Source organism: Lagopus leucura, unplaced genomic scaffold (assembly GCF_019238085.1).
Source record: "Lagopus leucura isolate 7727_CA_CO unplaced genomic scaffold, USGS_WTPT01 Super-Scaffold_100026, whole genome shotgun sequence".
Taxonomy (NCBI): Eukaryota; Metazoa; Chordata; class Aves; order Galliformes; family Phasianidae; genus Lagopus; species Lagopus leucura.
Window position 1 is genome coordinate 1,569,769 of NW_024962277.1, and position 143,127 is coordinate 1,712,895.

The 143,127-nt window shown below is 51.6% G+C and overlaps 2 protein-coding genes across 5 annotated transcripts in view; both read right to left on the minus strand.

The window, feature by feature from the left end:
• Positions 1–18,377: 18,377 nt before the first annotated feature.
• On the minus strand, positions 18,378–113,318 carry PLXNA1 (plexin A1). Of its 4 annotated transcripts, none has more exons than XM_042880523.1 (32): positions 113,234–113,318; positions 102,312–103,660; positions 97,376–97,558; positions 75,415–75,555; positions 73,143–73,243; positions 72,024–72,147; positions 69,877–70,030; positions 69,175–69,274; positions 61,884–61,998; positions 56,123–56,323; positions 49,582–49,678; positions 49,256–49,446; positions 46,660–46,811; positions 46,402–46,522; positions 46,041–46,177; positions 45,405–45,572; positions 44,499–44,592; positions 43,801–44,040; positions 43,540–43,683; positions 42,505–42,739; positions 40,879–41,021; positions 37,383–37,639; positions 34,923–34,989; positions 31,194–31,340; positions 30,462–30,621; positions 29,782–29,885; positions 29,230–29,326; positions 28,600–28,790; positions 27,561–27,730; positions 25,727–25,939; positions 22,601–22,751; positions 18,378–19,082 (listed from the first exon to the last, which is right to left on the minus strand). In XM_042880523.1, the coding sequence occupies exons 2-32, from the start codon at positions 103,512–103,514 to the stop codon at positions 18,987–18,989; spliced, it is 5,697 nt and encodes a 1,898-aa protein (XP_042736457.1). In that variant the 5' UTR covers positions 103,515–103,660; positions 113,234–113,318; the 3' UTR covers positions 18,378–18,986. The 4 variants fall into 4 exon arrangements, 3 of the variants coding, with proteins under 3 accessions (XP_042736457.1, XP_042736455.1, XP_042736456.1); XM_042880521.1 differs by having other exon boundaries at positions 29,782–29,963; XM_042880522.1 differs by lacking the exon at positions 113,234–113,318 and adding an exon at positions 109,925–110,139 and having other exon boundaries at positions 29,782–29,963.
• A 21,036-nt stretch (positions 113,319–134,354) lies between these two features.
• Positions 134,355–143,127, minus strand: part of CHCHD6 (coiled-coil-helix-coiled-coil-helix domain containing 6) — a 101,111-nt gene continuing 92,338 nt past the window's right edge. The window contains exon 9 of the mRNA XM_042880517.1: positions 134,355–134,897. Within this exon, the coding sequence (XP_042736451.1) occupies positions 134,874–134,897 (24 nt within the window). The 3' untranslated portion in view covers positions 134,355–134,873. The remainder of the gene's footprint in view (positions 134,898–143,127) is intronic.

Consider the following 143,127-nt stretch of genomic DNA (forward strand, 5'->3'; position numbering starts at 1 on the left):
TCCTGCCCGTGCTGCACTGCCCACATACAGCTCCAGAGGGTGCTAAGCAAGGAAATGCTCAAATCAAAGAATGGGAAGAATGGGTGGAGAGAGGAAATAAAGTTGCAGTGAATCTGCCAGAATGACATGCTGGGTTCAACCTACCATGGTCACATGCTTTACCCAGGAAATCGTGGGCTAGAGCTGGAGAGGCAGGGTTTTGGGTTGGGTCCTTTTTGTGTGGTTGCATTAAGAGTAAGATACCCATTTTATTTGGATTTAATAAGCTAGTTAATGCATGTTTACAAAATTAAAAGTCTTTATTAAAGGCAGATGTACTGGTGTACGAATAGCTTAGCATCAGCATTGCCTTCGGATCATCCGCAGCTTCAGTGTCTGCTTCTAATAACCAGCTGTCACTTACAGCGATGTGGTAACTCTCTTATTAAATCCTAAATGGGCATATGGAGGTTACATTCAAAGTACTGCTTCCCCCCTGCGTTTCTATCTTTTCCCACACATGACTGAGCCAACTCACGATTCCCTGCAACATTTTTCCCCTTCATTAATGAGATGCACGTTGTGATCAGAGGGGCCAGATGATGACCACTCTTTCTGTTTTTACATCACTTTGGAAAAACTCATCAGACTCCCTGTATGTCAAAGGAGTCCTAACCCATCCCAGATGCCTCAGTGCTAATTGTGCTTTTTCTACTTGAAACCACTAAGCTCTCCCAAGAAGCACTGCAACCACAAGCCTCATTTGTCCGGCACTGCCATGCTCCTGGACTGCTTTGCAGTAATAGCCTGGCAAGTTCAACCCTTAGATGAGCCACCACCAACACCACAGCACAAACACCTCCTTATTTACACACTGCATATTCAGAGGATACTGGAATCCAGGACTTGCAGGAAGCAAAACTCATTTCTCTTATGGGAGATGGGATGGAGGGTTAAACAAGAAAATTGATCTTGTCTGCAAGTTTCCAGGAGAAACACCATCAAAAACAAATGGTACTTACAATCAGGGTAACACTTTCACCTTCTATTGTTTTTCTTATATTTTGTTTTTTACCTCAGGCAGATGCAACCAGCAAGACACAGAGGGACATGTTTTAGTGGGCATGGTGGTGATGGACTGGCAGTTGAATTTGATGATCACAGTGGTCCCCCAATGAGTCCATGAAGGCAGGGAGCAGCATCTGTGCCTTGCAGCACTGTGCCCTCCAGCTGGCAGCAGAGAGGATATGCTTCCCCTGCCTGGTCATGCCAGCAGGCTGAAGCCACATTGGCTGTATAGGAGCAGCAAGAAGGGACAGCTCTGCTCTGTCCTGCACAGGTTCCATCATTAGGACTCGTCTCACGTAAACTGCTTCCTGGTTCCCCATCCTTCCCTGACATGGATCTATATGCTCTTAATAGCATTTGAGTAGTTAGCGCAGTTGGCTGGGGAGAGGAGGAGGCATGCAGGCAACTGAAGAACACTGGTGCTGCAGCATATTAACAGTGTGTCAGCCTTACAGACCTGGGGCAATGATGATCGTGTGTTTAGGAGGGCCTGATCCCGTCTCCCTCAGCTTCCAGCTCCCTGCAGTAGTTTAGATTGGGAATCTGAAAACCAGAAAACAAAGGGAACAGGGCACCATGTTCCAGAACCACGCTCACAGAGCCATGGCCTCATCACCTGCCGCAGCACAGTGGGGTTGCATCCCACTCCTGAGAGCAGCTGTGTGTGTGCGAGGTACCTCAAGTGCCCACAGTGCTCCTCCAACTGCAGGTCCATACTCTTCCTAGGAACACCTTCTCATTTTTTATCATTATCAAGGAGAGATGGGAGTTGTTTCATGCCAGTTAAGTGCACATGCAGATGCGTTGCTGTAAAGTCTGAAAGAAGCAGAAACAGATCCTTCTTTGCACCCCATGGAGCTGAGCAGCCAACTGCCTGCACCAGGCCATGGGCACTGCAGCTCTGGGAAGCAGAGGGAAGCAGCAGGGGATGTGCTCTCCTCCTGTTCCCTCTCTTAGGCACTACTGTCAACTGCAAGCACATGATATTTGTGGTCTGTGCTTGCCCATCTTCATGTCTGAAGGTCCTGTACACAGTGCTATCAATCATCTGCAGAAATATTAAGCTGCTAGAGAGCTGACACTATCATGTGCTGTATTCATTCACTTGAGGATCAAGTGTCCAAATGAAAGTGGTAATGGAGTCCAAACACAGAGCCTTCTCTGTCCCTGATCTCATTATGGCCCTGATGTGTGCCCCAACCCCTTTCCCTCCAGGTCTCCCTTCCCACAGCACTGACCACAGCTCATAAATTAATAAGTGCATGTACTTTTAAAATCAGGTTTGTGGTGAGGGAGAAAGCGGAGATGAAGTGGAAGGGAGGGGAGAGAAAACAGACACAATACATGCAAACCCACACAAACAGCTGAAACATTGCAAAAAGGCTTAACAACAGGTAAGCCCACCAAACCACAAACCCCTTGGTCTCTAGTGGGCACAGTGGGGGTGGGTTGATGGTTGGACAGAGGGATCTGAATGTTCTTTTTCAACCTGAGTGATTCTATGATTCTGACCACCAGCCAGACACCTTAATAGGTTTCCTAACAATGGCAGTGTGGTGCATGAGGACCCAGAATCCTTCGTATCCTTTGTTCTTACTCCAATTACGTGCCAAGTTAAACACAGGGGAAAAAAATACCTAATCCACTGTCACTCTTTAATCTTGTGCAGCTTATTAAAACCAAGAGGACAAAATAACCCACCCAGGATGGCAACTTGGGGTTGCTCATTCCCTCTCCAGAAAAAATCAGTTTGTGTTTCTCCTGAGGGTCCCAGGAGGCTCAGAGACCAGAAGACACTGACAATATGCTACAGGAAAGAAGGAGGGAAAAAAAGGTAATTATGGAAAAGGTTCAGAGGAAAGCTTGTTTCTGCACAGCTGCCGAGGGCAAGTGGGAGCAGAACACGCAGCAGGAGCTGCTGGCTCCAGGCTTGTGGGCAATCAGAGGATCGCACCCAAGAAGCCAAGCCAGCTGAGGCAGGCAAATCCTGGGCCACAAAAAGGCTGGAGAAGGGAGGAGGAGGAGGACTTTGTGCTGCAAGCTACAGAGAGAGGAACTACAAAGGAGAACTTGGGTTGGATATGTTGCATGGGGAAAGACCTGACCTATGCCCTGTGTTGCCCAGTTTGAGATAAGTTTGAATGGACATAGAGAAACTATCAGAAAAAATACTTACATTGGGAGACTAGTTGCAGATGAAGACCAAAAAACCCTGAACTCCTGCAATAGTAAGGTCCAGACATCCTAGCTGCAACTGTCATAAAATGGAGTGGCAGCAGAAGATGCAGCACCAAGAAATGATATTGGTTTAGACTCAACATTGGTAAGTGATAAGAGCACTGTGGGGGAGCTGTAACTGGAAAATAATGTTGGACAGGGTGACTTACTTAAAACTTATGCCATATTTGACTTATTTTAAACAGAACAGACAGATAAACAGTAGTAGAGTGCTGCCTAAAGGTCCCTGGTTTCAAAAGGGCAAACACATGTCTTGGATATAAAATAGAAGTTCAGATGTCTTCAAACCAAATGCAAAACTCCCCAGAGAATGCATGTGAAGTATGGAAAAAAATACTCAAGGAGCAGCTCCTGCCTTGCTGAAATGAATATTGTAATAGGGACAGAAAGAATAAGGAGAGAGAGAGCATAAAAAGGGAAATGATTAAGCAGCAGAGAAAGCAGTTTTTTTAGGGGCTGTGAAGTAGAGAGATGGAGTGAGAAATGCCAGAAGTCAAACTGAATTAGACCTCAGGAAGGATATTAAAACAAATAGTAAAAGGTTCTCCAGCCATACAAACACAAAGATAATAAAGACAGAACAGGCAATGCTGTGAGCAGGACAGGGGAAGAGAGTTCACAAAAATCTAGGTGAGGCCCCATGACTAAATGAATTCTTCTCTGCAGCTCTGAACAGAGACAATAACTGTAAGCATATAAACTAAGCTGAGTAAACAGAAGGGAAAGTCATAAAAGGGCTTTGTTGGATGGGACATTGCAGATCTTCTATAGTTCCAACCCCCGTGCTGTGGGCTGGTTACCACCCCCCAGACCAGGCTGCCCAGGGCCCCATGCAACCCGGCCTTGAACACCTCCAGGAATGGGGCATCCACAGCTTCTCTGGGCAGTTGTGCCTCAGCACCCTCTGAGTAAAGAATTCTTTCCCAATATCTAAAGAAAATGTACTTACCATAGCTGAGAGGGAAGTGAAGATCCAGTATCTTCCTGCTATCAAGCGATTGGCCCCTAAGTAGCCCAAAGTCCTGCAGGAACCAGCCCATGCCATGACAGGACTAGAGTAAGGGCTTTGAGGCTTTGGTAGATTGATCAATGAGGAGATGGAGAACACAGTGTACAGCCTGTAAGTAAGAAGAATGAAAAAGCAATATGAGCATCCAACAACCCAGCACGAAAGGGAAAAAGGGAGGACAAGAGAAGGGCTCTGGAATTCCGGACTGTCCTGTTTGGGGACTTTCCATTTTTGTCTTATTTCTCTATTAATAACCAATTTCATAGATAAAGGAAATAGTGTATTTTAGAGAACCATGTAATGCAGTGGCATGATCACGAAATCACAGAATCATTTGAGTTGGAAGTGACCTTTAAAGACCATCGGGTCCAATTCTCCTGCAGTTTAAAGGGACACTTCCAGCTCCATCAGGTGCTCAGAGCCTGATCCAGCCTGAAAATGGGAATAATGGGAAGTGATTTGTTATGGTAAAGTGAAAGAGGTTTAGCCCAGGCAATGTAGAGCCACAGGATCTGGTGGAGCAGAAGAAGGAGGCCAGGAAGGAAGGGACAGCAGCAACACGTCACCCACTCTAAGGATTGAAGGAGTGAGGACGCAGACTTTTTGTTTACTTGATCAGAGGAGACGCGATTACTCTCTGCATCCTGACTATAAACAAGGGAAAAAGCAATGGAAGTGGAAGAATGACAGTGGTGCTAAAAATATATAGACATATATTGCTAGAAACATGTCTAAGCTCAAAGCAGTGCCTCACTAGAGCAGCGAGGCAGCTGGGCAAATGACAGGGAAAACATAAAGAAATAAATAAAAAAGAGGAGGAAAGATTGTTAAGAGGAAGCCTGCTAGGAGTATGAAAGGGATTTTATGAAGTGGTTCCCAGCTGGGAATTTGGCCATGGTACTGGGGTTAACACACCCACTACTCTGAAAAATACCAAGGGATTTTCAGCAGCCAGGAATTGCCAAGACTTGGGTTTTAAATCTCCACTGCTGAAACGCAACTATTTATTCAGAGCAGTTCCACTTGAGCAGCTATGTGAAATGCTGCTCTGAGACTCTCAAAAGTCTCCCGGGGAGCAGGGAAAAAAATACATATATTCTGTCTGGAGCTGATTCTCTTTCCCCATTTCTCTCCATCTCATCCCTCTTCACCGCTAACAGGATTTGCATCAGAGCAGCCCAGCCCTCAGTGCAGCTCCCAGCCCCTATCCCTCTGCTTGTCAACCCGTAAATATATCACCTCTGGATATGAGGAACAGTGTCCTGGGCAGCTGGGGGAGATACAAACAGCTCAGTGCCCCTCAAGCAGCAAAAGACTTGAGGCATCTCTGCTGTATAGAACAGTTTAACTGTGTCGAAGAAGTACCAGCTAGAAGCAGATGCTGTCAGAGCCTCTCAAGGCTTTCTTAATATCAGCCCACCTTGAATGTAAGAAAACTGAGTCATCTCCATCCTAAGCAAAATGAGAAGATACCAGCATGCTTAAGGGTTCACAGGGAGCAGAAAGCATTGTAGAATCACAGAATAGCTTAGGTTGGAGAAGACCTTAAAGACCATCTAGTTCCAGACCCCTGACACGGGCAGGGCTGCCAACCAGCAGATCAGGCTACTCAGGGCCCTATGCAACCTGGCCTTGAATGCTTCCAGGAGCAGGGCATCCATCTTCCCTCCTGTCGTCTCCTTAAAAACGTGCTATGGGGAAAAGCCACTGCCTGACAAACCCAGGCAACCCAACACCAGGGTGCCTTTTTGTCAAGACTGCTGGGTCCTACTGGGTCCCCATAGGTCCTTCATCTCCCTCTTGCCCACTCCACTCACGCCCCCTCCCCTTCTCCTGCCCTTCTCCGCTCCTTGCACCAAAGGCGCGTTTGACCTCAATCTGTCGGCTTGGATTACAGTCTGGAGCCATTCCCCTCTGCCGAGCACGGAACCCATCAGGGCTGCGAGGCTGTGTCTGCCACGGCGGGTTACAGGAGATGGGGTCAGCAAGGGCTGCAAAGGGACTGGAAACCAACAGAGCTGGGCATACCTGTGGAAGGAGGCTGAGCAGAAAGTGTTAAGGGGTGCAGGAGTATTGGTACTCAGGAGTCATCTACAAACAAAAGTCAATGAAAATCTTTCATGTGTAAACTGCAATAGAGCCCATTCTTTGGCCCAAAGAATCTGGCTAAACATGGATGCACTCTGCTATCCCCAAATTGGTGCATCTTCACTCAAGCTGCCCTTGACCTGCCCCAAGAGTGCCTGAGCAGGAGAAGAATTCCTGCAGAAAGCCTCCTTGACCTTCCCCACACTTCATCCCACTCTATCAACAGCACAGTGTGGACAAAAGCAAGGAAAAATGAGAGGAAAGGGAGAAGGTGCCCTCTGCACCCAGGTGGACAAAGAGGGCAGAAGTACTCACACAATGAGGTAAAGTCTGGGAATAAGCAGGAGTCCCCATGCAGCCCTCACATGCACGCAGTCCAGCAGAGAGGTCAGGAGGGGAAGGCAGCAGCCCCCAAGGCCTCCACTGTGTTGGCTGAGGATGACAGGCTGAGCTTGACAGCTCTGCGTGCTGTCACCTCCTATTGCATTACATTCCCTGAAGGACAGCAGAGTGAGTATGGTACCCAGAGCCCTGACGAGTGGGCTAGAAGGCACACTGGCACTGCCAGGAACCAATCCCAGCCTCTACAATTAAAGCTTCTCCTAGAAACACCAGCAGAGACATTTCCCCTCTGCTCTGCTAAGTCCCAACTGATCTACCCATGCTCAGAGCCTCCAAGATTTTGTTCCATTCCACAACAGGCAAAAAATCCAGCGTAGCCACACATGACCCACTGTCACCCCCAGGCTTGTACAACCCAATGCTGCCCTGTCTGTCTCTGTGATCACCGAAGCTCATCCAGCAGCTGGGGCACACAGTGACACTGCAGCAACGTGACAGAGGCCCAGCTGCAGCTCATGAGCTGGAGAACAGCTTGGCCACAATGTCCTGGGGCATCAGCAGCAACAAGAATGGCATGTCCCTCAAGCTGCCCTGATGGCTGGCACGGCTGTGCTTTCCTTGCTGTGCCCAACCCTTGACCCCACGACCCAAAAGCCTCCTCTTACTCCAGTCCAATGACACAGAAAAACAGCCGTCAGGATGGGGGGGAAGGGGTCAGATGCCAGCGTGGAGAAACCCTCTGAGTCAGACATACAAACAAACCTAAATCACTGCTTCTCGCGGATGTCACAAGAAGTAGCACAAATTGTGGCTGCAGGAAAAAAAATCCAATAGGCACCAATTAAATGCATGACTTGATGCCTCCACCACGGCAGCCAGTGGTGGCTTGCTGGTGGCAGCCGAGTGTCACCGGTCATTGCTGACAGTGCTGAGCCTCTGCCTCTCCTGGGGGATGCTGGGGATGGTCAGAGTGTTGCCAGTGCACCAGAGCTGCATGCACATGCCTGCATTTTAGATAGCTTGATGTGAAGTACACCACGAAATCCCTGATGTGCTGCCTTGAAACTGGGGGACTGCCATTTGGGCATGAGCCCAAATATCACTGGGTGGATCCAATGGAAAAGTCTCATGTAGGCTACCCAAAATCTGAGCTAGCTAAGGCAACAGCATTCCTGCTATCACTGAGCTGGATGCTACCGCTACCATCAGTCCAGGGTCCTTCCCTGTCCCTTTAACAGGACAGAGAAGGGGTCACTGAATGGCAGAGAGACCTGGAGTGTCAATGTGGGAAAACCAAGTGAGGCCAAGAGAAAGACAAGAGCAGCCTGAGCCCCGCATTTCACTCATGGTGAATCAGCCATCTGCATTTGACACCTTAAAAGGTGACTCAGATGTGGTCACAGAAGCATGACCGGCCATCCTGTCCCAGCAGCAAGCGCTCCTGAAAGAGTTCCTCCCAGTGCAGGAATCGTGCACTACAGCTCACCCGGGTGTTTGCATCACTCTGCAGCAACAGCAGTTTCTGGGGGGCAACGAGCCTCATTTATTTCCCACAGCACTGCTGTCTGCTCCCCTGTCTGCTCACCGCAAGCACATCTGCAAGGCAAACGCTTCCCTTCTCTGATGTTAGCTGCAGCCACTAGAGGGTAATCCAGCCCACTGAGTCAGCCCAGAGCCTTGCTTTGATATAGCGGGCAGCAGGTAAGTGCCATTATTCCCAGCTGCTAATTACAGGGTACCCTGCCTAAATCAGCCTCCAGGCCCACCCAGCCAAGCAGAGAGCCCTGCTGGCCGCCCCAGAGCCCAGCAGCCTGGAAAAGGCGATGCCATCACACCGGGATGCTGCTGACTGTTCCTTCCAGTTGGACCAAGCTGCATCTCCAAGCTTGTTAAGAATTGCACAAAACAATAATAATAATGAAATAACAGTTTTAAAACCCACCATAACCCTGAAATCTTCATTAATCATGAATTTTGCATGGCAACTGTTACTAAGAGAGTCTCCTCTGAAACTGACGTTCAAAGAACTTTACATCAAATCTTCAAACAGCTGAGAAGGTTCAAGCTACAAAGTCGAAACATCTGTTGCTTTCCATGCATTTTTCAATGGGGAGATCAGAGAGGAGAAAAAAGTGTACAAAATAATCCTGGTTCTGCTTTATTATTTAAATACAATGACAGCCTATGATACACACTCTGTGCAGAGAGGGAGAGAAAAAGCAAAAATGAGTGCAGAGTGTTATACAGTTCTACCTACTGGAGCCAAAAATATAATATGCTTCCATTTGCTTTAAATTTAGCCCTTCTGGGAAATGCTGTATTAATAGCCCTGGGGGATGATGTCTACAACAGGAAAAGAAGGGCATCTCCTCCAGCAGGAACAATGAGCTGACAGTCTCACCCCTCCTCTAGCTGCTGTGGAACACTATGGTGGGAGCAGCAAAACAATTCCCAACATTCCCAAGGTTTTCCAAGGCTTTGATTTCACATAGGATCAATATCTCTTTCAGTGGAACACTGAATTTTGTTTTTGTCGAGCAGCAAGGGGAAACTTCTAACAGCATTTGGATTAAAGAATCCAATCCAATGTACCTCTAGCCAAGGCGCCCCGAGAGATGAGATCTAGACTGCAAAGTCTCAGCATTTGTGTTTCACCTACTTTCATGGTAGCCCCGAGCATTGCTGTGTTGTAAGGATTGTACCTTACAAGAGGTTTACCAGCAGATGAGCTCTTCTTCAAATAGAGGAGCTGACTTCAGCTTTCACACCATATGCTTCTGGGGAATGCCAGCCCTCTGAGAGCCAGGCTGAAAGACATCTGATCTGCTGAGGTAGATTCATCTAATGCCAGGAATTCGATCAATTAGCAAACTTCAGATGAAGAGCTGGACATCAAGTACACCTGTAACAAGAGTCTGGGAACAGCTTCTTGGGTTCCTGTACCAAGTTCCTGCTGCAACAGGCGCCGTATTATATAACAGAATCACAGAATCATAGGATTGATGGAGTCAGAAGGGACCCTTAAAGGCCATCTGATCCAAACCCCTTTGCAATGAAAAGGGACTCCTACAGCTCCATCAGGTGCTCAGAGCCCATCCAGCCTGACCTTGGCTGTCTCCAGGGATGGAGCACCCAGCACCTCTCTGTGGTTATTATCTCTTAATAAATATAAAGCTCAAACCCCAGCAGGTTTCACTGCCTCCTGCACATCCCACCGGACAGAAGTGGTTGGAAGCAGTGGCTGAAGCTGCTACAGAAATTCCCTCCTCCCCAGGCTGTGCAGTTCAATTACCACATCCAAGTGGATTTATCAAACTATAAAGCAAATTGAATAATCTCGTGCTTCAGGCCTATAAAACATAAGTATTATACCTGGAAGTACTTTGACAAAGTAATAAAGATGGAGAGTAGAGGAGAGGAGAGGGAAGAGCAGCCAGCTCTTTTTTAATGTGGGTCACATTTTAATTTTTAACGTGAAACCAAAGTGAATCAACTCTCAGCTCCAAGTTCCGTCTGCACTGTGGGAGCATCCAGCTGGGGACTGAACAGATCACACTGAGAGCAATTCCTATAGCATAAGGCTGTTTGGTCAGGATCTGTAATGGGATCATAGAATCATTTGAGTTGGAAGTGACTCTTAAATGCCATCTGGGCCAACCCCCCTGCAAAGAATAGGGACATCCATAGCTCCATCAGGTGCTCACAGCCCATCCAGCTTGACCTTGGCTGTCTGCAGGGATGGGGCACCGCCACCTCTCTGGGCAACCAGTGCCTCACTACTCTTATAGTAAAAAACTTCTTTCTTACCTTACGTCCAGTCTAAATCTCCTCTCTTTTAGCTCCCCTTGTTACAACAGACCCTGCTGAAGAGCTTATCCCCTACTTTCTTACAGCCCCCTCTTAGACACTGAAATACTGAAAGGGATCCGTTAACTTGAAGTGAGCAGCAAGCTGCACAAAGGGCTTCATTCTTCGGCCCTGCCTCCATTCCCATCTCTGCAGCCTTCCCGCGACCTAGGGGCATTATTCCACAAAGCCACGAATCCTTCTTCCCAAACACAAGCACGTGGAACCTCCACATCCCAGCACCCCTGGATTCCCCCCCTCACTCAGAGCTGGGAGACGTGACAGAGTTGGGTGCTAAAATCACCCAGCCCCCCAGAAAAGACGAAATGATTTCCCTGTGATTTCCCACCGAAGCAAATACCCCTCTGGCCATATGCTCAAGCTGTGGCAGACGCCGGCCCCACTCCCACGCTCGTTATTTACTTGCCGCTTGCTGCCTTCCTTCTGCCCCACTGACCCCAATGCTCACCCGCCCTCGCTCTGCCGTTAACCCCATTTCAGTTTAGGGAATGATTCACTCTCAGTGTCCAAGGTTTTCACCATCAAAAACCTCTCTTAACCATGGAAATCCCACGGGCAATGGGATGGAGGAGCCCCCCGGGACGACACGATCCCAACTCCCACCACCAGTGGCTGCAGATGAGTGCAGAAATCCTGCTGCTCTCTTTAAGTCCCTGTCTGCATTAGCACCAGCTCTCACACTTTTTGCCTTGTCTTTTCCTTTTTTTTTTTTTTGGCCATGTGTCACTAATTTTACTCATTTTCTGAGTTTGTCTAGAATAGTAAAAGATTTGATTAGCACGTTCCTGGTTTTAATTGTAATTAGGACAGTCATTGTACAAGCTATAAAAGGAAATTGGGCTACTGCTGAGTGGAAGAACCCCTGAGAGAATAGGGGCTGTGAAGGGAGAATTCCGTTCATAAAGAAGGAAGAAAAAAAAAATGGAAAGAAAGAAATAAATAAATCTGGCTGGGAAAGAAGCAAAACTCCAGCTTGGGATGCTGTGAGCCAAAGTGGGCCAGGCACTTGGGGCCATAACAAAAGTCTGGTTCCAAGCAATGTCAGCATGGGTAGTTTCTTCCCTGATGCAACCCTGCTGCACGACCTTGGCCAAAGCAAGGTCTGATCTTTCAGTTTCCCTCACCAGGATGGTTTGGGGGACTGTAAATTAACGGTCCCTTTTGCAATGCATGTTGTGATCCCTGTGATACAGGAGCAGCAAGCAATTACCCCCAGCCTGCATCACATACCAGGAATCATCTTGCTGGTGGACAGCATAGACACCTCCTGTATTCGAGGGACACTGAGATGGGCCAGGTCCCGGGAAAGGACATCGGCCAGTTCTGCTTCTTTCCAGCAGAGGGAGGGGAAGGCCAGTCCAAGCCCATCGCAACAGCGTTAATGCTAGGAAAGACACCTAGAAATCGGATGTGTGAAGTCACGCTGTCACACGGCCATCACCTTTAAAGCCCAGAGGAGTGGGGCTCCCCTGACTCTTTGGGGTGGCCGTGTTGGCAACCCTGCCCCCACTGGGGCCAGAGGAAAAGGGGGATATCAGCAGCCAGGGGGATATCAGCAGCCACATTTCTCATCTGACTTAATCTCATAGATAAATTGCTCTTAACAGTCATGGCCGAGATCTCCGGTCGCATCTCCAGCCCCTCTAAAGGGACAGCCCCCAAACACAGGCAGCCTCCAAAAAGTGGCAACCAACAGCACCCAGGAGCGTGTCACCCTGTTGACCCCCCTGGCTCTCTTGCACCTCTGAAGCTGTCAGTCTGGCACTAGAAAACTCAAGAAAAATCAATTCTCCCCCTCCTTCTGCTCTGTTTCCACCATGGGAGGCAGTCATTTTTCTGAAGCAACAATTTGCCTTAGTTAAACAAACAAATAAATAAATAAAACCAGCAAAGCTCAGGCTGCTCGTGGCACATTAACGTCTATCAGCCATCGCCTGCCACCTGCTAATGATCTCACCTCCAATCTCAGCCCCAGACTGTGGGCTTTTTACCACTACATTTAAAGCAAAGGACAAACATAAACCAATCACTTCCCAGCATGGCTGCGATTTTCATTAGTCCAGGCAGCGACGAGGGGCGTATTGCTCTGCTCGGCCCTTACTGCCTTCAGAATTGATGGATTTTATTCTTTTTCCCCTAGGAGCTCAGAAAAAAAACTTAATCATCACCTCTGAGCGGGAAGAAACTCCCCGTTTGCATCTTTCTCCTTGCAGGGGCACGTGCTGCTGCTCTCATTTTTCCCCTGTAAGGTCTGAGCCCTTCACATGGCCTACCACCCACACCCCATGCTAATGCACTGTATGCATAGTTATAGATTTTATATATATAGTTTGTATGTATATGTATATATCTCTAATGTGCATATATATATGTGAGCACATCAGGGGAAACAACAGAAGCGTTGGGCTTGTGGTAGGTCGTAGGTAAAAGAGGCATTAATCTCCTAGTCAAACCTGCTTGCCTTCCAGGAGCTCACCCAGGGCAGGAGGAGTTCTGTCTGGGGCTGACACTTGCTCCTGCTCGCATGATTACAGAATCAGAGGTCAGTTTGGGTTGGAAGGCACCTTAAAGATCATCTAGCCCCAAACCACCTGCCATGGGCAGGGAACCTTCCACTACACTGGGATGATCAAAGCCTCACCAAATCCCATGATGGCCAAGTCCCCGTGCTGCAGGCTATGGGTCACGTACTCATCCTGTTCCAAAGTGATGCATGCTGCTTTCTGCAGGAGCAGCACTTCCCTTTGCACATCCTGGCATTCACCACCCTTGTTAGATAAATGAGAGAACACACCCAAAGGCAGGAGAGATTCCCCATAGAGACCAAAGAAGTCCAACAGGAAAGTGGCAAGACCATGGCAATGGACTGGTGCAGAAAGTTCCAGCCAAGACCTTCAGATCACATGTGGGGTTTCAAGGTTCCAACCACCAGATGCTGAGGGTGTGCCACTTACCTGGAGCATCAGGTGGCATCATAGGACTCAGGGTCCCCACAGAGGCAGCCACAAATTTGGGGTTCTCAAATGCAGTGGATGAAGGTAGGCGGCCGCCACAGCTTTACAGATTACCGCTGTCTCCAGCGGCAGGGCTGCACGTTACTGCTGGGAGGTTCCCATTTTATCATTTAATCAAATAAAGTGCATTTGTGGATTACACAATCATTTGTAGACCCTGCTGATCTTTTTCTGCTTAGCTCGGCACTGGAACTCGGGCAGCAAACAAAGGCATTCGGAGCTGTCGTCAGACTCGGACACGCTGGCTTCAAGCCAGAAACTCTTGACAAAACGAGGCAATTGGTACTGAAGAACATTCTGGCTATTGTGAAATATTAGATACTCATTTATTTTGCCAACCAATAGTTTTCTTTTTTTTTTTTTTTTTTTTTTTTTTTTTCCCAACTGAAACAATAGAAGAAATATTAAGGAGAAAGAAAAGCATAAAGAAAATCCTGCCTGCAAAAGGATCAGAGCGAAGCACCAAACCCCACAGAAATTGCTCACTGAGCTGCCAAATTTGACCTCAGATTGTTCATGCTCCAAGTTGGAGGGAAAACGTTCAGGAAATGATACTTAAACCTGGTTCCTGTACACAGTGCTGCGTCCAACTGCCCAGTGCTCAGCTTCCATGAGCTCCCAGGGTCCCACCGACTGTGGCACTGACACAAAATCTGGGGAGACAGAGGTTCAGGTTGGATATTAAGAAGAATTTCTTCTCAGAGTGCTCAGGTACTGGCAGCCCAGGGAGGTGGTGGGGTCACTGCTCCCAGAGGTGTTAAAGAAATGGTAGATATTGCAGTGAGGAACATGGTCTAGAGCAGTCACAGGCAGGGCTTGCTGGGTGGACTAGATGATCTTAGTGGTCTTCTCAGCCTTCACAATTCTATGATTTGAAGATGAGGGGATAAAAATCATACCATTGTGGAAGTCCAGCTCTTGCTGCTGATGGTCTCAGTGCTGGAAAGCAGGAAACCCACAAAGAAACATAATTATATATAAACATCCGGTTTGTATACATGGTAAATGCAGACAAAAGATGCATCTGTGATCTGTAACGAACCAAATTAGTCCAGAGGTTGGTCCCAGGAGGGGAAGACACAAAGTCAACAGGAAAAATGCAGTTTCGATTGTGGGATTTTGGTTCTCATGCTGGGCAGAGCCATGGCTTGGACCCCACACACCAACCTGCTCCTGCCTGCCAACATCCCCGTGCCCACCATGGCCACCCAGTGTCACCACACACAATCAGCATGGGGACTTTGCATTAGGATCCTGCCCCAGCCTACACCACCATTTGGAAGTAACCAGGATCTCCAGGTTTGACGAGCAAAACAAAAGGGTTAAAACCAATGAATTCACCACAAGGTGCCCATTCAGCAGAGAAGTCTCCACATCACAGCTCACCAGGCTGCACATCCCAGTGCCATTTTGGGCCGCTTTCCTCCCTCCCAAACTGCCCACAAACACAGACCAGACACCAGCATTAGCAAAAATGTTTAATCTCTCCTTGATGCGTGTGTTTATTTACAAGTACTAAATCTGAAGAACATTAAAATAGGAAATAGCAGGATATTTACACGATCAAAGGGTGTGCGGCCAGCCACGCCAGCCTGTTGCTTCAAGTCTGAAATCATCATCACAGAAAGTTAATCAAGGACTCCGGATTCTCATTTATTTATTTATTTATTTATTTTACTTCCTCCCCATTTAATTTTTTAAAACTATTAAAACCCTCTGCTTTTCACCAGCTTTGCATTAGTCCCCACCCCTGCTTTCTTAAAGGACAGCTCATGGTGCGCTTTGGGGCAGGATGAGCCTGGGGGTCACCCCCTGTTCCCCACCCTGAGGCACAGGATGGGGATAAGGGGCCTGGGGGCACCTCCAGGCCAGGCTGTTTTTGGGAGCCTCCCACTGAAAAGGCAGCAGGGGTAGGCAGGGGCCTGCTGGCAGCTGGTGGAGTTTGGCCTCCTCCATGCTCCATCCCCAAAACGGAAGATGGGGGCACGTGTAGTGTCACTGATATGGGACATCCTGTGATGCCTCCCAGCCTCTCCCCCAGGCAGGGGTAACAGGCTGCCTGCAGGATTAAGGACACTGGGCATCAGGCGAAAGGCAAAGGTAGCACCAAGGAGCAGCAGGGGCTGCAGGCTGCACTGCAACACGTCCCCCATACGCAACCATCTGCCATGGAGGCACTCGGGACCAGCAGCAAGGGGACCCCAGAGGGATCCTTGAGTGGAGCAAAGCCCCAAAGCCCCCTCAGGAGGAAGACATCAGCCCGTCCCCAGGACCGCACTGTGGACTCTCCTCATTGCATGGGATGGGGGTTGAGCCTGGCAGTGGAGGCAGAAGAAGCCAAGAGGAGCCCTGAGAGCCCAGCAACGCTGTGACACTACTACCCTGCCTAGCACAGCCCTCTGGAGACTTCCCTGCTGACCACTCCCCGAGGACCACCAGGGCCATGAGAACCATCCAACACGGCTACCAACATAGCCAAGGATGTGCTGCAGCATTGCAGCAGCCTGGTGAGCCTCTGCTTTCGCCAGCACTTCCTGAAAATTTCAGAAGGCTCAGACAAAAACTTCCATCCTCTCTAACCAGCAACAGCGAGGGTACCACCATCTCCAAGCCACCACCAAAATCCCACGTGCTCAGCTCCACCAAAAGCCACCAAAGATTCCTCAGACGCTCTTACCGCCGCAGTGGGACCACAGGATCGGAGGGGCTGCCGCAGGGATGCCAGAACCTCGGGCCGACCTCACACCACACCTGCACCAAACCCAACTGCTGCACTGCTGCAGCTCCCACCATGCTGGCCCCATCAGCCGTGCCATTTGGGGACCCCACGAGGGCTCTGTCCCACCGAGGCTCCTGGCGCACAGCCGCCCTTTAAGGCTCTCCGAGTATCACAACGTCAATTACTGAAGTCTTTTTTCTTTTTTCTTTTTTTCTTTCTTCTGGACAAGAAAGTGACAAATTAATTTCAAATAAAAATAAAATCAAATAGATAAAAGGCCTAAACAAACCTCTAGGATTCGACACTTGCAGTCTTTTTATGCTTTTTTTTTTCTGTTTCTTAAAAGGATCAACTCAGACTAAAATCTAGCACAGTCATGCAACAGCCCACAGCTCTCAGATACCAGCTTGGGGTTCCCAGGTTTGGGAAACAATTATTACTTCTTTTTAGAACACTTCTGTTGTGGCAGTTGGTTGTTTTTTTTTTTGTTCTCATTTTCTTTTTTTTCAATCAGCATCTTCTCTTTCCCCTCTTTATTAAAACAAAACCAAACCAAACAAAATCACAACATAATGAGAGATGTGCAGGCTTGAAACGATTGTTCTGCATGGTGAGAAATGCTTGGAAATTTCTTCCAGACCATTTGGTATCCTTTTTTTTTTTTTGTTTAAACTGGCTGTGTAAATTTATTTCATATTTATATTGGTTTGATTCTCCTTCAGTTAACTATACAGCACCCCACTGGGGCACGAGAATTAGATTGTAACCACATATATATATATACACACTTTTATTTTTTTTTTTTTTAATTAAAAACTTCATTATTTCTCCCTCTCCCCCCCCCCCCCCCTAACTTGCAGTTTATGGGAATGGGCAGAAACCAGAGGGCTCCTGTCCACTTGGACTTCTGCTGTCACCACTTCTGGCAGAGCACGATCCCCTCTGCTCAGCCCAGGGAGCAGCAGGAGCTCTTGGGACAGAAAAGGAAATGTATTTGCTCAGTTTTTTGAAAGTTTTGGTCACCTGCTGCAACTCCGGGCAGCATTCGGCACCTTTTGTTATTGTTGTTGTTCAGGAAAGTAGAAAACCGTGCAGATCTGACGTTTGGAAGGGGGTCTCCCCGTGAAATGCCAGCAGGCACAACTGTGGGAAGGGCGGATGGAGTGGAGGGGAGATGGGGTGACAGCAAGGAGAGAAAGGGGGAGAAAGAAGGAAAAGAGAAAGAGGAAAGTAGATGTGGAGTGGGAATCCCTGCACAAGCCTGGGCTGCCCGGGGCAGGGGAGCAGAGGACAGGCCCAGTTCGGTCCCTCCGTGGGCTGGTGCCCAGCTCCAGCCACAAGCATAGCACGAAGCAAGGGGGAAAAGGTAACAATCCAACCGTGGGATCCCTACGTCAGCACAATAAGATGGCAGGAATCCTGCCCCTCCCCACCCCCCCGTAAAAAAAATAAAACAGCAAAAAGAAAAGTTTTCAATCATGCAGTCATAATGTCAATCCTGTCCCTGCCTTCTCCCTCCAAGGAGCCGAACCTGAAACCAACTGACTGGTGCTGTGGGTGGCCAGCAAAAGCCAAAGTACCAGGCTGGCTCTCCAGGTCCCCCTGTCATTGCCATCCTCCCCTCTGCAAGGATGAACCCTAAACGCATCCCCCAGCCATCCCCCAGGGAAAGGAATACCGACCCTCCTCTCTGACTTCCCTCAGCCAACTCACAGCCTCCAGAACCACTCAAGCAGCATTTAAATAAGAGCATCTACTCAGCTAACAAAACTCCCATTTTTTTTGTTGTTTTGTTTTTTTTTCTTTTTTTTTTTTTTTCTCATTTTTTTTTTTTTTTTTTTTGCACTAAACAACATTCAAATAAAACATGGCACAGGACGTATGTTCAGAAATACCAAAGCTCAGGGATTTCTCCCTTTCCTGCCCACCCCTGCTGCCCCCACCACCAAATCTCCCCAGCATCAGTCCTTTAGCTTATTTTTTAAAACCGTTTTTCATGAGTTAGTTGCAAAATTTAGAATCCTCTTTTTTTTTTTTTTTCCCCCTCCCATTCTTTGTTATACTTTTTATTATTTTTTTCTTTAAATTAAAAATTTTGTCTCGTGTAAATTGTGCAAATATAGCAGATAACACTAGTGGCAGAAGGCCAGAGAGAGAGAAGGGGGGAAAGAGACAGAAAAAGAAACAGAGGGAGGAGGAGAGGGGCAGACAGCCGGGGGGGCAAGGAGGGGAGAGCAAGTCAAGTACAGTACAAACAGGAGCCCACCCCCCCTCCCCTCCACCAAAGTAACAACATCCAAATGCCGTCCTAAAAAGCCCCACGGTCCCAACCCTCCTTTCCAGTGGGCTCAGGGGCTCTGCCTGGCCCGGGGGGTCCCAGCGGGTCCATGGGGCACACGGCTCTCCCTCCTCCACCGCCCCGCTTGGCCCCTTTGCAAGGTCTCTGCTGTGTCCCGGTTGCATCGGGGTGTGCGTAGAGGGGTTTATCCGTGTTGCTGCTGTCGTCGGGATTTTGTTTTCCGCTCGCACGCGAGGTTTTCCTTGTTCATTTGTGGGAAGTGTGCGGAGGCACCCGTGGGCACGTCCAGCCCCGGCCCCGAAGTGTCCTGCCTGCCTCCTCCCGCCGCGTCGCTGCTTGGGAAGCTGGCACCGTGCCGCCTCTTCAGCTGCTTAAGGCCATTGTGTCAATTGCCTGCTCCAGCTTACTCCTCAGCCGCTGCCTCCTGGCCTGCTCGTCCTTCTCTAACGCGGCTAAAATCTGCGGGAGAGAGGTGAGAAGAGAGGCTGAGAATCGGCCCTTGCAGCACATCCCGACCCCACGCAGCCATGGGGTCCCAGGAGAGGCATCCTGTGTTGGTTCCCTTTGTCTAATGGAGGAGGGGAGAGGTGCAGGACGCTGCCCCCAGCTGTCACCCAGCAGATAGAGCACCCCACAGGCTGCGGTAACAACCAGGGATGCGCAGCTGCAGCTAGCAAGAAGCCAACCCAATGAATAGAATTGAAGAAAATGGACATCTAGCGTCAAATGCAGGGCAAATCCAAAAGGCAGTAACCGCTTCAAACTACATCCATGACCTCAGAGAATCTACCAAGTCCAAGAGAAGCACTGGCTGCTCTTCAGAGACCACAATCAAGCCATGAAGCAAAAAAAATGTGCCAAACCCACAAGGCTGTGGTTGCCACTAGGAACAAAATCCCGCTCAGCTCTCCCTAAGGTTGACAACCACCCTGGGATATTGGGATGGACACTGAGTCCTTAGAATCACAGAATAGAATCATAGAATCGCCAAGGTTGGAAAAGACCCACAGATTCACCCAGTCCACCCAGTCATCCAACAATCACCAACAGCTTGCCCCATGCCTTGCAGGAGCCATGCTTGACGTACCAGGACCACAAGAATCATAGAATCAGTACAGTTGGAAAAGACCACTAAGGTAAGTCCAGCTATCAACCCATCACCAACATTTTAACAGTCCAACGATCAACCTATTGTCATCATTCTAGCCCAGCTGTCAACCCCACACCCACCATGCCCACTGACCACATCCCTCAGTGCCACATCTCCACAGTTCTTGAACACCTCCAGGGATGGTGACTCCACCACTCCCTGTGCAGCCTATGACACTACATCACCACTCTTTCTGAGAAGAAATTTTCCCTAGCATACAACCTGAACCTCCCCTGGGGCAACTTACAGCCATCACTTCTCATCCTATCAAGAAGACAACTTTCCTTCATCAAAACCCCCTTCCTCTAACCAACCTCCTGTGGGAACGAGAGATCACAGGGTGATGTCTGACAGTCCCCTTGTCCCATAAGAACACTTCCATGCCTGCAGGTCTGGGGAGCGCTTGTGGAAAGGGCTCAGAGCAGACAGAAGGGAGTAATGAAGCATAATGCTGAGGGGCACCTGCCCCCTCCACAGGCACAGCTCTCATCTCACTAACACTGTGCCAGTAGAGCAGAAAAGCAGACATTTTTTAAAAAAAAAAAAAACAAACCTGAATAGAAATCTCATCTCCTCGGGTGAGCTAGTTGAGAGAGCAAATTTTTTTGCAATTAAATATCAAGGCATCCGTCAAAGGGGACTTGATTAACCATTTCATTGGCTGCATAATTGGAAACAAACTGTTGTATAATTAATAGACTTACTAGGAGGCAGGCAAAGTCCATCAGGAGCCCTACAGGTAACTTCTTAATAGGGAATCAGCTTCCTTTGATTAAGCACTGCTGCAGTGCCTGCAGGCTGGCAGAGTTGTGAGGAGATGCAGCAGCTCTTGGCATGGGCAGGCTGCGCTCCCTGCGAGGTGTTCTGGGACAGGACTGGGGCTGGAAAGGATGACCAGTGCCTGGGGAAGTAGAGGCACCGCTGCAAGGTGCAGAGCAGCTGGGTGCTGCTAAATGCTGTGGGCAAAACAAAATACCTACAGCCATGCTCCCACTGAACCCAAAGCCCCTTGTGTCTTAGCAGTGGCTGAGCTGGAATAAGGGGAGGTTGGTCTGAGAAGCTGAGTAAGAGTCTATTCCCTCTACTTCTGCCTCTCCCACTGAGCCAGCTGTGTACTGTGCAATGCTGAGGTGTTAGAAAATGCACAACCTGCCCCTGCGCTTACCCAGTCCTCTTTCATCCCACCCTTACATAAACTATTACAATAAAAGAGAGTTGGACTAGATTATCTTTACAGGTAACTTTCAACTCAAATGATTCTATGATTCTATGAAAAGGAAACCAGTGCTGAGTTTATCACCTGCTGTAAGGAGCCAGGACCACTGATTACCAAGATGCAAGTATCCACATGAAAATTAATTATGATCTTCATTCACAGCCAATGACAGCTTATTATTGCACTGAACAACAGGAAAAATTTTTCTCTCCCATTTTGCATCAAAGAGGGTGCAGTCGAGCTGCATATAATTGTGCTTAATGAATGAAAACAAACAAAGGGAACAGCTGCGATTTATTAATTCCATTACAAATAATAAAAGAAGTTCCTGAGAGCTGTGAACACGCTTGCAATGCTTGGAGAGCAAGACACTCAACAGATGTCAGGCTGCAACTATCTGACAACATGAGAACCTGTGCCCACCAAGAGCAGCTCATCAGTGCCACACAGCCCCTTCCTTGCTCTTAGCCAAGTTTTTTTAAGGACTGGGGACTTTTACCCAGTAGGAGGCAAGCACCTGATGGTCACTGAGGGGTGCTGACTGATCTGGATCCTCTGAACTGCTCATCTGCCACCCTCATGGTAACCACAGAGCTGCTGTACCAGCTGCAAAACATCCTAATGGCCAGCCCATCACACAGAAGACCCAGACATGTCATCCCACTGCAGCTGGGGAATGGCACTCGGATCCCACCAGCGCTGTTACACTGACCATCACGTGGCCCCTTCCCAAGCACCAGGGTTTCCTCTGACTCCTGTAGGCAAGAGAGGCAACCAAGGGGAATGGAAACCTTCCTCAGCCTCCTCCTTCTTCCTCCCTGCAAAGCACTCAGCTACTCAAGGGCTTAGGCCACCACGGTCCCATTGCTGTCGTTAGACCCAGAAGGCCAGCCCTGCTACTACAGCGATGGGGCCCAACCTCCCTGTGCAAAAAGTGCCAGTGCTTTGTCATCTAAATAAGCCACTGTTCACACAGTCATCGCTCTGCTTTATTGGGAGAATAAAAGCGATATTATCGTGCCATATGTATAGATCTGTGTTTTACTGTAGTTACATACTTTATTGCTTTAATAAAAAGATGCGGGGTGCGGATTTGAGCAGTGCTTCGTGAAGTTAATTTGTATAAATTACAACAGAGGGGTTTTTGACCATTCTTACTGATACTCCCAAAGAAAGTGCTGAGAAGGCCACCACATCCTCTCATATCCCCATGCAGCAGAGCTGGATGACACCAATGTAAGTGTGGTGCCAGTACCACTGCAGCACTGGGCTGGGCATGGCACACAGATTAGGCACACTGCAACAGTGCTGCCATTTCTAAAGCTCTGCTATGCTCACATGCCAAGTGTACGTACAGTAAGAGAAAAAGAGGTGTTTTCCACATTGTTCCCAGCAGAAAACACAAGAATGAAGCCCTGCTTATCAGCATAGGGAGGGCCACAGAGCAGGGATAGGACTGTCCATCAGCTCCTGGCTCCACATATGGCCTCACCTTTGATCTCGGCTCTGTGCACCACCCACCCCCATCTCATAAAATAGGGATAATGCAAAACCGAGGGCTATGACACACAGCCTGCAGCCCAGGTGTGAGGTCCCATCACTGCATCTTACCTCGTCCTTATACTTGGTGATGTAGGAATAGATCTCGTGCAGCGCACTCATGCTGTTGAACTGGCTGAGGTGTAACCGTGACTGTTCTGCCAGGTAGGCGCTCATGTCCTGGTCACTAATTGCTGGCATTTTAGCAATATCTGCATAATATCTGCAAAGGAGAGGCAGGAGAAATGGAAGAGCCAGTCAGAAATATTGAGGGAGTGAAGGGGATGAGCCCACCCCACGATGCTTACCGAGAACCTCAGGAGAAGCAGTATGAGGAGCATCTTTTCTCAGAGTGGTGATGCACCACCATCACTCACTGTAATGCTGCTGCTCATCCAGAGGTCTCCCAGCACTTTGCAGAAGGTGAGCACCATTAGCAACATGCTGCCAGAGGAGCAGCATCGAGACACAGAGCACTGGCTGAACCCACCCCAGCCCATCATACCAGGGAGCCAGGATCAGGGATTTCCGATCTCATAAATAACACACTCTTTCTCCTTCCTGTCCCATTTTGCACTGAAACCCACCTGGCAGAACCCATGATGCAACACACAAGAGTTTGTTACCATTCTAAGTTCAGAATGTTTCTATAGCCAAAGATGGCACTCAAGGTAACTTCACATCACTGGAACTAGATAAGTCCCTTCCAACCTAAGTCATGCCATGATCAAGCTCTTGCAGTTACACTTCTGCTTTTTTCTGCACAGCTGCATTCTCTTATGGTTGCTACCAGTAAGACACACCTTTCTTCTCCTTGGACACCTTAAATTTCAATGCCCCACCCCACATTTATACCACTGACATGCTCAGGAGATAACAGGAAAGCCAGACACAGCTTGTACCATCCAGAATTGTGGTGCAAAAACAGAATATTTTGCTTCAACAAAACCAGAAGGCATTTTGTGACCCAGACTTAGCTGCACAGGTGCAAATTCAAGCAACAGACTGAGGTCTTTTAGGAAACCACACTGGATAGGTCCATCAGCCTCCATCCAGAAAGAAACCCAATCCACATCAAATGAGCCCTGCCTGCTCCCAGCACTTGGAAACACAGAGCACAAGTCCCTCCCAGGTTTGCTTTACTCCTCATGACTCCTCAAACAGCTCAGTTAAGTTTCTGCTACAGTGATTAGCATCATTAGCATCATCAGCTGAATGCTGAGGTAGGACACAGCTAGAGCATTTGGATAGGAGCAGATGGCAGCAAGACCACTCGAGGAGATGAAGCTGAGGATCCACTCCATCCCACAGCGCTCAGCTCAGCTAGTGATAAAATACTTGGGCAACTCTTACATGTCCAGGTAAAATGAAGCAGTTCTGGGTTTTATCATGACACAAAGGATGGCAGGAAACAGTATTTGTCAGTACAAGCATGCATGGACCAAAACTCTAGCCATGACCCTGGCAGCAGTCTCTTCCCAGAGCTTCCCATCCCCTAAGCCCTTTAACATGCTACTTCTGCCTGAGACTGGCAGGAAACTCTTTGTGTTTTGGTTTTTTTTAGCATGCCTGAACTCAGGTGGCAGACAGAGCTGCTAGGGGGAACGTGTCCCACACAGCCACCCCTGCACTACCTCCAATCCTGCCTCTGCAAAGCTTGACAGTGATAACTGTGCCAAAAGCCAGAAATGCCAGATTTTGCAGCAAAACCCGACAGCAGACACACCCCACTCACTGCCTCTGGGGCTGCACCCCGTGCTCCCAAGCAGCACAGCCCAGCACCCTCCTGCTCTGCAGTAAGCGGTGGTAGGAACATCTGTCATTGGTTACATCTCCCAACTTCTCCCTGGGGATGAAGCACATCTAGACCAATGTTTCTCTCTGGAATGGTTTTATACCTTTCCTCTGCAGGCTGAGTATAATACAATGCCGAGTATTTTTGTCACAGAGATGGCAAGGTCAGAGAAATTCACCTTATGCTTAAAGGCAGCAAAATTTGTGATGTTCCTAAGGGACCCCTCTCCAAAGTCCCCTCTAGCCCTCTGCAAAGAACTCTCTCCTATTACAACACAGCTCATCTCTCATCTTAGCCAGCATATTTCAGGGACATGTTTTCTTCTGATCCAAGCTGTCTCTTCCTCGAGGGAAGAACCATGTCTTTGCACCTGCCTGCAAAGCACCAGGCATGCCAACGGTGTGACATAAATACGTAACTGAGTACTAGCAAACAACCAAGGACAACATAAGCTACAAAGTCTCATGCTTCAAACTAGAAAATACAATGCTTATTATTGCCTGGATGTCTTACGTCTGGCTCATTCAGTACCCAATCCAGACACCAAAAATGGAAAGGGTCCTCAGCAAAGTACAGGGTATGATCTTTAGCACAGCTTATCAGCAGAAGGGGAAGGCTTCTTCAGAAACCTGAAATGTGGTATTTTTTAAGCTTTTTAAAATCCCATTGTGCAACCCGGCAATATTCTAACAGTAACTCTGTTGGGAGGGCTTTGTAGGACATCTCCCAGGTTTCTCTCCCCAGAAGATACAACTAAACAAAGCTTTATGCCCAACAGCATCAATTTGCAATCAGTAACATTCAAACTCCGAATACTTAATACAGCATTATTCAGAGGAACAGAAGGTTAACATCATCAGCTAACATGACAGAAGGGTGTCACAAGGAGCAAGGGACCTGCTCCTTGCCCAAGCACTGCCTTGGAGCGTGAGCTCTCATCACGTTCCTAGGCAAGATGTGCAGAGGGATGAGAGACAGGAAACTGCAATTTTCATCCATTTCAGCAAAACCTGCATGTATTGTCATGTTACAAAAAAGGCACTTCTCTAGTCCATGGCTTACTTCTTACTGCTCTTCAAAAGCAATCAAGGGAGATGTTAGCAATTTCTTAGTACTGACCAAGTTTTTACAACAGAAAACATCAGACAAGCCAAAAGTGGAGGTTGCTTTTAGCATCCTTTAAGCAAGACAAAAACAGCTCTGTCAAACAGTCATTGCAAGCTCACTCTTGGAGATGATCACAAGAAAGCAGTGCCTCCCAGATGAGGATTACCTCCCACCAGCGTTAGCGCAGTGTCTCTTCAGAGTGTCCTCAACAACCAAACCCTCAGTGTGAAACCTCCACGCCTATGTAAGTGTAAGTCCTCCAAGGGAAGCAAGAAGATGCTGCCGAGTCTACTCACCTTTCTACCCAGCTCTTGTAGTTGGGGATGTCCTTGGCATACAGTAGTTTGTTGGAGGGAGAGTCTTTTCCTAATTTGTGCTCAGAAGTTGAGCAGGAGTCCATGAATGTCTGAGCCACCACGGATAGGCAGGCATCAGTAATACTGTTCTTGTGAATGTCGAACACAAACTGGGGGTTCTTAATCACATTCACCCAAAAACGCAGAGGTAGACTGAAGGAAGAAAGAAACAGGAGTCAGCACGTGAAACGAGCCTTGAGCAAACAGCCATTTGCCTTTGCCTCAGTGCAATACCATGTCTTCTGCCCACCCCAGCATGGCCACAGCTGTCCATGGAGAAATGCCTCAGCACTGTCAATGTCTCCAAAGACAAAGCAGGGCAGCAAAGAGCTGCTGTTTCTTCACAGGTCTACTCACACGGAATAGCCCTCGCTGAACCCATGGGTCACCAGGCACGATTCCCTCCTCCCGTATCAATAATCCTAAGACACTTGGTGGCATTTCACACGTCTCTCGTGCTGCAGGAGGGGGATGCTGGATTCCTCCAGAGGCTCATTAGCACAATTAAGATGAGAGAACGATTTAGGCAGTCTCAGATGCCAGAGACGCATTTCTCAGCGGTGGAGGCACTGGGACTGGATGTTTGCTGCATACTTACACACATGCCACTCTCCATCGCTCCATTTCCCACTCTCTTGCCCCTCTCCTCTCCCAGGAGCCTTTCAGGGTCTCCCTCCATTAGAATGCCTCTCCAGTCTGTCACTCCTCAGCACCAACACCCAGTGAATGCTTTTATCTTAGACAAAACACACTTCATTCCCCAGGACTTTCTTAATGAGGGTACCGGGTGCATGTACATATTTCATTTGTGAAGGGAATGGCCTCAAGAAATTAGCTCCACACATTGAATTAGCGCCCAGAGATAAGCACAGACATTAGTATGCAGAAGCCTGCATGCCCAGCCCCTGCAGAGCGGGCCTTTTTTTCCTCCCTTGCATTTCACTCCTTCTTTTAATATAGAAAGCAGAGTTATAAATCAGTTCCAAGCACTTCCGCACTCTCACATCTCCATTTAAAAATGTTTCTTTTCCTGCCCTGCTAATTGCCAACAGTTACTGAACTATACAAAAGCAATTTGGCTGCCATTTAACAAATGCCAGGCACGGGAACGTACGTACCCGTCTCCAGCAACGGCAAGATCAGAGATGAAATCAGTGAGGCAGCAGAAACGCAGAATGTAGAGGGGGAGCTGCAGAAAAGGAGCAGACGTGTGCTGGAGCCCTGGCCTCAGCACAGCGCTCACTGAGGTCTCATAAGCAGCTCCTCCCCACTTTTCAGAGAGCGATTAGCAGAGCTGATGGGTTGGCTCTGCAGGCGAGGTTACGGAGGATGAGGATGCGTACATGGCTTCACACTAACTCTGTTAGGGCACACTCAGCTGAGTGACTGGGGGGAGTGTGGCAAACACCTCCAGGACAGCTAAGATGAGAATGCAGGCTGGCACATCTGGAGGAGCCCAGAGGACAGAGAAGGCCGTGCTGTGCTCACTCAAGGTGAGATGGGAACAGAATCGTGTTTGTCCTCAGCCAGCTCCAGCCATAAGTGGAAACGTGGTACTGTGGCAGCAGTGAGCACTGCATTCCTGGGATTTTTTCTACTGCAGGAAGGCATGTGAAAGATTTACCCACACCCAAAACACAGAGATACGGGCCTCTCTTGTGCTGGAACATTTTCAGGAACAACTTGAGGCATATTTCTGCTCCCTGTGGGAAGGGTAAGAGGTATCATTAGCTGTGACATCGCTAGCCCCTGCTTCACTGCCCCTCTCCATTACCAGTTACTCTTCCAGGTGTGCCTGACATCATAGTCATTGATCTGGTGCTTATCAGCTTGCTCATCCAGGAAATCAAACATGTATTTGATGGCGAGGGGCAGTGCGCTCCCACGATGTGCTGTGCTGAAGATAGTCTCAAACAGATCATCCACAAATTTCTGCAGAGTGCCCTGAGGAGGAAAAGGAGAGAAGAGCCATTCAGCAGCACCCAGCAGCAGCACAAAGATGAGCCTTTAAACTAATTTCACTCCTATTCCTACAACCTGGAATAAAAGCACAGTACCGTCTGTGTAAACATACTGGTTTTTGGTGGTTTAAATCAACATGACAGCAAGCACATTTTTCCTTCACTGCATTGTTTGGCATGTCAAAAGCATAAAAACACCATATAGAGCAAAAACCGGGGGAGGGAATGTATGTTGTATCGTGGTCTTTATTTGGGTTCCATTAAGGTACCCAAGACTTGACCACAAATATCACTGAACAAACCTTAATTACTACATTGCACGGAGCCACATCACAAGAGAGATGGCTGACCCCAATCTCTGCTGTTTTGAGCCATTATCTGCAGTAGAGCCCCTGGCCCTCCCTAGAGAGATCTCAGACAAACAGTACTCACCTTGTATTATGCAGGCTGGGGGAAGGGGATCCCTGCTGTGACGTGTGTGCTGTATGCCACACACCCTAGGTAATTATCCACCCTGATTTTGCAGCTTTACCCCAAAAGCCAAACCAATGGGATGAGGTGCCTCCTCCAGTGCACCTCTGCTTTGCAGCAGTTGCTCAGTGATATGGGGAACAGTAAAAGTGCCAGAGGGTGCAAAAAACAAATAGGAAAGTTCACTCAAGGGACACTCACTGAGGGCTGTGACACTCAAAAGCATCACCTTCAGCTCAGATCCAAAGATCAGGAAAATAGTTCCAGTACTGAAGCAGCAGTCTAATAAAAAACAGTAGCACCTCTGGACAACCCAAATCCTTATCCCTCCCCATCCAGATCACAAAAGCCATGTGGCAGCTGTGTGTCCCTGCGCCATACCTTGGTGGCTAGCAAACGGGTCAGGTAGATCTCAGAGACCATCTTGCTGCCCCGGTCTCCCTCCCGCTGGTCCATGTGGTCGTGGTTTTTTACCAGGTGCCAAAGCTTGGTGCCACTCTCCAGGTCTGGGGTGATCATGGGGGTGCGTGAGCGCAGGCTGTCGGGGCTGCTGGCTGTCCGCAGCATGCTCTCTGCAAGCACCAAACAGAGGGAAACTCATACCTTACTGACCTCCACCTCTCTACAGCTCTCCATCCCCATTCTCTGCATGTGTTACAAAGCACAGTTGCCAGCATGTTTGATGGAGCCCTAAGCTAGGCTTATTTAAGTGCTTAGTGCCTCTGTGACTACCTTAATTAGATTTCAGGGGAATAAAAAAGGGAGGAGACCCTTTAGTTGCAGCCATCTGACTTGTCTTTCTTCCATTCTCTCCTCTCCAATACGTTGCAAAGAAACGGTTCTGCGTGACACCAGTATAGCTCTCTCTCAGACACCAATACAGCACAGTACAGGAGAATCAAGCATTTAGAGGACCTTGATCCAGCAGGCCCTGTGCCTCAGTCTGCAAATCCAGCCGCTTTCCCTGCCAACAAAGCAGAGAGCAAGGTGTGGATCCCCCTGCGCACTCACCATATCTGCTGAGGGACTTGGTGAAGGTTGAGGAGTTGGAGATGTTGTACGCTGAGTTCTGCTTGGGCACCAGGGCTACTGAGGAGCCATCCGTCACCTGCAGGCAGATGGCATACATCAAGCTGTGACATCGGGATATGCAGACAAAGAACAATCCCACAGCGTGAAGAAGCCAGCCCCAGAGGGATGAAGCTACACTGCACCCTGCTCCAGGGACAGGGCACTGCATCTACCTCTACAACAGTTCAGGGCCACAGAGCACAATGGAAATGCTTCAAAAGCTTGGAGCTGAAAACGACAAAGCAGTGTCAGAGCACAGAGTGCTCTCTAAGAGTCCTGAAGATGTTCCATTTAGTTCCCTCCTTGAACAGAAGGATCAACAACACAGAGACTGTAGAGAGGTGACCAAAGACCCCCTGTCACATCCCCACATGAGCAACAAGGTCTGGAGAGCCAAACCCAGGCCCTGACCAAGATGAGGAGGGAGAAGAGATATTCAAGCTCTCAGCAGCTAGTGACTGCTCAGTGCTCTCCACCAATGGACAGCATTACCTGGTAGTGGGCCAGGGTGTTTAGCCTCTTCCAGTCATTGTCAATCTTTGTGGTGACATCTTCATCCTGCAGTATGATCCGGGCCATCCTGCCCTGCCGCCACTCTGTCCCAGTGAGGGAGAAGGGCTCATGGTTAGCAGGCAGCTTGGAGGACAAAGCCAAGCAGAGCAGAGGAGCAAGGTCTGGGATAAACGAAAGAGCCCTGCCATCACCTTCAAACCTACAGACTGATGACTGTCAACATGGTGTTGGGCAAAAGCTGTTTCTAAGTATTCAACAAAAAGCAGCATCAGTTTGGCCCCGGCAACCATTTACTGCACTCCTCTCCTCTCCATTCTCCTGCTCCTCCTCTAACAGTGTCACTATTAACACCGTTCCCAACAATTTCTGTCCTTCTTGTCCCCCAGCCTTGTGTTTGCAACCCGAACCAAACCCAAACCAAACCAGAGCATGAAGAGCTCTCCTCTCCATTGGCATTCACATTCTCACCCCAGAGGCTCCCATGCACAGGCACTGCCACCAGCACAGCAATCTTAGTCAAAGTGGACTGTACAAGCAAAAACACTCCTGTCCTGACAGGTCTTCTGTCCTAATGGAGATTCACATTTGCTTGCCTTGAATGTTTTTTTGGCCTTTCAGCCTTTGGCTGTTTCAAGGGGAGTGCTTGGCCCCTCTCTTACCAAGGTCCATGTCTCCAGCTTTGGGACGCTGGGAATAGGGCACTCCTTTGTAGACAGCATCCAGCAGCTTCTCTTTCACCTGTGTGATGGTGTCACAGTTCAGCACCTTGACAGGAATCTCTGGCGCATTCTCGTTCTCAGGATTCACACAGTTGAGGGTCTGCAGAGGGGGAGAAAGAATTGAGTGCGAGTGGCAGATCCAAAGGCATGGGGCTGCAGCTGTCTACAGTTACACCTGCTCAATCCCAAGCCTGAAGGTACAGTCTCATGGCATATTCCTGCTTCCTTTTTTTTCCCACCTCTCCCCTTCCAATCCAAAACTCCAGCAATTTCCAGATAGGCAATGTAATATCTGTGAAGCAATCCTGGGTCAGCAAACCATGCCCAATTCAAAAATGACTGCAAAGCCTCAGCACTGTCCAAGCACATTTTACTCTCATCTCCACACAGGTGGAGAGAAGGTGGTGAAGAACCAGCTACAGCTTCAGCCAGAGGAAGGACCACTTAACACACAGCTGGACGAAACAGACAGCCCATATGGGAGAAGCAGTACTTCTCCATCTTTCATGGTAATCCCCGGGCTCTAACTTTGATTCCCACAGATACTGGGAAGAGTAGTAAGAGAAAAAACACTCTCTGCAAAGCCTATGGGTGTTTCCAAAACCTGGTTAAATAGCTGGCCTAGAGATCGTGGCAAGAACTAGTACGAGCGAGGCTCCCACTTGCACTAACCAGCATTTTGTAGTCAATCTGCTGCCGGATAAGCTTGTCTTCACTGAGGGAGTAGCGAGCCTCTCCTGTGATGGCATCAATGGGTCCCTTCTCCATCTGCTGCTTGATGGCACAGTACAGCATGAAGAGTGGCTCCCCAGCACATTCCTGTGGAACAGGGGACAGAGGGGAGGAAGAGAGAGGAGAGAGAAGGTGTCAGGCACCAACCTTGCCTTTCAGAACTACAATGACAGAAGCCTATTGTGCCCTTGCAGCATCAAGCCCCACCTGTGACTTTATAAACCACCTCCAACCCTTCCCCAAGGCTGCAAGGAGCACATGGAAGCAATTTGTTCCCCTGCAGCAATTCATTCTCCTTTAAAACTTGCTGGAGGTCTCCAACTTGATGAAATGGACTGGGAGAGCATTTCCTGCAGCTAAGCCATTTGCCACCTGTATGTCCCTACTGTCAAACCCCTACAGTCAGAGCCAGCACTAGCTACTAGCCACATTAGTGTCTATCTGCCAGGTGGGAGGAAGGGAGAGGAACCAGATGCTTCATCCAAAGAAGCTGGATGTTAAAACTGCAGCAATTCAGGACCTATTAAGGCCAGAGCCATGGCACAGCAATGGACCAATCAGCCTAAAGCAATGAGCTGGAGAAGGGCAGCTGAAAGTGGACACCCCTTTACCACACAAGGCTCAAACTGCTTCACTGCACTGCATCCCAGCATATCCTTCCAGATACAGACATTACTCCTGAATGGGAAAATAGGGCAGGATGGCAGCAGGGAAGACTGGGAGAAATCTCAGCAGATTTTACCCCACCAGCCCTCACCCCTCCCTCCCAGCCGCCTCACAAATAAATTGTACTTTGGTGCAAAGTGCGGCTGCTCTCCCTGTCACCATATGCTGTTAGCATCTCGTTAGCATCTGCGGTAATTAAAGAGACAGCTGCTAACGAGCAGGAACAGGCATACATCATCCCCAGACCTTCCGACAACACGCCTGTCTTTGAAATTATGTTTCATTTGCTAACTTGGCTTCATTAAGTCAGCTCGGAGAAGTGAAAGACCCAAGGTGGGTGCTATGCCACATCCTAACAGCCACCTTGCTGGGCTGCCCCAAAGCCATGAGCCCCCAGAACTCACAACAAGCTCACCAGCCAAGGAAGAAAAACAAGAAATTGCTTCTTTTCATTGCTTATAAAAACAACCTGGGAGTCTTCCAGTCTGAGGAATGCAGCGTGGATGGAAAATAAATGGCTGAGTCCAGGGATCACCTCCTCCGCTGCTCACACACCAGCCTGGCTGATGAGGAATAAACCTCTTTGGGGATCCATAGGTTAGATCTTGGTCGTATGGATTCCCCAGAGGGATGGAGGGGATCCTGGTGATGGGCAAGTTACTTCTCCAGCATCATGCAGGCTTTCTGAGCCAGGAGGGGACCCATGGGATGGGGATGTGCCAGCCCACATGATGACGGGCAACCACTACCTCCCAGCTGTGTCTGGAGGATAGAACAAGGAGGAGCTGGGGGATAACCTCTGCAGGCCAAGCAAGCTCCTGTGAATGGTACATCCAGAGTGTTGGGTGCAGGCTGAGGCGAGCCAGCTAACGCTCAAACTACCGTATCAACTAGATGTAGCTCATCAGGCACCTAATATCGAGCATTTTTCACTGTTTGTCTCAAATTATGGCTCTCCGTTTTACTGGGGTGTCTCATTAGGCATCTGATAAATGCTACCCAGCAAGTGTTCCAAACACTGTCTCTACCCTCAGCCCTGGGCAGCAGGAGGCTGTCCTGCTGATCCTACCCGCATCCCCTGTCCCAGCCAGTGCCATGCCAAATGCCCAGCCTGCTCCAGGCAGGTTTGCTGAGCGCAGCTCTGGCAGCTGAGCACACATCCTCCTGCCTCATTTACATGCACAATTACTGCGGTTTGGTGCAAGGCATATGTTTTCCCGCTGGCAAACTGTCTGCTGTGATACCTCTCCATCCACTCCATGGGTTCTCCCTGCTTTTGATGCCACCTGTGATCTTCACTGCCGGAAGACAGGCAGAAAAGGGCCCATGGGTCTCCTTCAGTAGAGGTAGCATAGTAGGGGCACCCTTAAGCCTATTCCAATCCATTCTGACCGACCCAAGCACTGAAAATTCCATCACTTCCCCAAGGAGATGATTTGGGTAAACCAGTGGGTTTATCTGAGCCCTGTGTGCATATTCCTCCTGTAATAGTGCACCTAGAGCAGACTTCTTTCTCCTGCTGCAACCACTAAGAGACCAGAGGTGATTTCTTCTGCCAGTGCAATCGCTTAGCCAAAGCCTTCAGAAAAAGGCACTATCCTGACCCCATCTCCGCATCCAGCGGTGGCAAAAGAACCCATCCAAAGTAGCTTCTGAAGGAGGTGACCACATCCCTGTGACACACCCACAGGGCTCCAGCCAGCCAAGGACAGGACAAGGGCATCAGATCATGCTCGTGAAACCAGCAGCATCCCCAAATCCAACACCTTGGGTGTTGGAAGGATGCATGCTCTGCTTTGGAGTGCAGAATAACCACATTCACTTCAAGCTCATTCATAGCAATCCCCTTTGACCATCAAAAATGGGGGGGATCTGACTCTCTCCTTTGCCTCCCCTCTTTAGGAGGAGGCTGCAAGGTCCTCCTTCCTAACATGCCATTGCAAGAGGCAGGGGAAGCACCACGGAGCAAAGCAGCAGCGTGAGGTTAGGGAAGTCTGCAACATCCCTGTGAATGGCACTGCTTTTCTCCTCTCCCACCCCTGGAAGGCAATCTCTGCCACACGCTACAGCTAGATTTTTATAGATACAGGCTATCCCTCAACAGAGGCAAAAAGCCAAGTGCACGTAAGTGATATTATAAATCACCTCTCGTTGACGATCACTTGAGTTCTGCACAGACTCCTGCTCACTCTCATCTCTTGGCTGGAAATGGTTCAAACTCCCTTTTTCTTAATGAGGGATGAAATCCCACAAAAACGATTGCATGCCACCCAGCCTCACTGAGCCAGGCAGGATCCCAAGAAACAACCTCGGTGATTGACAGACCAACAGCAGGATCACTAGCCTCAGTCCAAAGCACCACCAGGACACAGTACTTGCCAATGTGGGCAAGGTGCTCAGCAGCATCTGTCCCTGTATACACGTGAGATGGCCATGGGGAAGTTGGTGACCTAAGGGCAACTTTTAGAGGGGAAGCAACAGCAGAAGTGCAGATGCCTGGGAGAAACAAGCCCCCCGTGAGAAGCCTCAATTTCAAAAGACAGATGAAGGAAAATGAGAGCAAATTGGCAGAAATATCCTCTGAGCACAAGCGTGTCTAAGTGGGACCAGCTCCTGGGGCTTCATCCTCCTGAGTTGTGACAGGAGGGAGGAGCAGGGATCACTGGGAAGGGATTCAAGACTCATCTGGGCTCCTACAGATTTATCCTTTCTCCGGGGCACTGTTTTTATGAAGATCTCAAAACCAGAATGCATTAAGCAATCTCTGCCTGCATTTCATTTCTCAATCTCAGCTATTTCCCCAAAAGGAAAGCCAGAATCAGTAATCACATCTCAAAAATGTGGGAAGGAAACCAAGGCCTGGGAAGCGATCAGTACTCCAGGAGGGAACTGCAGACTAAAGAAACACATCAGCCCAGGCCCCAGGTGACACACTGCCCAGCCCAGTGAGGTAGGAACCCACCTCTGTCCCGACAGAGGGTCAGCAATCCCTCCCAAACTCACCTTCAGAAACTTGTACAGCAGAAACGTGAACCAATTTGTCAGCATCTTCTCTGCGACTGACTCTGTTCTGTAGGGAAGGCAGAGAGCAAAGCGATCAGGAGAGGACACTGAAAGTCTCTGATCCTACCCACTGCCACCTGGACTGTGGCTATCTTATTTTCGGCTTTAAAAGGTCACATCTGGAAAGGCACAAGACAGCAGGGCAGACAGCAAAAGCTCTAGTGACATGCCTGCCCACCTGCAAGAGGGAGAAGCAAACAGGTCTCCAGCATACTTGGAGAAGTGGAGAGAGATGCAGACGACCTCACCCCGTGAGGAGTCTCACCCAGGGGATGACCAGCATTCTACTTGTCCCTGTTACCTTCTACTTAAATGAAATATGTTTCTTTTGTTATGTCCTATTGGAACCTGGCAGCTCCCTCTGCAGAGAGTCGACTGTATGAGACCCCTAAGCTAGGTCAAGTACCACCAAAACCTCCTTCAAGCTCTCCAGTTAGTGCGTGACCCAAAGGAAAGCACTGAACCAGATGGTCTTTAAGGTCCCTTTCAACCCATCCCTTTGGCCCATCACCACCACACAGCTCACAGTAAACGTGCCTGTCACTGCACCACAGGCTGGTCTAGCTGCCACAAGCTTAAAATTCACATTAACACGTCCATTACTTTTAAAGTCACTTTCACTCCCTTTCGGGTAAAAATGCCAGCCAGACTCCTGAAACCCTTTAGTTATACTTCTCAGCTTATCCACCCATTAATCATCAGATCAGCCACTTGTAAACGCAGATGCTCCCGAAAGCACAAGCAATACTAATAACCTCCCAGACAGATCTGCATTCCTGTTAAACCAAGGAAACGGATACAGGTTGGTTCAGGAAACACAAACCAGAAGGAACCTGAATCTCCAGAGTGCTCAGAAGTGATCCTGCTGCCCAAAGGCAGTGCCACGCAGGGCAGATGGGACAGAAGCCATTCTCCATGGCCAGATGGCTGGGGTAGGAAATCCACTTTCCTGGAGTTTATTCACACTGACTTGGGGTTGTACTGTCCCCTCCAAGCCTTTCTCTGGTGTTAATGGGGTTTATCCCTTTTTGCCCTCAGTGGCACAGAAGAGCCCTCCTTAAGGCATTAGGGGATGGTAATACCTCAGACTGCAGGAGGAAAGCTTTCCTGAGCCCATCAGCAAAGATTAATCCATTAAGAGGAGAAAAAAGAGACAAGTAAAAGGGATGTAGGGAGAAAGCTACGGAAAGGATGGGCTGATGTTACCAGTAGATATCCTCCTCAGCCCCAGCCCAGCTTCTCCACCGACTACCCCGAACATCCATCTCCAGTGCCACAGCCTGAACTCCAAGCAGATGCTTGTCTTTATCTACAACAGGGCCAGATGCCACAGCAATGGGAGATTATCCAATAACAAAATAAATAAATAACAGCTCTCCCCAGTAAGATCAATGGTAATCCAGTTGCTCTGGGCGGTAAGTACATTCTCTCACCCAACAGCACAGCTAATCAAAAGGATGGAGGAAGGAAGCACAGCCTCAAATGCCACGGCTGCAGGAAGAGCAAAGTCTGGTTAAATTTTACCTGGGAACATGCAGGGGACTAATAGGGAACCTCATCCCTGTCCTAAGCCTCCCACAGCTCCAGCTGCCGTGGTGAAGCCTGTTGCTGTGGAGGGACAGCAAGAGGGGAAGAGCATAGGGATGCGCTCAGATCAGAGGCACATGGGTTGCCTCCCCCATGGTCCTATCCTTGCCAGCTGCACATCTGCACTGCACCCTCTGCCACATTATTCCTTTTGAGGTGCTGTGAGAAACCATGGGCTCCTCTGGGATGCAGGTGACAAATGAGGCAGAGACCAGCCAAGGGAACACAGCCAGGGACCAGCTTGCAGCTGTACGTGCTCCAGGCATCTCCCCATGGCCAGGCACACAAAGCCCAGTGCGCTCTGTCCAGTCTGGCCATGCCAAAAACATCAGATGATGTCTGAAAGATGCTCTGGCATCCTCATGCCTTTCTGATGACATGCCAACACTGCAGTCATCCCCACTGGAGGGATGCTGCTTCATCCCTGCTGTGGGCTGGTACAGGCACAGCATGTGAAGGGATGGCATGGAGGGCCTCGGGCTGGGCTGGTGGAGCTTATTAATTGTTTTTGTTCAGCACTTGGTGCATCTTTCAATATTCATCAGCCTGTGATGAAGGAGAGCTCAGAGCTATCATTAAATATTGATGGCCCAGGCAGACTCACGGTGGGGCTTGGCATGCTGCCTTCTGCTCACGCTCTACCCCAGCCCTGGGTGAGACTCCTGGCTTGAAGAGATCTGCTTGGAAAACCCTGCCAAGCCTGGCAAGGTGGACAAAGCCCCTGAAGAGGAGGTGAGGAAAAAAGGGCTCTTGTTGGCTGCTAGCACACTGGGGCACCACCGAACAACTCCAGCCCTTCAAACGGCCACTCACCTCCGCAGGAGCAGCTTGGGATGGTTCTTACTCTCCAGATTCTTCTCGATGAGGTCGGAGAGAAGCTGCTTCAGAACACCCGTGGCATACTCCATCTCACCCTGCAGTGCTGTCATGATGAGTGAGGCCACATTGCCACGGTCTCGCATGGAAAAGCTCCGCTGAGCCTCCAGCGTGCGGATGAAGGTCAGCAGGAAGTGCTTCTTGTTCAGGAGCTGCCCAAAGAGGGTCAGGGACTTCTCCACGTTTGCCTGGACCTGCAGGGATAGAGCAAAGCTGGAAGATGGGAGCAAGAAGGAGGGCAATGAGAAATCAGGGGGGCTGCGCATCAAGTCAGCACAGTCTTGGGGCATCATTGCATACATCATCTTCAAACATGTATGCACAGACATACATGCAGATCCCTCACCTACATTCTCTTTGTTCCCAAGGATCAAGATTTCAATATCAAGAAGCTCAATTCCCACCCAAAGCATGGTGTGAGTATCACACTGAAGGAGTGCCTGCCCCTTTCCAATATCCAGAAAGCAAATAAAGCCTCGATACCAAGCTCTGCAGTCAATAAAGCTGCTAGGTTTTGGAGAATAGATTTTAGACAGGAGTGAATAGTGGAAACCCGGGTCTACCCCTCTCCAGACACAATCTGAAATATTCTCTTTTGCTTTTGAAGCTGTATCTCAGACATGTCCAGCTGGGAGTGCGCTGGGTTCCTTTCATCTCCCCATCGCCTTCGTTAGCACTGCTCTGCTCAGCACTGACCATGTTTCTTACCAGAAATGAGCATTTTTACACACAACATCCTCCTATTATAAAAGATGGTTTCCTCTGAATAAAAGCCTTTCTGTGGTAAAACATCAATTTTAATGATTTTTTTTTTTCCCCTTGTCTTCCTGATTGGGAGAATAAGTGAGGAATTTCATTTTGTGTCGATATTTGGAGACAAAACAAGACTCTTCATTTCGAAACATCAACTCAAAATGAAGGAGAGCGTTTTGACACATCAAATCATTTCACTTCAATCAAAACTTTGGAGCGTCGCTTTTGGGTTCAGTGAAGCTCCTCGTCCTTGTGCCTTCCCCCTCCAAAACTGCTGACACTTCCCACAGGAAAAGAATAATCCCATTTCCTTGTCATGTGTGTCACATGGGCTCTGCGTGTCCCCTCGCCATGCAGGAGAAGAGGGAACACCTGCCCCAGGACATCCCAGCATGGAGTTGGGGAAGCGACAAACCTCTATCCCTGCTCTCAGGAATCATCCCTCATAGAATCATTAAGGTTGGAAAAGACCTTCAAGATCACCTAAGTCCAACCATCAGCCTATCACCATCATGTCAACTTACAGCATCGTTAAGGCAAAAGAAGACCACTAATATCACTGAGTTCAACCATCAATCCAACCCTACCATGCCCACGGACTACATCCCTCAGTGCCACATCTCCATGGCTCTGGAACACCTTCAGGGATGGCATTCAACTGGCATTCAGCCAGCTGGGGGATGGGTCCTGCCCAACAGCACACACCACGTAAGGTTTGGGAAGGGCACCAGAGGATGGCAGTGTCCACTGCGCACAGCCCTACACACACCGCCCTGCTGCCTGCCTGCACCGCTGTGTTTAACTCGCTGATCATTAGCAGAAATAAATGAACAATACCGAATTAAATATTTAATCAGGCTTAAACTCACACAAAGCAACAAACCTCCCTCCAACAAACGTAAAGAGAAAGGGAGCTGGTAATGACAGTGTAATGCTTGGCTGTGGATTAGCGGGTGCGCAAGCGAGCGCCGCTTCCCTCCCATCATCCGCAGTAACTAATGTTACACTCTGAGCAAAGAGACAAATAAAAGCAAACCTGATTCAATTATATGAAGCTTGCACAACTGTAGTTGCTTTATTTAATCTCTTTTGGGTTTTTTTGGTGATTTTTTTTTTTTTTTTTGCTTCCTTGCAATATTAACCCTTTCTGCCCCAGGCGAGGCTGAGTCTGCATGCTTTTTCTGGTGGGATGTTTTCAATTAGGAGCTGGGAGTGGATGAACTCCTGCCCAGTCCCCCTGGATAATTTACAATTACTCCTCTGCAATTTCCTCTCCAGAGCTCCAGTTTGGTATTGTCTCCACCCCTCTCCCCTTTGGAGAGGACTGCAGCATCTGCAGATGCTGCCACTAAAGCTTTCTGCTCTCATCCACTTCAAGGTGCCTCATCCACACACCTGTTCCAGCAGCTATGCATCACTGCCTCCAGGAAAAATCTTAAGGAATACACTTAGGAGCAGGAGCAGAGAAGAGCTGAGCCAGGCTTCTGCAGGGACAGGAAGGGCTGTGCCCAGGGGATGACTGCTCCCCGGCCCCATAGCCAGCAACAGCTCTGAGCATCTGGGAAACCTGAGCTGCATGGGGAAATCCACGGAAACAGGGACCCCCCTGCCTCCGGAGCTGGGATTATGGAGCAGGCACAGGGCCAGCTCCCCCAGCTGAGGCTATGCTGCCTGACAACACCAGCACGTGTGCTTGCAATTGGTAAGGGCTTAGGTTGTAACTAGCAACCATGCATCCTGCACCAGAGCTGAGTGCTTCTCCCATACCAACACTAATTACCACACCAGATCAGAAGCAAGGGGAAGCCGAGGTTCACCCACCTCATTTCTTCAACCAAGAGCAGCCCCAGCAGCCCTGTATTGCATGCCCCAGATGAGGCAGGTGTGGGGAAGCTGAGAAAGAAAAGGGTGCTGTTCTGGGGAGCAGGATGCCCAGGTTGGGCTCTGTACTGGGAAACAGAGCCACAGACACAGGACATGTTAGACAAGTCTGCTAGCAAAGAGCAGCCTTGCAGGCATCAAACAAACCCAAATGAATAAAGCAAGTGCTGTAGAAAATGACAGCAGCAATGATACTAATATAAATATTGATACTAATGTCAGAGAGAGCAGCAACCACTCAGCCCAAGCTCACATCCCTGAAGTTTCCACCATCCCTCCTGTAGTGCAACCACCAACCTTGCAAGCACAGAAGCAGCAGCAATCCTTTATTATTCCTATCCCACACAGCCCCAAAACACTTCACCCTCTCCACTATTTGCTGTTTATCCATTCTATTGCAGAAGGGTTGGAATCACTCCTGACTTCTGGCATAGCCCAGCTATGAAAACAGCATAGTTCTGCCCAGCCTCACCAGCCTGCATCCCTCCCCGTTTGCCTGAGGATCATAGAATGGCCTGGGCTTAAAAGGACCACAATGATCATCTAGTTTCAACCCTGCTAACCACTAGACCAGGCTGCCCAGAGCCACATCCAGACTGGCCTTGAATGCCTCCAGAGTACCTCAGTAGCCCCATGCTCAGGGCAGCCTGTTCTAGAACCGCCAAACTCCCTACTCACAGCTCAGAAGCTGCAAGGAGGCAGATGAGCATGGCCACATCACATTCCTTCCCCTTTCCAGCCCAGAGGTGCATCCCCAGCATAAAACCCTGCAGAGACAGATAGACACCCAGTACCACACCTCCATCTCCTTCAGCACCGGGTGGTCTTCTATCCCGGGGAACAGAACCCGCATGGCGTAAGTGCGGTAATCCAGGAAAGGGATGCCGGCCCCATCCAGGTCGTTAGTCAGTTCGTTAATGTCTGTCTGCAGCTCAGCAAAGGCTGGATGGAAAAAGCAGAATTCAGTAACATGGCCCCCAGCACGCTGCACTGCCACTCAAAACATTCCATGGCATCTGATGGGTGGGTCTCAGGGCAATGCTCAGAGTTGGATCCACATCCTGCACACTGGGTTGCATATTATCGCTGCCCCCATCTTACACATGGAGAAACAGAAACAGAGCTGCAGGCAGAGAGGATGATCCCCTTGGAATAAATCAAGTGGTAGAGCTGGGAACGGGACCAGCGGGTCCCAGAGGCTGCAATTCCCCTCACTCAGCACTCACAGGCTCAATGGGATCCCGGGGGCAGCTGGGAAAGGCAAGGTTTGCACAAAGCCAGAGCTTCTGGGGGAAACGTTAGCAGAAACCACAAGAATGTCCTCATTTTGTTTTGACCTAAATACTACTGAAGAGCTGAACACACCCACCCCAGCACCTCTCGATTCCCAAGGGAAAGCAATGCAGGGAGGTCCTGAACCTTTAATTGCACCTAGAGGGAAAAGCTGACGGGAGAGGAGTCCTAGAGAAGGGAAAGGGGTTGGGGGAGTGAGGGGGAGAAAACCCTCAGAAAAATCAAATTAACGGCACTTTAAAGGGAGCTGAAAGCATAGCAGAGGGCTGCAGGCTCGTCAGCCTGATGAGAAAAAACAAACCGTCAGCTTGAAAGGCGTGCTATCTTATCTGTAACTAGTGGGACTAGAAAAGAGAAAAGGCAGGGAAGAGATTGTGCCTTTTAATTAAAAGCAGATCCTTTTATCTGCCAGCTGTGGAAGACAAGACACCAGCTCCCTCCCCTCTCCCTGTCACCACTGCCATCCACACGCCTGTTTAGGGATGGGGATTTGGGGAAGCAAAGGGTTTTTCTTGTGTTCCCCTTTTTATTATCTCGTTGTAGGTGCCTGCTCCATCCGCAGGTTTGAGGCTGGTTGTGGTGGTGCTTGGCAGGGTCGGGGCCTTGGGAGCCAGCTCAGGGGGATAATGGGCAATTAGGTTTTATCAGCAGGATCATACAAGGAATTCTGTCCAATTTCACAGCATCCGTCTATCACATAATGAGAGACCAATTGCCTGCTCACAGGCAGCCCTCGCTACCCTCTTTGCTCCCTTTGCTCATATTTGGAGAAACAGAAGGGAATTCTTCAACTGGAAAAATCCCCAAATCCCACCCAAAATAGTTTTCCTTTCTCTGACAAAGCAGCTTTGTTCAGTTTTATTCCCTCTCTGATAGGCAATGAGGAAAGGGTGGGAGCACCCAGAGCATGGGGGTGGCACAGAGACATCACTTTCCCACAGGGAAAGCAAGAGTCCAGGTGAGAGTCTATGAGGTACCACAGGGAGAAAGAAGAGGATGGAGGTGGGAGAGGTGAGAGGCAGAGGGCTGAATCCTGACCCCACGCACTGAGATTAGTAAAGGACAGAAGTGTCTCATGGTGCCTGATATGAAACCCATACCCAACACAAAGCTGGGGGCCAGGACTGCTCACCCTCTTTGCACTCCAGGGCCACCCGGGACTCCAGGTTGTCCATCTGCAGCTGGAGGCGTTTCAGGGTGCGGTCAGCATCACGGGACTTGCGCTTGTAGGCGATGAGGACGATGATGATGATGAGCAGCAGCAAGCCGCCGCCGCCGCCAATCCCAATAATGGCAGGCAGGGTGAGCAGGCTGTCCGAGTAAATCTGCAGCGTGCCCGGGGAGAACTCAAACCCTCCAGCCTTAATCTGCATCGCAGGGAAAGAAAAAGCAAAGGGTCAGGACACTAAGGGGGCATCGTGACTTCCCACCACACTGGGAACAAAGGGATGTGGGGAAACGCAGAGCATCCCCCAGTGCCCCAGGAGCTCGTCCGGAGCAGCGCAGCGCATGGTAATGGGATGCAGGACACGCTGCCAACATGCACATGGAACAGGCAGGGAGTTTGATGTCTCATTCAGACAGCATTACAATAACAGATGGGATGTGAAGCGAGCTCCCTGATAGATGGAGAGCCCAGGGGGAGTGTATCAGGTCCCTTTCAAGCAAGCAAGGCCGTGCAGACCAGGAGCATGAGCACTGCTGTGCAACAAGCTGATGCACATGGAGTGTGGCTTACAGTGCGAGTGGGTACCATGGATGAGGTGGAAACCCCCCTGTGCTCGGCTCCAGCCGTGCCCTGGCACCCAGCAACTCTTAGCAGGGTGAAGGAACAGCCGTCTCAATGTGCCAGGAAAAGGACAAAACATTTGGTCCTCCAGCAAGCACACAATTAGGGAGAGCAATGCGTGGGGCAAAGGGAAAAGGCTCCCAAGGACTGTTCCTGCAAGTGTGCTATCCATCCTTGTCTGAGGATGAGCACACGTAGTGGGGTCAGTGCTGGCATGAAGATTATATCTCTGTGACAGCCAGCCAGGGACCATGAGATACAAAGGCTCCAAGTGCCCCTAACACCAGCTACTTTCCTTCCTGCATCTCTGATACGAAGCCCCACGTTAGCCCCATGTTTCCTCCTCCCAACCTCCTGCACAGGGGGCTCGATGCTTACCGTGACTTTGTGCTGGCCAGTGAGGTTAGGAGACTCACAGAGCAGTTGGGTCTCAGACACGGTCAGAGTGCAGGGAGTGTCCCCAATCAGCACTGTGTAGTTCAGGCGGGAGTTCCCTGCAGCTGGAGGGAGCAGGTTCCTGCCCTTTGAGGGATCAAAGAACGAAGCAGTCAGCTCCAGAACAACAGGGAATGCTCCGAAGCCTCATCATGGAGCAAATTTGCTTCAGGAGAACCATGCCCTGGGTGCACACAGCCTTACCTTGAGGATGAGGGGAGAGCTGGGCTTCAACTCCAGCATCCCCGTGGGGCTGAGCGGCTCAAAGACGGGGTCTGGGTAGTATACAAAGTTGGTGGTGTTGATGATCAGCAAGGCCTGGACGTTATCCATGATGAACCCGATCTCGTCTGGCCGGTCACCGACCTCAGGAGGGCTCCGCTCAGGGTTGTCAATGGAGGGTGCATAGCACACCATGGTGGTGTCATTGTACACAGTGCAGTTCTGTGGGGGGCACAGGTTAGGGTCAGACCTGGCTCCCAGCAGTGAGGGCAGAGTCTGACCCTATAGGATCTTCTGCAAGCTCTGGACACAGGACTTAGAGTCTGTGTCATAATATCAATGGATGCTATGTAACACCCTGGTAGCTGCATTTTACAGATGTGTGATGGTGGTAGTTGGGACAGCTTGCTGTGGATGGGGTCTTTCTGCCCTGCAGACATCCGACAGACCTCCCATCATTTTTGCATGCTCGGATCTCACCCTAGCAGTGCTGGGCAGGGATATCACTGCCCCAGCGCCCCTCTTCTGGGTACAGGCCCTGGACACCACCACCCCCATGATATCACATTTGGATCCCAGGGAGGGATGCGCTTTCTGCTCTAAGTTGCAGAGAGATTACATCCCTCTTCCCTGTGCTCTAGCCCTGATCTCAGCCCTCCCCATCAGACAGCATCACTTACATTCTCCCTTTCAGAGCTGCAGTACTTGGCTCGGATCTTGGGCTCTTTGATGGTGGCCAGGTTGGTGCCAGTCACAGTCAACAGTGTCCCACCACTAGAGACAGATAGATGACAGGTAGGGAGAAAAAGCTGTGACCTCAGGTCCCCACTTCTGGGCAAACAGCAGGCCCCATCCTCACCGGACAGAGGCCCACCTGCCCCAGCCAGGGTGCCCCGGGGACCCATTCTCCAGCCACGTCACCATGGGCAGCAGAACCAGCAGCAAATCATCTCAGATGCCTAACAGCCCTAAAATCCCATCCTGTGTATTCATGGAGTGCAGGGCTTGGAGTCTGAATGCAATTCCAAATAAAGGAACAAGTGATGGGAAAGCCAACGGGAGGTCCTCTCTGCCACTCCCTCCCTCCATGGCAGACGGAGGTGACAAGCAGCAGGTGCCAAGCCAGGCTGGTCCCTGTGGGGTTTTCTCTGCCACTTAGTGTTAAAAGCCCCAGAGAGGTCAGCTATGCCCCTGGGGAGCTCACTCCTCATTGGCACCCTGGGGAAGGTTTCCCTTAGCACAAGCACTTAATGGACTCCTTCGCCTCCTCTCCAGCCAATTCAAACCTTTTAGAAAAAATATGCAAACATTTCCAAAATCCCCCAATGGGAAATATTTTAATTTTATTCTCTGCTGCCAAATGTCAAGCTGAAATTAAGCAGATCCAAAGCTCTCTCCGCTCCTGCCCCCTGCCAGGCTGAGCACTGCAGGCCAGGAGTTAGCAGGGACCCAGTGCCAAGCCATTCCTCATGCTCCTCTCTGGAGCATGGCATATAATTGCAGCAGCGCTGAGGAACGCAGATTGGGATGGGGGATCTGTGCCCAGCAGAGCCCTGCTGCATCCCCGTGAGCAGTCCTTCACCTACCTGTTGATGCTCCATTCAGGATCAATCTTTTGGATAGTAGGGTCCTCTGTGTAGTTGTACTTCACCTCCGGGTTGCTCAGCTCTGCCCGGTTGATGTTGATGAGGATGGGGGACCCACCAGGAGCATGGCCAGGGGGGGTCCTGCAGCGGATCTCACGGGCACTTCTCCTGGGGCAGAAACAGGACAGTCAGAGAGGAGGGAGGTAACGGCACCCCTACCCCTTGTGAAACTGCTGAGTGGGAAAGGGAGAGAAAAAGAGACTCAAGAAATGAAACAAAAGGCAGCCAGGAAAGGCTGAGCTGCTCCTGAGCGTTCCCATTGCGTGGCTGCTGCAAACAGCAGCGATTAGAGCTGATAACCAGTAATTACCGCAGGAAAATATTTAAAGAGCCGCTCCATTATCATCCCTAATCTAAAAATTATCCACTTCATGCCTCAGGGCTCTGTGCTTTTAGAGAAAAATCCCCGCGCTTTGGGCTCTTCCCGGAGCCTCTGACACAAGGAGGCTTCGGGGGGACACTCCTCCAGGCGCCTGCAGGATTTGGCTCAATGGGGTCTGCTCTACTTGGGGGTTCCACTGCCTCCAGAGGTGCCCCCACCTCCATTCCCCCACCCACGTGCCCCATGCCCCTCACCCCGAAAAGGCACAGGGCCGTCCCCCGATGGTGACAGTGACGTTGCTACCAGCATTCAGGTGGCTTCCTTCAATGGCAATCCAGGTGCCACCGGAGAGAGGGCCGCGGGCAGGGGTCACTCGGGAGAAAGTGGGCGTCTGCCAAAGGAGAAAAGCCTCAGCATGTGTTAAGTCAGGATGGGACCCGGGTCCCAAGCATCCATGAGTGGATGATGACAGAGGGGAGGGTGGGAGAGACACAGGGTATGGCACAGGGGGCTGCCTATAGCACCAAGACACCCCCAGCCACCTTCCTCCCATGGCCCCCAGCCACATGTGACACCAGCCCTGTTCCCAGTGCATGGGGTGACACCAGGGCTTACCACGAAGGTGAAGCTCTTGGGTGAGGTGGCCCGGTAGTTGGGGGAGCAGTCCCGGATGCACACTTCAACCCGCGCATCGTGGACCTTGCTTGGGCTGGCATCTCCAATTTCACACACGATCCTAAAAGACACAGGGAAGAAGACCATTGCCAGCCTGGGCTTTGCTCCCACACGTCCTTCTGCAGGCAGAGGCAGTGTTTGAGCCCTGACCCCCGTTGCCCCCATGCACCAAGATGATCCTCCCTCTCCCAAACTCACTGCTCAGCGCTGATGTACTCGCTCTCGATGGGGATGCACATCACTTTGCCCACTCGAACACCCCAGCGCACGTCTTCAAACTTGAGGCCCAGGTTCTCCCCCGTGATGGTCAGACGTGTCCCTCCTTGCCTAGGGCCGGTCTCAGGTGACAGCTAAGGAACAGCACAGCACATCAGCCAAGGGACTGGAGCCATCAGGCTGCAGGGGATGCCTCGCTCCACTGGCTGCAGCCTGCATAGCACCAGGATGGGCACTGCTCCCTGCCGAGGAGCAAATCAGCTGTGACAAATGCCAGAGCATGTGCACAAAGCACGAAGCAAGACAGACTTTCCAAACGCCTGCAGTGTCCACATGGCCCCTGAGGAATGAGTCTGGAGGTGCCAGATGTGTGCGAGCAACGGGCTGCTTCATGGACACCCTGCTGCAGATGGAGACGGGTGATACATAGGAGATGGGGACACAGAAAGGAGGGAGACAAGACAGACCACAGAAATACATGAGTTTGCCTTTGGGAAGGTCTCACATACCAAGGGATGAGGTCCCCACACCCAAACTGTTCTCACGTGAGGAACAATTCCCACCAAGTTCTCACCGCCAACACAGCAGGCAAGGGGAACGTGGGGAATATGGGTCCTGCTCATCTTTCTGCCATCCAAACCCTTGCCAAGCTGGCCGGTTGCTGGAGAGCATCCGCCTCGTGCCGTGCCTCATTTACCAGCATGATTCCCAATAAAGCGGACAGGTGTGGCCTGACAGAAGGCGTTGGGATGACAAATGAACAAAGAGGTATGGGCCCACCGCGTGCCTCCAACGAGGCGATTAGGGGCAATCTGACAGCAGTGCACACCTGCAGCACTAAGTAGAACAAATGGCAGGGCTGCATGCCTGCACTGGGACAGGGGATGTGTTCCCAGGGCAGTGGTGGGGCTCCACCAGCACCCCAAAGCTCACAGCAAGCCCAAGGCAGCCACAGCTCCTGCTTTACACAGTGAAAAAAACCCTTCCGGGCTCTGGGCACTGCTATTTGCCTGAAGTCAGCACAATTCCAGGATCAGGGCTCACTACAGAGCTGCAACAAGTGATTGTGACTGCTCTTCTTCATGCATCAAGCTCTGCTGGGGGGCTGGCAATAAGCGTCTGTTTGTTTGGTATTTTCAGATGAGCACTAAAAGCATGTTAGATTCCTCCTCCTCCCTGCAAACCTGACAAGGGCCATGTGCTCAGGGAGAAATGAGCCCAGGAAAGAGGTGACTCCGTTCACGGCGCAGCACAGAAAGGTCACAGCTAAACAAGCCGCATGGGAGCAGGAGCTGGTAAGGAGGGCAGAGCAATGCCCACAACCTCACACCCCAAAGTCCCAGCCCCAGCAAACACTACTCTTCCGCTAATTGGTTTCACAGGGTCCTTTTAACCCAACAGGTAAATGGCTTCAGGGGGCATAAGCAACTGTAGCACGGGGAGGGGACAATCAGGGGAACAGACCCAACTTGAGACTCATGGCCAGCAGCCGGCAGGACCCATGCAAGTTTGCAGAGCTGCCTGTCCCCCACCACTGAGCAATGGTGAAGAATTGGGGTAACCTCCCAGCCCAGCTTCACCACCCACGAATACACCTAATCTCCACCTGCTGGGCTGGGAAAAGGCTCCACATCCTTCTCAAACCTCTGCAAGGGGCTCCTCTTTTCCTCCCAACCCATGTCTTACGCTCACAAGCCTGGATGCAGGAAGGGGGGGCTGTGGAAAGCAGCAGCAGCTGCTGGAGGAGCACCACGTCCACAATCTGCAGCGACCGCCTGCTCATGTTGGCCCCAGGGCACAGAGCAGCACCAAGGTCAAGCCCACCTGCTAACAGATCTGCTTATTCTGCATCTGCAATTACTGCCAAACTGCATAATGATGGAGAGCCTGCTGCGAGCCAGACACCTTGCACTGCAGTGTGCACATGGATGCTAGCGAATCATGGCCCGGTTGCCTTCATGGGTGCTCAGTGCCATCCCGAGGCAGGAGCTGTCACAGGGACCCTACTACCACCTTTGCCATCAGCAGCGGCTCAAACCTGCCCCTGCAGGGAAGGCACGCACACGGGACATGGGCACAGGGGCAGTGGGAAAGGCAGGGCTATGGTTTCCAGCTTTCATCAGATATCACATAGAAACCCAAACAGATCAAATACAACGCTAAGACTCCAGTAATTAACACCAGCAATGCCTGCTTGCCCTGCGAGCCGTGGGTAAACAGAACAGATCGCATGGAATTACGCATCAATCCCTCCTAAAGCACCTCTAGCCCAGCCGACAGACATGTTAACATTAATGTGGGCAATCTTGTGAAAGGAAAGTCATAAAAGCTGCCAGAGATGGGAATGATGAACTACCGGCCCATGCAATCAGGGGAAGAGCAGACCAGATCTGCAGCTTTTCTGGGATGCTCAGATGAACAGCAGGAATCTCAGACATGGGACAGAAAGCCAAAAGCACCAGGGCTGCAGAGGGAAGATTTTAGCCTTGGAGAACAAAACAGCGACAAGAAACGCTCAGCTCAAAGCACGGACTATATTTGGTGCCCCCCTCACATCCCAGACCCGCACACCCCCTACCTTGGTGATCTTGGGGTCGGTGCAGCGGCTGTTACCACTGCTGGCGTGCATCCAGCTGCTCTCGTAGGCCAGGCAGTGCTGCCGCAGAGTGCAGCGCTTCTCCGACACGCACCAGCCACATTCGAAGCGTGGGTCGGCCTTCAGGCACAGCCCACAGCTCTCCCGCAGGGCTGAGCACTTGTACAGGTGGGCTGCAACAGCAAGTAGAGAGCGGGGTCAATGCTACCCACAGCCCTGAGATGTCACTGGGCTCCCTGCTCAGAGGAGATGGGGAGGCTGGGGGTCCACAGGGCTGCTTTCCCACCCCAGCCCATAACCTCACTTACCCTGGATGTTCTGGGGGTTGTCGATGACAAAGTTTCCGTTCCAAACCACAGATAAGTTGACCGGCAGATCGCTGATGTCGTTCCCTTCGTAGAAGTACTGCAGGAGGGGATAGGAGGAGGCCATTAGAGATACACATGGAGAGGTGTAGGGCACTGCTATGGGGCTGCCCCCTATCAGCCAAAAAGAGAGGGACGGAGACTGCAAGAAACTGGTCTGGCCACAAAGGGACAGGTCTGATAGTTTGGGCAAAAAAGCAGACACGGCACAGGCAAACCAGTAGGCAAGACTGGCATAAAAATAAACAGCATAAAGGGTTTCTAAAAAGACCAAAAGCCCATTAACCCAAAGGTCTGAAACTGCTGCTGAAGAGACTGAAATAGATAACATCTGAAACAAACACACCCCTCTCTCCACACCAGGAACAGGGGGGTTGAACCCTTCCCCACCCTTCCCAGCCCTGCCAGCCTAGCAGAGGGATGAAGCTGGATCCCTGCTGCTGCACAGAGCTCAGCTCCCAGCTTGCTGCCTCCTCCCACCCAACCTCGCTCTCCCTTGCTTCGAAACCTGAGTTGCAGCCCCGGCAGCCCCATCAATATTCCCCGCACAGCCCCGGCACGCAGGCAGAGAGCTTTAATCGATACGGAGACAGGAAGGCAGTCGGAACCGTCCCTGACAGCTAATGACCTCCTTCGGCAAGAGATTCCCCGCTCCTCTCCGGAGAAAATGACAGGCGTGTCAGGAGAGATTAAATGAATGATTCATGGCTTGCTGGAGTTTGTTAGGAGCTGTGGATGCTTGGGCAGCAGCTTGCCCAAGCTGCAGGCTGGACACGGCCACACCACCTCCAGCACAGCCTCACCCACCTCCGTTCTCTGTATTTCTGGCTTTCCCCGTGTTGGCAAGCAGCCTCCTAGACCTGAGGAGCATCCCTAGGACTGGAGCCATGACCAGCCATGGGGACACGGTGCCCACGGATGTGGCTACAGTAACACACCCAACCCCTCAGCCCCTCTGACCCCACAAGGTACAACCAAGAAGCCATCTCCTGTTTTAGGTTACACATCCTTGCAGGTGTTCAGGGAACATGGAGATGTGGTACTTAGGGACATAGTTAGTGAGCAATATTGGCAGATGGATGGCTGGACTAGATGATCTTAGAGGTCTTTTCCAAACTTAATAATTTTATGATCCACTGCTTTTGGCTAATGGTCCTTCACACAGGGGCCAGGCTGGAAGAGCCCAAAAATGCACTCCTGCATAGCACAGCTGCCACTGATCAGATGTACACAGTGGTTTTAAGGCATGAAACACCCAACTGCAATCTCATCCCTTTCCTAAGTCCATAACCACCTCTCTGCAAGGCAGCCCCATCAGCTCCCAAATAAGCTACAGAATCACAAATATCTCAGCAACACTCCATCTCCAAGCTTAGGAAAATGGAGCCAGAACAGGGCCGTGAGCCCACATCCCTCCACCTTCCTTCATCCTTCACCTACACTCTCAACCAGCCATTCGTCTCAAGCAGGACTGAGGCCAGGAGCCAGACCCACAGCAGCAACGGGACCATCCCCTGCAGCACGGCACAGCACGTGCCAGGGAGTGCCACAGCAGCACTGGAGCAGAGTTTTGCTGTGACGAGCCACGTGGCAGTGTAAGTGAAATTGGCATTTTCAATTTGTACTCTGACATGTCTCATTTGGGGCCCTGGCATCTCGGGAAGGCATCCAGCCTGCAGCTGTCCAAAACACTTATTTGCATCTCTCTGCCCCGGCTGCTTTTGGAAATTAGTTCTTCTGGGAGGTGGGTAGGAGGGTGGAGGAAGAAGAATAGGAGGAGAGGGAGGGAGAGAGTTAACTCTTTGTGCACCAGCCCTGAGACAGAGACAGGTTTGCAAAGAAGGAACACGCACAAGAGATGCCATCCATCTCAGTAAAGACACCACCATGCTGAGCACGCCGCATTTGGAGCGGCACACCTGGAATCTGCCCCAACTCCCCAGCACTCACTCCCTGCAGACCCACATAGGGGTTATTTCAAAAGGATCCATGAAGCTTGAGAAAGTCACACAGGGCACAAAGCTGCCTCCCTGGATCTGGGCTAGGGAGTAAAAGAGTGGTGAGCAGCCAAGGCTAGGGTCACATGCTGATGGCACAACCAAAACTGCTCTCCTGCTCTCACTCCCCTGTGCCTCTTCACAGCCATAAGCATGTTATCCCTCTTATGCACTGGAATGCTTGCATTCACACTTGGCAAAAGGTCATTCCAGAGCTCCAGCACCCTCCCGGCATTCCGGGTACCCTTTGCTGTACAAAATAAGTTCTGTGCACTGTCCCATTGGCTCTTCCTTGCCTCCAGCTAACACATTTCCAAATATCCATTAAGCACTTAACTGTTATTAACTTCCTGGGTAAGCAATGGCTGCGGCTATCAGCAATCAGCAATGAGCTGCGTGCAGGAGGACAGGGCTGGTGGCACCTGGCAGCCTCACAGCCACACTGTGTTCTGCTCCATAGACATGCTGCCAGCCCCAAGTTGAGTTACTTTGCTTTGCAAGCAATAAACAGGCACTGCCCAGACAGCAAACAGTGGATGTTGAAAGGGAGAAGCATGATCACGTGCTACAGTGCCTGAAGAAGGGACAGGAGAATACATGTCATGGAGTGAGTCAGTGATGGGATAGAGCTCCTTGGCTCCTCAGCTTGCCCAGATCAGTGCTCTGGTGCCTCTCTGCAGGAGCCCAAAAGACGAGCCTGGATGCAGCTCTTCCCAGCAAGGTCTCCTGCTGCAGGGAAGTGACTCAGGCCAGAGGACTCCTCACCAAGCCTTTCTGCGGAGTATCCCAGGCAAACTCCCAAGAAACAGCCAACAACCCTATGCAGCTCTGCCTCCCAGGCCCACTCCAGGCAGGGGCTGCCCACTTCTCTACCCCTGCAGCTCCCACGTTCGCTCCTGGGTAGCCCTCTGCCCACCCCTGAGCCAGCAGGGATCCCCAAGAAAGGCACTGCAGGGGTCACTCCCCTGCCCACCCTGAGCAAACCCACATATCCCAACCTCCCTCTGCCCAACAGGACCCTCCCCTCCCTTTCTCCAGCACCATCCCCCTGGGCTGTGTTTCTGGAGGAGCCGCTCAGCTGCAGCTGTGTCCTATTTTTCTGTAGTTGATGACCTCAACTTCTTCCCCTCACTACGGGGACGGCAGTAATGTACATCGTGTCTCGCCAGGGCTCAACTGCAATTCATCATTATTTTATCTGCTGGAATTTAATTGGATCCTATCAAACTCTCCTGATACTCCCTTTTCACTTTAAACACTGCTGCAGGAAAGATAAATGCAGGCAGCGCTAGGACAGAGCGCACGGCTTTGTTGGCGAACGGTTCTGGGGTTGTGGGCTCTGGTCCCGTTTCCCTCTCCACGGCTGCTTAATTAGAGATACACACACTGGAGGTGCACAGTGCTCGAGCAGAGCATGTGTGCATGATTTATGTTCCTCTATAAATACACCCTAGGCTTGGTAAAACACTGTCAGCCACACAACAGCACAACTTGACGGCAACGCTTGCCCTCTGATTCTCGATCTCCTTTTGTTCCTTTCACATCCATCTTCCGCTTCCCTCCCCCCCCCCCCCACTGCACACCTGGATTCGCCCTGCCTAGAATTCAGCAAGAAGAACCAGAGACGTTGGGAATAAAGCAACATCTAACAACACCTAGAAAGCATCAATCTGCCAGGTCTCGCCTGCCTTGCTCACATCCACCCCATGGCATCCACAGGGCTGTGTAGTGCCGGGTACCATGAACACGTTCCTCCCATTGGTGATGGGGGGCAAGATGCTTCGTAGGGCTATGGCACTTCATCACAGGGACAGGAGAAATCTGTGCAGCCCACGCAGTGCTGAGGCAAAGGTCCCGACCCCCATCTGCACACAGGGGTGACAGCAAGGTGACAGAGGGGGCCGCAGCTGACACGTGGGCAACACATGCTGGGGGGATTGCGAGGAAGGAGCCGAAAGGGAGACCCGGAGTTGACACAGCTGCTCACGGCCACGTGGGGCTTTTGTTAAAGGCTAAGGGAAATAATTGAGGCGTGAGGCTTAATTTAAAGTGCTGAGACAACAAACTCATTTGCTTGTGGAAAGGAGATGAGGGTTCTTCCTATTTTTATATTTAAAGGGAACAAGCAGCTCTTGGGCTATTTTCTCGGGAAAGAATGGGCAGAGGTAGAGGCTGGAATGTGAAATTTAGCAGCACAAAGCGAGGGACACAGATGACCATCTACTCATCCTTCACTGCAAGGAAGTAAACTCAGAGTCTGCCTCCAGAATCATAGAATCATTACAGTTGGAAAAGACCTCTAAGACCATTCAGTCCAACCGTCCACCTACGACATCAGTCGCCCACTAAGCCACGTCCATATACCACCCAATTAACAAAAAACTACTGCACTGGGAAAGAATTTATTGTCTTAAGTCACATTTTTCTTTTTTTCTCTTTACAATGCCTGCAGAAAACCCTCAGGGTTGTCTTCCTTTTGAAGAGGAGAAGGGACTGCAGTGAGGAGGCACTCAAGGGGTTTCTCTGCTCACTTTTTGACCTGGGATGTATGGGGAACACCGAGCCTGCTCTCCCTAGAGCCTGCTGCAGATCTATTGGGTGTCTCCCATGATGTTTATAGTCAGCACTCAAACCTTAATGAATGGGCTGTTGAATATTTAACAAAGATGTCCTTTCTTCCAAGTGCCAAAAAGTCATTGGAGTTTGACAAGCACTAAAACTAAACAAAAGACAAAGACTTTTAAGTGGACTTGACTTATTATCCTTCCCATTCATCTGCAATTCAGGAAAACATCCCTAATTCAGCAAAGTAATTAACCTCTTGTTTAGATCCCATTGAACTCGAGGAAACAAAGTCCTCTGAAAGCCTTCCTGAATGGAGGGCATCAATTCCTCCCCTCCGCGCTGGGAGGATTTTCACACTCCTCCAGTTCTCCAATCCCCAGTGCCCCCTGCACCAGGAAAGACCCAAATCCAACCCAAGGAATGGATCCAAGGGACATGAGCCCGCAGAGCCCCCCAGTCTGGTGGCAACAGAGCCCCGGGTCAGCGCTGGGTGACTGCATGCAAAGTGACGTGCCATCAGCGAGCCAGATGGACTGCAAAAAAGACAGGGAGGAAGACGAGCTTCAGAGAAGTGTGAATTGGAATCACGCACACCATAAAGCAGCCTGGCTAAATGCCCTCACACGTTAAAGCAGGCAAGCAGACCCTGAAAGGAAGAAAGACAGCTTCTTTCAAGCCAGAACTTTTTCCCTCCTTCTGTGAAGCTGCCCTGTGCCTGCAAACAAAGCCTCCTGCCTCACACTCCAGTGCTGCAGAGCCCCATCTCAAGCCCATGCAGCCTGCAATACTGCTGGCTTGTTTTCCAGCCATTTCCTTCTAATTTGGGGCAATTTTGGGTTCAAACATCCAGCCCAGGGAGAAGGCCACCTGAGCCTCGCAGTCACCAGCACTGAGCTGTACCCAGTCTCTGACGACAGCTGAAATGGTGTCTGGGAAAAGCTCTGCGTGGCAAAGGATCATCATCAACCCAGACCCACTAGTATCATTTTCACCTGCAGCTCAGGACAGTGAGCGTTTCTGCTCCTATCAAACTGTGTGAGGCACAACAGGAGCTCCGGTAGCACAGCAGCCCCAGCATTACTGCACAGGGTAAGCAGCAGTGGGCTCAGGATGCTCCTTGTGCCCTAACACTGCATCCCATGGAGGCTCCTCCAACGGCTTCTAAATGTCACTGCGCCACCGAAGGATGAGGGAGCAGGGACTGGTGCTGGTGTTAGGTTGCAAATGAGCTTTCACAGCACGAGCGATGGAAAACAAATTTTGAAAGGATTAAATCAGAGGGATAAGGGAGGGGTTGGCTCCATGCAGATGAAGTAATGTTCGTGCAGAGCCCAGTGGGGCAGTTATGCAGCTGAGCAGTGCCATCTCCCCAAAGGGAACAGCTATTTAATACCCTAGCTCTGTCTGCTCAGGGGCTTGATGCTCCACACGTGGGATGGCCACACAGCAGGGGCATGCTCTCACGGCTGCAAAACCTCATCTCGCTTAGGGACAGAACAAGTGGGAGGAATAAACATAGAGCGGGACATGAAGAAGGTGTTGGCTGGATTCTGAGGTCAGGGAGGCTTAGGGGAGGGGAGCGTGGCTCTGACACAACCAGGCCAGCTGGCCCTGGCCCAGGCAACTTTCCTCAGCTTTCAAAAGTGAGTTTCCTTGGAAGTGCTCTCAAATCCTGGTGAGTCTCCTGGGGCAGCAGAAGTATTGATCCCATCCGGAACAACCCCACACAGCATCCTCCCTTTGCACCTGGATGCAGGGCAGCAGAGAGCACAGGCTGGGAACTCCCCCACATCATAAAGTCTCCATCACCTGCCCCAGGGAAAGCACACCTGGCCATGTAGCAGACAAGAACAAACAGCCTGCAAATGAAGCATGCACTGGGCAGAGAAATGTTGCATGATCTCACACCACGGAGCACTCACCGAGGTGTTCTGACACTGGATGCTGGTGCTGTTGAAGCGCAGAGCTGTGACACGGGTGGTGCTGCCAGGGATGTGAAAGATGCACTCATAGTTGCGCTGGCCTGACTGTGGCTGTGGTAGATTCTTGGCTGTCAGGGTGATGGGCTTCACCACTCCCACTGGGATGTAGATCTGGGTGGAGGGCAGGATCTGTGGGCAGTCCTGCAAGGAGAGCAAGGGCAGCAATGAAGCAGGGCAGAGCACTGCAAGGAAACCAGGCCTGGTCACCCTGAGCACACCACATCATCACCTCATGAATTCAAAGCCCTGAAAACCAGAAGTGAACATTGGGGCAGGGGACACTGGAACAAGCTGCCCAGAGAGGTTGTGGAGTTTCCTTCTTTGGAGATATTCAAGACCCGCCTGGACACCTACTTGTGCAACCTGGTGTAGGGAACCTGCTTTGGCAGAGGGGTTGGACTCATTGATCTCTGGAGGTTCCTTCCAACCTCTGTGATTCTGTCATTCTGTGAACCAAGTGTTTTCCACGTTACAGGTTAATCCTGGCTGTGGGAGGTGAGGAGGGGATCAGCTATAGCACCTGGGACTGAGACAGCAACATATCAGCTTGCTGTTTGGGCACATCAACAAGATGGGCTCTTCTGCCGTCAATGAGGTCAGTAGGCTTCAGAGTTAATGCTCTCTGGGCTGTGCCCTGTCAGGTTGCACTCTCCAGCTTCACATGGCCTCCAATCCCCTTTGTCCATGAACAGACAGAAAAGACTTTTACCCCTTTTGTCCCTCTGCAACATGACTCTGTGGTGCCGTACTGAATTCTGCTATTTCTGTGGCCAACTCAAAGCAGCTTAATCAGGGCAGCCTGATGGCCGGTGCCTAAAACCAGCGGCTCCAGAGGGGCACCAGTGAGTCCAAGCTGTGAGGAAGGCTCTCCCTGACAGCCCCCCACTCCCTGGGGATCTCCATGCAGCTTTTAATAGCTGCTGGCGCCCAGCTGCTCCGGGGGAGCTGTGTGCACAGAGCACAGGGGAGCAGGAGGGAGCAAAAATAAATGAGCTCAGGCATCAAAACAGCTCGGCATCCCCAACGGATGCCACTTGGGCAATAGCAGCCTGATGCAATCCCACGCCGGCTTTGCAGAGCCTGCCGGGGGTCTCGGCTCCTGGAAGCACTGGCCCAAAATAACAGTGAGGGGGAATTCCGTGTGTTGAAAGGACTCATTTAAAACCAGAAACTGCTGCTGCAGGGCAGCTCCAGCCCCAGCCGCTGGCACCGTACTGGGCCAGACCCCATACAGCTCCAGGCTTTATCCCACAGGCTGCGATCAGCCTGACTTCGAAATGCTGTGGAGAGATTTTAAAAATCATTTAATTTAGCAAATATTAACAGAAAACTCCAACTTATCTCGCTTTTCCAATTTCCCACTCTTTTCAAGCCTGTACTCCCCAAAAGCACAGTTTTTAAGGGAAGAACCTATCTGCTCCCAGAACATGCAGAAACAGAGGAAAGCAGGGCCAGGCTGGGGATCCTCAGCACAGTGACGGTTGCTCTCAGTGCTGCCACTTTCTCATTTTACCATTATCACTGATGGCTCTCGGTCCAGCCTGGGCAGCAAACAGTTTATCCACCCAACTGGGCTCACCATGGATGTTTACAAGACCCTAGGCTCCCTGCAAACCCAAGGTAGCAGGCACAGACATCCCTCTCCCCATGTACGCATAAACATGGGGCCGATTTGCTGACTCGTGGTTTGAGTCGGAGCCGAGTCCCCCCGCGACATCACATGCTCTGCATCTGCTGCCAGCACTGTCTCATCCAGCAAAAATTTCAGCTGGCTCCCAAACAGGAAGCACCTGGTGCTGGTGGGTGCTGGGGCAGTGCTGCCTGGCTCCCGGGGTGGCAGGAGGGGTGGGGGCATTTGGACAACTCACTTCCCCTACAAGTCATCCAAACAGCTGACGGAACTCTGCCTATCACTTAAGCCCTTGGAAAAGCTTTGTCCAGTCCCCATGGCTTGCTTTCCTGCAGAAAACAGACTCTCTTCTCAAACGATGTACAAACTTATGGGATGAAGAGCAAAGCAAGATGCCCTCTCCCACCATTCCCAAACACTACACAACTCAGTTTCTCCTATTAAAGCTGTTTTACTAGCAGGATGAGAACATCACAAAGATGCCTACGTTTGCTTAGAGAGCTGAGAGGCAGAGTCATGCTACAAACACTGCAGTTTGGGCTTCTCTGGCAACTCCCAGCTCCAGCTGCACAGCTGTATCACCAGATACAGGGATGAAGGCAGGATGGGGCTGGCTTCAACCTGCCCAAGTCCCTAGTGACAACAGCTGGGGCAGCTATAGGGCAGGACATGCTCTACCTATCTTGGGTGCCACCTTCCTTAGTCACCTAAGGTCTGAATGAGTTATTCACCAACACTGCTTCTGCTCCAGCTGCCACAGTACCCAGAGGGTCAGACTTCTTCCCAACCAAGTCAAAGCATCATTTCCTTGGAGGCTTTCAGGGTCCCTCAAGAAGTCTTCCAGGTCTCAGCCATTTCCACCAGTCAAGGGAATGAGGAACAAGCACAAGTAGGACGTGGTCAGACTCAACAAACACACTTGGTCCCCACATGCTGCAAGGCTTTCACCCTACACGGTAGCTGTGCATTGGAAGACACCAGGGAATGTCTCAGAGAACAGTGTTTTGGGAAGGGAGCATTCCTTTTCCATTTCTGCTCACACCCCCAGCCACCACTGTGCTCTGCAAGTGGGGACAAGTGGAGAGCAGCCAGTGCTGCATTATTCTCCTTCCCTTCCCACTGCTTCACCCCCAGAGAAAGCCACAGAGAATGAGGATCTCCGGGAATGCGAAGTAATCAAAGGCTCCAGAGCTGAGGACTCAAAGCCACAGAAGCCAGGGACATCCCTCCTGCTGCTACCATTTCCAGGCACATGGACATGCAGAGTGGCTCCTACCTGCACCCAGCTCCTCCCTGCCACATCCCACAACAGAGCCCAAGCACCCCACGCTTTCAGTGTAACATCCCAAGGCAATGCACTGGTTTGCCTTTTCCTGCACAACACCCAGAAAGAAATGAATGACACCACTGTAGTACAGGCGCCAGTGGGAAGCAGCAGATGCTCAGTTAAGCCCTGGTGTGGGCAGACTTCTGCGCCTCTTCTGACCAGTACCTACCACACTCCTGCCAAATGAACTGCAGACAGACAAGATCTTACCTAAAATAACCGAGAGTCACACATCCTCCCACAGAGAGCATCGGGCTGAACAGCTGCTCTTAATTTGTCCAGCATTGCCACGGTCTGGCACCAGGTCGCCCCTACCCAAGGAAAAGGGCAGATTTCTGATCCCAGCACCAACACACAGCCCACAGCTGTGGCCAATCTGAGGGTGCTCTGCCAGGAACTGCTGAGGCCACACCAAAGTGCAAACAAGCAGAGCCAGGCTTTCCAAACCTCAAGGCAGGCTCTGCTCCAGAGCCTGGGGTGACCAAGAGGTCTGCGGGGGCACAGCCTGCCTACGTCCGGAAGTGGCACAACTGCTGTCCCCTGGGAAAGGTGCATGCGTCCCAAAGACAACATGAGGGGGATATTACTGGTTTGCCTGGAAGGGGATGGGGGAAGAGTCCCAGAAGCTGCCCACCACCACACACACCAGAGCTGCTGGGAACAGCCAGCGCTGAGCATCCTGTTTGCAGAAGCACAGAGCTGGCTGGGAAGGCGACCTCAAGGACAGGCTGAACCCTCGCCAGATTTCTTCAGGGCACAAGCTGGGAGATAACAGCTTTTTCTAATCTTCTCATATTACATAATTCCCCTTTGTGTGGGTCGCTGAGCTGGGCTGGTTATGGCCTATGCGTGATGCATTTTGTGTGGCACACGCTTGAGCATCAACAAGCAAGATGCAGCCTCCTTGTGCTCGAACCATAGCGGCAGAGAAGGTGCCAAAACGTGGAATTTGGTCATTTGTGATGGAAGGGCCAGCAGAAAGCCATCGCTGTTCTCTCATTTAGGGAATTCCAAGGGGACAAGCATGCAAAGTACTGTTGGTGGGGCCACAGCACATCCCATGCAACGACACCCTGGTTGGGTGATGAGCAGCATCTCATTTCCTGTTGCTGTGCTGAAATAGCAAGTGCCAACCCCACCTACCCACACGCGAGAGCAATGCTTGGGCTTTTCCAGCTCTCCAGATGCACTTGGCTGTGAGCAGGCTTTGCTCAGCTCCATGCTCACAGTAATGATGCCGATGAGATCCAGCACAGCCCCATACAGATGTGCCTCCAAACTCTGGCTGGCCATCCACACCCTTCAGTCCCGAACACCACAGAGGTGCACAACTTGGAGACCCCAAGTAGAGATCCAAGCACATCTGCTTGCAGGCTACAAACCCTAAATGTCCCCTGAAGATCCAGCAGCTCCTCATGGAGAAGCAGTAAAACCAGGAGCCCTGGCTTTCCACAGTGAACAGGGAAGAATCATACTACAAAAGAATGGCTTAGATGGAAGGGAGCTTTAAGATCATCTCATTCCAACCCCTCTGCTGTGAGCTGGCTGCCAGGGGCCCCATCTAACCTGGCCTTGAACATCTTCAGGAGTGGAGCACCCACAACTGTGGGCAGTGCCTCACCTCCCTGAGTACAGAATTTCTTCCTAACCTCTGACGTAAAACTCCTCTCATTTAGTTTATAGCCATTCCTCCTTGTAATATCACTATCAGACTGTGGAACAATTTGGTTCCCCTCCTGCCTATTCCTTCAACTGCTGGAAGGAAGACGTGTAAAGGTGCTGCTTCATCCATCCTGTCCCCAGTACAAGAGCCATCACGCTGCTGGTGGAGCGGCTCTGGCTAAGTAATGGCCCAACCCCCACTGGAAGGCTCGAGCTTCTCAAGTGATGGAAGAGGGAGGCAGGAAGAAGGGAAAAAATTGATTGTTCCCTGCTGGGAGTTTGACCTGCACCAGTGAGGAGCTTGGAGCAGCCAGGAAAGCAGGAGGGAGACAGACAAAGCAAGAGGGAAGTGAGTAATAAGGCTAAGGGCACCACAGCTACAGACAGCTCCATCTAACTCTATGCATGCCCCAAGCCCAGTACTGAGGCACAGGGACAGAGAGAGGATGACAACCTGAACCAAAGGGGACCCAACAGCTTGAGTATGGAGGGAGACCACACAAGGTACAAATTACAAGAGACAGATCACCACAGCTACCTTCCAGGCACAGGATTCTCCCTTCACAACTCAAACTGCGATGTGGGCAGGGTGCAGAAGCACGGCTCTCCTGCAGATGCCCTGTGAGTGATGGATTTCCCTAGCTGGTGGCATGGATCCCACAGGATAAGGCCCCACAAAACATGCTTCTTAGTAAAGTATTACAGATGAAGAACGTGTGAGGTGCAGCGAAATGGTTTGTTTTATGGCTTTAAGCCTTCCTCTCTCTGAAAACAAGTTGTTCTGCAGTGACAGTTCAAGCTTGCTCCCTTCAAAAACATCAAAGGAAATGCTTAAGAGTCTCTGCCTTTGTTTCTGTCTTGGTTCAGCCTACAGTGCTTCCTGACTTAGCCCGGATTCCCAAGCAGCCCCTGCACCGGCACTGCTCAGCTCACACAGCCCTTCCCCCACACTCCCTCCTTGCTTCCCAGACAAGCCCAGCACTCCAGACACAGCTTGCACACGGTTTCAAAGGCTTTTCATCTGGTAAACCCTTCCCTGCAGGCCAGGGAGAGCAGAGCAGAGCTGGCTCACACTGCCTTACCTCAGAGAGCTTGACCCGTCCCTCCAGGAAGGAGCAGTCGGCGGCGTTGTGGGTGCAGATGTGGCGGTACTTGCACCAGTGGCAGGGGAAGGAGCCATTCACACAGGACAGGCAGCTGCAGAGAGAGCAGAGAAAGCAGCATTAGGTAAATACAACAAAGGGCATCTGCATCTGCCTGGGGGCTAAGCAGCAGCAATAAGCTTCTCTCCCCCTCCCCATCTTATAGAATCATAGACCGGCTTTGGTTGGAAGTGACTTCAAAGACCGTGTAGTTCCACCCCCCTGCCATGGGCAGGGCTGCTGACCATTAGATCAGACACCAGCTCAGGTTACCTCCAACCTGGTCTCAAAACATCCCCAGGGATGGGGTACCCACAACCATTCTGGGCAGCGGTGTCAGTGCCTGAATGCACACTTTGCACACCATGTAGGGCCGCGGCTCCTTGCCTGGGGGTTTCACACCCCACTGCATGTACAGCGATACCTTCCTAAATCCACACGCACACACTAAGGAAATATTTAATTAAGCTGCTTGCAAAGGGGGCTGGAAGTCATTTCCATGTTTCGCTCACATTTTCACTTCCAAATGAACAGCCCTTTTAGCTTTACCCACAAATATGCTAATTGAGATGCTCCTTATGCAAATATATGCGATTTTTATTTCAGCTGCAGAGATTCGACTTAAAAGCACAGCCGTGGCCTCCCAGCTCTGGCTGCTTTGATGGATGGGGGTGCACAGGGTGGGAGCACACATAAAGCACAGGGATCGCTCCTGCCCTCACCCCCCATGGCTGGTGGGCAGGGAAATGCAGGAGTGGAGGCAGTGAGGGAGGGAACGCAGGGGTTAACCCTGGTGGAAGCACAGCAGGCACTGAGAGGCTATTCAGAAGAGGAGGAGGTACAGGCAGCAGGGGGGTTTCTAGCCATAGGGTCTGTTCTGTGTGAGGCACCCCACAGATCCTAGGTAAAAAGCCTGGCCCAGCCCTGTTCTGCCAGGGCAAGGGCACATCACGTGCCAGCCAGAGCTCTCCTCTGCCATTTGACCTTAGTGCACACCACCTGCTGCCCTGCCCCCCTCACTTGTTAATGGACATGGATGCTCCTACAGCCATGGCATCCTGTGAAGACATACCACACAGAACCTCCTCTTCCAAGCTCACTCCTGATACCCAGCTCTGCCTTTAAAGCCCACATCCTTGCAGACAATTCTCACACCCTACCTCATCTTTCCATTCACCTAAGGACATCAAGAGCCACTGTCAGCAAGTTCACCTCATACACCTCACCACACAGCATCTTTGCTGTATGTACAGCCTGCACAGAGCACAACCCATCAGCCAAAGCTTCTGCAAAGCACTTGGTACCAGGAGCATGGCTAAACCCCAATTCCAGCCCACCCTGGTCCAGTAGGAGATGTCCATGCCCACTGCTTGGGGCTGGAACTGGATGATGTTCAAGGTCCCTTCCACCCCAAACCATTCATTCTTTGATCCTGTTCTACTCTGTCACCCTGGGCACCTCGCTATGATTCCCAACTCTCTGCTAACCCTAACCCAGCAGTCCTACAAGGAGCTGAGCAGCAACTGAAGCCCAAGACCTCTTCTAAGCAAGGTGAGCAACTTGCTGGTATGAGGCTGGGTGTGCTGCTGTGGGACAGGCACGGCTCCATGCCCATGGCTGCCCAAGGTCGCGCTGCACGGAGGGGCCCGGGTTGCATCCCCAGCACGTCCATTTGTCACTGCTGTCTGTTTCCCACACAGGAGCAGGTTGCTTGGCAGCACGATGCCATCTGTGCTGTCTCTCTCCTTCCCACGGTCAGGCACTTTTCCCTCATCACTTTTTGCCTAAGAGGCTTTCATCACTCCTGATAATTAGAGGGAGTTTCTCCTGCATGCGAAGCCCCCCTTCCTCGAAGCAAGACAGAACGCTGATGCTGAGGATGCAGCACAGACACCGAGCCTCAGCTCACTCCCCAATGCTCCTCTGAGCCCACGCAGGGGCCAGGCAGAACTGAAGGCAGAGAAGAGGGCAGGAAAGCAGGTCATGGCCTCGGCTGTGCTGACGCTCTCGTGCAGCCTCTCCAGGAATTCCAGATCACTCTGCAGATTCCCCATCCCAGGACAAGCCTGGGCTTGCTGCCTGCTTGCAAAAATCCTTCCCCACAAAGAGCAGCAGAGGGACAGCACATCTTTGGACATCACGTTTCTGCCCTTCCCTTTGTGCCAGCCAAAGGACACAGGCGCAAACGTGACCTAACAAATGTGATCCGAAGCAGAGGACAGTGCCATCCTACACCCAGATCAGTGACTGCCTCGCAGTTCATGAGTGGTAAAGCACAAAAATACACTTCCTTAACTGCTCGCAGCCATCTGGCCGTGCCTTTGAGAAGCATCTGTAAGCATCTGGAAATGCAGCTCTGGGTTGCAGAGCAGAAGCTGTGTAGCAGGCAGCTCCCAGCCGGCCCACAGGAGGAGCTGGGGCTGCTCAGCACAATCAGACCATTCCTGGAGCTCTTATGCACCCTCACAATGTTCATCAACACAGGGGTCACAGCTGCAGCAGTGCATAGCCACGAGGTCAGTGCCATCAGCATAAGCACATAGAACGCAAGCACCGCACAGGCACCAGTTCCCAGTCTGCCTGGCTCCCTTCTTGGTATCACAGCCCCTGGTTTCCAGAAAGGAAATCCAGACAGCAAACATGGATGCAGAAGGAACACATACCTGTTGGTTGTCCCTGGAAACAGCTGGTTTCTGCAGGCAGAGGGCTGGGCAAGGAGTGCCCTCTGGCCCCCATTCCACATCCCAAGGAATTCCCCTCTCTGTGAGCATCGCAGAGGGATTTCCCCCTCACCATAGAGCCCGACATCACATCTTTATCTTTAAAGGGAACTCATTTCCCAGGGAATGCTTTGAAGTGGAAGAGTAATGCTTAGAAAGATGACCTCAGCATCTGCACACAGCTCTCTGGACACAGGCAGATTCATCAGACTATCAAAGCACCCAAAGGTCTTCAAACGTGTTTGCCTGATCAGTGCCCCATTGGAGGCTCCCAAGGGAACACACCCATGAGGTGAGTCTATGAGAGCAACGCATGGCATTTGGGCCCAGCTCTGCTTCATGCCCTTAGCAAACAGACCCTTGCTAACAAAGTCAGGAGCTCCCAACCTTGCCCAGCCAATACCCCTGAACCACACATACAGGATCACAAAATCATGAGTTGGAAGGGACCTTTAAAGGTCATACAGTGAAACTCCCTTCCCAGCATCCTTGCCTTTCTACAGGCTGCAGCATGAGCCAGGCACAAGGCTCATCCTCTCCACTCTCACGGGGAAGTGATTTGTTTTCACCACAAACAAACCCTGATCATTTTTCAATCACAGCAAGCTCTGCCTACCTACTCACCCTTCTAATCCTGCAAAGCTGGAAGCAAGGCTCTGCTGCAAGGTGTCTTTGAAAAGTGGTGCGAATTTACTGGAGCAGCTCTGGTGCAGCTGTGCCTTCCAGCCCAGGGCTGCTTCACAGCACATGAATCCCCTACACACCCTTTTCCATGTTCCTACCCTATTTACAGTCACAGCAGACCCTGCTAAAGAGCCTGTCCCCTTCTTTCTTACAGCCCCCATCTAGATACTGAAAGGCCGTCCTCAGGTCTCCCTAGAGCCTTCTCTCTTCCAGGCTGCACAGCCCCAGTTCTCTCAGCCTGTCCTTGTAGGCAGGTGTTCCATCCCATGGAGCATTTTTGTGGCTCTCCCCTGGATGCACACCAGCAGGCCCATGTCTCTCCTGTACTGAGGATTCCACATCTGGATGCAGCACTCCAGTGAGACCTGGATGAGCACACTGTGAGACCTCCAGGTGAGGTCTCACAGCACAGAGCAGAGGAGCAGGATCACTTCCCTGACCTTCCGGCCACCCTGCTTTGGAACGCAGCCCAGAACACAGTTGGCTTTCTGGGCTGTGAGGGCACAGTGCTGGCTCATGACCAGCTGTCACCCACCAGTATCTCTAGGTCCTTTTTGGCAGGGCTGTGTTCCTTCCTTACATCCTGCAGTTTGTTCTGACAGCAGCAGAAGCCACAACCCAGGTGCAACACCTTGCACTTGGTTTTGTTGAACCTCACGAGGTTCCCCTGCTCCTGTTGCTCAGCCTAAGTCTCTCTGAACGGCATCCCACCCCTTGGGCACATCAACCAGACACATAGCAAACTTGCTGAGGGTGCACTCAATCCTTCGGTATCACTGACACTCGTCCCAGTACTGACCCCTGAGGGATACCACTTGTCACAGATCTGCATGCAGTCACTGACCACCACTCTCTGGGTACGAGCATACCACCAGTTCCTCATCCACTGAGCAGTCCACCCATCAAATCCAATTTGGAGAGAAGAATGTTATAGGCGGACCGTGTCACAAAAGCCTTACTGAAGTTTGGATAGATGACATCGACAGCTCTTCCTTTGTCCACTGGTACAGTTACACCATCACAGAAGGCCACCAGATTGGTCAGGCAGGATCTGCCCTTGGAGAAGCCATGCTGGTTTTCCCATAACACCTCCTTCTCTTCCATGTGCCTCAGCATAGCTTCCAGGAGGATCTGCTGTTGGATCTTCCCCAGCACAGAGGTGAGGCTGGCAGGCTGGTAGTTTCCTGGGTTGTTTCTACCCTTCTGACAATGGGTACAACACTGCCTTTTTTCCAGGCACCAGGGGCTTCACCTTACTGCTGTGACTGCCACACTTGATGATATTTGAGAAATCACACCTCCTTGCTAAAGAAGCTGGTGACAAAATTTTCAAGGGATGCCAGCATCCACTTTAAAGCATCCTGTAATCCGGCACAGAACCTGCATGCCCTCTAAAAACCACACATAGAAGTTGAGAATCTTAGTCTGCATCTAGCACTTTAGACAAGGCAAATCAGTGCAAGAAGGGGCAACCAACGAAAGCCTGCAGGACTGAAACATTATGGCAAGGAGCTTGGAACAAACACTCAGGACTTTTCTGCTCGGTTCCTTCTTCCAAAGTGAAACAAAAAGTAAACCAAGCTTGCAAAAGGGCAAGGTGCACTGAGTGCAGCCCATGTCTACTGCTGTCGTTGGCTGGTCTGAGGAATGGGACCGGCGTGGGCGATGCTGCAGGGTGCTGGGGACAGTCCCCTCATAGCAAGTGACACAAAGGGCTGTCCCTGGAAGGCAGCCCAGGGCCTCTACCAGTCCAAACACTTTATCTGTAGCTGAGAAATGATTTAACACTCAGGCCTCTGGCTCCCAACCCAACCAAAGCCGACCAAATAAATAGAAAGAAAAAAAAAAAAAAGGAAAACATAATGTATGGCAATCAGAGAACTCCACAGAAAAAAAAACATTAGCCTCATGGAAAAGCATATTGTTCCCAATGCAGAATATATCAAGCTGACTTATAGATTTTCCTCCACAAAATATGAAACCTGGATCCGAAAGGCTATTAACTCCAGAGAGATCCATTAAAGACGCCTGTCTGCAAATGGTATTTAAAAGTATTGCATCACCCTGGATATTGTCATGTTCTTTGGTTATGATCTGACTGCGGGTCACACAGTTAAAACTGCCTCCAAACCCTAAAATTCTTGATGTAAAGAAAATAATAATAATGTTCACCAGCCTAGAACACGGACTATTCTATCAGCTCCAACCGAAGCCCATAAATATTAATGCATCCATAATTAGCCTTTTTAAATAATGCACCCAAAATTAAACATCAACGCAGTAATAAATCAGTCAGGCCTCTTTGTTGTAGGTTTGTTGGGGAAGGGGGGTTCTTTTGCTGCTATATAAGGCACATAAAAAGAAATGCCAATTCCCTCGCCAGCTTTTCCCACTGGACCAAAATGTTGTGGCCCCAATTGGACCAATCTGATCCTCTTCCTACTGAAAAGTCTTGTTGCTTTCATTTAGAAAAATAAAAGTCACATCTGCTTTTTGATTTGCAAAATAATGACATGCAGCCATCCTGAGCCAAAGCTGAGCTAATGTTATTGAAACCACAAGACGTGAAGGGAGACAAAGCTCATCTCGTGAGTCAAGGTGAGGGAGAAAGTCAAGTCTGCAGGCTGCCCGCTCACTGCTGCAGCACTCCCCAAGCACAGCCCCTCTCCCAGCACCCAGGGCTGTGATGCAGGAGGTTTGAATGGCCGGCTGCTCGTTGGCCCTTTCTGTTTTGCTCTCTGCCTCCACACCCTGAGCTTTTCAGCAGCATGCTGCTCCTCAGCAGGAGCACAAGCAGAGGTCCTCTGACTCATTCCCTTTGGAGCAGCCGGCACAACGGAGTGCCTGCAGCTCACCTGCTTCTCCCTGATCAAAAAGCAAAATGCAGCCTGCTCGCTGAGCATGCTTGGAAAGAGCCATCAGCAGTGGAACCCCCTAAGCCAGACTAGATCTTTCACAAAAAAGGCTGCCCCAAAGAGATCACTCCTCATTTGCTTATCTGTAATTACTGATCAGTCTGAGCACCACCATCCGTGGGAGGCTTCTGGCAGCAGAATGAAATCGCTCGCATTCTCCAGCTCCAAATTCTCTGCCCAAACACACCCCAGCATCTTCCCCGACGCTCTGCCTGCAGTTCGAGCACAGTGTCCTCAGCACCTCATCAGCAGCTGCCTGGTAGACTTGTACACTGTGCTTAGACAGCACATCAATAATCCCCACCTCCTCTATTTTATCACATGCATATCTCAAACTGCCTAAAGACCCACGCTTAGAGTAGATTTCAAGGCAGCCTGACAAGAAAGCAAATTCACAATTACTTCCACTGAGGAAATTCTTGGGTAACTGCCCCACGACATGCAGCATGTTCCATTCAGTGTTGCTGTAACTTTCCAGCCCTCCCTCCAGCAAGCCTGGGAAGCAGGTACTGTCACAGGAAAACACAGGCTCTCCTTTTGCCTAGCCAACTCACTCCTATTAACTGTTTCCAGGAATAACAAGATGCTTGGCATTTTCAGTCACATGGACTGCTCCAGTCTGCAATGCAGTAAATTTGCTTTTTCTTCCAAAGCTTTTTCCAACCGAAAGCCCTGTTCTTAAGTGAGGTTCTGCCCTGGTTCTGCATGTTCCCACACATCCAAACCAACTGTGAGCTCTCTGGTCACTGCCCCGGTTTTCAAAAAGAGGTTTCTCGCTGCCAATACTGCTGTGCTCAACCTTCCTTTCTGCTTGCAACATCAGCACCCACAAATGGATATCTCTCTGATCAAGTCTCACACTGCCCAGCCCATCTGCTCCCAGAGCACACTGACGAAGCCCAGACCACTTACGATTGATGGACGCTGCAGTTATAGAAAACAAAATCCACAGAGGCGAACTTTTTCCCAGTCTCCTTAGATTTCAGGTAGAGTTTCACCACCCGCTTATCTCCTGAGAGAGAACAAGGCAGAAGAAGGCATCAGAAATGACACAGTGAAATGAACACCAGGGCATGTGTTCAGCACACGGCTTGTGATGGATTGGAAGAATCTGGGCAACAATATCCACTCTTGTTAATTAACAAAATCCCAAATCTAGAAATAAAAGGAAAAGTGCCCATCCATATCCGCCCAGCCACTAAGTGGGCCAGCAGGGCCCAGCAGCATCAAGCCCCTTTAGCCAACTACAGCACAGGGACAGATGCCTGCCCTGGGATATGAGAGTGGCACTGAAGGAGAGTTTAACAGTTCCATGGCCAGCAGTGTCCATAGACATCTACAGAAATTGTCCACAGGTTTGGAATGAGGCTGGCATGTACAGGCTTTGCAGGACTGCTGCACTGAACATTACTGTGTCAGCATGTAGCTGCACCCACGGCTTGGAAAAGAGCAAGGACATCAAAGCACCACTCCTGGAGAAGCAGCAATGTCCCTTTACTCCAGCACCCCAAGAACCCATTTCCACCCTGCTTGGGGCTGGGGATCACTGTCACAGGACTGTTCTCCTCAGCGTCTGCCTATGGGGCAAAGCCAAGACAAAGGACACAAGCTCACCACGGCCCCTGGTGATGGGAATGACGTCCCTGGCAGATGGAGAGCTGCAGTAGATCTTCCCATCTTCTATGCGGCTCTCGGACTCAGTGAAGTCTTCAAAGGAGCAGTTGACTCCCGCCGAGAGGTCGGGGACGTTCCAGGCCTGCAGGACCAGCTGGGGGAGAGAACATGGAGCACGGCCTTAGGAAGCTAACAAAATGACTCTTTTGTGTCTGCTGTGTGCAAACAGCCAACAGGAAAACCAGGGGTGCAACACCTCTCCCCGGTCCACACACATGGTCCCCATGCAGGACCCCATGCAGATGCAAATGGCTTAGAATCCTGAATGCATCACATCCTTTGCCCTCTGCTGCACCACAAACCATTATGTCTCACCTCTCTGCAGAGACCAAGCCCAGTGTTTGGCTAAAGAATGCTTTACAGAAAAGCATCTACTTCTGCAGACATCAAGAGGGAAGGAATTCACCCTTTTCTCTGCAAATTCATTGCAGGGGTCAGCAGTTCTCACTTTACAAAACGCTTGCCTTATTTCTAATTTGAATTTTTCTCAGCTTCCAGCCATTAGTTCTTGTTATGCCTTTCCTTGATAGATTAAAAAGCCCTTTAGTCCCTGATATTTGCTCCTCGTAAAGGCACTTATACTCTGTAATCAAGTCACCTCTTAATCTCCTTTTTGATAAGCTAAGCAGATTGAGCTCGGGAAGTCTCTCACTGGAAGGCATTTTCTTCAGCCCCAACTCATTTACATGCTGTTTACTGAAGGTGCTCAGCCTCCTTTAAGCAGCTGTCTCCGGCCGAGTGCTGCATCCCAGCACTAATCACAGCAGACCCCACGGTACAGGCAGCTAGCAGGCACAGAAATAGCCCCAGAGAGAGCAACAAATTCCTCCCAGCAATGCCCAGGGAGCACCAGCAGCCCTTCCTGGCATCAGCGCACTGGGATCTTTTCCAATATCACCACTTCCCAGGACATCTCTCAAAAGCCAGCCTTACTCCTCAAAGTCCAGACCTGGCAGTATCAAATCCACTTTCCCCACTGAGCTAGCACAAACCCCGTGGGGATCTCCCCAGCACCCCATAACACGCCACTCCGTTGGTCTCAGCATCCTCTGCAGATCTCATCAGCTGCAATTCCGCGTTTGTTTCCACATTACCGATGAAAAGCCAAAGCTGCACTCCAATCCCTGCAGAAGCACTTTCAAAATGTTTCCATTCAGTGACAATTCCCCTCTGACAATGACTTTTTGAGATCTGTCACGGAGCCAGCTCTTAATCCACTTAACACATGCTTTATCAATATTGTATAATGCTAATTTTTAATCAGAATGTTGTGTTGTACCGAGTCAAATGCCTTGTAGAAGTCTAGAGACATCACATCCCTGCAGTCCCTCTTCTAATTCAAGTCATAATTTCATCAAAGAACAAAATGTGGTTTGTTTGACACAAAACTACATTGACTAGCATTAATTATATTCCCATCCTTGATTCTCCATCAGTTGTATCCTGCCTCATTTTTTTCCACTAGCTTTTCTCAGCTTGATGTCAAACTAAGCAATCTTGAGCCACTTGGGTCATCCCACGTGCCCTTCCAACAAGAGTCTTTTCTGCTTGCTGGACTTTTCTCAACATCCACTTCTTTATTACAAAGCTCAATCTGCAAGCCAAGGAACTCTTAGGCCAACTCCTTCAGGACTCCTGAGTGCCAGACATCCAGACCTGGCAGCTTGCAAAAGTTTATTGCTAGTATACGCTGTTTTGCATTCTCTTTACAGTGCTAATGGCCTGGAAAATACTTCATGGAAGTACATCATCCTTTCTGTCTGCACAGACAGAGCAGTGAGCTGTGCATCTAAGTCACATCCCAAAATATCTACTACTGGCCGCTGTCAGACAGGATATTGAGCTAGATGGATCTCTGGCCTACAAATGGCAAATCTGATGTTGTTATTTATACTGTGGAGAAACATTTATTGCTTGGTTCCATCTTTTCTGAATAGTAATCAACAGTTTTATTATCTGCATCCAGCAACAGGCCGGCCCTCATCAATCCCCTACATTTTATTTGTATCAGATCTCTCTTCTCGTTTCTCCCTATCAGTCGCTCGTTATTTAACTTAATCGCTGCCTTCCCAGCCCTGAGGACTTACCGGGACCTCCGACATGGTGACTGAGATGTTCCTGGGCTGCACGGTGAGCTGCACGCACTGCCGCAGCTCGGAGGCAAAACGCTGGGGCTCATCTGCGCGTTCGCAGCGGTCCTTGCGTGAGCATCTGGGGGGATGAAATCACCACAGTGAGGAGGAGAAGCTGAGAAATACCCAATGGGGGGATGAGGTGCCCAGCAATGGGCCTCCGGTGCCTGAGGTCAGAACAGAAGCTCCGCTTTCCCTTTGTGCCAGCACCTCTGCTACAGCGCAGCCATGCTCACATCCCTCTCCTCTTCTGTTGCAGCATCCCTGTCAAACACACGCAGCTCCCCAACCCCTACAGAGCAGCCTGCAATGCTCCATCACCTCCTTTACGGAGCAGATGACTCCCTCCCCGCTGCTCTCCACGCTTTCTGCAACAACATTATTTCATTATGGGAAGTGTTTTAATTAAATGCTAGGCAAAATGGAGAGAGAAAGTGAACAACGCACACGTCTTACAGTCCTGTCATAAAATCACAGAAACATTAAGGTTGGAAAAGACCTTTAAGACCATCTAGTACAACTATCAATCCATTCCCACCATTCCCACTGACCATGTTCCTCTAGTGTCACACCTTCACAGTTCTTGAACACCTTCAGATGGTGACCCCACCACCTCCCTGGGCATCCTGTGCCAGTACCTCACCTCTCCTGAGAAGAAATGTTTCCTAATATCCAACCTGAACCTCACTGGGCACAACTTATCCTATCATCTTATTGCTGTTACTTGGGAGAAGAGGCCAACCCTCACCTCACCACAGCCTCCTTTCAGGCACTTGTAGAGAGCAATGAGGTCTCCCCTGAGCCTCCTCTGCTCCAGTCTGAGCAATCCCAGTTCCCTCAGCTGCTCCTCATAAAACCCTTCACAGCTTTGTTGCCCTTCTCTGAACACTCTTCAGCACCTCAATGTCTTGCAGCGAAGGTCCTACAGCTGAACACAGTGTTCAAGGCACAGCCTCGCCAGAACTGAAACAGCAGAGGCTCCATTCCCCATAGCTGGGTATGAGGGGCAGGACAGCAGTGGGAAGGATGCAGTCGGCAAAGCTCCGTGGCCGCAGCGCCAGCCCTGGTACTTACACATTGTGGAGGACACACCAGCCACAGTGGGGGTCCCGGGAGCCCAGGCACAGCTCACAGCTCTCGTATTGCTCACAGCTCTCTACCGGCACCCGCGTCACCTGTGGGAAAAGGCAGTGAAGGGGTGCCCAAGGGAACAGCTAGGAAACCAAGGACTCAAAGGGAATGGATCCACCACCCCATGGCTTCCCATTGGGAAATGCCCTGGACATCACAGTTCTGAGTCTGGGAACTCTACAAGAACAACCACCACCATCTCCTGGCCAGCCCAGCAATGCCAGAATGAGGAAACCTTCATCTTTGCAGAGTTTGGGGAATAGCTCAGCCCTGACACCACAGCTTCCAATGCCTCCCACACACCCCTGCAGCTGGTAGTCCTGCTCCGAAAGGGTTACCACTCCTTTATTAATTGCTCCTCCAGATTTGATTAAAATCCCCTCATTCTCCGAGCCCTTCGAGCTCTGTTACAACTGTTCATTTAATTACTTTCCACCAGCACTCTGATAACACCAAGCTGCAGTAGGGAAGAGAGAAGCTTTTATTAAGGAGTGGGAAGGAGAAGTGGGGGGGACAGGATGGAGGCTTGGGAAGCTCCTCCCCTCCTCTGCTTCCCCAGTCTCCCCTCCTCTCCAGAACCCAGAAACACAGCCTCAATCCCAGGAGCTCCTGTCAAAGGGAGGGAAAGCTGTGATGCTCCACGGTGAGGAAGACAGAGGGTGGAGAGAGCAATGGGCACAGCACTGGGAGACTTCCGCTGCGAGCTGTGGTGTGGCACTGCCCTTGTTTTGAATTTTGCAGCCCACAATTTCTGCCTCACCTGGAAAGCCTCAGGTTTCCTGCAGCAGACCAGAAACCAGAGACAGGAACTGGGAGGAGGGGGGAAAAGGTTCTGCCATCCCCGTGGGGCTGTCTAGACAAATGCAAGGCCCTGCTCCAGCATCCTTTCCCCTTCCAAAGCCCCGGGCCAGTGGCCAGGAGTTCTGCAGCACTCCCACCCATGCGCACCTCTTCCCATCAGGCAGCGCCCAGCACAACTCCAAACTCCTGAGACATTCCTGAGATAACCCTGGCTGAGAACGCTCTGCCCGCAGAAAAGCTTCCCAAAGAGAAGTTGAGGAGGAGCTGGGGCTGAGATACCAGCACAGAATTGGTTTTCAGGGAAAAAAACAGCCCCTTGATCTCCTTCTCATCAGGGAGGAGCACAGAGTTGCCACCCCTGGGCTGGACTCTCTCCTCCTCTGCCACCCAGGCTGGATATGGGGAGGAGACAAGGCCAGGCTACGAGGCTGTGACCACACAGGAGCCCGACAGCTCCAAAAAGTGCCACTGCTGCTCGGCACAAAGCCCTGACGCAGCGGGGACCTCACCCGTGCTGGCAGCCCTTTGATGGATTAACTTGTAGCAGCAGGCTCTCCAGCAAGCCCAGGAGCATGCAAACTCTCTCACAGCCAACTAAAACTTCTTATCGTGAGCACCAACCACGCTTTCAGGATGACAGCTGCATGCCCATGCCCGAGTTAGATTTGTTGCTTTGGATAGCTCTGAACTGGGGATGGCAGCAGTAGGCACAGAGGTGCACACATGGAAGTTTGGGGACATATCAGCTGTACCAGCTCCAGCCAATGGCTCCCCTTGCCCCAGGGTGCAAAAGCAGCTATTCCAGAGAGAACAGGCTGCTCAGAGCAAGGAGCTTCTGCTCACCTGCAGAGCCTGAGGGCAGGGTGGAGGTTCACAGCCCCACAAGCAGGGATGCCAGCTCTCACAGCAGTCCTTGCTCCTTGGGGCACAGGGATTTCGAGCAGCTGCTACTAACAATTAATGCCCGGGGCAGGGACCACAGGGAGGAGAGGAACAGAAGGGCCATGTCTGGGAGATGTGCCCTGAGGTGGTGTTTTTGTACAAGGGGGAGTAGGGAGGAGCTGAGTGTTCCCAGGTGGTATGATTGAGGCAGGACAGAGGTAGCTGGGCAGCTCTGGTGGCAGCTGGGGCCAGAGCCTGGAGAGCATGTCATCTGCCCTTCCCAGCCATTAGGGTGAGTAGGCAAGTGTCTGTCGGGCAGGGGGTTGTCCCCAGTGAGACATCAAAGGATGAAGAAGGAAAGTGCAGATTGGACATCAGGGCAAAAGCAACAAAGACAACAGTGCATCTGAGGGATGCCACCAGCACGGAACAGAGCAGGGATGCCACCAGCAGGGAACAGAGAGGGGGGAAGACAAGTGACACAGCATGTGGCAGCGGCGTGGCTTTGGGGGCTGCAGCCCCCACCTCTTACCTGCTTCTCAGTCATGGCGTAGAGGTGCTGGCGGTCAGGGCTCAGCACCAGGTCCCGCAGGATGGAGCTGCCTTCATGGGCCACCACGTTCTCATACTGCAGCGTTTGGTGCTTCCTGTCAGCCGGCAAGTCCACCAGGATCTGCAGGAGAGAGCAAGGAATAAGCACAGACCCACGCACCCTTCACCTCTGCCTGGGTGGGGAAAGTGCCCCATTATTGGGATGCTGCCCCCCCATCCCTTACTGGAGGCGACAAGCTGTGGCCACTGAGCATGGCAAAGCAGCCCAGACCCTATCATCACCTCAGCACTCCCCCAGCAGCAGCAGGACCACACACAAGCCACAGGTGAGATGTACATATCCGGCTAACACCAACCCAAGCGGATGGGCTGTGGAGAACCCTCTCTCCTCCCATCCCCCCCCAAAAAAACCCACATCTCGTCCCAATCACTGCCTTGTCTTCCCAATCCCCCTCCCCATTTGCAACGTTCCCAATCAGGAGCTGGGAAAGCCAGATCCTGTTGTGCAGCTGATTAGCATGGAAATGTATGCGGCTCACAAACAAACCGGGGCCCGTTTAATTAGAGCGACGCCTTTGATTCACCGCCAGCCTCCTGCATGCACCAGTCCCGGATTATTTTTAGGCCATTTTACAAAACAAATGTATTTAATTAAAAAAAGAGACCCCTGAGCAGCTGGGGAGCAGCAGTGCATGGAGGGACCTCAGGACTGGCCTTACTGAGGCAGATACAGCTTGCTGGAGCCCACGCCACAGCCAAAAACACCCCTTCTCTGCTTCCCTCCCCTGCTGCACACCTCTACGCCCATTTTCCCATTACTGAGGGACACTCCCTCCACGATAACCCAGAACAGGTCATCTGTCCTTCAGCATGGTTTGCCAGACCCACCCACACCACGCTCCCCATCATCACTATGCCACATACCACCACATGCTGAGAACCCAAGAGATGCCCAAAGCCCATCCCAAAGCCTCCACCCGCCCTTCTGGGGGTATCTTCATGCCCACAGCTTCAAGACCACATTCACCTCACTCCAACATCAGAGCTCAAACCCCCAGCACCTGTACAGGGAACATCCCACACAAAGCACCCAGCATCACCCAAGGTCCCCCCAGAGGAGGGTTTTTACTGATCCCAGCAGCAGCATCCATCCCTCGCTATGGCAACGTGACAAATGCACCTTTCCAGCCCTTTTATGGGCCGTAGCTGCGGCGCAGAGGAATCGATACAGTTTTACCCTGGTTCTAAAATAGATCTACGGGTGGATGTCGCACTGGCAGTAATTTTTAACTAGCGGGGTAATTTCCCCATTACATTATTGCACTGCGCAGTGCTGGGAAAGAGAAAGAGATGTATCAAAAAAAAAAAAAAAAAAAAAAAAGCAAAAAAACCAACAGACGTGAAGCACTTCCAGTTAATTTGAGGCTCCAGGAAGGACCTAAAAATAATCGCTGTAAGCAAAGAGGCGATGGCACACGGAGCGCTCCGGTGGGGTCTGCGATGCACACAGCTCCCACTGCTGAGGATGTTCTAATTGCAGGTCTGGGGGACAGCCAAAATGAGGTTTGAAGACCTGGGTGGGCTGCTTGGGCCATAGGACGGCGGTTTCCCAAAGCTAGAGGATGAGATGAGCAGCATCAGTTACTGGCATGGGGCTGCTCCCAGCCTATGCCCACCTGCGGGGCCGGCGGTGGCTGGGGCAGGGGGAGAGGATGTGCTTTAATCAGAGCAGCCCCCTCGGAAGCACGTGCCTTCCTGCCCACCCTGCTTCCCTTCCACCCAGGGGAAAAGACATTTACCAAAAAAAAAAAAAAATCTATTAACCTTTCTCCTCATCCTGACGCTGATATAATTACCCAATACTAATAATTACTTGCACTAATTTCTCGCTCTGGATTCCTGCCCTTGCTCTACCTGTCTCCGCGCAGCAGAGCCGGCTGCTTCAGGCTTGAGCTTTGTTTCCTATGGGGCTGGAAGGAGTCACAGGGCTGCAATGAAATGGAGGATGCTACTGCCTCTCTCCAGCCCCACTGAGGCATTGGGGTGCCTCTACTAGCTGGCACCATCCCAACCACTGTCATACCCCTGAGCTCTGGATGAGTCATGGCCCCCTGGTGTGGGCTTCAGACAGGGAGGCTGACGATGGATGAATGGAGCAAAGCACCCTTGGGTAGAAGACACCACAGAAATTAAGTTGGTGGTTTGTGCACACAGCTGGAAATTCAGTTGTGGATAAAAAAAAACACTCATCAGAGCAAAACTTATTTTGCTTAAATAAACCCTTTGCTTTCTCACCTGCTCCCAGGCACTCTTCTTCACACAATATCCCCAGTTGGAAGGGACCAATAAGGTCAACTCCTGGCTCCACACAGGACCACCCAAAAACTAGACCATCTTCCTCCCAGCCTGTGTATTTCATCCCTTGACCTATACGACTTCAAGGAACCTACAATGGCAACGTGCACAGCTCGGGGTAGAGAAGCTACCCAGCTTGGCAAGGCAGGTGGTGAGACCATAGAATCATTAAGATTGAAAAGACCTCTAAGATCACCAATGCCAACCCCCAGCATGCCCATAACCACATCCCTTAGTGTCACATCTCCAAGGTTCTGGAACACCTCCAGGGACTAATGATTCCACTTCTCCTTGGGCAGCGCCATCACCGCTCTTTCTGAGAAGTATTTTTCCCGATAGACAACCCAAACCTCTCCTGGGTCAACCAGAGGCCATTACCCCTTGCAGGCAGAGATGAGAGGACCCAACAGCAGCCATGGGCAGCCCGGCGCTGTACAGCTCAGCCCCAGCACAGGCACAGCGGGTGGGGAGCGAGCACAGCGGGTGAGGAAAGCGGCTGCCAACATACCAGGGCTGCCTTTGGATTTAACAAGCAGCAGCAGCAGCAGCCAGGGCAGACTGCACGGCACAGCTGCACGGCACCGCGGCACAGACAGTGACCAAGAGAGGAGCTGGAGTCACCCACATCCCTGCAGGGGGACACCTGGCTCTCCCACCCCCTGCCCGCTGCCGGCAGCCCCCTCCTCTTGGCACGAGAAGTGCTCGGCGACGCTTTGTGCTCTGCTCTTATCTGCGCGCGCTGTGATTAATGCTCAGCGGCTGGCAGGAGAGACAAGAGGAGGGCGCTTTCGCCCGCCTGCCACACTTCAAAGGCAGGGACTTATCTGCCTCAAACACACTCCGTAGCCTTTTCACGGGGACCCTTTCCAGTTCCACGGGGCTCGCACAGCGCTGACAGGCAAGGAGAAAGGAGGGCTTACTTACAGGAGCGCGTTTCAAAGCCTTCCCCGCTCTCTCCCCAGTACTCACCGGGGATGTAGCGAGTGGTAAACCCGCAGGGACAGCCCTGTGCCACAGCTCTGCAGAGCCCAGGACTGCAAGTGGAGGGTGACAACACACGGGGGGCCCCAAGGGTCCCCATGCCGCAGAAACCTCAGTATCATGCAAAATAGCTCCCCAAGGCCAGACAGGACCTGCTCGGCCCCAGCCAACCTGGGGCGGAGGTGACAGCTGCTGGGGAGCGTCACCCAATACCACACAGCCCAGCTCAGGGCAGGAAGCAGAGGATCCTATGTCCAGCCCTGTGCATGTGGCCTGGGCTCACCCCGAGGCAGCCGGGCCCCCAGCACCCCCACATGCCTTCCCCGCACCCTCAGCCCCAGGGAGCAGCAGCACAGCAGCTGCCACCCGCATGCCCTTCTCTAGTTTCCAAAATGAGGTTCCTGCATCAGCTGCTCTAGGAGGAACGCTCCTTTCCCCCCTCTATCCCTGCTCAGCCACCTCGAAAATGCAGGACTAGAAGCAGCTGTGAGGCTGCAGCATCAGCTGTCCTCGGGGAGGCACAGTCGATGCAGACAGTGCTTTTGGATAGGGGGTGCTGGCTGGGGACAACAGCAGGGACAAGTGTTCAGGGACGAGGTGAGGATGTGGTGCTGAACACTGTGTTTCAGGTCACCAAAACCCTGCATCCAGCGAGGTGAGGATGAGCACCAAGCGGATCACTGCTGGGATGGCTCAGCACTGCCAGGAAGCATAGACAAAGAGAACTGAAGTGCAAGGACATGGGCAGCAGGAAGGGGGATTTGGAGATGCCTTCCTGCCACATCCCAGCAGAAAAATGCCAGCAATGCAGCCTGGGCAGGCAGCAGCTGCCCCACACTGGAATGTGCCCATGACTCCCCCGTGGCCACTGCACTGCAGCTGAGTATTTCTGGGGGTCTGACACAGCATTCTGGGGGCACGCAGAGCTCGGGGAGATGTCAGCAGGCAGCACGGGGCCAAGATGCTGCTTCCGCACTCATAACACACTGAGGGCAAAGGGTGAGCTGAGCTACCATTCAGTACAACCCACTTATAAAGATTAATACAAGCAAGACTCACGTCCTAGGCCTTGCATTGCCGTGAGCCAGAGAATATTGGAACTTTAATTATATCAGTATAATAAAGCAAAAAACAAGAAGATACTTAATCTAAATCAACGCCCGTAACAGCGACAAATCCCAGCAGCTGACCTGCACTGTTAGCTGTGACACTGCATTTGCAGTGCATGTCACCACGGCTGTCACGTCCCCGTGGTGGCACCAAGAGCTCAGCCACATGGACTGAGGGCAGACGAGAGGTTTTGCCATGGGATATAGCTGGAGGGGCTGCAGGCTGCCTGCAAAGCTTCCCAAAGCCAGGTGGTCCCTCACCCAAAACCACAGTCTTACCAGCTCCATGCCAAGAGCAGGAAAAGCATGAATGCAAAGCAAAGAGTGTCTAAGGGAAAGAGGGATTACAGCAGAAGTTACCCATTCAGCTTCTAGAGCGAGCAGGCGGCTGCCTGGAGCAGGATGCTCCGGGAAGCACAGGTTTGGGAGCAGCTGCATCAGTCAGAATTGCCCCATCAGCAGAAGGGATGGAGAACCACAGCCCACCTCACAACTCAACCAGCTCTGATGGAACCAAAAAGCTCTCACTAAGACCTTTTGCATCATTTTGTAGGAAAACTGAACCACTGGAGAGAAGGACCCGGTGCCAGAGCTGCAGCCTCCAGTAAGGAATTGAGATAGTCAAATGTCAGTAAAAGAGGGATGTGGGGAGACCACAGAGTGGGGTGAGAGCCCCAAGGCCCCCCTGGAGCCCCACACTTGCTCTGAGACCCACCAAGGCATGGGCACCACTCCTCCCCAGCCCACCAGCTGCTCCGGCAGTCTCAAGCCATTGATTTCTCAGCTTTGCCCTTCAAAACTCTCCTGGCTCAGTGCCCAGTTTATATCGTCTCATTCCTTGGGAGCAAAATATCTCTCTTATTATTGCAATTATTTCCCAATCAGAATCATTCAGGGCTGACCCAGTGAGGGGATGGGCCCAGCACCCAGCAATGCACAGCCACTACCCTGGGAGGAAGGTGGGTATCCCCACTGCCATGGCCATCCCTGCTGGCTCTCCAGTGTGCACTCAACACTTTTATTTTCACCTCCTCAGCAGCAAGGAGACCACCAGCAGCAGCCTGGCTTCCTGTCCCATGGGTGTCAGTCCAAGTATCTCTCCTGCAACACTCCTGCACACCCAAAACACTGTTTATTTTCCTACTTGCTCCAATGCCCAGATCAAAAAGGCAACACAACTCTTCTCCCCATGCAACCTGAGCAAGGCAACACTATGCCAATGACTAAGAATGTATCCTCCACATCCCAGCACCAGGACACTGCGTGAGGGGGACACAGGAGATGCTCCCTTCCCAGCTAGCTGTTGGGAAGCCCAAAACTCAGGGAAGAGGCAGCTTTGCCTGAAGCTGCATGGGGAGAAAGTACACAGGAGGCTCCCAGAGCTGCAGCACACCAGAGAACAGCTGATCCTCCTGCTCCTTCCCCTTGCATCGTCCCCAGGAAAATAGCTGCTTCCTTCCTGCTCCCTGCAACAACAACACAGCAGAGAGGAGCTGCTTCCTTGTCCTCAAGGAAGGGCCACCAGAAGGCAGGAAAAGCCCCACGTGGAGTTGGGAACAGCCCCCACCTCAGGTCCAATAGCCATCGCTTCCACACCATGCAGCCCCAAAGCCTCGTGCTGCAGTAACACATTGCTGCAAATGCATATCAACACAAACAAAACCCACCCTCTCCCGGCAGGGAGGAGGGCAGTCCTGGGTGCACCCTGTGTCACCTGTTTGACACCGGCATCGCTCCTCTCGTTACCGCTGCGCTGCTGTTTGATCCCAATGGGCAGATCACACCTGATGGGTCAGGGGAAGCTGATAAGTAATAAAAAAAGAAATCAATGCCTGAAAAAACACACGGCATACTGACAGCATTAAATATTAATGTCTCACGCAGGCAGCAGAACTGGACATGCAGAATGCCTCGTGAATTCAGTGACAAATTATATACTGTTTAATGTGCTTCATGGGAAAGCAATCCATCGTACCAGGCAGTGGGAAAGTCACAGACACATTTCCTATTTTTTTCATTTTTAAATCAACATGTCAGCTATCAGCGGGCTGAGATGGAAACTGCAGGTAGCTCCCCCTGACCCCTCCAGCTCCCGGACACAGGCACACCTCCAAGGCTGGAGGAAAGCTCCTGCTGTCCCACTGCTCACACCCAGATGAACCCGGCTGTGTGCCAAGCACAGAGCAGAGCGCATACAAATATTTTGCTTCCAACCGCACCTTGCCCTCCCCACCCCAGCTCTCAGCGTGTTTGTAGAGCTCTCCATGCTGACATTCCTTCTGCATTTCACAGCTTTGTAACACAGAATTATAGAATCGTTAAAGCTGGAAAAGACCACTAAGATGACCAAGTCCAATCGTCAACCCATCACCACCATGTCCACTAACCCTGCCCACAGTCATCTCTGGCCCTCAACCCAGCCTGGTGTGTGCCACGTCCCCACTGACTGTGCCCCTCTGCACAGCTCCTGGCCATGTTGTGGACACCCAACCAATGGTCAGATTGGACAGGCTCTGAGCTCCTCATGGAGCTGCAGGTGTCCCTGTTCATTGCAGAGGGGCTGGACCAGATGGCCTTTAAGGGTCCCTTTCAGTTCAAATTGTTCTGCGATTCTGCAAAGAGATGCAGAGCCACAGCAAGCCCAGCAGCAACACAAGCGCTGCAGCGCACTCTCCATTCACAAACAGGATGAAAATGAAGCTCTTCAGCCCATGGATAGCAGCAATTTCGAAGGAGAGATTGAGAAGATTTAAATACAGAGATTGCCTTCCCTAAGGACATTGCTGCAGACATTTAAGAGCTCAGGCTTTGCACTGCGCAGGCACTCTCTCTGCACCACTCGCGTGGCTGCAAAGCTCCCCTCTCTGCTCACCCTCCCCCGGGCTCACCGGGAAGCAGGACACCAGCAAGCAGCACCAACACCCATAGCACAGCCTGTGCACCTCTCTGAGCCCCCGGCACACAGCTAGGGCTGCTCTTTGCAAGCGCGCCTCCCTGCCCACAAGTCTGGAGGAACACGTGCTGCATTCAGAGTGAAATTCTCAGAACAGCTTTCAGGAACACCTGCCACCATCCCACCTCCCCGGAGCCGCGACGGCTGCCAGGGGATCTCAAGCAGAGGCTGCCACTCGCATGACGGCAGTGGGGCCACTCGCAGCGGCCATGCAGCCCAGCACCCAAAGGCACGGCACTGAGCAACTGAAGCTCGCACTGGCCCCAGCTCCTGTGGAGGAGGGGTGGCCCAGCAAGGGCTCATCTGGGGTTTGGAGACAGCAGGGATGGAGAACAGACGAGTGGTCCCCAAATTCACAGCGTGCTTTCTCCTGAGATAAGCAGCCCAAGGGTGCACTCGCCTGAGGATCTGCACTGTAGAGAGAGGCCAAGGGGTGGGAAATGATGTTAATTAAAGTTTTAATTACTGTAACCAAACGAGTGGTATAATTACTTTATTCTCGCAGAGACTTCAAACTGATTAAGAATCACGTGCACAAGCTTTGATTTGATTTTTAATTAAAAGTGCTCTCAGAGGCAGTGTGAGACGGGCAGGGGCCGGCTCAGCCTTAAGACCTCATGGGAACCCCAAGATCAAGTGGGGACCCCTGGATGCACCCCCAGCCAGGAGGTGTGGAACTGCAGGGGCTGCAAGTGGAACCATTCTGCAGGGATGTGGCACAAAGACTGGTGGCACCAGTGACATCAATGCGCTGTCCTCACCAAAGCCCATCTCTGGGCACCTCCACTGGCTCCTCATCAGCCCCTGGTTCCCACACCCCAACCTGCTTCTCCCAAGAGCTCCTTGCAGTCCCCTCAAATATTAACGAGCTCGCGCTGCCACTGGAGGGAATTATTAAAAAACAATTTTGCAAAGGTATCTTTTTCAAATAATAATAATACTAAAAGACAAAGCAGTAGAAATTAAATTCCCAGTCCCCTACCTCAAATAAATAGTATCAGAATTTGAAATGAGACATAATTACCCCGGCAAGGTTAAAGCTGCTAATGCAGACAGAATACAGAATCACCATTCATCATAATCATATCTCATATCACAGCCATTATTTATAATTAGGAGGCACGGTTTAAAAAACACATAAAGACGCCCATGCAATGCAGTAATTCTTCTGCTATTGCTCCTGGAGGGCCAACCCGGGCCCTTTCAGAAGCTCTGATTTGTGGAGTCCGGATCAGGAATGAAAGGAGCCCAAAAAGTCATTCCCAAAGAGTGCCAGCAGGTTCAAACCACTGTGCCCAGCTGGGCGAGTGCTGTAGGGCAGAATTGGCACATGGCACGTGCCCCAGCCCTGACCACCAGCCCCATAGGTTCACCCAGCTTTCTCTGCCACTGGGTGGTTTTACATCATTTTAAGCCACAGGACAAGTCATAGCAAGAGCTAGTGAAACCAAGAGCTAAAGGCAAAGGTGCCAGGAGCTGCCCTGGTTTGAAGCGAAGGCTGTGCAGGCTCTGCTCCGCAGCCCAGTGAAATATTAACAAGTGAGGTTGGAGGAAATTACCCTAAATGTCTTCCGGGGAAATGAGTGCGAGGCAGTCATGACACAGCACAGTGACATGGCACAGTGACACGTGGTAGAGCCCAGCACCGGGGATGCACAGCTCCAAGTCACTCCAAAAAACACAAGCGCGCAGTGCCATGGGAGGCTGAGCTGCTCCATCCCACACAGACACTCCAACACCCACGGTGGGGGCAAATCTGAGGGCAAAACAACTCCTTGTATGGTGGTTCTGCACCCTTTGGTGGCAAACGATAAAGCAAGAGAGGATGCCCTGGGTGAGCTGGGGCCATGGCAAAAGCCCAGGGAGGAGGCAGCAGGATGATGGAACACACACATCCACGTGCACAACAGCTGCGGTGTTTCAGAGATGGAAAACAAAAGCAGAGCAGGACCAGGCACTGCAGCAAAGTCCCCACTCCAAGACATGCCACCAGTGAGCAGGGGACACACCAGCAAGGCAATGCTCCCTGCAGGGCCTTTAACATTGGTGGCACTGAGTTTACCCAAAGAGTTTAGCCCAAACGAGCAGAGAGAGAGGAGGAGGCACTTTGCAGTGCTGCACGAAGGATCGCTGTTTGCCCTTCCAAGCGCTGAAAACTAATCCCCCCTTCTCCCCTTTTTATCCCATTGAAAACTTGACAGAACCTCCTAGCGCTTTGCAGTTGAAATTGGCAGGTCTTAAATTAATTGACTACAATTTTACACAACAACATGTTTAGCTGAGAGTTGGCCCGCGGCCCGCTTGGCTCGCCACCGCTCCCCAGACACTTTTCAAGCAACCTCAAAAACTTCATAACACATCTAAGGCAAAGGAAGCAGGTTGCCAATGTGACCCACTCCCTGCCAAAAATCAAGTCCTGCTTCCCCACACCCCCTCCTCGACCCTTCTCCGACTCCTCCAGCACTTCCCTCACTCTCATTAATGGCTTGTTAAATTATTCTAATAATCTCTGAGGACTTTGCTCCTCCAAACGCAAAGGAGCAGGGCACAGGTTTCCTTCTTGCTGGGGCATGGGCCTGCTGCTTTGCCACAGGAATGACAGCAATAGGACCAACACGTGCAACAGACAAGAGGAAAGTCAGGTTCTTATTCAACTCCATCCTGACATACTCCTGCTCTCCTTCCACTTAAACCCCAAAAGACGAGGCACAAAGCAAAAGCAGAAAACACGGTGCCAGGGCTGATGGCACATCCTCATTCCTTCCAGCTGGGAGACAGGTGCCCTGAGGTGGCACATCAGTGACCCTGTGCACAGGCACACGCCATCCCACTAATGAACCCACAGCTCCAGCTCACCTCCAGTCCTCACCAGGAGCCAGCTCAGCCAAAAACAACTGCGCTGTTGTTAGCAGAGCCGGAACGGCTGCTCAACCCAGTGCCAGGTCCCCAAAAACTCAAGGTTGGTCCCCCTGGTCCCTGAGACTCTCTGCTCCGAGATGCCACCGTGGCCCAATGCCAATCCCACTGCCCAGTGTCAACCCTACGGCCCAAAGCCGGTCCTGGTGCCAGGCATGTGTCCAGGGCACAGCGCTGAGCTCCGGTCAGGCTGCAGGAGGCTGGCGAGGATTTCTCCAGCTCAGCCTTGGGTCAAGCAGCTGATGCTTAACGAAAGCCAAATTGGGGGTGGGTTGTTTGTGTGATTTTATTTCTTGAATAAACAGAAACATCCTGTGTGTGATTAAGAGCCTTTATGAAAAACACACCAGCACCAAACTCTGCAGCTGGGGCTGGAGGTACCGCAGTGCCTGGGAGGCAGAAAACAAGAGGGTTTGGCTTCCTCGGGGTGATCACGGATTGACACAACAAAACATCCCAGGCAAGTTTCAGGCCATGCACACAGACAGAAATCCTGCCCGGGAGACCTAAGACCACTCTCTTCTCCCAGAATTGTCACATTTCCACGCCAACCCCTCTCTTGCTCCTGCCCCTGCTGCAAACCCAGAGCACAGCAGGGCTCCAACAGCCTGCACACCGAGCCGCAGCCACGGTGCACCAGCATCGCTTTTAAGCATTAATTCTTTTCTTTATCACCTTCTGCCTGAGGATATCAAAGCACTCGGCATGCATTTATGCTGTGCTCCTCCTTTTGGCTGCGGGCATCACCATCTGTAGACAGCAAGGAAGAAAAAGCTGTGGTGCAGACAGAGCAGCAAGCCGACCCCAGCCCTGCCACGAGACATAGAGCCAAACACAGGGACCTGCAGCATTCCTGCAGCCATCCCACTGCATCCACCCCTCTGCATTCATCCCCCTGCAGCCCCTGCACTGCACTCCTGCCCCCAGGGAGCCACACGAGGAGAACACATGCTTTTGTTTAAGGAGCATGGGCTGAGAGGGGAAAAAGGCACTTAAACAGCTCACACGCACAAAAAGCGACATTTTCAAGTTGTTTCTCTTTGGCAAGGTTCAAAATAGGCCAAGGTTTTTGTTTTCATTGGGAGGCTTTAAAAAATGTATTTCATCCAAACCATCCTTGAAACATTCCTGACATTTATCGCCGTCAACTTTTCCTCCAATTAATTGCCTCTGCACAACTATCAATGTCCTGATGAAAAACAGCTCCAGAAATACACAATCCATTAAAAAAAAATCACACTTTCTCTTGCTCTGCTTCTCTCTGCTCACAAGCACGAACAGAATTAAGGAGGTGAAGGGAGCAGAAACAACACAGCCTTCATAGCTTTGTCCACTGAGCGGGGATTTGGGAGGCGATGGTGGCAGCTCACTGCCCATGTGCAGCCCCCAAACCACCTCTGCTCACAGCCCTGCAGCATGTGGGACAAGTACAAGGCAAAGCCAAGCACTGCTGCTCCCCAGCAGACAGCCCCCAAAAGGCACCTGGGTGGATATGGTGTCAGGGAGGGCTGGTGCTGGTTGCAGGCTTCTTAATCGCTTCCATTTACAAAGTGAAGCGGAGCTCTTGTTTCAACAGCTTGCATGAGCAGCTGTCAGGCAGAGAGGTTCAAAAGGACAAGGCTGGAGGGAGAAAGGGAGCTGAGGCTCTGAGCAGAAGGGTTTGGCTATGCAAGGGGGTGGAAGGAGGGCACCGAGGAGGTCTCCACACTGCGCCCTCCAGTCCAAGTTCTCCTGTGCAGGTTTAAGAGAAGAAAACCCCGAGCTAAGGACGTGCAGCGTTCACCTCACCTGCTAGAAGAGAAAAGCATCTTTAATTTTAAATACTGAGAGTAAAAACAGATCCCCCGAGGCTCATAAACATACCAGAAAGAGAGGGAGAGTAACACAGAGAAGCCCTGGGGAAATAAACATAGAATTCGATTTGGGAAGTTCCCCTCCCCGGAGCTGAGTGGAAATCATCCCCACAGCACCATAGCAGGCACCAGCCATGTATGAGGTGCAGCTTTGCTGGATGGTTGGTTTTTGTGGGTTGGTTTTTTTTTTTTTGAAGTAGTTTGCTTAATGCTCCTCATTGCTGGGATGCAGGGAGTGGAGCAGGAAGGGATGTTCTGACATGAGGGACAGAGGTCACCATGCCACGCTGGGGCTGTGCAGCCTTTCCAAAGGGCTCTGTGTATGTGCAAGTCATGCTAACACAGGCGCTTTGCACAGCTAATCACAGACAACCATCCTGGCTAGGACACAGGCCTATTTTGGGAGCGTTTATAGAAAAACATATGCATATATATATGTTTATATATAGAGACACACATATACACACACAGAAACTGCACTATCCTTTCTCTATAACATTTTCCAGTTCTTCTGGAACTTCACTCATGGCTACCAGTTCACCATGAGCTGAGCCAAGGAGAAGCCAGGCGCTGACCCAGCAGAAGACTTGCTGGAATCACAGCCCCCGAGATGCAAGATGGGGTTGTCCCCAAAAACACAAGCAGAGGTAAACCCAAGCGAGCCAGTAGCTCTGCAAGCATTCACTCTACCGATGCCGGAATGTAATTAAGATCCACAGGGTTGTGTCAATCACCAAGGGAAGGAAACAGCAGGGAAACCTCTCTCAAAACGCAGTAGAAGTGTGAGCAATTCTAGTGTCAGGGTGCCTAGAGAATGTGGCAAAAATCCCTGCTTGAGGCTGCAGTCTGGCACCCCAAAGTTGAGGAATGCTGCACTCCAAGAGCAAGTTCAGTCCCAGGCAAACCTCCCCCTTGCATCAAGGGACCCACTCTTCCCCTGGCTCACAGCCCAAAGAGGGCCCACCCAGAGAGATACAATGCCAACCCCAATGTCCCACGTGGAGCTCACCCCTAAGGGCACATGGAGCTGCCAGGGGATGGGCGAGCAGGGGAAGGCGCGCACAGCCACGGCCCTGCACAGCGCCGGCGCCCAGGATAGCACACAAATTGCTTCATTAAATTTCATCACATTAAGCCAGTTTCATGAATTTAACATTGTCCCCGGACTATTGTTTGCCTGAAAATTAAATTACGGCAACATTTGTTGTTTCAATGAGTCTGTCAATTATAAACGAGGCTGGAGAAGGGGGATGCATGCATGGGCAGGTGATGGTGGCAAACAGGCGGCTCCAGCAGAGGTGGGAAATGCAGCCCCTCTTCTTATGGGATGGGAGAAGGGAAGAATCCAGATAACGTTTTGTTTCAGTCAAAGCCAACTGCGCCAGACAAGGCACACTGGGCACAGGAAGCCTGGCCATGCTGTATCCAATCATGGCTCCAACGGCAGAGCACTGGGCAGCAGCAGCCCCAGTTATGCTGGTCCGTGGCTGTTTGGTCTCACCAGTTTGCAAAGCTTTGCCATGAAGGAGAACACTTGGAAAAAAAATCTCATTTTATGCTTCCTTTTCCCCTGAGCAGCTCCTCTCCGCAGTATCAGAAACAAGGGTGACAACCTTTCGCTTTGTAAAGAAAACCATCGAGCCAAATGCACTATAAATAGCACCCAAAACTGACCCGTATCCCCAGACGAGGGGAATGAAATGAAGACAAGTGAACCACCACCTTCAAGGTCAGAGAGACTTTTTTCTCCCTTTGTTCAAGGTCTGGTAATTTTATCAACGCAGGAGAGCAATCCAACATATATCATTACGGTTGCAGCTAATAAAGAGCACACAGCTCTGTCAGCCTGCCGTTGTTGCTGCTGCTGTTACAGGGACAGCCATGGGGCACGATGCTCCCCCAGCTCCCCCAGTGGACGCTGCCCTCTGGAGCAACGAGCACAACAAAATGAAAGCGCTCTCAGCTCATCCAGCTTTGCTCAGTAGGGTTCTCCCCACCGTCTATTCTCCATCTACAGAGAGGCAGCGTGTCACATGGTGCTGGCTCTCTTCTTTATATCCAGCTGCTAAATTGCATTAAAAGAACTAAGTGTCCATTAAATAAAACTTTCCTGCTATTGCTTCCCATGCAGACAATTGCTCTCGCTGCCACGGGGATGCTCCCTGACAGCAGCAGTTCTGAGTGCACACGAAGACCAAGGGTGTGCGGTGTTTTCGTGCTAGTAGGAAGGAGGTGGGAAGAAGAGGTGGTATCTGCAGTCCATGCACGGACTGTGGGGCTTTTCCACCCTAGGCTGCCCAGCAGCCACTTCCAATCAAGGGATTAAAGCAAGCAGACGCATTCCGCACAAAGCACCCTCAGGTCCAATGCTAAATGCTGCCCTAAGCCAGGATTAGCACCTCCCAGGTGTGGGAGACACATCCTGATGCAGGTGGCACATCCAAACCCTGGCACCACTCTGCTCTTTGACTAGTGGAGCTCAGTGGAGCTTGGGGCTATTCACCACCCCACCACGTGTTTTTCCATTTCACCTCAAGCACTGATCTCACAGGGCACCCTCCTGCCTCCCTACCTCCCCCATCATCACCCCCATTAGAATTCTCTCCCTGCTATTTCAGAGCAGCACACCCCATAATTACCAAAAGCAAGGCACAGCAGAGGCTGAGCAGTGGCTCACCCTCAGCTGCCCACAGCCGAGTACCGTGCTCAGTGACACTGAACGACCCCACAGATATCAAAACACGGGGATGGATGACGGGCTCCAGAGGTCACCAAGGGGCAGATGAGGTCCAGGTCCCTTGTCCTCACATCTCTACCCCTGACAGGTTTCCTACACAAATTCTGCAGGCACCATTAGCTGGGGCTGAAGGCTGGATACCAGCACACAAATTGCTGCCTTCGGGGCTCCCCGTGCCCTCCCTTTTCTCTGCTGCCTTTGGTGGGAGGCCGGGACCATTATTCCGTGCGAAAAGCTAAAATTAGTCAGTGTTCAAGCCCGTGAATAGGCACAATGGTTACAACAGGAGGGCCTTGACAGCACAGTGGCCTCCCAGCTCATTTCCATCTCAATGGGATGGCTTTTCACCCTGCCACCTCCCCAAGGGGCCATCACTGAGGTCCCCAGTAGACGACCACAGCCCTGCTGGGGCACCCGAGATGGGCAGGAAGGTACAAGGAGACAGTTGGCATCATCTAAACCAAGTCCACAGGAAAGTAAGGCAAACACCAAGCCTGGAGCGTGCCTGGATCCTCCAGGCCTGGTCCCAGTGGAGGGAAACGCAGAAAGGACCAGAAATGCTGGACACGATCACACCCCAGAGCCTCCTCCAGCTCCTGCCTTCCAAAGTCACCTTGCACGAGGGTGCCCGTGCCCAGCACGATGCTCCGTGCCTGGCTGACGGATGGGGCTGCATGGAGCCACACAGAGTCAGCGCTTTCTGCAGGGAAGGTCTGAGCCAGGCTTTGGCCCCGCCTGGCAGTGCGCCTGGCTCCACTCTCCATCTCTTCACCTGCCGGCTTCGTGCTGACTGCAGAGCAGAAGGGGGGGGAAAACGAAGAGTTATGGTTTGAGTCACAGAGCCTGGAGCATCGAGGTCTGGGGAAGGAACCCCCCAGATCCTCTGTGCAAGGGGCAGGCAACCCAGAGCATCCCGCAAAAGGCAGGAGGGCAGCGGGGGCTCAGCCCCATCCTTCCCTAAAGTCACCCAAGGACGGAGCCAACAGCTGCTGCCCCGGCAGGTCCCAGAGGCCGGCAGTTCACGATGAATTTCTAATTGTTTCCTCCAACAATGAGACATCCTGTGCGGAGCTCAACAAAGCCCTCTGCAGGCCAGCGGGGCCCCTTCCTCCTGAGCTCCGTGCCCCCTCCCTGCACCCCATCCATATCCAGGCAGTGCTGCCGCCTCCACCTTGATTAAAACAGGCGGCACTCAGCTCTGGTGAGAGCTCTTGAAGGGCCGGGAGCGGCCGAGAGGTATTTGATGGATGCACTTTGGCAACCGTTGGCTACCTTGTCATGCCAATAAAATTATCGCTGCTAACTGGGGAAGAAGGCAGGCGCACGCTCCCTGGTGCCCATCTTCCTGATAGGGTTGGGGCTGCTGCAGAAGCCCTAAGGAGCTGCAGGCATGGCGGGGAAGGGGGTCCCCAGGGGATGGGATGGGGACAGAGCGGGAGAGGGCAGAGGCGGCAGGAACAAAAGGCCCTTGTGCGGGGCGGCCAGCTGCTCTCCCAGCTCTGCCGCGCTCACTGAAGCAGCAGGAATACACAGAGGAACTCAGCCTTGATGCACCCCAAATGCACTGCAGAGGTATAGTGCAAGAGGTAGGCTGCTGCAGTGGTACCCCAAGGAGCATCAAGCGTGGCACCTCCAAAGGGAGCTGCACAACACAGTGGACACTAAGGGATGTCCCTGCAGAAGGCGGACAGCATGGCAGCAGGGCAAGGGGCCAGCTTCATGCAGGATGGGGACATGGGGGTCACGAGGGGAGCTGAGCCCTCTCCGAGAGCTGGATTTCACACGCGCAGACACAATGGGCCCCTTTAAAGCCACGAGCTGCTTAAGCTGCCTTAGTGCTAAGCAGAGGCAATGTGAAAGGAGCCGCGTGGCCGGAGGGGATGGGGACAAACACCGGGCAGGGAGCCTCGTGCTTTCTCCTCACAGTCTCACAACGAACCTGACCTTCACAGGGTGATTTGTGGATTGGAGAACCAGATGGAGTGTTGTTTCTGTATCTGTGACACAGAGCCCAGGGCATCGCCAGGAGGAGGATACAAGCCCCATGCAAAGCCTCCCCAAAGGCAGGAGCAAAGTCTCCAGCCACACAGAAGGGTTCTCAGAAGCCAGGAGCAGCTCTCCCCTGCTTTGGCTGCCCTGAGAGCAAGAAGCAAGAGCAAGAAGCATTTGGAAACCAGCAGCCCAGCTTCAACTCACAAGGTGCCCCAATGACCTGACTCAGCCATCAGCCTAGATTTGTCCACACCAGGGTGCAGCTTTTGGGAGACCTTGCCCTTAACTTGTCACCCAACGGAGATCTACACAAGTCCAAAAGACATAAGATCACCAAATGCTCCCCAAAGCAGACAAGGACAGGGTGAGCAGTTGGGTACTGCCCAAAGCAGGAGACATTCCTGCTCCCTCCAGACCCACATCTCCCCTCCTCAGCAGCCCCCACAGCACTAATTCTGCAGCCAGCAAAGCAGCCATCCGCCAAAATACCCAGCACATGACTAGCAGATGCCCTATGCTCCCTGCCAACCCAGAGGGGATAATTATTGACTTGCGGCACAGCTGGAGGAAGGGGGAGAGGAAGAAAGCAGAGGGGCTTTCACAATGAAAAGAGATTTGCTTTTAGAACACTTAGAGGGAAAAAAAAAAAAAAAAATCATTCTTTAGAAGCAAAATCAGAAGGGGAGAAAGCACCAGTGCTGCCCCAGGCAGTGAGGGAACAAAAACATGATTTCCCAGCCCAGAGTCAGCAAATGATGGGGAAATTCCTGCAAAGCCTAAGCCTGTAGATTCCTCCTGCTGTTCCTCACGCCCTGCCCTGCAGCTGCTCAGCCCTGGCCTCGCTGTGCTCACCAAACAGCCCAGCTGAACATGGGCTGCCAGCATTCCTCCCCAAGCAGGAGCTGCAAGGTCCCCAGGTCCTTCCAAGGAGAAGCGAGCACTGCATGTTTGTGCGCCTTTAGGGATGACCCACTTAGCACAAAGAGTTTATTTGTTTGGGGTTGGTTTTTTTTGTTGTTGTTGTTGTTGTTATTGTTAAAGCAGAGAAGCCAAAGAAACCAGACACGGGGCCAGTTCAGCTGTGCTGTTTGTGGGAGAGGATAAACATGGTGCAGAGAGCACGAGCAGCAGGGGGGGAGCAAATTCCCAGCAGGGATGTGCCCTGATGCGTTAGCACCCAAGGCCATCTGCTTTCAGGACAGGGAAGGAGCTAAAGAGATTACAGCGGCAACCAGGGCAGCTACAGACAAAGAGATCCTCCGAAAACGAATGATCAGCTGGCAGCAAAGGGCACTCAGCCTGACAAGTGCTCGCACAGCTGTGCTCACCTTCAGACCTGCAGAAGCACAACCAGAGCAGCCCAAGCAAAGCTGAAGTAGTGGCAAAGGCTGGTGATTTCCAGGCACAAGGCAGATGCCGGGAAAGCAATCTTTGCTGCTCTTGCTGAGATTTCCTCTAGAAGTCCCCACGCAATGTGCTCCAGGTTCATGTCCCTGTGTCACTTCCCCATCCGGCACACCACAGGGCACAAGGACGGGTCCGTGACGCGCCCACACAACGAGCTCCAGCGTGGAGAGGAAGTGGCTCACATCCAACACCAGCAGCATGGCCAGAGTCATCCCCACGTTACTCATCCTGGCAGCGGCAGAAATTCCCCAAACAACACAACCCCATGACTGCTGGCGGAGGGCAGCGAGCACGAGGACTGAGGGCTTTCCAAGCCTGGTCTCTCCGCATAACTCAGCACCATCCAAAGATAACCACAGGCCTGCTCGCCTGGTGGTACATGAGCACAGAGCGGGCAGCTGCAGGGCTGCAATTCACTCAGCACCATGGCAGTCCTGTGCCTCATCCTCCTCGATGCCCCTCTGCCCCAGCCCAACCCCGTCCTGTTGCCACCCTACAGCAATTCACTCCCAGTTCTGCAAACATTCTTTGATTCTGACGGTGCTCACATCACTTTTTCCCCCAAATCCCAGTCTCCAGATTGCTCCAACTGCAGCGCAGACCCCAACACCACAATCCCATGCATAGTGCTGCCCTGGAAAGCCAGTTCCCCATTTAACAGGATGGTTTCAGCCAGCCCAGGGATAGAAGGACGTGGAACAGAGGTGTCTGGAGGCAAAGGGCAGGGCAGGCTCCAGCTGTGATGGTGGCAGGTGCTGCCCTGCAGCCTCACAGTCGTCGCAGGGAAGCCAGGCTTGCGTGGCTTTTTCAGGGGACAAAGGAAGGCTCTGTCTGCATGCAACAGCCTGGACAAATGCTGGCCATGGAAGCTGCCATCCAAGGAAAATCCAGACACAGCAGTGACTCTGCCCTGACCTTACCCCCGCCCAGATGGCACCATCAGTGTCCCCTTGTCTGACTGGCATGCACTGCAGCATTCTTGGGGATGGGGAGCACAAAGTGCCCGTCTGCACTGTGTTGCAGCTCTCAGTACATTGCTGCGTTTTTGTAGGGTCTAAAACAAATCCTATGGATGTAAAGGGACACAGCAGACACTTCCCTGTAAAGGCATCAGGGCTGGCAGGAGACAGGAAAAGAAATGCTCAAGGTACACAAACCAAAACACAGTACTTGCTATGGGAACAGAGGACAGAGCAAGGGGCTGCAAGCAGAGGGATGCCCACCACTGCCAGGAGATGGGCAGGAGGCTGAAGGATCTCACCCCGTCCTGGGACCGCAGCACTGGCCCTGAACTGCCACGCCGTATGCTGCCATCCCAGCACCCAAAAACAACAATTTGTGCACCCTGCTGAGCGCCCCATTCCCTGGCTGAGGACACATCAGTACCATTCAGGGAGGTGCTTACAGCCACCCCTCACTGCGGCCCCGCAGACAGCCAGGCAGCGGGATCAGGTAGCTGCTGAGGCAGCGCTTTGCAAGCCTGCCCGGCAAAAAGGCTGGGCCATGGAGCCCAAGGTCACAGCCGAGGACAGCTCAGGTCCCCCAGGGCTCAGCATGATGCTCAGTGCCCACAGAGAGTTTCTAGGCTGTAGGGTAGAGGTCAGACAGGGAACTGTCAACCCTCACACCGGTGTCAGCATCTGTCAGGGATAAAAACCTGCCTGGAGTCCTTCTGTTGGGACAGGACAGACATCCACCTCTTCATGCCCCATTGAGCTTCTGCTCCATTACTTCAGGCCCCACAGACCCATCCAGCTCTCTGGGACCAGTGAACAATAGCACACAACGGTGATGGGCAGAAACCAGCAAAAACAGAGAAGCTCTGCAGAAGAGAAAGCCGCTCAAACTACACCTGGGCTCCAAGTCCTGGTCTCAGCCTTGACCTTGCACCCAAAGCGAACACACAGCCAGCACCTGGCCTGGCACCCACCTTTGACAGTCACACGAAAGTGGCTCTGACAGCACAAGGGTCAGGGAAAAACTGAAAAGTAGAAAAAAAAATGGAGGGAAGGAAGAAACAAATCTTCCACGTAAAAAGCAACTGCCATCCTCTCTAGATAAATAAGGGACAGAAGGTGCCACGCTGTCCCCGTGGCTTTGTGAACCCTCCTCCCACACTCTCCTTCCTTCCATCCCCATCCCTTACGCTGGCACAGGCTATTTAAAACCTCCCGCTGGGAGCTCGGCAGCAGGAGAAGCCGCCAGCAACACGACGCCGGTCCCTGCAGGCCCCATATCGATCAGGAAGGGAGGACGAGCTGCCTCCGTCAGCTCCCTGCAGCCTGGCGCCGACACCACAGGAAGGGAGGAGAAGTAGCCCAGCAGGGCACACAGAGAGCACCACCAAACCCCAAACCCAACTCATCTTTTGTTCCAAATCCCAGCCTACTGAGAACAGGTCCACGAGGCCAAGCTCTGGCTCCTGACCTGTGTTCTCTCCAGTGGTCTCAGGAGATGTACGGGAAGGTTTTGTTTTAAACAGCATGGATAAGGAAAAGTAGATCAAATGCAGGGACAGCCCCAGGAAGGGAGCTGGGGCTCCTCAGCCAAGTCCTGCTCCTCCTGGCTCTCGCCAGGACCATGCCAGGACCTTTGCTATGCCTCTGCCTGGCTGAGGATGCTGTTAACGCAAGCGATGTTTATACAGGGCATGAATGGCTGTAATTATAGGAACGATGTTATGATAACAGGAAATCCGTGCCCTGTGGAGATACAGACAGAGAAATACACACTCACAGCTATTTGCTAATTGCCACCAACAAGGAGCCTTTGTGCAGTGGTGGGGCACAGGAGGTCTCCCCCATGCTGGGAGATAGCATGGTGCCGCCAGGCTGGATCACTGCAGTGCCCGAGGGCTCTCTCCTGCCAAGGGAACATCTCGGACCAGTTTGGCTCCCACATACACCACAGCATAAAACCTAAAGCACGCTACTGCCAGTACAGGCAGAGTACGGAGCCAGCCTTCCCACCCCACCATCTCCCATCCCTGTAAGGCAGGGCACCTCACACTGACTCAGACAAAGGAGGTGTGAGAATATCAAATCAAGCTAGAGAAATCCCCACTGCAGCAGTAAGGGCATAGCTCATCACCCCCTTGGTGAAGGACTCCTCCAGAGCTGGGGCAGAAACCTCAACTCAGACCCTACTTCCTTTACTTCAATCCGATTCAAGATGCGAGAACAACAGTTATGGCAACTCTGAGCCCACGAAGAACCAAGAGAAACTCCGTCCTGCCCACTTCAGACAAAACAGTGCTGCCAACCCAGCTAGATGTTTCTCTCAGCAGCAACAGAGATGTCAACAACCACCTCTGCCGGCCTGTCCCAGGTCAGGGGCAAAGCAATATGGACCTAGTCCCACAACAGCTACAGTGCAAATCAACAGCTCTGAGAAACAACAGGACAGGCTGACTCAGTACCAGGACACAATCTCTCAGAGTTACAGCCCTCCCATAAGACAGAGGTTCAGTACATCTGATTGGCAGAGAGGAGCAATGGGGATGCACGTTACCCAAACACACCAAGGCTGATGCTATGACAGAGGCACACTCCACCCTGCACCAAAGGGTCACCAAACCAAGCAGACATCTCCCCATCAGCATGGAAGCATCCCTCATAATGCTGCTGCAGCTCTCCTACCTTTTTGATCTTCCCACTCCGTGTGCCCGCAAACACAACAGTTTGTCCTCTGTAGTCATAGGCAGCCACCGAGGTCATCCCATCCTCTTTATCCACAAAAAGTGGGGTCCCCTCAATCGTGACGGTTCCACCAAGTGGCTGGTTAAAATCCTGGCCACAGAAGTTGTCATCGATCTGCAGCGGCTGTAGGAAGAGAACAGAAGAGAGATGAGTTTTCTGGAGTGTCAGAGAGCAACAAGGGCTCACGCCGACCTCCATCCCCACGGGAGGATGGAGCAGGGGCTGTGGAGGCAGCTCCCAGCCCAGCCATCCCAGACATTCTGGCAGGCTGCAGTAAGCCACTGATCTGCGTGGAGCTGCTGCAGTCCCATCTCTGCAACCCCAGGAACAACATGGGCTAGGACACAGCTCAGCTGCCCCCATCTCAATCTAGCATGGGGATGCTCCTCACCCGCACTCAGCTGGTTGTTTTGCTGCATCACTCTATCTGTACACCCACAGGAGATCTCTGCCATTGCTCCTCGCCTCTGTGTTCCCCTTTTCCCCCTCTGTGCCCCAGAAGGTTATGATGCACAGAGGGGGCACAGCTCTGACACTGCAACGCGCTCATCCTTCTCCTGGCAGATGTGGCTTTGATCCTGCACTGATTGGCATTAGGGTGAATGACAAAATCACAGCTAATGGCAAACAGACCTCAGAATGAAACCCATCCCCTTGTTTCCATGACCAAAGCAGGACAAGAAGGAGGAAGAATGGGCTCTGGCCAAATTCTGGGCAGCCACAGCGAGCCTCGATGCACAGGGCTGGAAGGGAGGCATCCGGAGGCACAGCGCCTGGAGAGGCAGGCAGCCTGCTCAGGCCACAGCATTTTCCACTTCAAGAGGCTCTTTACGTAACTTTGAATTTAAAGGGGAGAGGTTTTTGGCAAGCAACTGCCTCCAAATGCATGCCAGTCCCCAAGGGGCTTTAAATCTATACAGCATGTGCATGTAACATATGGGAAAATGCCGTGCTCCCAAGCTCCATGTGCATACACGCATTAAGCAGCTCTGGCTGCTGAAAGCAACAGCCCCACCACTTCCACCCAGCACTGAGATCTGAGCAGGGAGAACTACAGCCCCAAAACTGGAGGCCCTGACCATCCCACACCCTAAAAAAAACTCTCAGAAAAGCTGGACCTTCCCCGGGCTGTCAAACGCAGACGTGGTCACCCCACCCAAGCTCACTGTACAGCCCCAAGGCCAGCAGTCCCACTCCTGGCTGCAGTCAGCATCATGCCATCCTTTTAGCAGCAGAGAAATGGGAATGACTCCAGCTGGGCACACTCAGCCTCCTAAAGCAGCCTGGAGATGCAGTCTTGCTTGCTCACTTCTTCAATGTTCTGGTGCCTGGTTTAAGATGTAGGCACAGATTGACTCCTTTCCACGTCTGACCCCTTTTTTCATCCTGTAAACTGGAGGAGCTTGGGGACATCCAAGCATGCAAGATGCACCAATCCCCTAAAACAGGAACGAGGAGGTGAAGAATGTCTGCTGGTGTGAAGAAGTAGGTAGGGGAATTAGCTCTCCAGCCTGCACTCTGCATTCCAGGGCTGCAAGCATCCCTTCAGCCCATCAGCCAGCCCAGAGCTGCTCAGACAGCCCTGAGCAAATCTGCAGCATGCACTTATGGCAGGTACAGCACCCACCTCTGCCTGGCACCACCTCAAGCAGGGCAGCAGCACAGGGGTTAACACAGCCAGAGCCCTGAGCAGCCCTGAGCACAAACCATGAAGGTATTTAAGCCCTGGCAGCCCCTGGAAGCCAATGCAATTTCTGTTCTCTCTGCACTTCAATTTGCAGCTTCCCCAACCTCATCAGCTGCTGAATATGCAAGAGGATAAATGTTTATGGTGTTTACTCCTCTCTGCTTTGTCTCAACAAACTCTCTGGGAAACGACAAATACAGCTGCACTCCAGGGCCGTGAGGAGCACCCGCACGCCACCGAGATGCCGACACCACCTCGGTAAATAATTACACCGACAATTAGCTCATTAACAGCACAGTGCCTCGTTAGGGAAGTGCAGGCAGGCACCTCACCACCATCGGGCTGAGTGGGCAGCACGAGGCTGGTGGCACCTACCAGCATCACATCCCGACTGCCCCACAGCCCTGCTACATGGCACAGCCTGCTCAACCCCACCAGTATAGAAATTGGGGCAGAAAACCCTGATTTTCTCTGTGAAGCAGCCCCAAGGAGAGGGGACACACCGAGCTAACAGAGCTGGCCTGGAACAGGCAGTCTCCTTGACGCGCCTTGTCTCATTGCCTCCCTTCAAGCCCACTTACAAAAGCAACGAGGGAGCAGACGGCAGAGGCGAGACTCGTGCCACTTAGCGCTATTAATTGGCCAGTAATTTGCCAGTTAATACCATTATACACACACCCCGTCCTCCCACGCCTGCCTTCCTGTGCCTGCTGAGGCTGCTACCCAGCAAGGTCCATGCCCAGCACACAGGGAGGCACGGCGACCCCAGGAGCCAGGCAGAGCACTTTGGGAGCTGGGTACCAACAATGGGAAGCAACAGTGCGCATCCCATCTGGAGCAGCAAAACCCCTGGAAGCGCTTTCAGTTCCCAAGCTCGCTGCCAAGCCTGGCAGTGTCTTCTGGCTCCAGCAAATCTGCACTGTCCCACGGTGCCCAGGGATTAGCATCCTAAGGCTCATAGCTGAGGAGAATGCTGCACTAGGGTCTGGAGTAAGAAAGAAGCCAGCACCCAGGTCAGGAAGCCTCCTTGCGCAGCTCGGTGCTCAGAGCCATGCCCCATGTGGTGTCGGCACGGCTCTCCCCAGCCTTCCTCCTCCCACCCAGCACAGTGCAGGTGGACCAGTCCTCAGGGATGTATGTGGATCAGTCCTCAGGGATGTGGCTTTCTGGCACTGAGAAGTCCCTCTGATGTGCTAAGAAATGAGATTTGGACTTTCCACTTTCCAGAGGAGACTTTAAACCATAAATCCTGAGCAAGAGCAAGGGAGCTCCTGGGACATTTTCCATACAGATCAGGCGTAAATCCCGAGCAACTACTGACTTTAGCAATTACATTCTGCCTCCTTAAAAAAATCAACATGCCCTTCATTTTCTGGCTGGCATCCATCACTGCGAGATCCGTCAGCTGCCACAACCCACCCTAGAGGTGGCTGCATTTTACGAGGGGCACACAGATCCCTGCCAGGAAGAGGTTACATGCTCTGCAAGCCCCAGTTTGGCTCACTCCCAGTACAGCCAGAGGCTGAGGCTCAACACCTTGTGCTGCTCTTTGCCATGCTTGGCAGGTGGAGCAAGACAGGGACAGAAAATGGCACCTGACTCCCAAGGCCAGCTTTGCGCCACCACAACCCAGCTCACGTGAAAGCAATGACACCGCAGATCCTCCCAGTGCCACCACCCCACACCTGCTGTCCCTGCTAGGGTTCCTCTGGAGCTGGGCAGGTCTGAGCACTGCAGTGCTGCTGCTGCTGCCTCTGCATCACCAAGGGAGCAGGTTAGCAGCGCACAGCAGTATCACTCCTTCAGATGGAAAAGGAAGAATAAACACAGCATCAGGTCTATGGCTAAGAAACCACGCTATGAAACAGCAGGGAAAAAAATAATAAATCACAGCATGTGCAACTGCACAGGACTTTACCTCCTGCACTGCACTGCAACCAGGGGACACCTCCCTGTTCCCATTCTCATCCAGGTGTCAAACCAGCCATCATTTCTCTCCCTCTCCCACCACATTTTCCTGCAACAGCAGCTTTCCTGAGATGCATGAAGAAGCCCCTGTGCACCCACCAGTGCCTGTAAACTGCCTGCAGCAGAGACATCACGGCCCTGAAGGGATACAGCCCCCCCCCCACCTTTATATGGGGCACTCATCAGGCAAAGCCCTCTCCCCACAAAGGGGCAGAGGGTCTGGGAGCACATCGGGATGAAGCAGCAGGCATCTCCTCTGCCTGAGCCAGCAGCTGTGCAACCCAACAAGCAGCAGTGTAACGATTTCATCATTTTCCACCAAAATTGAATTAGTTCAAAGCCAAAATCTGATTTGAGAGCCCAGCGCTCTTGACAGCAAACCCTTTACTTTGTCAGGCAGCTGTTAGCCGTCTCCTTCGGAGCTGCAGGGAGAACAAGGGAAGGAGGCCGGGCTGCTCCATGGGGACATGCAGGCACCCGGGGCAGGAGGCAGCTGCTGATCCTCAAGACCTGGGACAGAACAGGGGAAGGAGCACGATGATGTCCTCCCCTCCTGCCTTCTCCAGTATGGAAAACAAACCCAGCAACTGCAATTGCTCCCTGTTCCTCATACCCCTTCTCCTCCTACCCAGCACACCATAGAGAGGACGTGGTCCCACCAAGCTGAGCATCCGACCAACCTGTATTGGGACTGACAACCTCTCTGCCTCCTTCCCTACTTGGATCCCTCTCAACTGCCCTCATTCTCCTGCCCCAGCAGCTTCTGCTCAGCCACAGCTCCACTAAGCCCCACAAGACCAAATCCTCCCAAATTCACACATGCCATCTTCAAGGGTCTCCCTGGCAGAGATGCAGCAGGCACCATTTGTCTTTCTGAGGGCTGAGCATCTTTGCCCTCAAAACCAGCTCACCCACATCCCTTTACTCTACAGGGAACAAGAGACCTGTGCCAGCAATCAGCCTCCCGCTCAGGCCCAGCAGCTATCAGCAGACACTGATTCAACCCAAACCCAGACAGCCTTCCCACACCAAAGCCACAGTCTCCACAAGGAATGCTACCAAGCAAGCTGAGCGCTCAGCCCTAACTGTGCCAGTCCCCAGAGCAAGAGAGGCCTCCCATCAGGAAAATAACAAGTTAGGTCAGGTAACTGGGAAGGGTCTAGAGAGTCCAGCCAGGAGCCAAAATCCACCTGGCATGCATACAGACAGGCGTGAACTTACCGAGTTGATGCAGCCCAGCTCCTTATTCAAGAGCCAGGGCAACGAGAGTTTCCCTTCCCCTCTGTAGCATGACTGAATACGTTCCTTGATCTTATCCTTGATCTTCTTCAACGTGAAGAGGCAGAGCACAGACTCCTTGGGAGGCTTAACTCTGTTTTTCTGGCCCTGGGAGAAGATGGTGAAGAGGATATCTTCCTGCTCTGAGATGCCCAGGTACTTGGCCAAAGCCTTGCCGGGCTTGGTCAGGTAAGCGTCCTGGATCAGGCGGTACTCAATGCCATCCTGCACACAGCCGATGGGGAACTCCACGTAGGAGTAGAACTTGGGGTCATCCACGCAGAGGCGGACGATCTTGGAGGTGAAAAACTGCTCACCAGTGGAATCGGGTGAGGTGAGCTGGGTGTCCAGCTGCAAGGTCAGGTAGTACACAAACTGCTCACTGCTGAAGCTGTAGATGTAGTAGATGTCAAAGGTGGGGAACTTGGAGAGCGTGTCTGAGGGGATCTTAAGCTGGGACGAGACAAACTCGTCCTGGTAGACAAAGCCAAACATCTCCGCATTCTCCTCATTGGCCATCAGCTTGCGGCTGGAGAGCGTGGGGAAGTACTCCGACTTGCCATCGATGGGCGTCCCAATGAAGAGCTTGTTCTGCCCATTTAGCACCTCAATGATGACCCCAGACATGGTCCCCGACTCATTGACACTGGAGAGGTAGTGCTCCTTGCGGTGGTGGGGCTCACCCAACTTGAAGAGGTCATCCAGCCGCAGGAACTGGCAGATACCCTGCGAGGCACTGCCACAGGCGATCAGCCGGTTCCCCGAATAGTCCACCAGCAGCAGCTTGTTCACATTGTTGGTGGTGACCAGACCATGCGGGCAGGACTGAACGCTAGGCGGAGGGTAACACTTCTCATTGTCCTCCACTGGCCCCGTCACGTGCGTCCGCAAGAGCGTGAGGTTATTGGAGAGCTTGTAGATCCGATTGACGGCCCCCACGTAGACCTCCCCGGTTTTGTTATGGACCACCAGGTGCGTCAAGCTCCAGTCTGTAACCGAGAAAGTCCTAAAGGGAGATTTGGGGCTGCCTTCCGCCAGCGGTAGCCAGGTGCTTCCCAAGAGCAGCAGGGTCCAAATGTTGACAGACAAGTGGTGCTTGAGCCAAAGGAGCCGCATCGCGGCAGTGTCACATCCGGCCAAGGCCATGCCCAAACCCAGCCACAAAATAAATAGAAACAAATCCAAACTAAAGGGGTAAGGAGGAAGGACGAGGAGCTAACGGGACACAGTCTTCTCTGCTTCTGCTGTGCTCAGCATTCAGGGCATCATGGGCACTGCCGGTCTGGTCAACCCTAGAGGGAGAAAGAAAAACAGCAGGGTTAGGAGGCTTTCCTGCAGCTCCTGGCACAGCAGTAAGCTTGTTCCACGCCACCCCGCAGAGGCTTTGCTGCTTCATGCTTATAAGGCAGCATAACAAAATGCCCCCACTGCCTCCCACTCCAGAAGAAAATCTGCACAGGGACAGAGAGAACCTGCAGGATGCTAATGGCCACTCCTCCCCGTAGTACATACATGCTGCTAGACACCATGAATTCTACACCATGAGCAGCCAAGGTGGTGACACGAAGGGGCTCAAATTCAAGCCCTGCTACCCAGAGCAGTCCCCTGCAAGGCCCTGCTCTCCTCCATGGAGTCCCTCAGCAGGAGCAAGCAGCAGCACAACCACAGCTGTCGCTGGGCCAGGCCAGCACATCCCAAACAGGCAGCGGCTTCGCGATGCGCTCCAGTACACCAACCACATACAAATGTCCCAGCAGGGCATCGCTGGCCCTGACCTGCTTTGAAGACCACCGACAGCACCAAAGTATCAGCTGCTAGCAAACAGACAGCCCACAGCCTCTGCACCACTCCATCACAGAATGGGGAGCTGGTACAAAAATCCAGTTTGCTCCCAGCTCATAAGCGCAAAAGGATCCCAATCCCACTGCCATGCTGTGGGCATCCCTCTGAGCTCAGCCAAGAGAGGCACTTCCAGCCTCATACCATAACCCAGTTACCCTTAGCTTAATTGGAGACCTGCACGCTGGTCATTAAGAGGATGCTGCTTTTACAAAGAGGCAAAGGAAGTGGGGGGGGAGGGGGGGGGGGGGAAGAAATGGGAGGATAAAAAAAAGCACAGCTTTTGTGAATAAAGGAAGATGCAAACCGCACCAATTTACTACTCAAACAGCGCATGACGGAGCCTGCAGGAGCTGGGGCTTGAGCCCGGGTTTGGTGTGCGAGGCACAGCTCAAGCAAAGGATCTCAAAGTCTCCTTTTAAAGGAGCTGGGGGAGCCCTGGCACACTGCCTGACAGCCCTGGCACCTGACAAAGCCCAGGAGGCTGCGGGCAGGAGACGCTTCAAAATGCAGAAAGTCCATGGCTGGGAAGCGAACTCAGCCCTTTGTTTCCCATCCCAGTTTTGCAGATAAGATGTTACGAAAGCAAACGGGGAAGAGCCTCCCTCTCCTTATCACCGATCTCTGACTCAGCCCATGTGGGGATCACCCGCTCCCAGCCCAGCACAACAAGCAGGATTCCAGCAGGGAGTGGCACCTGTAAGAAATATGGCCTGTGGTGACTGCTGGGCTGTGCCATCAGAGGGCAGCTGGTGCCATGCCAGCAGCACAGGGCTGTGCTCCTTGGCAGTGCACACGGACACTTTGGGCACCTCCTGCACACCTCTTCCAAACACGGACCTTTATGGTGTGCCCGGCTCCAAAAGCTCTGTCCCAGCAGCTCCCAGTCCCTACCACCTCCCCACCAGACCCCAGGGCAGTATCCTCGAAAGAGACTTCTGCAGTAAGGCTTGAGCAACACAGGCTAAGACGAGCACTGACGGTGTAGGGCCATCAGCCCTGGAAATGGACCAGGTGGTCCCAATCCCACATCTCTGCCATACTGCAAAATGCAAGCACCTCAGACCAGGCTCTGCCAGTCCCTATCGGCACAGCCTGTGGGTTCAACCAGGAGACCGTGTGGTTTCCTCTTGGGCTGCGGGTTGCCAGATGAAGGTTCCTGCCATCGGAAATGGGGAGGCAACCCTTACAAAGCAGACAATGCCAGCTTCACCAGGCACCCACGTCTTTACCTTCTCCTCCAAGCAAAGGAACTCGCTGAGCACGGCGACACACTGACCACGCATCCACTCCCACTGCTGCAATGCCCAGCAGCCCTCTCCTTCCAGCCTCCACGCGCCGCAGTTACACAGCTCCTCTTGCACAAAGGCAGCGATGCAGCGGCAGCGGAGGGACGGGGAGCTGGGAGCGATAGGAGGCACATGTGACCCAAACCAAACACAAACCCCAGCACGAGCACGGCTCTATCTACACAGCATGGGGAGAGGAACAATACCACAGCTGTGTCGCAAGGAGATTACCATCGAAACGCAACCTGGCTTACGCACCAGCAGCACGTGGAGGGGAAGGAGAGAAAGCGGGAGTGTGGCTGCAGCATGGGGACACCAAACCCAGCATGGCACTGCTGGGACAGGGCAGTCGTTTGCTCAGCGCATTTCTAATTATTCATCGCTTCTATTCTAGGGAGCGGGGATGAGAGCCAGAGGTCAGGCTGCTGTGCCAAAGCAGGGCTAGAAAGCCCAAAAGGAGATTCCCAAATTAATTTTGGGAACTGTTACTCAGAATTGGAACGAGAGCAAAGCCAGGCAGCGCTGGGGCACAGACAGATGACAGTCTGCAGAGCTCCTCAGAGACTTCTGCTCCCAAATACACGTCAGCAGCAACACCTCGTCCCAGTGCCCTGACACCAGCAGGGGCTTGGTACAGTAAGGCCTGCTTTAAGACATCAGCAGTGATTATAATTAACAGAAAAAGTGCAGGGAAGATTAGCGAGTCTGTTTTCTTCAGTATGAAATGATTCGGGTTCCCAATAGCACCTTGCAACAGGGATCCCAATGGGGAGCAAGATGTGCACTCCAAGCACAGCCCCAAAGTATTGGGCACCCCCAGACTGGGAGAGCACGCTCTGGGGAAGCAATCATCACTCTTGATAACACAAAGCAGGAGTGCCGAGCTGGAAAAACAAACCTTAAAAGGCAAAGACTGGACAGAGCATCCCCTGCTGCCCCCAGCGCTCATGCTGCACGCCAGGGTGTCCCAGGCAGGGCTGCAGCACCACATTGAAGAAAGAATCTGTTTTCTTGCTCTGGGACTGCCCCAACAGCTCTACAGCCTGGCAGGAGTGCTTTGAAATATAGGTTGAGTGAGAAAAGTTGTGGAAATGAAAACCCTTCTAGCTGACCCCGGGAAGGACAGGAGCAATGAGAACTAATGGGTCTTTATCTGCAATCTCTGCGAGTCACTCGCTGCTCTCAGCAGTAGTGCACGGGCTGAGCAGGTCCCGGCTCCATCTTCAAACACACGAGCTGCCTCGCTGCCAGTAATTAGCCAAAGGGAGAGAGGAGAGATTATACAGAGGAGAGAAAAGCCCGCAGGCCACAGGAGAGCCAGTCTCACAATGCAGCGGGTGTATTTTTAGGTTCGTCTGCCTGGGAAAAGACTTGCAACAATAAGAGAAGGCTGCTGGAGTTACCCAGTTAGGAGTTGCACTATATATGCAATCATCTGTAGCAAGGCCAAGATTTAACTCCTTTTTCCACCGCACACAGCCGTTAGGAACAATTTTGCTGGGATCCCTCCCTCCTCCCCAGCAAGTACAATCATTGCAAACCTTATCCCTGGCTGGAGCCAAGCCCTGATGAAATCAGTGGCAAGCACTGTATCTGCCCCCTCCAACCTCAATCACAGCATCAGGAATCTCTCCTGTCTTCAGAGCTCTCATTATTCCCCAGGGCACAGGCCAGAGCTGCATCCTGCCCCACACCGCCACAACCCCAAGGATTTTGACCTCTTATATCTCAAGGCGATGAGAGTGCTTCTCAGGAGGAAGTGCAGTGCAACCCCTGCAGCTCCTGCAGCCACAGGGCCAATACAATGACACAAAGACCACCTAACAACATTTTGTCCCCAGCTTCAAAGCACACAAGTCCAGACCAAGCCCCCAAAGGACTCCTTCCACCTTGGTTGCTATGTTCCAGACTGTAGTTCTCACCGCAAACATCACAAAACCAACCCCACTGGCAGAAGTCACCTCAGCCCATCACAGCAGCAAACCAGAAGCTCAGCCACAGGCAGAAGTCCTCTTACCACCAATATCACTCCATTGTCCAACCCACCACCAGTGTCCTAATACAAGGGCAGAGCGGATGCACCAGGAAGCTCCCAGTCTCCATCAGTGAATGAGAACAGGAGGACTTCTTTGCTCCCAGCACAAGGAGGTAGCACCAGAGCTGCTATAACCCAGCACAAAACCAGGCTGAGCTGAAATTCCCATTCTTCCACCTAATCCCATTGCCGACCACAATCACCATCTCAAGGCACACACTGCTCATAGTTAAGACTGAATAAAGTAGCCAGGGGACAACAAAACATCTCCACTTCTCCAAAAGAGGTTTCCCCAGCCAAAGCCTAAGCTGCACCCAACTCTCCTTTCCCCTACAAGACCCCACACCACACTGCAGGGCTGTGGGCTCAGCACAGCCCCACTGCTCGCCCAGGGCGGAGCTGAATCACGAGCAGCCCAAGAGCTGGCGGAGCTGCGAGACAGGGAGAGGGGAAGCGAGCAGTGCCTGAAAGCGCTCCAACAGCAACAACACAAAGAAGGGAAACTCTGCTTTGAGAGGCTAACAGAGGTTTCATTTGCACGCAGGACAGGCTGGGAGCATCCAATGAAAACAGCGAAGCACACGCATGCACAAAGCCAGAGGCTGCACCCGCACCCCGCTCCCAGGGCCAGCACACCAGCATGCTCCAGGGGTTCACCCAGCCAACGTGGGCAAAGCCTGCTGGGGAGCATAGACGCAGCATGCCTGAGGGACACCAGCCAGGATGGAGTGCTGAGAAATGGGAGGACACGTGCGCTCCCACTGCCAAAACCCCACTCCCTGCTAACGAGAGCGGCTGGACGGTGGCCCCAACGGGTGACGTCAGCCTGCGGAGGGCAGGGAGCCGCGTGGCTCCGCGGCATGGCATGCAGTGCCGAAAGCACGGGGCTGGGGGAACCAAGGCAGTGCTCACCCACGAGGCTGTGCCACCAGGAGCCGACCCAGTGTGCCACAGGCACTGCCAACATGCAGGTGGCAGCGGGTGAGGGCTGGTGGCAACATAAGCCTGAGTTGCCTGAGCCTTACCAGGCTTGCCGACCCGCAGAAGCTCTCCCTTGGAGGCTGATCTCTCGCCTGCCTTCCTGCCTTTCTCCTCCCCCATTTCTTCCTGATGACATCAGCCTGAAAAACAGGTTCTGAATTCTCGCTGTCCTCTGGAGGGGCAACCCCCCCCCCCCCCCTCCTCCGTGCACCCTGACACCACTCAGTGCCACGCAGGTAGAAGGGCGAACAGCACTGCTGGCAGCAGCTCTGCTGGCAGCAGAAATGCCCAAGGAAGTGCTGGAGGAGCCGATTTTAAACATTCCAGAGGCCTCAGTGGCTGTAACCATCTACACCACAGAGCACGGACAAGGGAGCTATGCCCTCCCCATGCCTGGGTCAGAGTTTGAGAGCCCCCATACAGCCCAGCAAAACCTTCTGGAGGCCACCAACTGCATTCCAACTGACAGAGAACATTACTCTACGAAACATCTTGTGCACGAGCCAAGCTGCAAGATTATTTTTAAAATCCTAAAATATTTTTAGGTTTTCCTCTTCCCCTGTTGAAGCTAACAGTCTGTACAGGAAGACCGAAACAACCGCCTGTACATAAAGCACTGCAGCGCGCACAAAGCAAACAACTTACTGCCATTATAATTACCTCAGATGTTATCGGCGGCTCTGTGGAATCCCTTCTGCAGCCCCAGCAGCACCCAGCACGGTGCTGCCTGCACAGAGCCAGGAAGCTCCTTCCCCAAGCACCGGGATCTGCCTCTCCTCTCACAAGGGATTTACTTCTGCAAGGGCTTGAATATTTTGACACAAAGGCAGTTGCTTAACCAAGCACATAAAGCAAAGGGACTCTCAGAGCTTCTACGATTACACCGACGCTTGGAGATTCGCCTGGACGGCGGCCAGAGGCCCCATATCGCGGAGGATCAGACCCAGGACACAACCGGGAGAAGAAACGCCGGGGCTGGAGCGAGGCTGGAGCCGGCTCGGAGCGGGGATGCAGCCGACTTCCTGCTCACACAGCAGCACGGCTCCTCCTAACCCCTCGCACGCCGCAGCCCTAAGCGTGAATCACCCTGCACGGACCGCTCCCCAACACCCGTGCGATTCACAAGGTTGTTGGGTTGGGTTTTTTTTTTTCTTTTTTTTTTTCAATTTTTTTTTTTTTTTTTTTTTTTGTTTCCCCCTTCAGTATAATTATACAAATTTTAACGCAATTACCTCCCCTGTATTTTGTACATTAAGCAGTAGGCAACCAAAGGAAGAAAGACTTTATCTTTTTTGGCTTTGCGTTCCCAAAATAATAGCGGATCGCAGAGCGGCCACATAGAGAAGGGTTTATCTGCACAGGACACAGGGAGAGCAGATGGAAAATGGGAAGACCCCCAAACCCCCAGGTACCTGCATGGAGGCCCAGCTCCAGCTCAGCCTCTTGCCCTGCCGGAAAGGAAAAGCAAATCAAGCAAATGGTCGGCAGTTACTCAACCCCAAAGCCGGGGTCATTAGCCAGATTAAAGTGCCCGAGCTCCGGCCAGCAGCGCGGATAGCAAAGTGCAGTTAAACGGCCCAAATTGGATTACTGCCGCTCCTCGGCCTCCGTGCCAAGTTGGCCGGCGGACGGCGGGAGGCGAGCGGCCGAGGGGAGGCTGGGGAGGAGGCCAGGCCGCCGATTAGACCCACGGATCCCCAGCCCAGCAGCCATAATACGCTCACACGGTCACTTTCCCCAGCTAAAGCCCTCAGAATGCAAAGCAATCCTCTTGGAAAAGGGGCCCACGCACTCCTTGTGCCCCAGCTCACAAATCCTGCCAGCTGACGCACACCTCACACACACCGTGCAGCAGCCCGTGGGGCTGAGCTCAGCTACCTGCGTGTGTATGTGGGGCTTACTGACTCCATACATGGGCAGCAAGGAGAGGGTTTGCCAAGCTTTGGCTAACGGGAAAAACAACTTCTGGATGTTTTAATGTAGGGTTTGAAATGGTGGCTTTCACGTGGAACAAAGGCTGGGGGCAGAACGATGCTGGGGAAGTGAGACCAAGGAGGGCAGCAGCCAGCTCCCAGCAGGCCCCAGGCACACACAGCATGCCAAAGGTGGGGAATGCGAGGTGTCTGCCTGAACCTGGCATGAAACCCATGGATACGGCTTCAGGTTCCTCCTCCACAGTACATGAGAGCCGCCCCAGGACTAAGACTGTGCATGGCCAAGGCTGAGGGTCCAAAGCAGCGCCAGATCTTGCACTTCCATCATGAATCCACAATGGAGTGGGATCTCACAGCACAGCCAGGGCATACCATGAAGAGAAGGAAGGAGGCGGCTCCCCCCCACTTCCCATCAGCCCAGCACATCCTGCAGGGCAACTCACTGCCCAGAGCCAGCCCAGGGCTCCCTGAGCCTCTGCACAGCACACACTGCCTAACGACACAGCACAGAGGAGACACTCACAGAGCACAGGGCAGTGAACAAGGTCTCCATAGGCATAATCTCACCAGCCGTGCAGAACATGGGCTTGAAGAGAACCTAGCAATCAGCAAGGACAGGATACGTGCCCCATGCCCAGCTCCCCATTGCAGCACAGAGAGGCAGCAGCTCTTCTGCACTGCCAGGGCTGCCTAAGCCATCCTGCTGCCTGGGGACAGGAGTGACGGCAGCACCCTGCACACAGACAAAGCCCAGCGGGATGCAGGTGGATGCTGCGGGCAGCGCTACCCGCTCACAGAAGCCTGGTGGTGCGAGCACTGCAGCACTGGGCTGCTCCACGCACACATCTCAGCGCTGCCTGCCGGCAAACGCTGCAGCTCCTGGGCAGCAACAAAGGCCCCGATAAGCACCGAGCCCAGGGAGCGATGCTTACAAGTCTCCCTCGTTAAGCCCAACCCGAGGTCCCTTCACACAAGGGATGCTGAACACGGCAAACCCTGGGGAGGAACCGCCTGGCCCCGCAGCTCCGTGCCAGCAGCGGTGCAGCTGCCGAAGGAGGGAGCGGCCTGGCGGCACACAGCAACACGGCTCCGGCACCCGCTGCCATCTCGGCAGCGCCCGGCCGAGTTCGGAGGAGTTTGTTTGTGTGTCGCAGGGCCCTCTGCCTTCCGCAGGGCAGCGCTTTGTCTTTGCACAGCGAGCTACGTGCTCCACTCCAAACCTCACGCATGTACAAAATAAAGAAGGGAAACCCTCGAGGCTCACTGCAGAAGGGCTCCAGCTGCAAGCGGCCCCAATAAAACCCCACTAACAAACAGAACACCAGCAAAACTTGGATTTCCGGAACGCGGCAGAGCACAGATACCAACCATCTCCCATTGGGGACACAGAGCCCAGCCACGGAATGTCACCGCGCAGCTCACGGGGACGCAGCCTGGCACACGCAGCCTGCGATTCGCCCATCCATCCCTCCCTCATTCCCCGACCACGGATCCGGAGCCCAAACTTTCGCGCCACCCACACGGCCCCGCACTTCGGCATCCGCTGCCGGCGGCGGCACCCATCCCTCCCTTTCCCTCTCCTCCTTACAACCCCCCCCAAGAACGCCCGTACAGCCCGCCGGGCTCAGCCCCGCTGCTCCTCCACCGCATTCGGTCATCGGTGTCTTGAGACAGACATCGCGCCGCTCGCTTTACCCACTGAGTATATACAAAAGACCCTGAGATTGTTCAGGAAGCAATTAGCCGCTGTTCGGAGGAAAACGGTGTTTTCAAATGGATAACCTTTGATGTAGTCAATAGCTTCGTCTCCTCTTCCCCCCCCCCCCTCCCCCATGTCTCACACAAAAGAAACAGAAGAAAAAAAAAATCCGGCTGGTAATTGGCTCCGCACGGAGCCGCTCGGCACGAAGCGATCACCGCCCGAGGAGCGGCCCCGCGCCGCGGCTCTGCCCAACTTTTCTCCCCTCCGCGTCCCGCAGCCTACAGCGGGACCGGCAACACCCATCGGCGCGTTCGCAGGTTCTGCTTTCCTGCCGTCCTTCCCGAAGCACGGGGACGGGAGAGCGAACGAGTGAGGTTACTGCCTTTCTTCCCCCATCCATCTCCTCGCTAAGCAGTGACCTTCACGTCCAGCCCCGGCTACACGCCAGCCCCCCGCCCCGGAGGCAGGAGGAAGGAATCTCCCCTCCGGGAGAACGGAGGAAGGGATTTCGGGATCCATCCCAGCGCAGCGCGGAGCAGCTGCGGATCCCCGCCCGGAGCCGGGCGCCGTGCGCAGGGGGAGCCGGCTCCCCTCCGCCTTCTCCTCCCGCAGCGGCCGCTCCGCACCGCACCCCCTCGGGCTCCGCGCCTCTCCGCCAAACTACGGCGCGACGACGACGGCAATCGCTTCCAACGGCGGATCCCAATCACGACGCCGGATGCCCTCAGAGCGGCTCTGCCCGATGGCCAAACGCGCCCGCAGGCTCCGCCCGCAACCCCGCGCCGGCAGCCGGGGCACACCGAGCCCTGCGGCGTGCGGGGCGAGCCCAGCCCGCGCGGTGCCGCGCCCCGAGCCCCGGGCACGTAGCGGCGGTGCGGCACCGGGGGGACCCGCAGCCCCACGCCCGGCCTCGCCGCCCCCCCGCCGCCCCACCCGGGCGAGCCCCTCTTCGGCCGCGGCTTTCTTATTTTTTTTTCTTTTTGCGGGAATACCGCTCCCATCGGATTCCAACCCCGAATGCCGATCGCTCAGCCGGGCGCCTAAAGGCACGCGGCGCGGAGGAAAGTTGCAAGCGGGTTACTCACGGCTCGGCTCCGCGCTCGCCCCAGCCCTGCCTGCCATAACCGCATTCCAGCCGCGCCGCCGCCGGGCCCCGCCGCTGCCTCTTCCTCCGCCTCCTCCTCCTCCTCCTTCTTCGCCGTCGCCTCCTCCGCCTCCTCCTCCTCCTCCTTCGCGCCCTCCCGTCGCCGCCCGGGGCTCCGCGGCTCCGCTCCCACCCGCCCGCCTCGCGCCGCCGCCGCTGCCCCGCATGAATGGGACGGCGGCGCGGGGCCCCGACGGAACGCCGCCCGCCGCGCGCCCCCGCCGCCACGCGCACGCGCACGGCCGCGCCGCCGCCGCTGAAAGGAGGGAGGGGGCAGCACCGCTCCTTTGAGCCTCCAGGGGGCGCCCGCGCCGCTGCGGGGAGGCGAGAGGCGGGAGCTGGCCGGCCACGCCTCCTGCTCGCTCCATCTTAAAAGGGCGATGGCTGGTGGGAGGGGGCTTAAAAGGGGCTGTGAGTAGAGTGGGGCCTCTTGCAGGGGCACCTCAGGAAAGGCCGCAGACACTCTCGCCAGGCCTCCAGCCGGCATAGCGGGGCTCAGCCGGCTGTCCTGTATGCTCCAGAGCTCCTCCACCCAAGAAAAGTGCGGTGGAGACAGCAGCACCCCCAGCCCTCCTTGGCCATAGTAGCCCCCAAAGCACCACACGCACCAGTCTGCACAAAACGCATGGGCAGAACTACACCGATCTGTGCAAAACACTCAGAGAAACAATGGCAAGGAGGGGGACATAGGCGAAACATCCCCCCCCCCCGAGCTACATAGAGGTGGGGCGACGCCTTATCCTGCTGCCCATCAGCCACCTCAGGCCCAGCCGCCATCTTGTGCCCCGCCATTACTCTGTGCCCTCACAGGGATGCTCCCTCGTGACCTCTTGCCCAGACACCCCGCACACGATCCCTGCTTGCCCAGCCCAGCCTGATCAGCATGGGGGCTGAAGCCTCACACAGCACTGCCGATAAGGGCCGGACTTTGTTCTCAGAGCTGTCAGCTCAGCATCTTTCCGCTGGTGCTGCGTCCGCATAAATTTACCAATGGGAAAAATAGTAAAAGCCATAAAAAAGACAAATGGGTGCCCTGGGTTGATTATTTGTCTTTTTAAAACACGCTCAGTGCCAGCCATTTTTATCACCATCATTCTCTCCTTTCCCTTTCCCTCCCACCAGGCCATGGCTTCCCTGTGCCACGCTTCCTCTCCTGCCTGTCCTTGCATGTCTGTGTAAGGCCCTACAGAAAGGATCGACCTCCCTCCCACCGCTCTAGCATCCCTGGGCCAGGATGTGACCTTTTAAAAGGCAAACAGAGCTAAATAACATCTTCATAATCAGGGCTGCACCTCCACTGATTTCACCACAGGCACATAAGTGTTGTGGAGCTGCAGTCCTACCAGGAGATGGAGGGATGGCCGCTGATGCTCACTGCAGCATGGAGCCCATGATCTCCCTCATGCTCGGGGTGCAAACCTGGGAGCCCTCCAGCCATAGAAGTCCACAGCCCACCAAGATAGAATCACAGACCTCTAGGATTGTCCAGTCCAACCCCAGCCCACCTCCACCATGCCCACTGACCATGTCCCTCAGTGCCACATCTCCACAGCTCTTGAGCACCTCGAGGGATGGTGACTCCACCACCTCCCTAGGCAGTCCTGTACCATTACCACCCTTTCTGATAAAAAACATTTCCTAGTATCCAGCTTGAAAGACCACAGCCTCCAAACCTAGCCTGCAAGCCATGGGGGTTTCCAGGCACAAGCACTGCAAGGGCAATAAACACAGACAACTTCCCCACCCTGAGTGCAGCCAGCCAAATCTTTATCTCCACCAAACTGCACCACTAAGACAGACTTTAGACTCAGAGGCACCGATGAAATTTGGAGGTGCCAGCCATCAATTCTGCTGCAGGAATGCATGGGCTCACCTTGTAGAGACACGTAGAGATGCTCAGCCACATCCAGCATTGTGTTTGCTTCTGCCTGTGCCAGCAGTTATGGGCATGTTCAGATCCTCACCCAGGCTGAAAGCACTATTCCTGAATGGGGGGAGACCTTCTTCAGCCAGGAGAGTGCAGAGGTCACTGCTAGGCCCTTGGGAGAGGCAGGAGAGCGGGACAGAGAAGAAAAGAGGCCCTTAGAAGCTCTGGTAGGAGGGGGTAGGAAGGGATGATGGAGTGGAGACCAGCTGGTTTGGATGGATGTGACAAAGTGCTCTTTACTTCCAACCCCACAACACCTGTTATGTCTTACTTAAAGCCCACTAGAAAACAAAGATGGCATCCCAAGATGCAGACACAAGGTCTCTCTCAACCCAAAGGGGTTTTTTTCCTCCGTTTTTCTCTCATATATCCCCCCCTTCCCTGCCCCTGTCAGCATCTGCCATGTGGAGGCTGGGGGCTGTCGCATCCCCCTGGGACACCGCTTTGGTGCCTGCCATTCTCCCACCTCTTATTTGTGCACAGGCACACATGGGGCCCAGACTTAAAAGCTTTTGAGATGGAGGAGAAGAGAGCAAATCAGCTTGCTCTGATGGCAGGGAAGTGGCTGGGGTTTGGATCATTTCCCCCAGACTGAAAGAAGAAGTTCTCTCTTTTTTTTTTTTTTTTTTTTTTTTTTTTTTTTTTATTATTCCCTCCAAGAGACTAAATTTAGTGAATTCATTTCACATTAAAAACTTGTCAGGTATTCACATCCAAAGAGGCTGCTACTTCGGTCTCTCAGGGGAGTTACTGAGACAGCGAAACCTCTTAAACATATAAAGAAGAAGGGAGAGATATCCAGGCAATCTCCCACTGCCGCTTTTAAATCCTCTCTCTCGCAGGAGGGCTGCACGGGCACCTTGCTCTCATGGCCACTATCTCACGCTGCAGATGCAGGGAAGAGGGGATGGATTATCCCTTCCTCACAGGAAGGAATTCTCACATCCGTGCACAGGATGGAATTGTGCAGTTCCCGATCCCCAGCTCAGCACCAGCGGGAAGAGAGCTGGAGTGATTTGATTTTGCTGATAGTGAGCATGATGGATGGTCAAAGCAGTGATGAGTGAAACAGAGGTGGAAGAGCTCAAAAAAGAGTCCTGGCATCACTGTCACCAGCACACCTTCTGTCACCCAAGGAGCTCCAGCCCCAGCGATGTCACCTGGGGGCAGATGGGTCCTCCGGGGGTTGGTGGCAGAATGAGGACGGGCCACAGAACTGTGGTTACAGTTACAGTTTTATTACTGCTTCAACATTCTAGCAATCAGGGTAACTCATCTACAGTTTCTAACAGTTAACACAGCATATTGGTTGGACTAGATGATCTTTGTGGTCTTTTTCCAACCTTACTAATTCTATGGTTATAAAATAGCATTGGTGATACTAAACATATTACCAGAGGTCAGGAGCAGGGTGTACAAGTCACAGAGAGGAATAAAAACAAACAAGAAACACTAAGAGCCCTATGCCAAGAGCTCAGTGCAGGGACTGGAGCAAGGCAGGAGTTTAAGCCAAAGTGGGAGCAAGCCTCAGTTTGCAGTGACCCACTGAGCCTGTGGACCTCCTATAGCCACTCTGATGTGCCCAGAGGGCATGGGAACACGCTTGTCACTCAGGGCTTTTCCCCCAGAGCCCAGACTCCTCACCCCTGCAGCAGGATCCTTGTTAGCACAGAAAGCCTGGTCCAGCCTCTGTTGGTCCTGTAATTGCTCTGCTCCACCCCCAGCATTGTGCATCCTCAACCCCCTGGAGCTGACAGACCTCCAAGGACTGACAGCCGCTGCTCCATCCCGCCTGAGGACAGCTGGCTTGAGTGGCACCTCAAAGGCACTCCAAATTTCAGAGCTCGGCAGGGTGCTGGGCGGAAGGGTTTGAGGCAGAAGATGACTTCGTTCTCAGCTGGACCAAAACCACAGAGGTTACGGGTTCGGCTGGCTCGCTCTCATTATGCTAAAAGCATGTGGCTGACTCTGCACTTCTTAAGCAGAACTTTGATCAAAATTACATTTAGATACAATCTGCTCTTGGTGTGTCTGGTGCACTTCCCTACCTTACCGAAGAGAGCGAGGGGCATTTTGTTCTCTAAAAGCACCCTGACAACTACGTTGTAAAAAGAAACTAATTGGGAGAGGATTAGATCGCCAAAGAGAGCCAGAATAGATGGGGAAGTTGTTCCGCTCAGCTCACCGGGTTAATCCAGTCCAACTGTGTGGTGAGGGACTATAAATAAGCAGCTAAATTTGTGATTTTTCAACCATTTCTGACTGCTAAAAATTTCCCATTGGGAACGCAGACTTCTACACAGGTCTTCAAGCACAAATCATCTCCCCTGCTCACCTCCCAAAGACCATCTGAAATGGTTCCCCAAGAGCCTGCAACCACAGGTTTAAACCCTTCGTGCGTGTAGGAATAAATTCCATGCCTTCATCCCAGAGGCTCTTTCTGCTGTGAAATGTGCACAGAACAGCCTGCAACACAAATTTGGTCTTTGATACTCAACCTCTGTAGCTCTGCTCTGTCCCAGCACATCCTCTGCAAGTGAAGGGGCCTCAAGAAGAGATCAGTTCTGCACAGTTGCCAGCGATGGGGCTTTTTTTCTCCTCCTATCCTCACAGACATCACTGCTAATAAAGAAGCGGGGAGCGGGAAGCCTGGGCAGACAGGCTGGGGAGGCAGCACAGTGCCTAAACAGAGGGTTTGTCAAAGTTTTCCAGGAGGCGTCAGCAGCTCTTTAAGCTTCTTGACAGCCAGGATAACAAAATGTGTCTGCAGAGCTCTGGGGATCCAGACTGAAATTAAAATGGGTAATGAATAAAGCCATTTTTCAGGGGATCACAGCTGCAAATGCAGGCAAGGCCAGCAGGCATAAAGCACTGGAGAGGCACTTGGGGAAGGGACCCAGCACAGCATGGGGGCTGTCGTTCCTCTTATCCCACGGTGAGGAGAACACTTTGTTGCCTGCTTTTATCCTGTCCCTGCTGCTATGGACACCCTCTGGATCTGCAGGTGCCCGCAAAGCATTGCTAACAAATAGACCCTTCCTCCACCCTGCTGTGCTTATGTTCCTTGAAACGGGGAATTTTCTATCAGCACTGCCATTAATTACAGTGAGAGGCTCCCTGCAACTGGGGCTGGAAAGCAAGAGGTCAGCCAAGCTAAGCAGGACACCTCAAAGGAGGGAGTGGGATCTGGAGAAAGAGAGGTCTGGGACTTCCCCACATATGCACCAGTCCTTCACACAGTCCTTCACTTCCCCAGGTGGGAAGGAGCCCCACAGAGGCCCCTCGTCCATACCTTAATGGGTGAGCTTCTTCCTGGCTCCTCCATCCCTTTGCCTGTGACTCACAACAGCGCTTAATTAGCAGGAAGCCCGATGCAGACACCTGTCAACTCCTGGGAGACAACCAGCATTTCACGTTAGCTGCCCCAGGGCTGTTCGGCAGGAACAGCTCTCTCTCTGTATTGATATTCCTTCATCTCAGCCTATTTTCCAAGCCGTCAAGCTGCCATCTCCCAAGGCCTGGGGAGAGCAGCCTCATGTCCATCAGCTCCCGGACTCCAGTCCCACCTTTGCAGCTGCTGACGAACCACTTTGTGCTTCCACCCGGCAGCCGGAGGGCTCCCTGCTAAGCAAATCAGACATTCCTTGATGAATCACATCCAGGCTTCCCTGCACAGCGGGAACCAAAAGCAGACAGGCCTGACTTCGAGTTGGGGCAACTTTGAAGGGAACAAAGAAAGTCACTTCCCTACTTCACCGCTCTGCAGAGAGTCTGAGAGACAGCACTGTGACACCTGCCCAGCACCAGGAACGCGGTGCCACTGTCTCATCTGCCACTGTGCGGGGACCCCCCCACCCCTTTAGGACACACAGCAACAGCTGGGCAGATACCCAGGAGAGATCACGCAGCTGCAAAAGGGTGCAGTGTGATCATCAGCATGTTTAGTGCCACCAGGCATCCAGTGACTCAGCTGTACGTCACGGCCAGCTGCAGCAGGTTCTGTTGCATTTTACCTGGTGGGATCAAAGGTTTGCTGTCAGTCTTGCAGAGACAGAAGAAGGCAAGACAAATCGCCCCAACACTGCCCCTCACCCTTGTTAACTGCAGCAGATGTTGACTCTAAAACCTAATGGTTGAGGATAGTGTGGGTGAGGGCTCACCACCTTGCCTGGCCTGCCCGCCTAGCTGGAATCAGGCAGTGCATCTCTCCCTGGGGGATATGTAGACCTCCCTTTATCCCCTTATGCTGCAGCCCCCACATTGCTGCTCATTCCCACCCCCCTATTCCCTTCCCGGCCAGGGCCAGCTGAGTGCTCTTTTTGCAGAGGAGATTCACCTCCTCCCTCCCTTTCAGGATGACTTTGTCTCATCTCCCAGTTCCCAAAGGCTTTCTGTCTCTCCACAAGTGCCAGGAAGAGAGAGCTGCTGTGCTCAGTGTGCCGTACGGACACGGGGTCATGCGATGGTCTAATAGCATCCCTCTTCCATTTCATGCTCAGGGAGAAGACAGAACGTGGCGATTATGACCAGATGATGCATCAGCAACACTAAAACCCAAGTCACTGTTCTCCCCGTCACCTTCTTTTGGGAAATGAACTAGGAAAAGGCACCCCTTGGTTCGGCTGAGTTCACATCTGCCAGAGCTGCTCCCCTGTCCATGTGCCATCACCCAGGCTGGCTGTTCCCCCAGCATTCAAGTCAGGGGAGCAATGAGCACCAAACCCTCCGGCAGCCGAGAAATTCATCTCCATCACATGGGACAAGTGGGCAGCCATGAGACGCCAAGGAGTCCCTTTGCTTTCTCCAGTGCCCATGTAAAATTTAAATGGACAAGGAAGAAGCTGCTGTAAATAATGCATCTGTGGTGCACTACACGGCTTACAGAGCGCATATTCATTGTCTAGTCTTATTTAAAGAAACTCAGCCCTGCCTGCATCATTAAAAATGTATCCTGGTTTCAGCTTCACCCCATGCACACTCACCGCTGCGACGCAGGTGGCTCGGTGGCTGTTTTCGTGCCTTCCCACTCTCAGCTGCTCCTGGACAGCCCCTTGCTGGTATGAGCGAGGCCGCTGGGTCACATGAAAAATTCACATGCTTGGCATCAGGAGTTTCACATCCCTTTGCCCCTCACTCCTCCCTCGCACCTGGGCCTGGGCTGGCAGCAGAACTCAGGACTTGTTCTCTGCATTGCCTCCAGACACCAGCAGCGTCCTCTGTGCTCGTAAACGATGCTAATGAGTGTGGCTCAGCTCTGCTGCAGCCAAAGCGTAAATCCCACCACTTTCCCATCCTGCTCTTAAGAGGACTTTGGTGCTTTGAGTTGCTAGGCTTAGCCAGTACGAAGGGCACCATCTCCTGGCACTGCACCACCCACGATGCTCTGCACCATATGCGTGCCCCAAAGGGAAAAAGCTGCTTTGGTTCCCTCCACTCAGCACTGAGTAGAGTGAGAGGCACACACTGGTGCTGGGAAGCAGCTCACAGCCGTTCCACCACCTCCCTCTCTGGACCATCGTGGTTCTCCCCAGAACATTCACTTTGCTCACCCCCCGCAGCTCTGCTCCCAGCACTATGTGTGGGGGTTTGTTGGCTCCTGGTGGGCATTGCAAAGGCATTCAGCTCACTCTTGGTGCTCCAAAACTCGAGCAAGGTTGTGTGCTGAGGTGGTTGAGGAGGAGAATCAGAAGGATCCCCAGCACCCAGGCATCCTAAGCTCCCACAAGTACATGCACTGCCCAGCAAAGCCCTACATGCTGTTTTGCTGCAATAGTCAGGCAGCCCCGAGCAGCTTCCAGAACAGCCAGGCCACCTGCTCAGGTGCCACCAGCATGAGACAGAGCACAGGCACCTCCAGACACCCAGCACCAGGCACACAGGGCAGCACAGGTGGTTTCAGCCCCTCCAATCTCTCTTCAATGGACCACGCGCCTGAGTTCTCTGCATCCCCACCGAGAAGCTCTTCCAGAGACACTGTGAGAAAACCTGGGAGATAACACATGCCTGCAACATTAGCAATTAAGGAACATTAATTATAATAATAATAATTATCACAAAATAGCATTTTTATGGCACAATATTATGCTGAAGGATTTACAACATACTGAATCATGAAGTTCATAATTAAAGTTATTTTAGTTTCTAATGCTGCTTTAATTCTATTCAATAAAAGATATGATAAATATACCTTAAAAAAAAAAAAAAAAGCAGAAACCATTACTTAAGACAATTTGCCTATACAAGGATGTTATATTGCAGCACAGATCCCCTGAGAAGCATCACAAACTTTGGTGAGGATGAAGCATCCAGCACTGTGAAGTACATAGCAGCAGCTCCCAGCCGCAGAGCATCCAAGCTTCAGTTTCACACCCATGAACACATCCTGAGATGTGCTGTTGGTTGGTTGGTTGTCTTTAAGTCACTGTGGTGGTCACCTGCTCCAACCCCCCTGCAATGAACAGGGGCACCCACAGCTCCATCAGGTGCTCAGAGCCCATCCAGCCTGACCTCGGCTGTCTGCAGGAATGGGGCACCACCTCTCTGGGCAGCCTGTGCCAGTGCCTCACTGCCCTTAGTGTAAAAAACTTCCTCCTCATGCCCAATCTAAATCTCTTCAGTCTGAAGCTGTTTCCAGCTCCAACCATTCACAGGCTTCAACTTCAAGTCATGTACCTTGACATGTAACAGTGGGTATGAAAGAAAGAGCAAACAAAGAGCCTCAAATCCAGCCTTGAGATACTTGGAGACTTTTTTTTTTCCCCTCATCTTTCTTCCATCAAAAAATGTTGCCTTGCTAAAGGCTTTTACAAAAACCAAACCAAACAAAACAACCATTCTGATGGACATTCATCACCACAGTAAGGAGAAAAAAAAGGGAAAAAAATTCTCAGCCATGGTTGAAGAGCCATGTCTTGGTGGAGAAGAGACTGGTATTTCTATTTTAAAAGGATGTTTCGTTTTCATTTTTTAAAATAAACTCCAGAATATTAAAGATGCCAAAATCAGAGTAACAAGGCCGACACCTACCAGTGCAGAACACTCAACCACCCCATGTCCTCCCTACAGGGAATCCAAGAGGAAAGACTACCTGGTAGACAAGATACAGTTTGAAATCCCCACTTCTGCCCAAGACAAACCAGCCCTGCCTCTGCTTTGCCTCTGGGCCCACAGCACAGCCTGCCAACCTCTCTGGGCCTGGGTAGGGAGGCAGCCCCTGCTGCCAGTGACTTAATTTCTTCATCATTAATTTAAGTGCTTCTGTACCCATTGCTGCCCACTGAGGTCTCCCAAACACGGATTATCTGCCTTGGTGCAGGAAGCATTACAAGCGATGTGGGAGCCGCTGTGCCCTGGCACACTGACATCCTGTAAATGATGGCCGGTTGGGGAGGCAAGAGAGGCAGTGCTGGTTCCCAGAACAGCAGCGGATCTGCTGACAGGAGATGCGGGCACAGGCTGTCCTAGACAGAAAGGAACCCAGCTTCTGGCATGGGAGACGGAAGTCCCCAAAAAGCAAAGCAGGAATAGCAAGGTGTGCAAGCGAGGGAAGGGGCTCTAACTAAAAGGTGCCCAAATTACCAGCAGGGCCTTTAATTGATTGATTCTGGGAGAGCAATTCCTAAATTATATCCTGACGTGTTCAGTGCAATCAATAAACGCATTAAAGCGAAGGAGCCCGCAAGCCCTCTGCTTGTGTAGCTCCCTGCCGTCCTCACAGCCACACCGCAGTGCCAGGCAGCTCCCCGAAATGCCCGTCCCTTCCTGCTCACCGCAGAGCTCTGTGCTTCCACTGACCCGGCGCTCCTCTTGTCCCAACCCCGGCTGCTCTTCACAGACTGATCAGATCTGTGACAACAAGAGAGGCGCCGAACCATCCTCTCCAAAAGGGCCAGCAGCCCTGCAAGCTCAGCTGCCTGGGTATTGCGGGATAGCAGACTGAGGAAGGGGTTTAGTGCTCTTACGAAGGGCTTTGGTGATTCAAAGCGACATCCCAGAAGTTCCCTCTCTCTGTGCATGCTTCCCTGGCAAAAGCCCACTACCCGAAGGGCGAGCTGGGAGCTGGAAGAACAAAAGCGACTACAGGCAGTGCAGCCTGTTGATTAAAAAAAAAGTTTACAAAATGATGAGTGAAAGACAGTTAATGATGCATGGTGCTGCTAGTGGCAGGGAAAATGCTCTAAATTAAAGTCCTCAAATATGAAAAGAATCAGTGTTTAATAAGACAGTTAATGTATGTTATTTAAATGTCACTTCATTATTAAAAGTGTATATTTTTTGAGGTTTAATAACCATGTAATTGAGGCATCTTTTCTATGGTTAAACCTTGGCAAATATGTTTTTCATAATTAGCTGGTATTTATTTAACATGCAATAACCATCCCATTAAATTTAATGACTTCAATTAATTGGTACAGAGGGGCTTTTTTTAATGTCAATATGTATTCTTAACGCCAGCTCGCAGTGTGGTGCCACAAGGCAGCTCAGCCTTGGTCACCAGGATGGGCAGAGATGCTGCGCTCCTCAGCACTGCTGATGGCACAGGAACTGCGGGGCACAAGGAGAGTGATACCAGGGGAAGTGCAGGGACCCAGCCCTGCTCACACGCTTCTCACCCAGGCACGAGCCTGAAGGGTGAATTTTGCTGCTGGAGGCAAACTGGAAAGGCTCAGGCTGGTGTAGCCTTGGCTCAGCCTCGCAGCCTAAATGAGCAAAGAGTCCAGGGTAAATTAACTGCTTTAACAAACCATCAGAACGGAGCTATTAACCAGCTTGTAATAAAGCACAGCACAAGGCTGCGTGCGCTGCAATCCACCTGGGCTCTGGGCTACAAAAACCCATGAGATCAGAGAAGGAATCTCTTATTACACAAGTGTGCCACTGGACCCCCTCGCCTCAGCACATTCCGGGTCCTCAAACCCCTCTCCTACATGCTGTGGGCTGCCTCCTGCCCTGCCCGAGCCCCTCAGCCCCCACAGACACCCCTCTCCCACTGCCAGCTCCCAGCACACAGAGGACTTAAGCTCGTCAAGTGCCTCCCAACCACAGACCCCAGCCCATCACCAGCCACTGAGTGCTTTCTCATTTTCTCCTTATTGCATTTTGAATATTTGTTCAATAAGAATAAAACCAGAGAAATTAAACCCTCACCCAACACAGGGCACCTGTTTTGAGGAAGATTAAACCACAGGTGCAGCACTGCATTGGGAGGCAGGCAGCAGCTGCCAGCCACAGCACAGTGCTGAGAGCTGGTGCATTTCTGAGCCCGGCCCCAAACCCACCACGGGAAGCACCACACCGCAGGGTGCCTGAGGATGCAGGAGGGGAGAAAGCAAGCACTCCTACCTTGTAATTGTGAACTGCAACCAGAAACAGGAGCAAAACCCTCAGAAACCAATCACCACCCACAACGCACTAGAAATAGAATCTTCAAATCATTCAGGTTGGAAAACACCTCTACGATCACCAAGTCACCCAGCTCAGCCCACCGTGCCCACAACCACATCCCTCAGTGCCACATCCCACGGTTCTTCTCCCCTTCAGAGATGGTGACTCCAGCACTCCAGGCACTCTGCACCAATGCACTACTACTCCTTCTAAGAAACTTTTCCTAATATCCAACCTGAACACTCCTGGTGGAACTTGAGGCCTTCAATTCCTGCCCTATCACTGCAAGCAGAGCCCCATCCCCACCTCACCACCACCTCTCAGGATATTGTTAACAGGGATAAGTTCTCCCCCAGCCTCCTCTTCCCCAGACTGAACAACCCCAGTTCCCTGAGCCACTTGTGCTCCACACCCTTCACAACTTCCATGCCCCCAGCACGGTGCTCCAGCAGAGCCGTGGCAGCCAGTCCCAGCGCGCTGCCTGCGCGCATCTCACTGCAGCTCAGCACAGCCCCGCAATTCGCGCAGCAGAGGGAGGTGGGGCCGCACAGCCCGCCGAGAGCTGCGTGCTGCTCCTGCGGACCCTTCGCCACATCCAGCGCTCTCCTGCGGAGGCTCTATAGCGGTTTTACGTCTTATCTCGCGGTGCCGCCGTGCTGGAGGAGCACGGCTCCGTTAGGCCTCAGCCTACACGAGGACCGAGCCCCGCTCCTAGCAGAGCCGAGCGCCCCGCAGCCCCCGGGCGCAGAGCCAGGGCTGCCGAGGAAGGAGCAGAACGCGGAGCCACAGTGCCACCTCGTGCTGCCTGCCAGCAGGTCCCTGCCAGAAGGCGCGGGGAATCGCGACCCCGCGTCCCCACTCGTGATTTTCCCACCCAGCCCGCAGCGCTGTCTGTGACACGGCTGTGCCACCAGCGAGAACGGGCATCCCCGTCATCCCGTCCCCTCACACAGCCGCCCAACCCGGGGTGCGCAGCAAACCCCACGTTGAGCCCACGGACACGGGGCTGGTCCCGGCCACGAGCAACGGTGGGGAGAAATCTGCTTCACAAATTACCGCGAGCACCGAACGTCCCTTCTTATCAAGGCTGGACGGGTATTCAATTTTCTCTTCAAACGCCTGCCTTCTGAAATGGTAATAGAATTTCAAATCTAGGGAAAAAGGGAGGGGAAAAACTGAATACGCGAGGATTAACAATGAGAGAGAGAGACAAAGGAAGAAATTATACCAAAAAATACAGTTGGAGCCTTTTGCAGGAATTAATTGAATACAAACATAAAATCAACAGTCTCATGCTTAGGAGTGGGGAGAAAAGGGATATTTTCTGAGTTTAATTAACCTTTTTTTGCCAGAAACAATTAGGAGGAGGGGGAAGGGAGGGAGGGGAGAGCAAAGACTCCTAATTGTTTCGGCTTCCAGCGGATAATTACAGAGCAGGCAGGGTCAGGTCTGCCCACGCGGGTCTGGGGGCTGCGTGGGTCCAGCCGCCCATGTGCCAGCCTTGTGCACATCAATAACTGTTTGTTGGCCTCATGGGCGGCTGGGAGGAGCCGTGGTGCCCTGATGGCACAGGCTGGAGGTGGCCAAAGGAGAAAACGTCCCTTCCTGGCGGCAGGACAGCACAGGGCATCACGGGAGGCCTGGGGTGAGGATGGGCTACAGCTCAGCCTAAAGCTGGGACAGGAGATTAATAAATTAAACCCAACACCACTAAATGTTTGTTTAGCAAACTTGGCTCCTTATCTGTCCAGGAATAGATTGCAAAATTATTCAAGAGTCTTCAGTGTAAATTACTCTTAGTGTAAGGATTGTTTAAATTGCAAACGGGGAATATTATGGTGAAGTGTACAAGGTATGCGGTAAATTATGAAAGTAATTTGTGTAATTTATAAATTGAGTTACATAAATTAGCCACACAACATACAGCATGAATGTCAAGTTGTGTACTCAATTGTCACAATAATAGCTCAGCATCAGATTAAGTTGAGGATTAATCTAGACAGAAAAAAGTCTGGATATTACAAATAAATATAAATATTAAATTGTGTACCAACAGCTGAAGTTATTGGCATTAATAAAACACAAACACTCAATCACTTATGGAGCATAAAAAGGAGGCAGAGCAGCATCAGTTTGCATGGAGAGCCTCAGACCGTGCAGAGTGCTTTAGGAAGGGCAGAAGCTACCTGAGCCTGCTCCAGACATCCACATCTCACTGCTGGCGTGCTGCAGGACCTCCATCCACTGCCAACTCCAAGGGGCTACAAAACCACCAGTGAGTCAGAAGTTTAGATTAAGGGCACCTCAGTGGCACTCATTGGCCAGCTCTGCTGTTCTCCCCCACCACTACTCACTAGTTCAAGTTCTTGGGTCTTGGAGGAGCCTTAGGAAATGAGATCCAAAGGTGCTTTTTTTTCCACAGTCAAAAGTATATTTCTACTACTCCTTTTCCTTGAGCACTTCTCCTCCTGCCCCCAAAAACTCAGACTCAGCATGAGCAAGACAACACTGGGACAGACAGAGCCTTCTTGGACACACAGACATCGTGAAATGAAAGGCTCTGTTCCTGCAGTCTTCAGGTCGAGATTTGATCTACGTTGAAAACCTCAAAAGGTTTTTTGGGGTGAAGGATTTGTAGAGCTGTGGAATAACAAGAGGAAATGTTACAGAGCAGTTTATGAATTGCTTACCCTAATATAGAAGGCTGGGTGAAATAACTCCCCGGGACCAAAGAGAAGTGGCTCTCCCTGTGGGGCCGCAGGGCCAGGAGCCAGGCTGAGCCACACCATACTTTTGGCCCCGCTGTCCACACTCACAGTGAATGGCAAAGGCTTCTGACCTCAGGAATCTTTCACCTTGTACTCCTTATGAAAATCTAATTTTCTTTGGAGCTGAGAATGGCAGAAGTCCACCTCCTGAGATGAGCTGTGATTGTATCATCATCTCCTTGCCCAGGAGGGCTGCAAGGTCTGTAGCAGTCTTCAAGCATCGACCTTCACTTCCAGTGACTCAAAAGCGAGTTTGAGCCCAGTTTTTTCTCTAAGTACAACTTAATAAAAACCTCTGGAGTTAACATGTGGGTTTGGTTTTCCCTGAGAGGTTTAGAAGGTTGGACCTCCCCAGCAGACCCACAAGGTAAGCAGTGGGCAGAGACTATGGCTGTGCTCAGAAGGACAATGTAAGATTGGCTTAAAATCATGGCAAGCACATTGGCCTCGTTTTTCTGTGCAATTCCTTGCACTGCTGATTGGAGTTTTTGTTTTGCTTTTTACAAAAATTATGCTTTGAAACAGCTGGCCCATCAGTCACAAAGAGAAAGCAAGCACCTCTTTCTCCTGCAGCCACACTTGTATATCGTCACCTTGAGATCAGGTTCCTATCATCTACATGGATCTAACCCACTCTCTGGCTGAAAACAGCCTTCAGCAAAACCACTTGAGTTCTGCATCAGCAGCAAGCAGTGCGAGACCACCTGCAGCCTCCAGAAAGGACTTAAGTTTTGTTCTTGGAGAAGCTGAAGTACCAGACCCTGCTGTCTGAGGGTGCTTCCAAGAAGATTATCGGCTTAGGCACTGCAGCTGAATCTCTCTTCTCTCTGTCTGTCTGCAGACTGAATTGTGACCCTTTCTTTCAGTTAGTTTTCCTGGCACCAGGGAGGTGAGGCCCACTGCTGGCTGGGTGAAGCCGACAGCTGGCACTGAGCTTCCATGGCTGGGTTTCATTAGGATGGTGGGGAAAGCAGCCACAAAGTACGTGAAATACATTACTGTGGGTATTCAGCTTTCTAAACTGCCCGTCAGCCTGCAAGCACTTACTTCAGCGCACCAGAAGCACTGTATAAAACAATAAGAACACAGCAGAGAAATAAACAGCTGAGCATTTTCCCCGCAGCACCGCGCAAGCACCAAATTAAGTTGGGAATAAGGCCAGCACCCAGGTAGCCTGCTGTCAGCCTGCACTCTGCTGGGCCACGCTTGGAGTCCCAAGGTGCAAAGCCAGAGCCATGCCTGTGAGCAGCACCAACCCCACAGGAAAGCACCTCTGCAAACCTGTGGCACGATGGATGCAGACGTCAGGCTGAGGCTACGTGCAACGCCCAGCATCAGATGCACAGCACTGAGCCACCTAATCCAATAAGCTGCAATCCAAGGAAGTTAGCAGGGGCTGGCAACAGCTCACTGGAAGCTAAGGTGTAGTGGGAAAAACATGCAATACAAAGAAGGCTTGCAAAAGAAAAATAAGTAAATAAGGATTAAGGGGACTATCAAGGCTATTTCATTGAAGCAGCCCATAAAGAGCAATTTCTCTGCCTTTAGTGAGCTTTTATTTTTGCTGATATGATTCTAGCTAAATCCTGAACCGGTGTTTCTCCCTGGCTCGTTAAAGGCACGAAGCTTCCTCACAGTCACCAGCAAGACTGCAGCAGCTGAAAGGCTACTGAAGGAAAAGTGAAGAATTAATTTTTTAAAAGCCACACGCTCACTGCTGTATCAAATGGCAAAAACTCAAATCTCTCCCTTGGTTCAACTGCTCGGAGGGGGAATGCACGGCAGCACTGGCAGAGTTCCTGTTTACTTGTTTTATGATGGTTGTAACGAGGAACCCATTAAATTAATAGCTGTGCTTTATTTTTAATGTTATGTTTAGCTAATCCTGACTTACAGTGGCACTCCCCATTCATAGAAAATAAAAATCAAACTGGCTTTGTCGATGGACTCCATCACCCAGAGAATGGATGCAGAAGGATGTTCGTGCAGTCGTAGGAGGGAAAAAATAACACCCTTTCATTCTTGCTGACGTCCCTCAGCTGGTGCCCATTATAGAAATTAGCTCAGGCAGTTCAAGAACTAAATAATACAAAACTGATCTAAAGCTGTAAGAAAAATAATTGCCAGTTGGAGCCACTCCAGCACCTCGATGACAGCCCAACGCCACGTATCAAAGCAGGGACCCTTGTGCCTGCACCTGCACGGCCTCAGCAGGTGGAAGCTGACTCACGGCACGAATGCTGAGGCTATCCATGGGACGGGTGGGTATTCCATCAGCTGTAGGGTTGAAATTATCATTCACATCCTTCAGAGTACGTACATAGGTTAATGATGCAACTGGGTCAAAACCAAAGCACACAGCCTTCAGAGGAGGGCAGGTCCAGCATCAGTGAAATGAGTCCTCAGTGGTATAGCAAAAAAAAAAAACAAACCCAAACATCTGAAAGGAGCAACAGAATCCAAAAGGATTCTGAGTTTCCAGCATGATGTCCAGGAAGCCAAGGCCTTGTTGCTGCTCCTGCCCTATGCTGTTTCCTGCTTTGCAGTCTGGGTGACCCAGTAATCTTTCCCAGTCTTAAACAATGATGATAACATGTTTAATATAGGAGAAAATAAGAAATGTGCTGAACCACATGCACCAGCTTGCCATAAATATTAGCAGTAGGAGATAGGAGACGAAGACAACTTTCTCCACAGCTATCAACTCTGTACTAATTCAGTATTAAAGGAGGATTTTTGTGAGAGGGCGAGCAGATCCTGACCCTCCAAACAGAGCCCTGTGAGCCAAAGGGCTTGGTTTGGGCTCATGCAAATTAGCAAATACACCCCAAAGATATCAGAAATTATACTTACTTCTAAAAAACAAAACAAAAAAAAAACCAAACCATGAAGGGGGCAAAGTTAGGAATCGGAAGGAACCTTCAGCTCCCACTCCCTGTTCCCCTTGGGGTAGCAAGCCTTTCATGCCATAGCTCCCACATAACGCAACAGCAGGCAGAAGGAACCAAACACAAGCATCAACATCTCGTAGCACTTTGCACAAAAGGAACTGCTGGACCGAGCAGTTCTCCATCAAGCAAAAGCAGGAAGAACATCTAATTTAGGCCATTTGCAAAGGGAAGCTGGCATCAGGTGCAGCTTGTTACATACCCCAGAAGGAGCAGCTGATTTCATCTGCAACTTGGAAACTGTAAGTTTGTTTGCTGCTCTCCTTGTAACATGGCAAAGGAAAGCTCACTGCCACGTGCCGACCTTTGTATAGTCTGAAAAGAGCACGTCATTAAATCCAAGGCACTTCTGACATGGAGCTCTCCTGAGACCAACAGCTGCTCCATTTGCTCCCTCCAGCTTTGCCCCAGGCTTTGCAAGGACCACTGCTGGGTAATTAACACAGAGCATCGTTTCTGCCCCAACAATCTCAGTGAGCAGAGGGTGACCCAGACTATTCGCTCCAGTCCCCATCACCCTTCAGTCTCCCAGCACAGTGATGGGAAGCCAAGACATGCACAAAGGACAGTGATAAGGCTGACAGCTCAGAAGGTCAGGCAAGTCATTTTGGGAGCATCACATCCATCTTCTCCAAGGACAAAAAAATAAATAGAGGAGCAGGTGTGAGGCTACAGACCTGCAGGACTCTGAGCAGCCCAACTGACTCCCGTGAGTTTCCCAGAGAGTGCTGTGCCAGCTGAAAGGAGAACAGGGTGCAGCAGCTCATTGCAGGCTGCATTTAAACCAGGAACACTGAATGACAGCAACTCTTGGAGCATCAGTGCTGCTTCTAACCTGAGAAGATCAAGGCACCAGGCAAACCAAAGAACGTGATCCTGAAACACATAGAAGACTGGCAATGAAATGCTTTAGGGAATTAGATAATTTAGTGACAAGCTGCAAACACTTTTAACCAGTTTGGAAATAAAAAAAAATTACAATAATTCAGAAGACAAATGGAAAAATTCTGCCTAGAAAAGGAGCACACAGCATGAGATCACAGGATTCAGCAGACTATAAAATAGGAAATGAGACTTACTCTTCTCCCCCTACAGCTACACAAAACCCTCCTACGTAGATTACAAACGTGCTTGGCAATTGCCTTCCTCCTCCAGCCTCTCCTGTTGTGGACAAGGCAGGATTGGTTGAAGCCTGAAAGCAGAGAGGATATTAGATAAAACATCTTGCAAAGCCAAGTGTGAAATATTAACAACAGGAGGCAATGGCTTGTGTTCATATGCAAGATCACAAATTTGGTGCTCAGAGAGCCCGAGATGTCCTTGCACACCAGAATCTCAAAGCGCTTGTGGAATGTTTCATTTAAAAACCTACTGAAGCCTACTGGAAAATTTCTATCAGTTCTGTTATTTGCTTTATTTCCTCTTACTTCGCTATTTTTGTTCTGTGACACCAAGAAATTATGCATGAATAAAAAGGTTATTCCTTCCATTCATCTGGTCGGTTTTAAAACAATTTGTACTTGTGAAGTGGGCACTCTGAAAGCCTGTATTTGTACATGAAATTAGCACAACTGTGCACACTGCATCCGAATTGCTGGGTGCATTTGTACATGCAATTACCCAATTTGCACACAGAACCACAACAACCAGGAGGCAACATGGATGTGCAGCCGTTCAGCTGAGCAGAGCACTGCATCTGGCACTGGGAATTTTGGTTTTGGTAGGTGAAAAAGATCGTAGTCCTGGACATGGCAGAGCTCCTTTTTATCAAGCACACGTGGCACAGACAGCAGCACGGCTTGCTGCCCTTACCCTACCTCAAACGTGCCTTGGAGGAAACTGCCTCCCATTCAACATCTACAAAAGGCTCAGCTCTTGTTTATCCTGCAGTCCAAGCTGCCCACTAATTCCAGCTGTGACAGGACTATGTGCTAAGGACATCTATTCAGCACTGACTACCAGGAATAACCATTTCTGCCACTTCAGAGCGTAACTGAGACCTGCTGTCACAATCTTACATGAAAAAAGATTAATGCTCCCGAGATCCAAGCAGCAACTAAGGAGAAACATAAGGACAGGGAGCCTAAGAGCGGATGTAGGGCTTCTTCCACCTTTGCAAGGGCTTCTGTGATAGGAACAGGGGAGGAATATGAAAAAACTCTCACTCGAAGATGCATTACCTGTAGATTTTTCACCCGAATGGCAGCTGTGGCTCTGCAAACTGCACTTCATCTTCAGCAGTTTCCCATCAACATCTCATTTTTTTCCAGGCTTAGCCAAGCAGGCTGATGATGAGGGCAACCACAGCAACAAAACTACTCGTGGCAGCTGTGCAGCACCAAAGGAAGGGGCAGAACTGCAGAGTGGGCAGCTGAAACCCAATCCCCACACTTGGGGTCACCAAGAAGGTCTGCAGCCATTCATCACCAAAATCCAACGTAGCATGGCAGGACAGAGCAGTTTCCAACCCTTAATGCTGCACGATGAACTGATTTCTGTCCTCAGCGACTGCGGGTTAGGCAACACAATGCTGAAGTAGGATGATGTGCAAGAGGTACATTTTCAGCTAATCATCAAGCAGTCCCTCATCTGGAGGTGCTGCATGGCCTCCGAGTGCCACTTTGTCCTTGTTGGGCTGCAAAACAACCGCAGTGCACCTGGCCAACATTAACTGGAGATGTTACATTTATGATTTTATGGCTGATATTTTCCTCTACCCTCTATCAATTGAGTTCACTGTCTGAACGATCGCATCTGTTTATGTTCCACAGACACCTGCATATCTTGAGATGACAGCAACTCCCTGAATACTGTAATCAGTTATTTCTCAACAGAGGAATTGCCAATTTGGTAAATAAAGCTCATTATAAAAGAGCGTGGATATGTATTACCGTTGCCTAACAGAAAAAAAATTGTCCAGTGCTGCCTGATAATCAGCCCTGGCATCGTAGTCCCCCCCAATTTAGGGCAGCTGAAATAATGACATGCAAATTACTTATGCCAAGGCAACATTAGATGGGGGCAAGAGGAAAATGAAGAAGAGACAAAATAGGTATTTTTCCTCTTTAGACCAACGACGATGTAAAATCCAGTCAGTGACAGGCCTTGCTTCTTCACATTTCCACATGCAGCATCAGAAGTCCTGCTGCTCTGCAGAGCCCAGCCATCACAAGCAGATCCAGAAGCCGGCACTGCAGTCCCAGCAGAAGCCCACCCAGTGCTGCCACAAACAGACCCGAGGACACACCATATCCTGCTTTGCTTTGGAAAACCCCCCTTCTTTTGGAGATACCCAGTTTGACCTGCACAGTGATGAAGAGTTGGAACTTTTGTGGCATCAGCTCTCAAAAGGAAAGTTGCTTTAATGAAGATATGAAGTTCTAAGTTGCTGCCCAAAAGCAGAATATAACATAGAAAACAGTTCTCAGTTCCCCTCATTTATTTTCATAAACACTACGTTAAAATCTGACGTGACCTCCAAAAATCCACGATCGCATTCTTCAGAACCTGTCAGACACAGCAAGGAGGACACGAGCAGCAGAAGCTGCCAAGTGGAGGAGAAGCTTTAGGCAGAGAAAGGGAATGAAGTTACAAACCAGACCTGTTCCTGTTTTACTGACAGGTGTCTCTGCTGCAGTTTCCTCCAGCGGGATGAGATGAGAGAAACGGAGTTCCCACTTGGCTGCACGAGAAGCAAACAAGGCCAGAGTGCACAGTGGACAGCAGAGGAGGAACTGCACACAACAACTAGAGTAAAGAAAGATGGCTAGGGCTCTGCATGCAGCACGCAGGGTGTTTTTCAGTATGATTCACCAACGCTGATTCTCTTCGGCCAGGACTTTACACTCTTCCAAGTACTTTCAAATAAGCCAACCTCATTCAGCCTGGAACCTAAAACAAGTTTCGTGATTTATAAAGTGTGATTGGAAAGGCTTCTATTCCCCATACTTGGTGGGAGTTTTCATTGGCACGGGTAGGAGGTAGGAAACAGCAATCTACAAACTCATGGGACTGAAAGTATCTCACAGCACACAGTGACCATTAAACACTTTATTACTTAGGAGAGAACCTCAGAAGGGAAGAAACACGCCTGCTGGTGTAGCCAATCAGAGCATGCTAGGAACAGCTAATCCCAACAAGCTAGTCAGGGTTATTTCTAAGTACTTCAGTCCCTTAATTCTGGAGCAAACGGACAAAAATAACAACTCTTGAAACTCAGACAGGGGTTGGTGAAACCAAAGCTAGCACAAGGTGAACCAGGCCTGTGTGGAGTATGCCTCCAAGCAACAAGTCGTGCTGGAGTCAAGGCCATTCTTTACATTCTATTATAATACAAAAATGAAGCAAATGTTCCCCTCTCCTACGACACTCTGCCTGGCTCCAGAAGCATCCACACAGACCAGTACATGCAGGCCATTAAAAGAGGAATCATATTGTTGTCTTGGACCATGACAGGCAGAAGGCACCAGTTTTGGTCAGCGTCTTTCCAGAAGGATGCTGGGCCTTCCAGGGAGCATCTGTGGTCCCTGTCCTCTGCTGTTTGGTGGCTGATGTTTATCCAGAGTTAACTAAAAGCTCCTGGAAGAAAAAAAAAGAAGGAGACAAAGGAAAAAGCAGCAAGTTAGTTACACAGCTGTTGGCCTTGGACTATTTCTTTCAGAAACAAAGGAGCAATGCTGCATGAGTGACAGGCTACAGAAAATTCCTCAGAAAATGTATCGGGTATTGCCTTCTGCAAAATGCAGTCAGACACTCAAGGGGACAGAGGACTGTGGAAGCGAGAGAGCAGGTCATGATATCAAGGCAAGGCTGATTGTATGAAGAAGAATATAAGGTCAGTTGTAAACAATCAGGACTTATAAATCTGATGGCCTGCAGGAGAGAGAGGCCATAGACCCAGCTGAGGCTCAGGGCAGCTGAGCAGCAGGAACGAGCACAGCTCCACACTAAGCCTCAGCCCCAGCAGGACATGGGAGCACTTGGATCAGCAGCTGCCAAACACACACCACTCATCCCAATGCTTGGAGCAGGACCAGCATAAGAGGGGAAAGAAAATAAGAGAGCAATTCAGAGACTACCCTACTAAGAACTTTTACCTTAAGATACAAACCCTCTTAAAATGGAACACAAAGAGTGCTTACCCACATTTACAGAACCCTTCTAAAGCCAACCACAGAAAGACAGCTGAACAGCCAGCTGCACAGGATTCCATCAGCCAGCTAACCGGGCTGGACGTGTGCTTGGTTCTACTCCTTGTGCAGCAGGCATTTTTAGGAAGGAGACTGTGGTTCCTCGAATGTTCTCCTTTCTGGTACACCTCGTAAAAACAGCGCTGCTACCACACATGGCAATGCCTGTTGGAAGGTGAGGGTGCTGTTTAGGCTGCTTCTGCATAGCAGGCCGATATTCGCTGCTTAACACTTGCAAAGTCAGCATGCCCAGACCACACTGACCACACACCTCCACAGAGAGCCCTGTCTCTAACAACAGTGAAACAGAGAAGCTTCAAGAGATTCAAGAATTAAGAGAAAATTGTTTGCCAAATTATTTAGACAAAGCTTAGCCACAAATCTGACAAATGAACCATCAGTATTACTTGACTGCCTTTAATTTCCCAGGTAATTTTTCTCACCATTAATGACTTACAAATTTCACACAGTGCAATATATTTTAAAAAATTCTAATAGCACGCGCACAAAATGCAATGAGCAAAGCAGCAACAGCTCCCAATCAATTTTGCAATACAGTAATTTGCTGTATTTGTACTGTAACACTTCAGTCAAGTGTCAAGGAACACTCTGCTTTGTGATAAAGCCACTGTTGTGACCACTCTGCAGTTAACCCCTACAGAAGGCGCCAAAAACTTTTCTGTAAAGCAATTTTACAAAACCTTTGTTACACAATTTCATGTTCATAATCATAACTACATTCTTTTACTTGTCCAGGAGAAAGCACAGCCAGCACTTAACCTCAGCCGATTCCTCCCAGCCTGGCCCATCCACATTCCAAGGACACATCCAGCTGGAGGCTCACAAATACTCCTTGTGCAAAAAACATCAGGTTCCATCTCACGCCACATGACTAAGCTTTCCCAAAATCTTTTGCAGCCATCACTGGGCCAAAAGCTGATGGGATGCCAAACAGGCTAGACACCAATTTCCTGCCGTGCTGCTCACACCAAGGGCAGTTTCTGGGAACAAAAGATGTAGGTAACAATACTATCAATCACTCTGCACTGCTTCAAAAGAAACAAACAAACAACAACAGGAAACCAGAGCGCAGTCTCTGAACCTGTCCAGCCCCAAATCTTCTGGGGAATGCGCTGTGCAGTGCAGGCATCATTAACACCAATAGCTCTGGAGATCAGAGGCAGAGATCAGAGCTCTCCTCCTCCAGCAGTGCCTGCAGAGCATCACCCAGCTGTAGCACATCTGCAGGTGGAGACTCTGAGGGCCTCCTGGTCTGTTAGCAGTTGATGGGAGAAAACACTTGTCACCATATGCACAAAATTGTTTTCGCTGTTCCTGAGCTGTCAGTTCATAAACCTGTGGCTAACTACTTAAAAGCACAGTTCCTTTGATTTCATGCCTCACGCGCTGTGTAATAGCGTGGAAGGACGCCACTTCTCCACGACTAAACCCATTCTTTGCTAAGCCAGCCGTTCACACCAGTGTTTCAACTCCAGCTAGCACTGCAGCCCCATGGATCCAGACTTGGCACCCTCTGGGGTCCCTTCCAACCTGGAATCCTCCCTGCAACATGCCCCAGGGCTGCTACAATGCTTACCTTCCCTTTGATAGGAGGAGCTAGGAAGGGGAAGGAGCAGCCTTTTCTCTCCTGCACATCCTTAGCATTGCAGATGTACCAGCCAGGCTACACAAGCAACAAGCCCAGGCAGCTCACAGCCACAAGCTGTTCCTGCATGATGGGATCCTCCCAATTAATCAAGTTGAGGCTCAGCCTGAAGTTAAGTGATGCATCACAGAGTAACTGCCCCGCGGCCAGCTCTGGATGTTCTCTGCTGCAGTATTAGGTAAGAGTTCAGGATGCAAGCAGCCTTGAAGCATGCAGCACTCACTGATAAATCAGGATGGTGATGGTGCCAGTTCCCTTCATGCAGAGGGAGAGCAGATTGTTCTGAGTGTTAGGTAGACACCAGGTTCTGATTTGAAAAACTCCAGCCCAGCACTACCACCTACAAGAATGGTCTTCAGTATGGGGTTCGAGGCAATCCATCACAGCTGTGTCCCAGTGTAGGAGCTCGGCATCCTCTCCATGCTCCATGCCTCGGCTCCAGGTGAAACCCATCAACTTAAGGAACTTCTTCCCTCTGGATTTGCCAGATGCAGTCTGCCAAGCCCCAGCTGGACCAAGATGTATTTATTTAACCAGCCTTTAGTCTCACAGGGGTAAACCCTGCAAGTGTCCTCAGTGAATGCCTTACTTTGTACTAACATTCCTTCAAGCAGTCACACTATGGTGCCTGCACATCTGGGCACTGCGTAGCCGTGAAGAAATCAGAAAGCAGACCTCCATGATAAATGAGTCGGTGCATTTGGAATGTCAGTGACAAAGCAGAAATTAATCTCCATAGTTCCCAGCTCTGTGCCACGCGCAGGCAGTTTTCTCAAACCCAGAAGACCTGTAGGCATGCAGCAGACTTCAGTAACGTGACCAAGTCACTTCTTCATCTCTGCTCGTGTGCAAAGAGGCACTAACAAACTACAGAAATCCTCACCTGTCCTAAGATGGGTGTCCAAGGCCTTTCTGCTGGATAAGGCATTTGTTGTGGGGCTATTAGCAGCCCATAGCATTGTAAGGGACATTTGAGTCACTCCGGTTTGATGTATGCTGTAGGTATTTTTTGGTTATGTGCAATTTGTTCTGTTACATTCGGGGTATTGGCTGTTCTGCTGAGCAGCTGTGCTGACTAATGGATCGTAGCACTTCTGTGCCATACAGTTATTGCACAGAAAAGCCTCTCTGTCTCCCTCATCCTTCAGAAGTCCAACAGTTGCTGTCCTTGGGTTTGGAATACGAAGGGGCCGGAGTACGCCTGGCAGCAACAAAAAGCATTAATTCAAAATGCTATTAAAAGAGTTTTGTTGTCCCTCTTCTCCACGTTAACAGCTTTGCAGAGCAGAGGAGCTCACCCGGTGACTTCTCAGCTGCTTCCCTGGGACAGGGCCCTCAGAGCAGGGCAGCAGAACAGCACTTTCAGCAAACGCCCGGGATGTGCTGTCAAATACATTGCCCTGCACTGCCAGAACACCGGGCTGTTTACCAGCACAGCCAATCTCCAGCTATTCCAAGCCTCACCTGTTTGTTCATGCATTCTAACATTGATTTCCTCCAGACATTTGTTCTAACTCGGAGAGAGCTCCCATCATCAGCCTCGCTTCACAGGAAACGCTTTGCCACTGACTGAGCAGCTCTGCAGTCCCCAAGCAGCAAGAAGCCCCTGGCTGAGCCAGGAGCCCCAGAGCCACAGCGGGGAGCAGGAGGCCACGCTCAGCTCTTTTCATTTGGGACACGTGCTGGAAAATGGTAGGGCCAGGAGGAACAAACAGGGCTCTGCAGAGAGTTGCCACTGAAAGGATGGCTGATTAATTAATTGGAGTGCAAACTGAGGATGGGTTTTGTTCAATCGATGTTAATTGCATTTAATCTTATTCTTGCTGTTAAGAAAAGCCATTGGGCCGGGCTAGTGCCTGACACGCAGCTTTCACCCACACTTGGGAGGCGAGGCAGGAGGGGAGAAGTAATGGAAAGAAAGGAAATAACCCTTCCTCACCCCTTCTGCATCACTGCACAACTTCATTGGGTCTGTTCCATTATTTAAACAATTTTTGTTTTCCAATAAAATTACACAGGAGCTCTAAAGGACAAAAAACTGGATGTGGAGCATTTCACCACTAGTTGTTCTGGCTCTCCTGGGTACTGGCTCAGAGCTTTGTAAACCCACAGAGCCGTGGCTATCCAGCTGCTGCAAGGGACTGAAATTAAGAAAATCACCTGCGTGAAGCAGTGCCAGCTCTGCGCCCCAGCTGCCCCCAGCACACCTCCAGCTGCTGCCTGCCTCTCCCACCAGATTGGCCAGAGCATCTCTCAGCTTGCTGCTGATCTCAGCTCCACATACCAAACGGCGCTGAACTCTGCCTTCCCCTAACACAGAATCATTAAGGTCAGAAAAGATCTAAGATCACCAAGTCCAACCCCAACCCCCCACACCATGCCCACTGACCTGCAGTGCCACAGCTCCGCAGTCCCTGAACGCCTCCAAGGACAGTCACCCCAACCCTGTGCTGTAGTTTATCAGTAGTTTTCTTCATCCCTTGACAAGCATTAGTGCCACTGCCTCTTTCCAAGTAAAGAGGACGTATCACAAATGCTGTGAAGGACTGGCTGAGCATTAAGTGGTCTGAAATGGCTTTACTAGACTCGGTCAAGATTGCTTTAGAATCATTTCCCTTTAGGACAGTGACCCTCTTTCTTTACAGCCAGCATAATGATTCTACCTCAGAGGATGGTAATTGCATCCCGCTATCTATACACATCAGAAGGTAGAGACTGCGAACACAGCACAGCATCTTTCTGGAGCAAGCTGAAGGCAGGAACGCACAGGACGAGGGGATAATGCTGGGCCTAACCCTAACCCCTCTGCCCCACAGCCAGAGGCACCCCGAGCATTTTGCAAGCTCCTGGATTAGTCCCAGGAGGATCCAAAAGCAGAACAACTTGTACAAATACAGCTCCAGTTTTGTAAGGATTAGAATGAACTTCACCCAACTGTGAATATCCCTTTCCAGAGCCAATAGGAATGGAAAACCTCTTACTGATGCAACAGAATTTCGTTATTGCAAACCCTAAACCCACAACATTTGCAAGCTAAGGACAGCAACAGTAACATAGTTTGCTGGGGGACACTGACAGCAGGGTTTAACTGCTGCACCACCAAGCCCTGATCTGAGCAACCTTCACAAAACCCACGCACAGAAAGGCAACAGTTTCCACATACCCCCACTCCTGGTGGATAAAAGAAAAAAAATAATCCCAGAAGCCGAACGACTTTGGATTAAGTTGTATACGTGACCAGTAATCTCCTACTGGAAGGAAGAAAGAGATGCAGTAAATACTTGCAAAGCCATTCCAGTATTTTGAATTAAATGAATTACAGAAATGGAAAGTACACGATGCAAGACATTACAAAACAAGGCGCCAGGAAGGTGCAGGAATTGGAAACAAGCTGGCAAATGATCCCTGCAGACTACTGAGGAAAATTAATAGAGAGAAAAAGGATATGGTAACAATACTGACTGATGAACAGCAGCGTTAGGTACATAAATTCAGGATGTCAAGCTTCTACTTAAATCGAGTTCTGGAAGAAGAACAGCAAGCCCTACTGTTAAAATGCACTGGAAGCACGAAGGCCAGCAATGCCAAGCCTCATTTCAGGACAGGCTTCCCCTGTGCATCCCTCCAGATTGAAGTTTCTGACTTTAATTATTCCTGAAGCATTGTGTATACAGGGATTCAGAGCAGGGATTACTAGCAGGATCCTTGTTATAAGCACCACTTCTCAAACAAATTACACTTCACTTGACGTCAGTAACATACACAAGAAAACAAATTAGATAAAGGCAGCAGGACCGCATGAAACAGATCCAGTGCAAGGAAACTTCACAAGGTCACCCAGAAAAATAAACACATTTTTAAAGGTAAACTTGTACTTTTCCAACACCAGGGTGCACTAAAGCTTGGTGCAACCCAGACTCAATGCATCCCTGGCAGGCTGGGGACTCCATGCAGCTCAGAGACCAAGCCTAGATAAGATGAGGGGAAAAGAAAAAAGAAATGAGATGGAGCAACCTGTTATCCTCTAAACTCTGAGGGCTCATCCCAAGCCACCCACTGCCCCATGCAGATGGGAGACAGGGATGGCCACCTGCCTGGACCCTTAGCTGCTGCAGCTGTATGTCCTTGCGTGGTTGTGGCTTGCTGCTGCCCGGCCCAGCCCCACACACCCAGCACAGCAAGGGAGGCACAGGCAACCTCTCTCAATATCCTTCTTCTGTGCTTAATGCTATTTCTGCTCAGCGATACAGTGAGATTCCACACAGAAGTGTTATGAGCTTGACTGGCTTTATTTGTTTAACAGTTCACATTTTCATTAAGCTGTTGTTACTCGGCAGCCAGTGATTTTGTTTGTGTGATAGCCATATTCATCTCACCTGTGCGGGCGTAAATGTCACTCACCCTTTTTTACAAGCAGAAGAGGCAAAAACGAGTGGGATAGAGCAGAGGGAAGACTGTGACTCCACACAGATTGGTGTGAGATGCACTTCTGCCTGTTTCTGTGATACCCAAAAAGAGTAGGGCCACAGTAGAGACCATACAGGTAAATTAGATCAAAAAACAGGGATCCTACCTCAACTGCCCGCCTGCAATCCAGAAACTGAAATATCTTTGATGGAATCAGCCCCTTTGATGCACCGCTGCCACTCTCCTGCACCAACTGAGCGCTGCTGAATGGGCGCTTATGGTATCTGACCATCAGATTTTTAAGAATTAATTACACGCCTAGCTATTGCCAATCTCTCAAGTATTTTGTAATAGCCGGTTCCAGGAACTGCAAGATCTAATTCAATCGCAAGGAAAAAAAAGGTTGGTTGTTTGCCCTGCACCAAAGGCCAGTTAGACCATTCACCAAGGTCAGGCAAGCAGACAGAGAACTAACAGATGTGAGCTGTCAGCGGGCTTTGCTGAGACCATGATTCAACCATGCCTCTTAGACAGAGATTCCAGAAGTCACCCGATAAACCCCAAATATTCACCCTGCCACTCCCCTTGTCAGCACCAAGGCGCTGAGACACGCAGAAGCCTCCATGCTGCGTGGGCACAAGGCAGGGAACTGCAGGTCAGCATTTCTCCAGCTCCTTCCTGTCCCTCTCCCTGTTCAGAAGGTGCCCTGGTAGAATGCCAGATGCTGGAATAAGCCACAAAAGCCTCCTAAATAATCATTCCCCATCTCCTCCACTGCGAATTTATAGTCCTGCATCTGTGTCAGGACAGAAACCTGCTTCCATCTGTCTAGAACACATCCTTTACAAACAGGGCCCAAGGTGGAATGCTTAACTGGAGCTTTTCATAATGTATTAAAAGACTAGGAAAGAAAACGACAGCGTTTAAGTGCACTGCTTGCTCTTCTTGTGGACACTGCTCAAGTGGAGGGGGAGTAGGTTGAGATTCTTAGGTTTTTTTTATACATATATGACAAATGATGCAGATCTCCATCCTGTAATTTCCCTCACTATGCTGCATGTCTGTTTATGATAGATACCAGCACAGCTTCTTAGGTGTCCGTTTATCTGCTAGGAAAGTATTGTCTGCTTGGAAGCAACTCATCCTAACAGAGCAGCCTCAGAGGGGGAGATAGAAAAAGGAGGGGGAAAGAGAGACGAGGGGGCTGTCAGCTGGGAATACATCCATGCTTCTGCTGCAAAGGATCTGGCAGAAAGCAAGCACCGTATTTAGTTTTAGCTACATCCTCTCTTCCCACCTCCTAGACCATTCTTTTCTAGTGTCACTCAACACCTCTTTGCATCTTCTTCCCACAGAGCTCTTATCATTAACATACGTTTCGGTTCAGACTTGCAACCTGTGGAAACAAAGCAAACCCACAGCTTTCTTCCATGGGTCTGCGCCAGCACAGCGGAACCTCAGGTCCAAACCTGAGCAGTCTAAAGGGTAAGATAGGCAACGTTTAAATTAAAAAAAAAACAAAAAAACAGCCATAAAGGAAATTAAA

What these genes read in the sequence shown, in the direction of transcription:
- PLXNA1 (XM_042880521.1), bottom strand. Translation starts at nt 103,514, where the DNA reads ATGGCCTTGGCCGGATGTGACACTGCCGCGATGCGGCTCCTTTGGCTC. An exon ending in ACACCCTGGCCCACTACCAG is followed by an intron (nt 29,327 to 29,781) that starts GTAATGCTGTCC and finishes ATCTGCCTGCAG; the next exon opens with GTGACGGATGGCTCCTCAGT. An exon ending in CCCGTTTGCTAGCCACCAAG is followed by an intron (nt 27,731 to 28,599) that starts GTATGGCGCAGG and finishes TTTCCTCCTCAG; the next exon opens with GGCACTCTGCAGAAATTTGT.